The sequence below is a fragment of the Saimiri boliviensis genome, chromosome 10 (genome assembly GCF_048565385.1).
Source record: "Saimiri boliviensis isolate mSaiBol1 chromosome 10, mSaiBol1.pri, whole genome shotgun sequence".
Classification (NCBI taxonomy): Eukaryota; Metazoa; Chordata; class Mammalia; order Primates; family Cebidae; genus Saimiri; species Saimiri boliviensis.
In genome coordinates, this window is record NC_133458.1 from 21,823,839 (window position 1) to 21,944,739 (window position 120,901).

Here is a 120,901-nt window from a genome sequence, read left to right on the forward strand (position 1 = left end):
CACCTGAAGTCAGGAGTTCAAGACCAGCCTGGCCAACACGGTGAAACCCCATCTCTACTAAAAATATAAAAATTAGCTAGGTCTGGTGACACACTCCTGTAATCCCAGCTACTCAGGAGGCTGAGGCAGGAGAATGGCTTGAGCCCAGGAGGCAGAGGTTGCAGTGAGCCAAGATGGTGCAACTGCACTCCCAGCCTGGATGACAGAGTGAGATTCTGTCTCAAAATAAACAAACAAAAAAAGCAACAGATTACAATAACAGCATCATAGGCAATGTGCACAAAGCACCCAGCAATGTCATCATGTTAGCTTCCCTCTAAAAGCATCCTTAAAATAACTCTAACTAAACCTTACAATTAAGGGGAAGTAGTAGCTTTCCTCAGGTAGTGTTGGTAACTATCTGCAAAGAGTCGTCTTTTACTGCGGTAAAAGAAAGGGGGGTGCTCACTTTGACAGCACATACGCTAAAACTGGAATGATACAGACATTAGCACGGCCCCTCTGCAAAGATGACACGAAAATTCCTGAAGCATTCCATTAGAAAGAAAAAAAAAGTTCTGCCGGGCGCGGTGGCTCAAGCCTGTAATCCCAGCACTTTGGGAGGCCAAGGCGGGTGGATCATGAGGTCAAGAGATCGAGACCACCCTGGTCAATATGGTGAAACCTCGTCTCTACTAAAAATACAAAAAATTAGCTGGGCATGGTGGCGCGTGCCTGTAATCCCAGCTATTCAGGAGGCTGAGGCAGGAGAATTGCCTGAACCCAGGAGGCGGAGGTTGTGGTAAGCCGAGATCGCGCCATTGCACTCCAGCATGGGTAACAAGAGCGAAACTCCGTCTCAAAAAAACACGTTGGCTGGGTGCGGTGGCTCACACCTGTAATCCCAGCACTTTGGGAGGCTGTGGCAGGTGGATCACCTGAAGTCGGGAGTTCGACACCAGCCTGACCAACATAGAGAAACCCTGCCTCTACCAAAAATACAAAATTATCCAGGCGTGATGGCACATGCCTGTAATCCCAGCTACTCAGGAGGCTGAGGCAGGAGAATTGCCTGAACCCAGGAGGCGGAGGTTGTGGTAAGCCAAGATAGCGCCATTGCACTTCAGCATGGGTAACAAGAGCGAAACTCCGTCTCAAAAAAAAAAAAAAAAAAACGTTAGCTGGGTGCGGTGGCTCCTGAGGTCAGGAGTTCGACACCAGCCTGACCAACATAGAGAAACCCTGCCTCTACCAAAAATACAAAATTATCCAGGCGTGATGGCACATGCCTGTAATCCCAGCTACTCAGGAGGCTGAGCCAGGAGAATCACTTGAACCTGGGAGGCGGAGGTTGTGGTGAGCCGAGATAGTGTCATTGCACTCCAGCCTGGGCAACAAGAGTGAAACTCTGTCTCAAAAAAAAAAAAAAAAAGCTAGGATCGGTGGGTGGCTCAAGCCCATATTCCCAATATTTTGGGAGGCTGAGGTGGGAGAATTGCTTCAGCCAGGAGTTCAAGACCAGCCTAGGCAATACAGTGAGACTCTATCTCTACTATTAAAATTTTTTTTAAATAAAGAAGGAAAACTGCAGTAAAAGGGGGAAATCACAGAAACGAGGTCTCTTCAAGAGAGGGACAACGGGCGCCTATTTTAATCCAAGAAGGAATATGAACAATGGAAGAAAGATATCAGAAACACAAGCAAGTGCAGTGGTTTCCAGACTGCTCCACAAATGCCAGCTGTAGGAAAAACACCTGAGAGGGTTCCAGAAGGTGAGATGACTGCACATACTTCACTTGTGGCTGTTACATCACTTCCAAACCTTTCCTATCACCTGTCTTTCTGAGAGAAGCTAATCCCCACTCTGAGAAGAAACCAAATCAGGGTTTGAAGAACACCCTGCGAAAGGAAAACTGAACACTATCTGAATCCTTGTTGACTGCCCCCGTTTTTAAGCTCTTTAATGTGTTAACTCATTTTTAATCCTCACCACAAAACGATGAGGTGGATTTGCATTTTCAGATGTGGAAAGGGAAGCGCAGAAAATGTCAATAGCCCACCCACGCTGTGGTAACAGCTTGAAAATGATGGGTTCAAACTGAGAAGTCTGACTCTGAAGTCTAGCCTCTTAAATACTAGAACACGATGGTCATTGTTTTATAGATGAAATGACTGAACGCAGAGAAATACCTGCTCAACTTCAGAGTCAGTGACTCATTTAACAGAGATGAAATCAATGTGAAAAGTAATGCTAACCACTTCTCTCAAAAAAAGCAAAAAGGTGGGAGACCAGAGAGTGAAAGAAATCCGTGTTCCAGTTACTTCTGAGTTAGGAATGTAATGGATGACTTTAGCATCTCTCCATAAATGCTGAGAATTCTGAATTCTCAGATCAGAATCTGACCAGGCACAGTGGCTCATGCCTGTAATCCCAATGCTTTGCGAGGCCTAGACGACACCTGCCTCTATAAAAAAAATTTTTAAAAATTAGCCGGGGGTGGTGGTGCGGGCCTGTAGTCCTAGCTACTCATGAGGCTAACGTAGGAAGATTGCCTGAGGCCAGGAATTAGAGGCTGCAGTGAGCCATGACTGTGCCGCTGCACTCCAGCCTGAGCGACAAAGAGAAATCCTGCCTAAAAAAAAAAAAAATTAACACACAGTAAAAGTTTGTAGCAAAACCAAATAAACTCATTCTGCAAAACCGCTTAGAAAGTTAATTGTAATTGAACCATGTCCTCTCAGTTTATCAATGAGCAGCAGATACAGTAGGCAGCTCAATTACACTCTGGAGCTAAGTGATACCGCTTTTAATCTAGTGTTTACTACAAGAAAATGACTGTCACCAGTATAAACTCCTAAACTAACACCTAGTTAGGACACTAGAGAAACTCCTAGAGGCAAAGGAGCAGCCCTATCTTAGCTGGGCAGATTAAGGATACTCTTTTGACTAATTGGATAACAATCCATTACCAACTTTCACAAAAGGACAGAAGGGGCGTGTTTTGTGTTTTAATCTCTTTGATAAAGATACAGCATTTGGGCGTGATGGCTCACGACTGAAAGCCCAGCACTTTGGGAGGCCAAGGAAAGTGGATCATTTGAGGTTAGGAGTTTGACACCAGCCTGGCCAACACGGTGAAACCCCGTCTCTACTAAAAATACAAAAATTAGCCAGGTGTGGTGGCTCAAGCCTGTAGTCCCAGCTACGCAAGAGGCTGAGGCAGGAGAATCTCTTGAACCCAGGACGCAGAGGTTGTAGTCAGCGAGATCACCCCATCACTCCAGCCTGGGCAACAGAGCAAGGTTCCGTCTCAAAAAAAATACAGCATTTGGAAAAGCATCTCATTCCCAGAGCACCAGATCGCTATTGAACATCTGAATATCTGCGTCTTATAAGAATTAGAGGTTGAAAGCATCAAGTTTTCAATGCACAATAGCTTGGCAAAAAAAACCTGTCACTTGAAAATTTGGTGAGCAAGTTCTCCTGCAATCTTCACCAGGCAGTCTTTGAAATATACCGAGTTTCGCCTGAAAACTAGTTTTTAACTCAAGGAGCCAGAAGAAATAATCTTACTCATGCTTACTCATTTGGGGAAAAACTACTTGTATCCGTGTCCAACTCGCTCCTCCACGTCTGAAAGGTCTGATGAGGACTTAGCCTCTCGGACTTCGTGAGGTGACTAATACACGGTTTATTTCTGGCCCTCCTACCTACTCAGAGAGGCCAACTAGCAGGGCTCTACATCGGAGACCCGCCTGCGACTATGTAATGGAACAGGAGCGCAGAAAGAAAGCGGGGCGGACTACGGAAAGTCATCAAGGACCACACAAGCTTTAACGCAAGGATTACACAACCAGCGCGGGGCGCGGCACACAATAAGTAGCTCTGGAAACGCACACTCTCTGACACCTAGAAGTTTTAGGGATTTCGACGGCTGCTGAAAAACACTGGCAAAGGGATTTTCTGGGGAGGCAGGAAGAAAACGGCCGCCCAAAGTGGCGACGACCAGGCGCAGGGGCTGAAAGGCCCGCGGGATCCACGCCAAGCCCGGCCCTGAGCCAGGCCGGGTCAGCGGGGTCGGCAGCCTTCGAGGGGGAAGAAGGGAGGCGCGCCCCAGGTGGCTCGCCCCGGATAGCGTGCCACGCTCTTCGGCAGCTCCACTCACCAGGAACTGAAGCATGATGTCGGTGGGGAGGGCGAAGAGGGTGCGAAGGGCGGCTGCAGCTCCGCGGGCCGGTCCGAGCCTGCCTCCCCATGCGCGGGGGCGGAACCCCCCGTCGACTTCCGGGTCACGCCCCGCCCCGTTCCCCCGGTCCAGCCGCGCCCGGAAGCGACTCAGCGTCGCAGCGCCCGGAAGTTCCCTGGCGGAGCGCGTCGACCTCACGGCCTAAACCCGCTGGGCAGCGAGTAGCAAGTCCCGAGCCTGGCTGGGCAGCCTTGAGCATCCCCCTCTGTAAACCTGGGCTGGGGCCCAGGAGTCTGTATTACTCCCAGCACGCGGACGATTGTGATATACCGCCCAGCTTAGGACTCCCTGGCCTAGAAGGAGCGCGTGGGCAACGGGTCTCATCGCAGCTGAATCGTGGGATCTTTTGCAGCATCCTCCACCTACGCCCAGCGGGACTTTGCGGGGAGGAAAAGAGGCTTGTAGCTCTCAAAGCTCCGCAGGTGTGCTGTGTCACCAGCGTTGAGGACCTAAGGTAGAGGCTGCGTGTTTAAGAAGCTCGGATGGCGGCCCTCTGATGTCAGAAGGCCAAAAACCTTGTCCATCAGGCTTTCATGCAGGCCCAGTTGAGGGGTTGATGGTGCCAGCTGGTTTAAACTGGACAGGAGCTGACCCCAACTTCCTGAAAAAACAACTTAGGAAGCCTTTATCAAGCAACCTAGATGTCAAGAGATGTTATCCATAGGAAGCTAGTGGGAGCTTAGATATACATTGTTTAGCTCTGCGAAAAGCAGGTGACTAAAAACAAGTGAAAGTTACGTTTGACAGACCTCATCAGTTTGGCCCTTGGGAGGCTGAGGCAGGAGAATCGCTTGAACCCAAGAGGCGGAGGTTGCAGTGATCTCAGATTGTGCCGCTGCACTCCAGTCTGGGTGACAGAGCGAGACTTCGTCTCAAAAAATAATAAATAAGTTGGGAAAACACTAGACAATTTAGAAAAGGCTGTGTTGTATATTAACACTGTCATAGTTCAAAGTTCAGACATAGAAGTTCTGTATTACCAACTGAACAAGACTACAGTAGTAACGACTAAGAAGAGTATGTACCTTTTCGATTTTCCAACCCCACCAAACTGATTCATTCAGTAAAAATGACAAATTTAAATCCTACATTTATTTAGTAAAGCTTTTAAAAACAAACCTTCCAACACCTGGTTTTATCCTCTTTGCTTGCTTCGCTGAAGCCTGCGTGCTGCACCTGGCTCCCTCTCTCCACGCCCCAGGTAACAGAATGCACGTGTCAGGCCGAATGTTAGCCTCTCCCCGCTGTCACACACACATTTCAGCTCAGCAGCACGATGCAGCTGCAGGCCTGCCGGCCACTCCCTCCCACACACTTCTCCACTGCCCCAAATTCTGATCCACAGTCAGTGGTAATTTGGGAGGAAATTATGAGAAAACAATATGAAACGTAATCTAAAAATTTTTTTAAAGAAATAAAGAGTATTAGACTAGTCTTTTTTTTTTTTTTTTTTTTTTTGGACAGAATCTCACTCTGTAGCGAGGCTGGAGTGCAGTGGTACAATCTCAGCTCACTGCAACCTCCACCTCCTGGGTTCCAGCAATTCTCCTGCCTCAGCCTCCAGAGAAGGGACTATAGGCACATGCCACCACGCCTAGCTAACTGTATTTTTAGTAAGGATGGGGTTTCACCATGTTGGCCAGGATGATCTCGATCTCTTGACCTCGTGATCTGCCCCCATCGTTCTCCCAAAGTGCTGGGATTACAGGTGTGAGCCACCGCACCCAGCCAAGACTATAGTCTTATAGTAATGGAAGAAAACCTTAATTTGCAAGACAAATTCTTGCAACGCCATGTACAACATACTTTTTATTTCTATGGAATGGAATCAAACCCAGACAGTGACTACATACTTTTTATTTCTATGAAATGGAAGCAAACCTGGACAGCGACTACAGAATATACACTAGAAATTAGCAAATGCCAGGAACGGAGCAGGAAAAAGGCAAATGAGGACTAAACACACAAAACCCTTCACTGGGATCTGCTGACCACAGCCAGAACCAGGGCTGGATCACACAACCAAGGCAGGTACCAGGGCCACAGGAAGGGAAGTAGGTTGGGCAGGGAAAGGCCTACACTGGGATATGGGTTTAGCACCAGCTCTAAAGCCATATCCCAGTGTAGGTAAAACTAAAGCCATATCCCAGTGTAGGTAAAACCAGGTAAATCACTCTTGGTATTTACATACAAAATCAGTTAGCTCTATTTCTTAGACATAAACACACAGAAAGGAAGATTTGATCATTACTTTATGAATCTGTCATTTTGCAATACTGGTATTGTCAAGAAATTGGGACATTCACTCAGATTCAAATTTCAGTAGCAGGAAATAAATATCAGAACATCATATTGTACCTCAGTACAAAATCTCTACACTACCCAATATTGCCCTCCCTGCCCAACTCCAAAGGACCACTCCCTGGTGGCTGCCACTTCACTGCTGACATCTCCAGGACATACCACAAGTGTCATGTGGCCCTCCGTAATGCTGGCACCGCAGGCTTAAACAAGGCTGAGAAGCAGGAGTGAAACACGCCAAAGGCTCTGTGCTGCAAATACATCCAGTTTCTTTTTACACAACAAACTTCTTTTAAGAATCTGGTCACTCAACTGGAACGATAAATAGCTTTTTAGAAAAAGATTTAGAAGTCCTTAAAAAGGAGAAAGTGTAAATCTTGATTACTCCGAACGAGTCATCTTCTTAAAGTAGAGCGGTTCACAGATTCTCAAAATCTATTCCATGGAGGCGAGCAAGCGTGGACCAGGAGGCAGCCTGTGTGGGGCAGGTGTCCCCCAGGTTGTGCCTGGCAGGGCTGGAGGAGCTGGTGGAGTGAGCAGGATACTGGGCTCAGAGGTGCAGCTGGCCATCTGTCCTCCACAGAAAAAGCTGCCACCGAGTTAGGGTGTGTTGGTCCAAAAAATCCTGGTGGGGACAGGGAATCCCTGAAGGAAATACGTTTAAAAAAAAAAAAAAAGTCATATTGGAAATGGGGGAAAAAGGACAACAGCTTTCTTGGGGGGGTGAGGGGAGGGGCACAGAGTCTTGCTCTGTCATCCAGGCTGGAGTGCAGTGGTGCTATCTTGGCTCACCGCAACTTCCACATCCTGGGCTCAAGCAATTATCCTGCCTCAGCCTTCCGAGTAGCCAGGATTACAGAGGTGCGCCACCAGGCCAGCTAATTTTTTTTTTCATTCTACTTTAAGTTCTGGGCTACATGTGCAGATCTTGCAGGACTGTTGCATAGATACACAGGTGCCATCGTGGTTTGCTGCCTCCATACCCCCATCACCTACATCAGGCATTTCTCCCAATGTAATCCCTCCCCAACCTCACCCCCCACTGTCCCTCCCCTAGCCCCCTAGCCCCCAACAGACACCAGTGTGTGATGTTCACCTCCCTGTATCCATGTGTTCTCATTGTTCAACACCAACCTATGAGTGAGAACATGCGGTGTTTGGTTTTCTGTTCTTGTGTCAGTTTGCCGAGAATGATGGTTTCCAGATTCATCCATGTTCCTACAGAGGACACGAACTCATCCTTTTTTATGGCTGCACAGTATTCCGTGGCATATACGCACCACATTATTTTTGCCCAGTCTATCATCATTGGGTGTTTGGGTTGTTTCCAGGTCTTTGCTATTGTAAACAGTGCCGCAATGAACATACATGTGCATGTGTGTTTATAATAGAATGATTTATAATATTTTGGGTACATACCCAGTAATGGGATTGCTGGGTCAAATGGAATTTCTATTTCTAGATCCTTGAGGAATCACCACACTGTCTTTCACAATGGCTGAACTAATTTACACTCCCACCAACAGTGTAACAGTGTTCCTATTTCTCCACAACCTCTCCAGCATCTGTTGTCTCCAGATTTTTTAATGATCACCATTCTAACTGGTATGAAATCGTATCTCAATGTGGTTTTGATTTGCATTTCTCTAATGACCAGTGATGAGCATTTTTTCATGTCTGCTGGCTTCATAAATGTCTTCTTTTGAAAAGTGTCTGTTCATATCCTTCACCCACTTTTGAATGGGTTTATTTCTTGTAAATCTCCTTTAGTTCTCTGTAGATTCTGGATATTAGCCCTTTGTTAAATGGGTAGATTTGCAAAAATTTTTTCCCATTCTGTTGGTTGCTGGTTCACTCTAATGATTGTTTCTTTTGCTGTGCAGAAGCTCTTAAGTTTAATTAGATCCCATTTATCTATTTTGGCTTTTGTTGCCAATGCTTTTGGTGTTTTAGTCATGAAGGCCTTGCCTATGCCTATGTCCTGAATGGTATTGAGGCCAGGCTAATTTTTGTAATTTTAGTAGAGACAGGGTTTCATTATGTTGGCCGGGCCGGGCTCGAACTCCTGACTTCAAGTGATCTGCCCGCCTCAGGCTTCCAAAGTGCTGGGATTAGGTGTGAGCCACTGCACCAGGCCCCAAGAGCTTTTACATAAATTTTTTTTTTTTTTTTTTTTTTAATTTTTAAGGGAGAAAGAGAATAATCGTCTCTGAAATGGTTCTGAGGAAACGGAAAGGAGGATGATAGAGGCAGTGTTTACTGCTGGCCTGCCGCGAGGAACTCAGCTGGCTTCCATCTGAGGTTTCTTCCTACTTCAGGCCTCTTCAGGCTTCAACTCTAAACTGGAGTCAGAGCCCCTATCAAAGGCAGAGGCCGTGCTGCCCTTGGCATTGCTGGCAGGCGTCCCCAAACTTTTTACACAGGGGGCCAGTTCACTGTCCCTCAGACCGTTGGAGGGCTGCCACATACTGTGCTCCTCTCACTGACCACCAATGAAAGAGGTGCCCCTTCCTGAAGTGCGGCGGGGGCCAGATAAATGGCCTCAGGGAGCCGCATGCGGCCCGCGGGCCGTAGTTTGGGGACACCTGCTGTAGAGGATGCTGTCTGAGGAGGGACAGTTGACTTGCAGCCGGGCACTTGACCTCCCCTTCGGTGCATGGACTTGCTTCTTCAGAAGAGCATTCTGACGCTGAGGTCATCAATATCTCACTGGCGTGTGGTTTTCCCTTTGCATATGCTAGATGTATTCTGTGGCTTTGTCTAGGATTTAGGCCCAGGATGCCTTCTTTCCTTAGAGTGATGGGGCTGAGTCGCACAAACTGAAAGCTGTCTTTGATATGGTCCCTATGATTTCATTCCAGTGCATTATGATAGGCTCTGCAGTTTGTCAGCTGCAGATTGAAATCTCGGTTATTTCTTGTCACTCTCTACCTCGATGTCATCATGATCACTCATTTCCTACAGCCCAGGGAGCAGCCACTGCAGCAGCAGCAGCCAGGGGAGGAGGAAGGGCAGAGGGGTCTGAGGAAGTCACTGACAAGAATCAGAGTCCCCTGCCTACACACACACACTCACTCGCTCTTACTCACACAAAACACGAGCAAGAACCACCTCCTCACTCCCAAACTCTCAGTTCCAAATTTAGCTTTATGTCTTGCCTGTTAAGAAGGCTTCATACTTCAGAGGTTTATAAAATGCTTCGATTTCATGCCCAGGCTCTTCGCTAATTATTTCTAAGTTCATGCCTGTGCTCCAGAAGGTAGAGATAATCACATATCTGACCAGCGGAGCAGTACGCACTATGACTACATTTTGGATCCATTTATTTATTCTTTCACATCCAGGACTTCTCTAACAGAATGTTTTCCAGCTAAAGATAATGTTTATAACTGGTGGGCAGGAAATTAATTACAAAATACAACACTGACAAAGCCTTTGTATTTCTTTTTCTTTTTTTAAACCTGACAGCATAACTTTCTCTAAGCCAAAGCTGTTTAAAATGATGCTTGAAGGCCAGGTGCAATGGCTCACACCTGTAATCCCAGCACTTTGGGAGGCTGAGGCGGCCAGATCACTTGAGATCAGGAATTCGAGATCAGCCTGGCTAACGTAGTGAAACCCCGTCTCTACTAAAAATACATTAGATGGGCATGGTAGTACATGCCTGTAATCACAGCTATCGGGAGGCTGAGGCAGGAGAGTCACTTGAGCCCAGGAGGCAGAGATTGCAGTGAGCCAAGATCATGCTACTGCACTCCAGCCTGGGCAACACAGTGAGACCCTGTCTCCAAATTAAAAAAAAAAAAAAAAACTATAATAGGACAGAACAACTATCAATTTTATTCTACAGTATTATAGTGTTTATTCTGTTACTACATGAAAGTGAATACTTTCTCCTCTCAGCAGTCTCGCCTATGTATTAGGCAAAAATAATTGCTGGCTGGCAAGGGAAATTTACAGTTTCAGATGATGAAGTTACTTCAACATGAAAACAACTGGGTAAGAAATAAGAGTGGTGATTATGTAAATGTTTTGTCCTAGGGATAACCATCATATTAATTACATGAGAAATATTGGCAGATAATTAAAGAAATTTCACATTCATTTCTAAGGAATAAATGCAAATTATTATTGAGTCAGTTCTCCATATCCCCAGGTTCAACATCTGCAGATTTAACCAACCACAGATGACAAATATTTGGGGAGAGAAAAACCCAATATAACAGTAAAAAAAAAAAAAATACAAATTTTAAAACATAGTATAACAACGATTTATATAGAATTTACATTGTATTAGGTGTTATAAATAATCTAGAAATGACCTAAAGTAGTATGTATCTAGATTATATGCAAACACTATGCCATTTTATGTGAGGAACATGCATACAAAACGTAGGTTTTGGTATCTGTGGGAGCCCTAGAACCAGTCCTCCCCAGATACCAAGGGACAACTGTATTGTCAACTTAGATGCAGAAAAGAAAAAAAAAAAAAAAGCTTAATACTTTTAGGAAAGAACTTGACTTTTTCAGACATTTCTATAATACATTTTCACAATATTGAGAACACTATAAGAGCATGGCTAGAGTTTAGTAACCCTGAATATTATAATAGGTACAAAGAGTGAAAAAAATAGAATTTTCAGGCTATACCTTTAATTTGGCATTCAGAATAATATCTCTAGGTGAAAACCACCACTGTTGGTTTATTTGTTAGAATCCTGATAATGCTGATTATTTTCTAGATAAAAGATCAAAAGATTAACCATACATTTGTTTTGTTTTTTGTTAAAAAGTATTTATTTTTCACTAGTGAGGATGGAACCAGGCAAAGAATTTTACAGAAAAGACGTCCATATACAAAGAAAGAAATAGCAAAATATTTTTAGTCATAATTTAGAAAGAAACTAACCTATAAAAAGGAGACAGTTCTCCCCAATTCATCTCTTTCATAGAAGAGCATAAGCACAGGCTCTCAGTTCCTTGATATCCTCAATAGGCCACGGATACGTCTGACAAGAGCCTGTATGAAACTATATCGAGATCGAACTTTTGAATATAATCCTTCAATGTCCAGAAGTTTCTTTTGTAGTGATTCTCCAAAAGCGTTGATTGCATCAGCCTGAAGCTAGAGGTGACATTAAAGACATTTCATTGTTAAAATTGTTGTCTCAAATATTTATTTTATCCTATGTCTTCCAATTTAAAACCTTAGAATTTTTGTAATGTGGTTTTTTAAATATAAAATACTTTTGAATTTTTGTTAATATGTTACTAAATTAACTAAACATATTTTCTACCTTAGAATATTCTGGTATAATTATCATGTTTTTCCTGCTTTCTTTTCTTGTATAAATTTTAAAACCTGCTTTAAATAGCAACGAATGTTGATGCTGATGCTGATATACTAACATACACACAAAAACATTTCCTAAAGGGCCATACAAGAAAAGTCAGTAAGAGTGGACGGGAGGGAAGGAAGGAGGGATTAAAGATGTGGGGAAGGAAGAGGGGTGAGGTGGGAAAGAAGCTTTACTTTTAATTTCATTTTGCAATTTAAAAAACCCATTTGCATGCTTTTGTTTTAAAAAAAATTAATGTGGGGATAAACCTGGTATATGCTTTAGAATTCATATATATTCTAGATTGCATATGTAATTTCAGATGGATCTTTCTGATGTTAATACTGAAAGACTGAAATTAAGTACAAAATTAGATGAGTCTGCCTGTTTTCAGTTTTGCATTAAAATCACAGCACAAGGATAAATTATCAATCTTGCATTTTTTTCTAGCTTTTTCACAGGCCAGTCTAAATGAAATAGTAACAGTTATTACTTCAACATATATTTATTTTTGTTGTCATAGCTACTGAGGAGGCAGGACAATGAGGCTGCAGTGAACAGTGGTCACACCACTGCATGCCAGCCTGGGCAACATAGTGAGACCTTGTCTCTTAGACAAAACAAACAAACAAACAAACTTCTGGATAGTCTTCTTTGGCTAATTTTGCACATGGCCTCAATTAACACTAGTTCCCCTAAACAAGCCTAGCCACAAAACAAATTCCTTTCCTAAAGTCACTAAAGGGCAAATGTAGTCTGGACTAGGATGGGAGCGTGGTATCCATGACATCTAGCTAGGTGTGCTTTGGAGGTTGCTGTAACTGCACCTTTCATTCCCAACCTTGTTTCAAGAAAAATAGCAAAAAAGAGGGATTAGGGAGGAGCAGAGGCTTTATCAAATCATGACTAAGGACATTCGGATGGCTAGGAGAAGATCTAGCTGTAATTCATTTTCCCTAACATTACACACCCTGATACTTGGAGCATGACTTTGCTATTAGTTTAATACGTGGTTTTCATTTTAATTGTTTTTGGAATGCTCCTCATTCATTCCAACACTACTGAGCAACAGATTAGTAGGAGCACAGTGCTGTGCATTATGGTCTACTACAGCAGGATTTGTATTGGCTGCTCTCAATCTCACTATTAAATTATTTTCTGAAAAATAAGTGCTGAGTGATACTTTGTACCACAAAGCTAATCAAAAGACAGAAGGAGTTTCCAGATGATAATGCCTACCAATTACAAAAACTTGCCATGTTCTAGGTACGATATAAGCAGCTTCACATACATGAAACCTCACTTAATTCTGACAAAACCCTTTGAGATTGAATCATCCCTTGTATTTCTTAGATGAAATAACAGAGGCTCAGAAGTTAAGTTGTTCAAAGTCAAATAGCTGTTAAAATGGTCAAGCTAGAGTTCAAACCAGGTCTCTATAAGAAACCCTGAAAATTATAATCTTATTAACATACCAGGCTTTCCCTTTGACTTACTCACATTCATTCATTCATTCATTCATTTATTGGAGACAAGGTCTTGCTTCATTCTTTCATTCATTTATTGGAGGTAAGGTCTTGCTCTGTTGCCCAGGCTGTAGTGCAGTGGTGCAATCATATAGATCACTGCAGTCTCCATCTCCCAGGCTCAGGTGATTCTCCCACCTAAGCCTCCCAGGTAGTGGTAGCTAGGACTACAGGTGCATGCCACCACACTCCGCAATTTTTTTTTTTTTTTTTTTTTTTTAAGAAATGAGGTCTCACTCTGTTGCCCAGGCTGGTCTCAAACCCCTGGGCTCAAAATCCTCCATCTCAGCCTCCCAAAATGCTGGGATTATCAGGAGTCAACACGCCCAGCCCTTTTACTTTAATAAAGAAAAATAGGCCGGGTGCGGTGGCTCAATCCTGTAATCCCAGCACTTTGGGAGGCCGAGGCGGGTGGATCACGAGGTCGAGAGATCGAGACCATCCTGGTCAATACGGTGAAACCCCGTCTCTACTAAAAATACAAAAAATTAGCTGGGCATGGTGGCACATGCCTGTAATCCGAGCTACTCAGGAGGCTTAGGCAGGAGAATTGCCTGAACCCAGGAGGCGGAGGTTGCGGTGAGCCAAGATCGCGCCATTGCACTCCAGCCTGGGTAACAAGAGTGAAACTCCGTCTCAAAAAAAAAAAAAAAGAAAGAAAAAGAAAAAGAAAAGAATATGAGAATAGAACCTTACCTGGTCTAAATCATGTTGGCTCACTATAGCCAGCCCACTTCTAAAATCTAGATTGGTTTCTGAGCCGAAGGAATCTAGAGATAAAAAACAGAGTCATACCAGCTGTGCAAGTACACATCTCCCACAGAGCAGAGGAACCTTATGACAATGAACAATAACAAAAGCCCCATGAAAAACATGGCTCAAGATTAGGAACTCAATTTTCAACTTTTAGCAAATGAAAGCCCCTAGGAAACATTTCACTGGTCCAGACCAGGGTTCTCAGCTTTTCTCTATTTCTTTCCACCTAAGGGAACCAATACACGCCCCATCAGTCACAAAGGCCCACTCCAGCCATTAGAATCAGCATCATGGCAGACCTACTCCATTTTTCTAGAGCTGGGTCAGCCCCTAACTGCAGCAAGAAGCCGAGGAACAGCTGATGAGCAGGCTCTAGAATACTCATGCTCAGCTCAATGTCCTGTGAACAGAAATTAAAATGCAAGAAGTAACTTCGTCTAGTGACTAGCTCTTGATTCACCCAATTCACTCTAAGTAATCTGGAAACAAACATAAATAAAAATGTTACTAGCTTTTCAAAGCACTCATAGATATTTATGGTTCATTACTTTTTAGCAGAAAGTTTACCTTGAAGTCTTCTGCTTTTAAACAAGTTTCTCGAGGCAAATAAGGAATCTTGAGAATCCGTGGGCATGCAATGTAACAAGTAGTACTCCAGATGGCGCCAAAGAATGAATAGGCAGGTCTCAATGATAACTACACCAGAGCTCAGATTAAAGGAACATAATCTCATCAAATATTTTTTACAAACGTTTCTGAGGAGGAGAAAAAAGGAGACTGCACTCATTTAATGAGGTACCCACAGCCTCAGCCTAACAAGACAGGATCCCACTGAAGGCTTCTCCAAAGGAAGCACCAAGGTGTGCTGAAAGGAAGGAGGTGGGGACCACAGGGTGCTGTGCCAGCAGTCTCACGTCCTTACCCTGTCCCCTGACAGAAAGTGCCCGTGTATATTATCAGTATTACCAGCTATTCTAAAATATAAGCAAAAACTATGATTTGGAAATACATTAGGCATTTACTGGGAAAAATTAAGTTTGTATCTCCTTCCACCAGGTTTTAGTGCCCAAATAATGTGAGCATAAGTGAACAGTTCCTACATTTCAAGGTCACCATTCACATGCATGATTTCATAAAGGATACAAGAACAAAGGGAAAGCAGTTTAGCTCGATTGTTGATCACCTTCACCAGGCGCCGTCTTGCTAGAACATATTTCTGGGCAGTGGAGATTTTATCAACACCAGCAGGCATCACAGACTGACACAACTAGAAGAAACAAATGTGGTATTAGAATGACATCAACTGGAACAAAAATTTTAATGAAAAACTACTATCAGCAGGTCACCGTGGTAAATGCTATGAAAAACACTCATATTTAAACATCCTTGCAGATAAGTTTATATCTAAGAAGCTAGCAATTTTTTAAAATGAGAGCCAAGAAGCAAATTCACAAATTAACATTTATCTGCTGCCTTTTGAAAAAGTCTCCCTGAAACACATTTGCAATCTGCTGATGCAACCCTGAATTTCCTATCACATTAAAATAAAGCAAGACAAAATGACAGGGTTTTCAAGCAGTAGCTGTAACAATCCCATGGAGCCAGTTGTCAAATATCTTCTGCAAAAAATACAAGGTAGACTCCTAGAGCGTAACTAAAATATGATCATCGACCAAAGCTCCCATCACCACTTCTCAACACAGAGCACAGTGGTTCCAGCTAACATTTCGACGCTGGGTTCCACGGAAGGCATACTGAAGTGAGGCTGATGGAATGCCACACACTTCATGATGATGATGCAATTCCTCTTGCAAGTACAAGCATCACTGATAAGCTGCACATTAGAGGAAAGACTGCCAGGAGTCCTAAACCCACAAAATTTCAGGAGTTACCTAAACCCAGCCATTGACTCTTGCCTCACCCTGTTCCTGCCAGCTACATGCCTTTGGGGAAGTTATGCAAGTCTTCTGTGCCTCAGTTTCCTCACATGAGAAATAAGAATAGAAACAGTATCTGCCCATGTGTTTAGGTGGAACATGTAGTTCAGGACCTGGCATGTCGTAAACACTCAATAAACGTCCCCTGAGATTACCAGAAAAGTGGCAAGAGGAAGTAGGAATGGACTAAAGTTTTTAGAAAGCTTGGTGCAAACCAGGAATAACAAAATGGCTCAATATCCAGGCTGCCACAGGACAGCAGGAAGCTTCAGCACTGCCTCAGGAACTGGCCAAGAGATGCCTTACATTCAGTTGTGCCAAATGGAAAAGGCGGCAAGCTACTTAGTAGCAATCCGGGTAATTCAGCATCTTTAGCTATTAACACAGTGTAAGTACAGGGAACAATTCTGGGTCACTGAGGGAAGGCAGTCAAGTCTCATATGCTATCTCATGTGTTTGAAAAATTCGCTAAACAGATATTGAAGAAGCTGAAGGCACAGAAACATTTACTTAAGTTCTGTTTTAAAAAAAAAAAATTCGCAACAGAAGCCTTTCTCAGCACACAGATTTTAGAATATAAATGACCCAAAACTCTTCATTCAAAGCCCAGCTGCCTTTCTATTTTCTTTAACAGGTGCTACACTTCACTGTTTTTCAGTCAAGAATTTCTATGCTTATAAGGCTGCTGCTATGACAAAAGAGTTTTCTTCAAATCACACAGAAGAATCATTCCAATTCCTTTAGTCATACTGTATACTGTCTTTACTCAGTCTGAGACCAGTACCCCAGCCCTAGTAACAGCAATGATTTCTCAAGTCCCCACAGCTCACGATAAGATTCATACCTCTTTTATCTCGTCTGGGGGAAGCTGCTCTACATTCTGTAGCTTGCTGACACTCTGTCGATGACTGTCGTAATAGCTGAAGAAATCATTAGCACTCTGTTTCAGCAGGTAGACAATAATGCCTAAACCAGGCAGGCGCCAGTATGGAACCACTGGAGCTTGGGTATCTAATAGAGGTGATGACATAAAACAATTTTCCTTTATAAGCATTTCATATGAATTTCAAATGACCTGTTTTAAAACAAGGGATGCCCCAGAATTTAAGGATATGTAAACTATCATTAAGACCAATCCAAGATGACTTTTAAATACCATTGATAGTTGAAAGAACAAACGGTTAGAAGCCACTGTAATCAGGTACATACATAAAGCTGGAGATCCCGTGAGAATAAAGAAATCTGACTGATGCACACTAACAGAGACTACCTTTTATTAGGCAAAGATTTCTTTGAGAATTCTATCAAAGTATCAACCTTACACACACACACACACACGCACGCGCGCACACACACACACACACACACACACACACACACTGCTCCAAATAAATAGACAAGATACACAATTTTGGGGTTTCTTAACACCAAGTGAATAATTCCTGCCTTGCCTGATGGCTCCAGCTGTATAGATTCATTTTTGGTCTGCATCTTTCTGGTTACTGAATTGCCAGCTCAAAGTCATTCTTTCAAAGAGACAAAAATACTAACTGAAATATTCAAAAAATATAAATGGATTTCAACTTTAACAAGTTACCACAAAAACTACATTAGAGTAGTAAAACAAAACGACCTGCCTTTTTACCTGGCTACTGGCTAATGAAGGCACAAAGGAACAGTGGGATGTCATCAAAGCTGTTTGCAGAGGGAAAACTAGAAAGCAATAACAATATTATCCTAGGCCAGGCACGGGAGCTCACACCTGTAATCACAACACTTTGGAAGGCTGAGAATGGCTTGAGACCAGGAGTTCAAGACCAGCCTGGGCAACAGAGACACCATCTCTACAGAAAAGAAAAAAATCATCCCAGACATAGTTTGTGTAGGGCAATTCGAGCAATTTCCTCTAGTGACTAAGGGATTTCTTGGAAACACTGTAGCAATATCTTTTTTTTTTTTTTTTTTTGGAAAAGGAGTCTCATTCTGTCATCCAGGCTGGAGTGCAGTGGCACAATCTTGGCTAACTGCAACCTTCGCCTCCTGGATTCAAGAGATTCTTCTGCCTCTGCCTCCCAAGTAGCTGGAATTATAGGCACATGCCACCATACCCGGCTCATTTTTGTGTTTTTAGTAGAGACGGGGTTTCACTATGTAGGCCAGGCTGGTCTTGAACTCCTGACCTCAGGTGATCCACCCACCTCAGCCTCCAAAAGTGTTGGGATTACAGGCGTAAGCCACCACACCTGGCCCAACACTTTGGCAATTTCAAGTTCAACTTGGAGATAATCTTTGTTTAATGACCCAAACTGCCATGCTTTTTCTTTACTATCAACTCCCTTAACTTTGCTCTAAAGTCAGACTCATAGATCTTTTCCTTCCTTCCTTCCTTCTCTCCCTTCCCTTCCTCCCTTCCCCTTCCTTCCCTCCTTCCTTCCTTCTTTCTTCTTTCCTTCCTTTCCTCTCTTCCCTTTCTCCCTCCCTCCCTCCCTCCCTTCCTCCGTCCCTCTCTTTCTTTTTCTTTTTCTGAGACAGGATCTCACTTTGTCACCCAGGCTGGAGTGCAGTGGCACAAACAGGGATCACTACAGCCCCAACCTCCAGGGCTCAGGTGATCCTCCCAACTCAGCCTTCCAAGTGGCTAGGATTACAGGTGAACACCAAAACACCCAGATAACTTTTTGTATTTTCTGTAGAAATGGGGGTTCACCATGTTGCCCAGGCTGGTCTCTACCTTCTGGGCTCAAGCAATGCGCCTGCCTTGGCTTCCCAAAGTGCTGGGATTACAGGTGTGAGCCACTGCACCCGGCCAATTCCATAGATGTTTATATAGAGGGAAAGAGACAGAAGAGTCCCTTGTGTGTGGATGCTGCCACCAACTAGGACATCCTAGACAAATTTAGTTTGCCAGGTATTCTCTTCTAGCCTACAGCAAAAACATGACAGTCGTCACAATACATTGTTATAGAGAGCCTTCTCCTAGTGAAATTAGGTATCCTGGTCCCCAGATAACAGTTGTGTGATCTCTACCCCGGTAGGAAGATATCCACAAAATAAGATATCCACAAGGAGGAAGAGTGAATGCTTGGAGGATTCCAACGCATTTCAGGAGTTCTCACCATACTAACTTGCCCGAGTCTAGAAAATATTTGCACATTCAGAGGCTATCAGATTTGCAGAAAATGGCCAGGTGCAGTGGCTCACGCCTGTAATCCCAGCACTTTGGGAAGCCAAGACAGGTGAATCACTTGAGGTCAGGCATTTGAGACCAGTCTGACCAACAAGGCGAAACTCCATCTGTACTAAAAATACAAAAGTTAGCCGGGCATGGTGGTGCATGTCTGTGGTCTCAGCTTCTCAGGAGACTGAGGCATAAGAAACGCTTGAGCCCAGGAGGTGGAGGTTGCAATGAGCCAAGATTGTGCCACTACACTCAGCCTGGGGGACAAGAGTGAGACTCTGTCTCAAAAATAAAAATAAAATAAAATAAAATAAAACAGTTGCATAAAACAAGGATGACCTGTGAAAAACTACACTATAGGAAGAGATTCTACAGGACAGACTATGAGGTCTAGGAAGTATAAGTGCTATAAAAGAGTCCCTGCAGGCCGGGTGCGGTGGCTCCAGCCTGTAATCCCAGCACTTTTGGAGGCCGAGGCGGGTGGATCACGAGGTCGAGAGATCGAGACCATTCTGGTCAACATGGTGAAACCCCGTCTCTACTAAAAATACAAAAAACTAGCTGGGCATGGTGGCGCGTGCCTGTAATCCCAACTACTCAGGAGGCTGAGGCAGGAGAATTGCCTGAGCCCAGGAGGCGGAGGTTGCGGTGAGCCGAGATCGCGCCATTGCACTCCAGCCTGGATAACAAGAGCAAAACTCCGTCTCAAAAAAAAAAAAAAAAGAGTCCCTGCATCATAAGTAATAATAAATATACCACATGATGGTAACAATAATGAAAATAATCACTCACATTATGTAGTATTAAGTGCCAGGTGCTGTTCTAAAGCAGTTTATATATATTAACACATTTAATCCTTACAGTAATTCTTCAGAAGAAAGCTTATCTTGCTTCCATTTTACGGATAAGAAAACTAAGGCACAAAGAGAGTGTTTAACTTTTCCAAAATCACCAGTAAGTTATTTCGAGAACTGGGATTCAAATCCAGGCAATTTGTCGTTAGCCTATGTTCTAAATACTGGGTTAAACTGCTTCTCTATAATTAATTATCCTCAAACCTACCACATACCTACCTACTCGATGTCTAGAATTGGAAGAGAAAAATACGGTTGTTGACCCTTTTTAAAAAGAGTCTGGGGCCGGGCGCGGTGGCTCAAGCCTGTAATCCCAGCACTTTGGGAGGCCGAGGCGGGTGGATCACAAGGTCGAGAGATCGAGACCATTCTGGTCAACATGGTGAAACCCCGTCTCTACTAAAAATACAAAAAACTAGCTGGGCATGGTGGCACATGCCTGTAATCCCAGCTACTCAGGAGGCTGAGGCAGGAGAATTGCCTGAACCTGGGAGGCGGAGGTTGCGGTGAGCCGAGATCGCGCCATTGCACTCCAGCCTGGGTAACAAGAGCGAAACTCCGTCTCAAAAAAAAAAAAAAAAAAAAAAAAAGAGTCTAAGAAGAAAATGGAAAAATAACAATTTATAAGACTCAATGAGTTTGCCTTCAAGTATTAAAGATCAAAGAATGACAGGATGTGTAAAAGATGAGCTCAAAATGAGAAGCAACTAAATAAAATTTTAATAACTACCAGTGATATATTATTAGCACATGATTAATATTAAAGAATACAGAATTATATTTTTGTTTGAAAATCTTATGTTCAGGTTAAATTTGTGTTACAAGGTTGGTTTCAAGGGGGAAAAAAGGAGCCCTTGTGAGACAGAGTTAAACAGATTGATGTTCATTTTCAAACTGCCAGATGGAAAGGGGATAAATCAGGTTCTATGTTACTGCTGGGTGACAGGTCTTTGGATAGGATTCCCAATCATTCCATGCCCTTCCAAAGTGAAGATGACCTCTCTTTTTTCACACTGGTTGAGCCACTTGGACTAGAAGGATAACTTTCCCCTCATCCCAGTGAGGACATGCAGATACGGGAATCCTCCCACGGTGGCCCCTTTTTACTCTATCTTGCTGGCAGCAAACATTTTTGTTGTTATTGTTAGAAACATGGTCTCGCTCTGTCACCCAGGCTGGAGTGCAAGTGGCATGATCTCGGCTCACTGCAGCCTTGAACTTCTGGGCTCAAGTGATCCGCCTGCCAGTCTCCTGGGTAGCTGGGATTACAGGCTCAGTCATCATGCCCGGCTCAAACTTTTGGAATACAGGAGAAAACAGGAACTATGTAGAATTAACTTGTTTAAACCAAAGAAACTGTTTTACATGTCCAGTCTAATTTAACTATTTTATTCCATAAAATAGAACTACGAATCTTTGTAGCTACTTCCCCAGCTTCTTTAGGACATCCTGTCACCTAAGTAAGACTACTCCCTTTGAATCACTAAAATATCTTTAAATAAAGGTATTTTATTAGCTATTAAGGACTTAAGTTTGTCTTGATATGACAAACTAAGATCCTACCAGTCAATACTCTTCTCCCCATTCCATGGCATAAAACTAAAAGGCCTAGACATAAAACAAACAGAAGCAGGTATCGGTAGGAGAGGCAGAACTTTTGTGACAGAAATCAGAATAGTAGATGCCTGGGCCAGAGTCAAAGGAAACAATCAAATGCAAGAAGAAATCTTTAAGAAACAGGGACTTGTTCTGTACTTTGGTTGTGGTGATGGTTACCCAACTTTATATAATTACCAAAAGGTATTTAAACTGTACACCTAAAGTGGGCAAATTTTGTTGTATATAAATTACAACAACAACAAATTTACTACTACTAACTAGGACATTTTATAATAGAGTTTGTCTAACAGAGTTCTTAGCATAATTTATAGAGGATAAGGTTGTATGTTGTTAAACTAATATATTTTTCTTTAAGATCTGGGATACATGTGCAGAATGTGTAGGTTTGTTACATAGGTGTATGTGTGCCATGGTGGTTTGCTGCACCTATCAACCCATCCTCTAGGTTTTAAGCCCCATGTGCATTAGGTATTTGTCCTAATGCTCTCCCCTTTGCGCCCATCCCCTGACAGGCTCCGGTGTGTGACGTTCCCCTCCTTGTGTCCATGTGTTCTCATTGCTCAACATCCACTTATGAGTGAGAACATGCAGTATTTGATTTTCTGTTCTTGGGTTAGTTTCCTGAAAATGCTTCCAGATACATCCATGTCCCTGCAAAGGACATGAACTCATTCTTTTTTATGGCTGCATAGTTCCACGGTGTATATGTGCCACCAGTCTACCACTGATGAGCATTTGGGTTGGTTCCAAGTCTTTGCTATTGTAAACAGTGCTGCAATTAACATTGTGTGCATGTGTCTTTACTGCAGAATGATTTATAATCCTTTGGGTTAAACTATAATCTTTTTTTTTTTTTTTCTTTTTTTTTTGAGACGAAGTCTCGCTCTGTAGCCAGGCTGGAGTGCAATGGCATGATCTCAGCTCAGCACAACCTCCACCTCCAGGGTTCAAGCAAATTTCTCCTGCTTCAGCCTCCAGAGTACCTGGGATTACAGGCGTGCACCACTACACCTAGCTAATTTTTTGTATCTTTAGTAGAGAGGGGGTTTCACCATGTTGGCCAGGCTGGTCTTGAACTCCTGACCTCAGGTAATCCGCCTGCCTTGGCCTCCCAAAGTGCTAGGATTACAGGCATGAGCCACCCTGCCTGGCCACCATATTTTTCATAATGTCATTTTATACTACTATTCTACTAAACACATTTTTTTGTTATTAGGTAATTTTCAAAGAAAATTAGATCTTGAAGAAGATGAAAATTTGACAACATTTTTCTTACAGATCTCAAAGACTTCTTGAAATCACCAACAGTCAATTCCATCATCCCAACCAAGGTACTAATGGGCTTTGTCTTCTGAGTGTTCCATAGGCTAACATCTATACCCATTATCCTGCCCCATATTCAAACATTTCCCTACTTAGTCATCAGAGAATCATAGGGTAAGTCGGCCTAATTAGTATCTAAATTGTATTTTGTTATGTTATAGAAATTTGGAGCTATAATAAAAAAACCTAGTTTAGACACTGAATTCAGCTTAACATGATTTAACATACAAAACTGTCTGTTTTATTTTAATCTTTTTCTCCCAGCCACCTTACTCCCCAGTTTAGATCCTTTGAGACCCCAAGTGCTATTCAAAGCTATCTGCTCCCCACATGGCTCCTCCTCTAGATTTACTCTCAGTAAATCTTGAATTTCTCTGTTCCCTCCAGGTCTCGAGTCTTATACATAGGTCTAATAATAATACCTCCCACTCAACTTTAAAAACTTGTTTAAAATGTTTCCCATTAATGACACTTAAAGAAAATACTGCATCTTGCTGGGGCCAAGCTGGAGAGCTATGTTATAACCATAGCAACTTAGTTCCTTCAATACAGAATGAAAGAACTAATCTCACCTTGCCTCGGTCCATCTCTATTAACTGTTTCTGAAAGGCTAGGAGTGAAGAGACACACAGCATGCTGGAAGGTAGGGGAACTCTGTAACATGAGCGACTGGCAATATTCCATTACGTTGGCACAAATCTATAATCAAAAAACAGCAGTAACAAAAATATTAGCCCCCAAAATGCTCTAATAACATGAAAATCGAGATTCGAAGGAGAACAAGGTTATAAATCAATTTGTAAAATTACTCACATGTTATTTTTATCAATATTTTCCAAAAACATAAAAACCTTATAAAAATCACACGATTCTTGCCCCTCTTACCTGCTGCATAGCCAGTTCGATCTCATCTTTCTTGCTTACTTTATCTCCCTCCACATTATCATCTTGAAATTTAAACTGACGCAGTCTGTCAGAGCCACCGAAGCGACTTAGTAGTCCTAAGCACTGGCGCTAAGAAAGAGAAAGATATCTTGTTGATATCTAGTTAAACGTGTTTAAAATTCGTAACCCCTCTTTCTTGAGGGATAGAAAAAAGAAAAACTCTGTGGAGAATGGAATCATTCTTTAAAGCATTTAATATCTTACTTAAAACTGAGCCAACTAAAAGAAGCATTATTAAAACTCAACTTTTTGCAAAGGTATTTGATTGGTAGCTAACAGATTTAAAAAGTACCTTTTTTTTTTTTTTTTTAGCAGTAAATCCCAATACTATCTGTTTGCCAAATAACCTCCTGCATCATATCAAAGTATGTATTAATTCTTTGGAAGATATTCATTAAATGAAACACAAGTTTATAAACAAAGAGAAGCAAAATGAGAGGGCAATTACAAGATGGTTTATAACACACATGTCTGTGATAATTTTGTCTACCAAGGCACAAATTTAAAAGCTGTTACTCCTGTGGTTATCCCAGGGACTTTGTAAAGGGGTTACAAACACACAGACCGCCTTGGAAGATAAATGCAAACGTCCCCAGCTTCAACTGTTAATTCTTCTCACCTGAGAATACAGTATTTCCCAAGGTTCTCAAAGAGAAAGGACATGCTTTTCAATATTGGGAACGTATCTAGAAATTAGCTTTTTCAATATTGGAAGCACATCTAGAGGTTAGCTAATGGCTTTGAAATGGGTTTCATTAACAGGTACAACTTTTTGCTCAGTGACCCGGAATAAGTTACTTAATTTCTCAAGCCTATATGTTCACATTTCTAAAGTGATAATAACAATTCCTATCTTATATGGTGTCAGGATTCCCTGAGACCTGGTATTATATTTAAAGTGCTTAGCACAATGATCTGCATATAAAATATGTATTTTAAATGAAACATGTATTTTAAAAGTCGGTAATACTACATACAGATTTAGATATATATAGAGAGAGATACACATATATAATATAAAAATGTCTTATTATTTATTTATTTTTGAGACAGTCTCTCACTCTGGTGCTCAGGCTAAGTGCAATGGTATGATCTCAGCTCACTGCAACCTCTCTGCCTTCTGGGTTCAAGCAATTCTCATGCCTCAGCCCCGCTAAATACCTGGGACTACAGGCACGCACCACCACGCCTGGCTAATTTTTGTATTTTTAGTAGAGACGATGTTTGGTCATGTTGCCCAGGCTGGTCTCAAACTCCTGGCCACAAGCAATCCACCCACCTCGGCCTCCCAAAATGCTGGGATTACAGGGGTGAGCTATCCCACCCGGCCTCAGTAAGTCTGGATAAGGCAAAACATATTGATGAGACTATAATATAAACTTATTTTGCCAAAATAGTTGTATCTATTTTTAACATTTATAAATGTGTGTTTGCCACTTCTTAACAGATAATATAGATGCACTCAATCATTTCCAAAGATCACCTTATGAAGGATCCATCAGAAATGTGTCTTCCTCCATTCCAGTGAAAGATGACTTAAAAAACCCAAAGTATCTGAGTTTTGTTGGTGAGAGTATAATCTTTTCCAGAGAGCTGTTTGACAATTATGATGTCAACATGTGTGTACTATGTGTATACCCTCGGCCCCAGTCATATCATGTGTTCCTCAATCTAGAGTAAAATATGTACACAAAAATGCTAACAGTAGCATTTTTCTTTTGAAATCTTGAAAAATCATTCATGAAAAAAGGACTAGTTAAGAAAATTGTTGTGTCAAAAACAATGGGATATAAATGCTAGTACATCCTCTGCAGCCAATAAAAAGTAAACATGTGGCCGGCTGCAATGGCTCATGCCTGTAATACCAGCACTTTGGGAGGCCAAGGTAGGCAGATTACGAGGCCAGGAAATCGAGACCATCCTGGCCAAAAGGGTGAAAACCTGTCTCTACCAAAAATGCAAAAAGTAGCTGGGCATGGTGGTGTGTGCCTGTAGTCGCAGCTCCTCGGGAGGCTAAGGCAGGAAAATTGCTTGAACGTGGGAGGCAGAGGTTGCAGTGAGCCCAGATCATGCCACTGCACTCCAGTCTGGTGAGAAAGCAAGACGCTGTCTCAAAAAAAAACAAAAAGTAAAGATGCTCAGATCAAAGCACGCCAAGAGGCTCCCAGCAAGACTGATAAAATATCCAATTGACAAACTAATACGTTAGAACATAATGAGAGCAGATTACGGAATTTGTGAAGAGTTTGGGGATAAATTAGTAATAAGTACATAAAAACCGAACAAATAGCCGGGTGCGGTGGCTCAAGCCTGTAATCCCAGCACTTTGGGAGGCCGAGGCGGGTGGATCACAAGGTCAAGAGATCGAGACCATCCTGGTCAACACGGTGAAACCCCGCCTCTACTAAAAATACAAAAATTAGCTGGGCATGGTGGCGCACACCTGTAGTCCCAGCTACTTGGGAGGCCGAGGCAGCAGAATTGCTTGAAACCAGGAGACTGAGGCTGCGGTGAGCCAAGATCGCACCATTGCACTTCAGCCTGGGTAACAAGAGCGAAACTCTGTCTCAAAAAACAAAAAACAAACAAACAAAAAAAAAAACGAGCAAATAAAAAAAGAAAACTGTAGGGAAAACAGTTTGCTCCTGGCTTATTCACAAATGACATTTACACAGTCATAATAATGTAACACTAAATAAAAATGTAACCAAAATTATGATATCATTACATTGAGTTTCAGGGGGTGTTATAGGAAATGTATACATTGTATGATGGAAGAAAAGGAGTAAAAACATCTAAATTCTCATCTCTGCCCATCACCCAACAATGGAAAGTCAATACATGATTACTAAAATTAGAAAATCAAGAAGCAGCAATATAAGCATATTATTTAGAAATACCAAAGAATCAACCAAAACAGTTGAAGGGGGTTTCTCAAATCTAGGGAAGACAATGGGGAGGATGTTATATTTTGTCACATGTCTTATAACTCCTATTTAAAGAAATAAGAATCAGTTACCTGGAATCTTCCAATATGTCCCTGTAGCTCCATTAGAGACCCTTCATTTACATCAACATCAAGTTCACTTAATATCCCTATAAAATAAATGTAGAATGCTTTAAAATATAGTATTATAATAAACAAAAACATTAAAAACTAGGAAGAAAGGTTCTAGTATTTTATATTCTTCATGTACATGAACACATATTCTTGCCACAGAAGTGTTGAGAACTATGATTTTACAAAGACTGTAAGTGCCTTTTATATATTAATAACAGCACCAGCATATGTGCATTCATATGCAATCTAAAATGCAGAGTGAAGTGATTTTAAAAGGCATTTTTAGTTTTCCAGAAAAATCTCATTTTTTTATACCAATAAAAGTAATTTTCTAAATTACTTTCCCATGAAGGAGTTTTTAGAATATAAAAAACTAAAAATAAAATGCATTTCTTTTTAACACCTCTAAATATATATCATTTGATTTTTCTTTTCCCCTAGGCGAAGTACAATTTACAAAGAAAACAAAAACATTTCTATTCAACTTCTCAGTTTGGACCCATTACGAAATTCCTAAACTGAAATGACTCACCTCTAATAGTGCCATAACCTCTCCTGATTTTTCTTTCTTCCTTCCTTTTTTTGAGACAGAGTCCCGCTCTGTTGCCCAGACAGAAGTGCAACCTCGCCGGGCGCGGTGGCTCAAGCCTGTAATCCTAGCACTTTGGGAGGCCGAGGCGGGTGGATCACGAGGTCGAGAGATCGAGACCACCCTGGTCAACATGGTGAAACCCCGTCTCTACTAAAAATACAAAAAATTAGCTGGGCATGGTGGCGTGTGCCTGTAATCCCAGCTACTCAGGAGGCTGAGGCAGGAGAATTGCCTGAACCCAGGAGGCGGAGGTTGCGGTGAGCCGAGATCGCACCATTGCACTCCAGCCTGGGTGACAAGAGCGAAACTCCGTCTCAAAAAAAAAAAAAAAAAAAAAAAAAAAAGAAGTGCAACCTCCATCTCCTGGGCTCAAGCGATTCTCCTGCCTCAGCCTCCCGAGTAGCTGGGATTACAGGCGTGTGCCACCATGCCTGGCTAATTTTTGTATTTTTAGTAGAGATGGGGTTTCACTATGGTGGCCAGGCTGGTCTTGAACTCCTGACCTTGTGATCCACCCTCCTAGGCCTCCCAAAAGCACTGGCATTACAGGCGTGAGCCACTGCGCTCAGCCCATCTCTCTCAATTTCTAATGAGCCTGCAAGTGACCCTAACACGTCATTCTCCCCATCAGTTTGTTTCCTTGTTCCTTCACTAGTCATGCTAAGGAACACCCATCTAAAGCTATCCTAGCCACTCTAACTTTGTATATGTTTTCAGATTCCTTTAATTCGTTTTGTACTCACTTCCAAGTAGATTCCATAGCACATAAAACCAAGAACCTGATCCTTCTCGCCTCAAAATGACAAGCCATCCTCTTTTTAGTTTAGCTCAGCCCTCAATACAAACTGACAGAAAACCCTACGATATGGTGCATGTGGGCTCATTATACCTCGCCTGTGCCTCATGGCTTCACCAGAGCCTATGCCATCTTACCTTCAATTCCTCTGAGAGTCTGCTCCTAGAATCGCTTTCTCTTCTACCATACTAAAATCTACCCTGCCACAGAAGAGTTTTCCTATTTGAAAATAGGCTCAAGTCTTTCTTGTACTTCAAAACAAAACAAAAGAAAACCAAGCAAAAACTTGGTTAGTATCAATTTTTTGAAAGTTTTTCTTCAGTTGCTGCTTGTATTTGTAATTCTTATAACCTCCTTGCCCAGCTGAACTCCTTGACACCTGGATTTTGTACACTATCATGAAGCTAAGACTTGCTCCTCATTGTCCTCAAACTTGCCGAACTCTGCACCAAGTATTGTTGTTCCAAAGTTCACTTTCCCCTACGTGTCAACTGCTACCGCAATTTAAAAGGACCTCCAATTCTCAGGTTCTATAAGAGCTTTCTGTTAAATGCCATCTAACTACTCTATGTATATCACTCTTGACTCCAAAATACTTTTCAGAGTATCTGTGAGCCGGCTGGGCATGGTGGCTCACATCTATATTCCCAGTACTGGGAGGGTAAGGTGGGAGGACTGCTTGATTCCAGGAGTTTGAGACCAGCATGGTCTCAAGATAACAAGACCTCATCTTTACTTGAAGAAATAAAATACATATACACACACACGTATGTATGTATGTATCTGTGAGTCACAGAAACTAAACTGACCTGCTAATAAGATTTGTGGAGATACAACATACATGGTGGTGGGCTAGGCAGCATGGGAGATACGAAGTTACAAACAGAACTGCAATCTAATGGGAGCATTTAAGACAAATGTGCATAGTAAATTACAGGATAAGACAGAGGCTGTGCTGTGCACAACAGGGTTGACAGGAGTGTAACTTTTTTAAAAGTGTTTTTAAAAAATTGGGAGGGTATTTGGCATTATTTTTAACAAATATTTAAAGCACTTATATTTCTGATCAAGTACTACCAGGAATTTATCAAGTCTATCAGTTCAAATGAACAAAAATGGGGCCAAATGCAGTGGCTCACGCCTGTAATCCCAACACTTTGGAAAGCTCAGGTAGGAGGATTGCTTGAGGCCAGGAGATTGAGACCAGCCTGGGTAACAAAACGAGACCTTGTCTGAACAACAAAAAATTTAAAAAGTAATCAAAAACAAATGTACAAAAAAATATATGAATACATATGTACATACATAGCTAGAGATAAATAGATAAGTACACACACACAGATTCACAAAGTTATTAAATGCCACACTGTTTAAAATTTTAAGAAGCTTGGAAACAGTCAAGATGTCATAGAATCTGATTACAAAACAAAGGACTAGTTGGGCGTGGTGGCACATGCTGTATTCTCAGCTATTTGGGAGGCTGAGGCAGGAGGATCATTTGAGCTCAGGAGTTTCAGCTACGATTGTGCCACTGCACTCCAGCCTGGGTGACGGAGTAAGAGTCAGTCTCTAAAACAAATAGACCAGGTGTGGTGGCTCATGCCTGTAATTCCAACACTTTGGGAAACTGAGGTGGGAGGAACGCTTGAGGCCAGGAGTTCCAAGAACACCTGGGCAACATAGCAAGACTGTGTCTCTACAAAAAACAAAAATTAGCTTGGTGTGACAGCATGTGCCTATAGTCCTGCTTAATCAAGAGGCTGAGGTGGGAGGATCACTCGACCCAGGTAGGACGAGGCTGCAGTGAACCATGATTGCAGCTTTGTACTCCAGCCTGGGTGCAAGCATGAGACCCTGTCTCAATAAAAATAAAAACAAACAAATAAAACAAGGATCTGGTTAACTATCTCACAAATGGAACACTAGGGAGTCAATTAAAAAGAATGTGCAGGAGCTATAGGTGTTGATGAGAAAAAAAATCTCATGAAGATCCTGCAATTTACAGAAGTACATTGAGAGTAATTAGTTAAGTCCTGGAAAAAAAATTTTTAAAAAACCCAAACATTAGACATTCCACCCCACAACACTACAGGACCTTAGTAGAAGCAGGAAGGGTGGCCTGACTTGGTATCATCTCAGGACACTGGAATGAATTCCACAGGCTGGGTGAAATGGACTCTGGGATCTCCCTGGAAGAAGCACAAGCTCCAAGTAATTCAGCACCGACTACACTCAGTCCTGGCCAACTCTCAGCTTCCCTCAACCAAGAGGGCTCAGCCACCGAGACAGCCCAAACAAAAAATATATATATATTGGGGATTATAGGGTGGATTCAGAGGTTGCCTCAGACTTCTCCAAAGCAACATAAAAATGGAGGTAGTGTAGCCTAGTAGTTACGTATGTAGGTTCAGAAGCCATCCTGCCTGGGAAACTCTATACTACCCAGTGTTATCTGCGTGACTTTGGAAAATTTTAACGTCTCTGTGCCTCGGCCTCCTCATCTGTAAAACGTGGATAATGACAGTTCTACCTCATAAGACTGCTGTGTCTTCCAATCAATTAACATGTCAAGTATTTAAAACAGTACCTGGCACATAAATGCTTAATAAATGCCAGCTACTATCATTTATATTACACATTCTAAGCAAAAGAAAATCATAATCAGCCGTACTCTCATTCAAGAACAAAGGCAATCTTTAGACCTTCGTAAACATTAGAGAATTTTGGAAACATGAGACAGCATGCTTTTTATTGAGGGAAGGAACCTCAATACAAATTAAAAATACCAAGACGTAAATCAAAAGAAAGAATTCGTGAATGGTGACACCATGGTGGGGAACATAACTGGTGTTCTGCCGTGAATTCATGTAAATGTACAACTAAAACTAAGTAGCTGAGGATATTACGGTTGTATAATAGATGTAAATATTACCAAACCTGACAAGGTTAAAATGATATAAGCAAACATCATCTGAGGGTGGCAGAAGAAGTGTAAAAGAACTCACCAATTCATCTTTCCCATCAGGAAGTTAACTGATTCTAAAATTTACACATAGTAAATTACTTTACACATAGTAAAGAAATTTTAAGAAGGGGGAGTAACCAAAATATCTTAATAATGTTTCATAATGGTTTTTCCTTGCTCACAGTGATCTTTTAAAAGGTGATGTACACTAGTAGTAAAGAAAACATTTGTCTGGAATTTGGCAGTTCTTTCCGTTTCTCTTCAATTAGATTTTTGTCTGTTAAATTCATGTAAAATTAAATATTTGTTTTTTAAGACAGCATGTAAAAGGTCATCCTATTCTCATTAACTGCCTCTGTAAGTCTCTGTTCCTTTCTCTATCTCCCTCTCTCTCTCAAATGTACATACACATAGAGCAATGTTTGAAAAATTGTTTATCAAATCTCAACATTTGGTAATTTCTAGGTGGTAAGGTTTTGAGTGTTAGTTAATTTTTTGAATATTTCTATAATGAGCATGTATCTTTAAAAAAAATAGAGACAAAGTCTTGCTCTGTTGCCCAGACTGGAGTACAGTGGCATGATCTTGGCTCACTGCAGATTTGACCTTCCCAGCTCAAGTAATCCTCTTACCTCAGCCTCCCAAGTAGCCAGGACCACAGGTGAACCCCGCAACACCCAGCTAAATTTTTTTTATTTTTTTGTAGAGACAGGATCTCTTCATGTTGCCAAGTTGGTCTTGAACCCTTGATCTCAAGCAATCCTCCTGCCTCAGCCTTCCAAAGTGATGAGATCACAGGAATGAGCCACCACACCCAGCCAAGCACGTATCATTTTTATAAATATAAACTTACTACTTAAATAAAGGCTCTGTTAGCAATACCAATTTCAAATAAGTCATATATAGCTGCAAAGTAACAAAAAAACCTCATTCTATTAATTTATGTCTGTCTGTAAAGAATTATTAAAAGTCCTTTCAACATAATCAACTCACCAGGAAGTGCTGCTTTACTTATAATTCCTGTCAGTAGAGCCAATTCCTGCAAAGACCCAGCACTAACATCCTGACAACGCAGAATTGCTTGTATGGTATCAGAATGTGAAATAAGAAACTGCAATACCTAAGCCATTGAAAAGGAAGACAAATAGGAAAAACAGAGGTAGAAAATTATGTTATAAATGTATAGTTCATCTTATAAATAACACTGAAGCAAGTAATTCAATTAATGAGGATGAATAACAGATAAGCAATTGTTTTCTGCACTTACATATTTATTTCTTCAGGAAGTAAACATTTAACTAAAAATTCACAAGACTAAGGGATTATTTTAAAGTTTATAAGTTAGCACATTTGGAGACTACTGTAGAAGAATATAATATAACTTAGAACTACTGTATGAAAACTATTATTTGACCTCGATTTTCTTTCTTTTATTGTTTGGCCAAATTAAGAAATTAAAATGAGTTAGTATAAAAATGACGACTGAATTCAAGAAGTTGCTCTATGAAAGTGTATCATGACATGGGGAAAATCACATAAAAGCTTTTGTCTAATTCTCCTTTTTTAAGAAATTTTAATTTGTATTATTATATATTAGAGATGGGGGCCAGGCGCGGTGGCTCACGCCTGTAATCCCAGCACTCTGGAAGGCCCGGGTCGGCGGATCACTTGAGATCAGGAGTTTGAGACCAGCCTGGCCAACATGGTGAAATGCCATCTCTATTAAAAATACAAAAATTAGGTCGAGCGTGGTGGCTCAAGCTTGTAATCCCAGCACTTTGGGAGGCCGAGGCGGGTAGATCACAAGGTCAAGAGATCGAGACCATCCTGGTCAACATGGTGAAACCCCGTCTCTACTAAAAATACAAAAAATTAGCTGGGCATGGTGGCGCGTGCCTGTAATCCTAGCTACTCAGGAGACTGAGGCAGGAGAATTGCCTGAACCCAGGAGGCGGAGGCTGTGGTGAGCCGAGATTGCGCCATTGCACTCCAGCCTGGGTAACAAGAGCGAAACTCCGTCTCAAAAAAAAAAAAAAAATACAAAAATTAGCCAGGTGTGGTAGTGCACATCTCTAATTCCAGCTACTCAAGAGGCTGAGTCATGAAAATCGCCTGAACCGGTGAGGTGGAGGTTGCAGTGAGCTGGAATGTGCCACTGCACTACAGCCTGGGTGACAAAGTGAGACTCTGTCTCATAAAAAAGAGAGATATCATCTCACTATGTTGCCCAGGCTGGGCTCAAACTCCTGGGATAAAGGGATCTTCCCACTCTGGCTTCCCAAAGTGCTGGGATTACAGGCATGAGCCATCGCACCTGGCCATAACTCTCTTCTTGATGTGTTTTAAAAAAAAGGAGATCTAAATCCTGACCTCCAAACTCTACCCTTTCGCCATGGCATTTTACAGTGTACATTCATGGAGACCTCTCTCAGTATTTTGACTTAGGAATATCTCAACTACCTTACAAACATTTTAAAGACTATATGCCAAAACAAGCTAAGGATGTGAATCACTCAGAATTGTGATCATTTTTATTTTTTAATACAGATTCCCAGCCTAAGCTTAAAATGGGTGGTCACAGAACTCAGTCATCTGTGCTTTTCTTTTTTTTTTTTTCTTTTGAGATGGAGTTTCGCTCTTGTTACCCAGGCTGGAGTGATGGCGCGATCTCGGCTCACCGCAAACTCCGCCTCCTGGGTTCAGGTAATTCTCCTGCCTCAGCCTCCTGAGAAGCTGGGATTATAGGCACGCGCCACCATGCCCAGCTAAAGTTTTGTATTTTTAGTAGAGACGGGGTTTCACCATGTTGACCAGGATGGTCTCGATCTCTTGACCTCATGATCCGCCCACCTCGGCCTCCCAAAGTGCTGGGATTACAAGCTTGAGCCACCATGCCCGGCCTCATCTGTGCTTTTCTAAGAGGCTCCTCAGGTGATTCTGCTTCAGTCAATACAAGACTGGCGTTAGGAACCATGTCTTGTATCATAATGTCCCATTTCTACTAAAAAATCTTAATCTCAATCTAGGAGAAGACAGGCAAAGTCTCTAAGTTTTAAAGTACTAACTTGAAGACCACACAGCCCTAAAAGAGGTAGACCAGGCGCAGTGGCTCACACCTGTAATCCCAGCACTTTGGGAAGCTGAAGTGGGCGGACCACCTGAGGTTGGGAGTTCGAGACCAGCCTGACCAAAATGATGAAACCCCGTCTCTACTAAAAATACAAAATTAGCCAGGCATGGTGATGCGCTTGTAATTCCAGTTACTCAGGAGGCTGAGGCAGCAGAATCGCTTGCACCCAGGAGGCGGAGGTTGTGGTGAGCTGAGATTGTGCCACTGCACTCCAGTCTGAGCAACAAGAGCAAAACTCCGTCTCAAAAAACAAAAACAAAATCGAAGTAAAACATCAAGCCAGATAGCTACAGTATAAAATAAAGTGTAATATCTACCTGGTGAGACGGCCTAAGGCCTAATGGTAGAGAAAGCAGAAACAATGACCAAAAATCAAAGTGTTTTAGGACACAGTTCCAAAATATAATGCAGCAATACAATAAAAGGTTGTAGATTCATAATGATAAGCCTAATTAATCAGTAAAAGGCTAAATTACATATAGTATCATTAATCTGGAAAAATGTGTCTGTTGGAATATTGGAGTGTTTCACTGAAAAGCAACCAAAATAAAATTAATTTCTGCTGTTTAAAAAATTTTTGATAGCAAAATTACTCATTTAAATTATTTCATTCTCTAACATATATAAATGTGGCATTACCAGCTGTCTTTTGTGTTCTCTGCAAGGCCTAGCATAGCCCCCTTTCAATAAATATCTGGTTAAATTACGTTTTAGAAACCAGCTTATTCCTATCACAGTAACTGCTTTCTTTTATAGGAGAACAAATTTCAATCTCTTGTTTTCTGTCTTATGATTCTATTAATTAGCTACAATGTTCCATTTAAACAAAAGTACAAAAACGGGTCAATGAAGTTAAGAACAAAGTACAGGGGCCTGTTTTTTCTACCCAGCTCTGCCATAAACATTAGGACTAACGCAAATTCACTTAAGCTCTCTATGTGTAAGGTTTCTGTGCTTGTAAAATGAGGATTTTGCTCTAGACAATATCTAAACAAAGGGTTTATCTTACCTGCCCTGCTGCCTGCAAGTGCTGGGCCATACTAGACGTAAGGATGACCTGGCACAGCTGGAGAGCTGGGAGGAGAATCTGGCGGTAGCGATCCACTGGGGTAGGGATGAACATTGGAGGGTCTCTCATGCCAAACATGCTTGATTCATTTCACCCAAACGAGGAGAAAACATTCCAAGAATTAAGGTATACTTTAGGCAACTCCTTAACATTGACATGGCAAATAAATCACTGCCAGCTGATTAAAATGTAAAGCTACTAGTGAGCACTCTGCATCCCATATATACATCCGCAGGCCAAAAACAGATCTGTCTTCCTAAATTCATAGCTTAGTTAGTAAAAACAGTTATTTGAATTCTGAAAAATCTTATCAAGGAAAACCTATGTAATTTGACAAGACAATGCTTGAAACTTCCCAAACATTTTTATTCTTCTCTAAATGCTCCCTTGGGTCATACAGGCTCTAAGAAACAGATTTAAAAAGTTACTTTCCCTAAAATTCCCTCTCCTCTATCCAAGCCAAAAATGCACTATTACCATCCATTGTATAGGGGGAGTACCCCGCTTATCCAAAATGCTTGATACCAGCGGTGTTGCAGACTTTTTTGGATTTTGAAATATTTGCATTATACATACTTATTGGTTGAGCATCCCTAATGCGAAAATCCAAAATCCAAATTGCTCCAATGACCACTTCCTTTGAGCACCATATTGGCACTCAGAAAGTTCGGGATTTAGGAGCATTGCAGATTTCAGATTTTCAGATTAGAGAAGCTCAATCTGTATAAAAATAAAGTTAAAATGAGGCTGTAAAATCACTTAACCTTTAAGAGTAGGTGTCAGAGCACTGTATTAATAAACTAATATTTATTGTAAATGTTTATATTTAAATTTTTAGACCAAAAAAATGGCTGCCTATTGAGAGGGAATGAAAGCAGAATATGAAAATAAAAAGAGAGGCTTTGTACAGACAAGCGATAATAACATGCCATGAACTAAAGATATTTAACAACTCACTTTACCTAAGGTGAAAGTAATAACTCTCAGGTTTGAAACTTTAGACAGCAATACTAAAATAAATGTTTTTCCCTTGGAGGTAAAACGAGCCTAAAAAATTCTAACATTCAAGTTTGAAATAGATCCCTTTAAAACAATTACTGAATTCAAACTAAGTATCATTTACTTCTAGGAAGGTATGCTATGCTGTCTGCATAACAATGCTGCAGTCATGTAAACAAAAAAGAAAAAATCAAATCGAATTTTCCACATTCGAATTGAACTAAGAAATCAGCTGAAAAGCTCAAAACTTGAAAACAATTCCATTTGAAGCTTTTGAATTAGCAAGCAGTAAGCAAAATATTGAAATAAGAAAAATATATACATAAAATCTGAAATCCTACAACAGGAAATCCATAGCAAATTATATAATTTTACTACAACTCTTTAAAAAACAGTATAACTGAAAACAAGTATTTCTAACGAACAAAACAATAACATTGGGAAAGTACACATTTACTAAATTCTCTCCCACCCCACCTACTTTTTCCCTAATTAGCAACTTTCATTTATTAGTAAATGACAAGGGCACAGCATGACCAAAAAAACCCACATCAAGATGAAACAAGAATTGCTAAGTGACAAAATTTGTGTTTGGAATTTGTTTTCCCTCTCAATAATCCTTTAGTGGGAGTTTAACCAAACTAATCTATATAGACACCTACCTCTGCGGGTCCGTTTCTGGGCGCATGTCATAGACTTGGCATTGAGCTAGTCTCACAATCACCCCTGATCTTAGCAGCTCTAAAGCACCCTGCTGTATCTTTGCCACTCTTGTGAGAAATGCCTGAGGAGTTACACAAGAAAAATCATCAGTGCTGAAATCATGTCCAAGGGCCTCACAGAAAAGTAAAACACTCTCACGGCACACTTCTCATCTTCAGTTTTCAATGAATAGAAATCTGGGCTAGTGACCAGGTTACATTACACCACTTTCTTCCTCGGATTTTCATGAGGACTCAGTGGTACAACATATCTGAAGTGCCCAAGGACAGTAGCTTGCACGATTCAAGTACTCATTTACAGTGTGGGTTCTGTTATTACCATGTGGACCCATGGAAGGCAAGGAATTTTGTCTGTTTTGCTAACAGCTATGTCTCCAGTACCTAGTGCCATGCCTGCCATTTTGCAGGTATTTAATCAATACCTATTAAATAAATGAAGGAGGAAAAAGAAGTAAATGAAAAATCTAAGACTTCAGTGCTTCTATTATTGTAACATTTGTGATCCTTTTAAGCAGGAGGAAATAGAAGTTAAAACAGATATGCAGGCAAAGAAACAATGAATTATATACTATATTGAAAATGCTGCGTTTAGAACAGAAACACCATATCTACATGGAAATTTTCAATAGGCAACTACGATAGTCTGAATCGTATTGTGAGAGGACAATTTTGTTCTGTTCTCATGAAGCACTGGCTGTCATATTACCATCATGAGCAACCCGAGTGAGTGAGGGAAGCAGGAGTCCCGTTATCTAGCTAGCCCTTTGAGGATCGTTTCACCCATCTATTTCACACTAGGAAGATTCCTAAGTTTAAAACTCCTTTAAAAAAGGATAGAAAATTATAGAAATATTAAAAATGTATAAAAATATTCAAAATGTATGCCACTTTAATTTTCTTTAATACTTCGATAGCCAAGAGAAAATGACTTCTTGATCTAACATCAAATGTCTAGGAAGCCTTACCATTTTAGATTCATAAGTATAAAGTGCTTTTAAAAGGGGAGGCTGTGGTGTGAGTAAGCTCTGCAAAGTACGGTCATCTTCTACCAAGCTGTCTACAAGGACCTTCAAGTAGCCACTGTTAGAAACATACAAAAGCCACTGCTGCTGTTTATCCACAGAGACAATCCGATCAAGTAGAGCCAGGGCCAGCATCTAAACGAAGAATAAATTAAAGTACAAAACATGCAGATGCTACCAAAATCAACAATCACTGCTTTATCTGGAAATATGAAGAATTTTTTTCATTAAGAGAATGCTGCTTGCAATAAAATTTCCTTTTTTTTTTTAAGAAGTTAAAAACTATAGCTCTAAATCTCTATTTATCAATAAAGGAAAGCTCTCAGGTGAAGATTTATTTCCAAAACAAAACCTAACACATTAAAATAATGGCATTAGATATATATTTTAGTAGATTCTAACATTGCTTCTTAGAAAAAAAAATTTTTAACAGCAGTTTTTTCTCATTGTAAAGTTTTATAATGCTCATTACAGAAAATATAGAAAACAAAAAACTAGGCTGGGCGCAGTGGCTCACCCCTGTAATCCCAACACTTTGGAAGGCACAGGCAGGCAGATCACTTGAGGACAGGAGTTTGAGACCAACCTGGCCAACATGGTGAAACTGCATTTCCACTAAAATATATATTTAAAAAAATTAACCCGGCATGGTGGTACGTGCCTGTAATCTCAGCTACTTGGGAGGCTGAGGCAGGAGAACTGCTTGAACCTGGGAGGCGCAGGTTGTAATGAGCTGAGAGCGTGCCACTGCACTCCAGCCTGGGCGACAGAGTGAGACTCTATCTCCAAAAAAAAAAAAAAAAAAGGAAAAGAAAAGAAAAGAAAGAACTATACAATCTGATAATCACAGTTCATCCATTTTGGTCTGTTTCCTACCAGTATTTTTTCTATGCATATAAATTACTTTTAAATTTTTAAAACATAACTAAAAGGTTATGGCAGTTGATATTTTACCCTGTTTTAAAAAATCCTATTTCCTATGGTCTTCAAAAACACCAATTTAATTGCTACATAACATTGCTACATAATTTTCCATTAAGAAGTTATCTTCTCAAAAAAAAAAAAAGGTATCTTCTCATTGCATTATTACCAGTGTACCACAATACAGTAAAGAAATATAAATGCAGGCCGGGCGCGGTGGCTCAAGCCTGTAATCCCAGCACTTTGGGAGGCCGAGGCGGGTGGATCACGAGGTCAAGAGATCAAGACCATCCTGGTCAACATGGTGAAACCCCGTCTCTACTAAAAATACAAAAAATTAGCTGGGCATGGTGGCACGTGCCTGTAATCCCAGCTACTCAGGAGGCTGAGGCAGGAGAATTGCCTGAACCCAGGAGGCGGAGGTTGCGGTGAGCCGAGATCGCGCCATTGCACTCCAGCCTGGGTAACAAGAGCGAAACTCCGTCTCAAAAAAAAAAAAGAAATATAAATGCAAATTCTCCACAAAGCATTTAGGCAGAGAAAGATATATATTAAGTACAAGGCAATTTATTCCACATTCTCTTAACCAAAGATCTTTATTAAGCAGCATTTTGACTGTTTCTACCAGCCAACCTCAAAATCAGCAAGAAGATAATCCCAAAAGGCAATTCTGAATTAAGATTCTAACAAAATTAAACAAAACATATGAATAAATAAAAGAGAAGTCCCAAATTATGGCAAATAAAAAATACACTATATTATTTAAAAATTTCTTAATATGTACCATACATATTAAAAATTTAATCAGTTTATTTTATTATATTTTTTACAGCAGGGTCTCACTCTGTAGCCCAGGCTGGAGTGCAGTGGCTCAATCACAGCTCACTGCAAGCAACCTCTGCCTCCTGGGCTCAAGTAATTCTCCCACCTCAACCTCCCAAGAAATTGGGACTACAGGTGCATGCCACCACGGCTGGCTAATTTTTTGCATTTTTTGTAGAGATGGGGTTTCACCATGTTGCCCAAGCTAGTCTCAAACTCCTAGACTCAAGCAATCCACCCACCTCAGCCTTCCAAGGCGCTGAGAATACAGGCAGGAGCCACCACACTCAGCAATCAATCAATTTATATCTTAATAGGTCAAAATACTTATTCAATTTCAATACTAAATGAGAGCTGCTTTACCCTTCCAATCTCATGACCATCACAAGCATCTCGACAGACCACTTCCATGAGGGCAGCGCCATAACTTTCAATAATGGCTATGTTTTCTCGCTGTAATTTGCTAAATACATCTTCAGGGGCAGTCAGCCTTTCCCACATGGTTTTCTTGGCTAAAAGGATTAAAACAGAAAAAAAAAAAAAATCCAGTAAAAATTAGTTTAATAACTGAGTGACTATACCTTATACAGTAGGTGTGAGCTGAGAGAAGAAAAAAAAATGCAACCAAAAAAAACCTTCCATTAATGCTTGTACACAAAGGCCCACTGACCAGTGGGTCCAAGCAGGTTAACTCTAATAACACAGTGCACTTATTTCATGCATAGTTTGTAACACTAAGATAACAACTGTAGCAGGACAAGCATAAACCATTCTTAAAGAGATCAAAATGAATTACAAGACTCCATGACAACCAACATCCTGTACTTATCCTGCTAATCAATCTTTTATCTTTTGTTGAGATCTCTGAAAATTGCCAGGCACGGTGGGGCTCACACCTGTAATCCTAGCACTTTGGGAGGCCAAGGCGGGCAGATCACTTCAGGTCAGGAGTTCAAAACCAGCCTAGCCAACATGGTAAAACCCTGTCTCTACTAAAAATACAAAAAATTAGTGGGGCGTGGTGGTGCATGCCTGTAATCCCAGCTACTGGGGTGGCTGAGGCAGGAGAATCGGTAGAACCCAAGAGGCAGAGGTTGCAGTGAGCTGAGATCAAGCCACTGTACTCCAGCTTGGGCTATAGAGTGAGACCCTGCCACCAAAAAAAAAAAAAAAAAAAAAAAATTTTTTTTTTTTTTTAGCTAGAAAGGATCAGGTACAATGTAGACAAAAATATGCCCCCCAAAACATCAGATATTTTTATTCCTTTTTTCATTGAAATATTTATTAAAAATAAAAGTACACCCATTTTTAAGGTAATTTAAATATACAATGATTACGAACAGTACGATCGTACATTTTATATAGACCCATAAACATACTCTTATGTAAGATTCTTTAAAAAGTTTCACAAATACATTAAATAAAGCAATAACTTGTATTTGAAATTAATCTCAATTTTTCCAACTACTACATAGCAGCAGTTTTTAAATTGGCATCTTGATGACTTCTTATTAAAAAAAACCTTTTGTAGAGCCCCACCTGGTGGCTATGTGGTGACTTGGCTAATTCAACCAAACGGAATGTCAAAAAAAAAAATAAGCACACTCAAAGAAAAATGTGGGAGGTGCTGAGAGTGGAGAAATCCCATCTCTTTTCTTAAAAGAAGCTTGTATTTGCTTAAAAAATTTCTCTGAACTATTCTGTTATTTTTCCTCACCTTACAAATATCCTCATGCATTATTTATGTGGGTGCTACATGCTTATAAATCTACCATTTGGCTATTATTACCTTCTTCCTATGTATAGCATAAAAAACAACCACCATAAGGATAATGAGATCAATTCAAACTTACACACACAGTGGTTTTTAACAGTCTACACAAAATAACACTCACAAAGGTGAAGAGTGCAAAGAAAGTCCATTATCAGAAGGTGCTCTGACAGCTTCTAAACAAATAGCAGAATAAGTCTGAATGGCTTGTTGATAAAACATCAAATGTCTATAAAGTAAAGTATTATATACTGATCTGTTGAACAGTTAATAACATTTTCATGACTTAAGTATAGTCTCAATTAAAAACGCCAATTATATTTTAGAAAGCAGCATTTATCATTACTTTAAATATGCCTAACTTGTGACCAAGAAATTCCACTTCTTGGAATTTATCCAAAGAAAACCTCACTAGTACAAAAAGATACATGTATACTATTGATGAGTTATACTGGAGAAGACTCTGACTTGACTTTGACTTTATTAAAATAAAAACACATACTTTTTCACATGGAAATTCCACCATTAAGCATGCTTTTTGAGAAATAGAGGCATATAAAAAAAAAAAAAAATTTTGAAAGGCCGGGCGCGGTGGCTCAAGCCTGTAATCCCAGCACTTTGGGAGGCCGAGGCGGGTGGATCACGAGGTCAAGAGATCGAGACCATCCTGTGAACATGGTGAAACCCCGTCTCTACTAAAAATACAAAACATTAGCTGGGCATGGTGGTGCGTGCCTGTAATCCCAGCTACTCAGGAGGCTGAGGCAGGAGAATTGCCTGAACCCAGGGGGCGGAGGTTGCGGTGAGCCGAGATCGCGCCATTGCACTCCAGCCTGGGTAACAAGAGCGAAACTCCGTCTCAAAAAAAAAAAAAAAAAAAAAAAAAAATTGAAAGCTGGATGTGGTGGCTCACGCCTGTAATCCCAGCACTCTGGGAGGCCCAGGGGGGTGGATCACAAGCTCAGGAATTCAAGACCAGCCTGACCAACATGGTGAAACACCATCTCTACTAAAAATACAAAAATTAGCTGGACGTGGTGGTGTGCACCTGTAATTCCAGATACTCAGGAGGCTGAGGCAGGAGAATCACTTGAACCCAGGAGACGAGGCTGAAATAGTGCCGCTGCACTCCAGCCTGGGCAACAGAGCAGGACTCTGTCTCCCAAAAAAAAAAAAAAAAAAAAAAAAGGCTGTTAAGGGGCTGGGCGCAGTGGCTCATACCTGTAATCCCAGCACTTTGGGGGTTGTGGATCACCTGAAGTCAGGAGTTCAAGACCAGCCTGACCAACATGATGAAACCCTTGTCTCTACTAAAAAAATTAGCCAGGCATGGTGGTGCACCTGTAATCCCAGCTGCTGGGGAGGCTGCGGCAGGAGATTGGCTTGAACAGAGGAGTTGGAGCCTGCAGTAAGCCGAGATTGCACCATTGCACTCCAGCCTGGGTGATAAGAACAAAACTCTGTCTCAAAAAAAAAAAAAAAAAAAAAAAAATTAGAAACAATTTAAATGTGTATGAATAAGGAAAATGGCTATACGAGTGTTTCATCCTTATCATAAAATAACAGACACTCTTTTTTTTTGAGTTTCACTCTTGTTACCCAGGCTGGAGTGCAGTGGCATGATCTCAGCAACCTCTGCCTCCTGGGTTCAAGTGATTCTCCCACCTCAGCCTCCCAAGTAGCTGGGATTACAGACGCCTGCCACCATGCCTGGCTAATTTTCTGTATTTTTAGTAGAGATGGTGTTTCATCATGTTAGCCAACCTGGTCTTCAACTCCTGACCTCACGTGATCCATCTGCCTTGGCCTCCCAAAGTGCTAGGATTACAGGCGTGAGCCACCGCATCTGGCCAAGACATTTTTAAATAATCAACTAGATATATACTCTGATATAGGACAAAGGATAGAAAGATGTTGGACCATTCTATGCAGAGCATACTGTTCAGTGGGACCTGGGCAAGTGAGGCAGTTACAGAAGTATATAAAGCTAAACTATTATTTGAGGGTTTTTAAAAAAAAATAGTACTCATGTACTACTTCATAATTCTTAAAAACTAAACATTCTTCCTCAACTTTTGAGTAAGTGTTTAAAAAATGACGCCAACACTCATTTATTACCATTGTGATTAGTCAAAAGATGGAGAAGTGATTAGTCAAAAGATAGAGATTAGGAGAAGTAACCATCTCCCAATCCAGAAAAGATTAGGAACTGATCTCATTCTACCTGCTTCTAAGGTGTCTGGTTCATCTGGTCTCTGGGCAATCTGTAAGTAATAAAGCAGAGAGCCATACAAGTGAGTCCTCACTCGTTGGAATCCGCCACCTAGGGAGGTTAGGAAGATGTCAAATGAAAATCTTTTCTCAATTAAAACAAATACAAAAGAGAATTTATAGAAAATTTAGATGTAAAAAACCTGTCTTCAAAATGAAGTCTAACAGTTTCTTCAATATGATGTGAAGTGAAGAATCTCCAATAGAAGCAAAACCCACTAATGGGTTTTCTGCTGGAACTGGTGAGGTGAAAGAACTATCAAGCATAAAAGCGTAATGGGCATCCCCTGGTCCCGAGACTAATGTCTGCTTCTGTTCGGTGCGGACGGCCTGGCTTAGGTGAGCGGTCAGTGTGAACACTGCTCCGGCGACCACAGGCATTAACTCTTGGGCTGCTTCATCATCTAGTATCTTAAAGGACAAAGGCAAATTAGAGTAAGAATCTTACTTTCAGCTATAATCATTAACAAGTTTCATAGTTTTTTTGGGGGGGACACAAGGTCTTGCTCTATCACCCACAATCTCAGCTCACTTCAGCCTTGAACTCCTGGGCTCAGGCGGTCTTCACACCTCGGCCTCCTGTAGCTGTGACTACAGGTGCATATCATTATGTTCAACTAATTTTTTTACTTTTTGTAGAGACGGAGTCTCACTATGTTGCCCAGGCTGGTCTCAAACTCCTGGGCTCAAGCGATCCTCCCAACTTGGCTTCTCTCGAACTTCTGAGATTACAGGCATGAACCACTGCACACAGCCCATTAACAAGTTTCATATACATTTAGCTTGTCAACTACAATAACAATAAATAAGAATGGAATATAGGAATTACTCAAAAAAAAAAACAGGAAAGGAATTAATATATACAAAGGAATGTAAATATGATACTAGGTTATGAGTGTTCTTAACCAGAAGGAATTCCTAAGAGAATTTCCTAGGGAAGTTTTCTTTTCAAAATTCACAAAAATGGTCTCACCATTACATTCACTAGGTCTGGGGTAGATTCCATGTCAATTTTTACAAAGTTCCCCAGATAATAAGGACACACACTGTGGTTGAGAGCCCCTACTGTATAGAATTAATCCCTTTCTCAAGGAAAGTCTTAACATTGGTATTGCACAATTCTATCTTACTCCCAGTCAAAAATGGAAAACAATTAGGGTAGCAAAATATATTTATTTAAATAATACATATTTGTTCAGCAGTATAAAGTAATTTAGAAAGTATGTCACCTTGTCATGCACGTCTTGTAAAATATCACGAATAATCAGTTGTCGATCCTCTGCCTGAATGAGATCCTGGGGACAAGCTGTCAGTATAATTTCTACCAGTTGCCTCCACGACTCCAGAGCATGACGTTTTGCATGGAGACACTGCAGCAATTTATTTCTTCCTACCACATACTGAAGTACAGTGCTGATTTCCTAAAGCCACAAGAATTGAATCACAAGGTTAAACAGGCAAATAAGATCAGTTATGTCAGTTACTCAGAAAATATTTATTTGGAAGCCTACTACACGCATGCCAGAAAGCATATCTTTTCATATTATTTCAGTAGCCAGGGCTATAAAAAGTATTAATATGTAAGGCTGTTATGTGTATGTGTGTGTGTATGTGTATGTGCATGTAAGGTAGGGGACAGAGGTGACAAAGATAAATGTGCATTTTTTGACACCATCTTCTTTCTCCTCATACCTATCCACTTGTACTTACTCTAGAGCACTAGAATTGCCCAAACTCCAAGTTCAATGGCATGTTCCCTGACATCTCTCTTATTTCTTTGCCTCTTGCTTTGGCCTGGCCAGCTATATGTCTCCATGCATGTGGTTCTTCCCACCTGACCTCTTACCTATAACTTTCCACTTGTGGTGACAAATGACCCTCCTCTCTCACTGATGGACACCAAGTGAGATCTAATATGAAATACGGTCAGCTTGCAAATCCTTAACTAGCCTAGCAGAAAAGGTGTTACTTATTTCGGCATACCAGATAGTTCAGCTTATAAAAGTCGTAAAGTCTAAAGTGAAAGACTCCCTAAATGTTTCATTTTTAGGTAGCTTACTAATCAGCAAACTACAGGTCAATATACTATTTTAGTTTTTTCACCAGCAACCTAAGTCGTTAAAAGGTTGAAACGAACACATACTCAATACAGCTTACCTCCATGAGCAGAGGTCTCTGTCCTATGGCTGCCATACCCTGAAGGGCATTTACTTCAGCCACGAGAACCCTATGAAGAAGCTGGATAATTACGAAAGAAAAATAAGACATTTCAGACAATGGCAGAAAAATAACACTTAGCAATTACCATAAACTACCCTAAAGGGGAAAGTGTCAGATATCTTTATGTATAATCTAATAATAGCACTGTCCAATTTCCAGACAGTATCCCTTTGCAAAAAGTTAGTGTGGGCTGGACGCGGTGGCTCAAGCCTGTAATCCCAGCACTTTGGGAGGCCGAGGCGGGTGGATCACGAGGTCGAGAGATCGAGACCATCCTGGTTAACATGGTAAAACCCCGTCTCTACTAAAAATATAAAAAAAAACTAGCTGGGCGTGGTGGCGTGTGCCTGTAATCCCAGCTACTCAGGAGGCTGGGGCAGGAGAATTGCCTGAGCCCAGGAGGCGGAGGTTGCGGTGAGCCAAGATCGCGCCATTGCACTCCAGCCTGGGTAACAAGAGCGAAACTCCATCTCAAAAAAAAAAACAAAGTTAGTGTGATATATTAAGTTTTATTTCAGGGATATTTTACAAAAACCACAGTCCTTCCTATAAACTAGTAAACCAATGTCTGTCTATATCAGAAAGAAAACCCGTATGGTTCTATTTGTTTCTGATGACTTAAGGTCTGAGTCACTTGATACTGCAGATATGTACTTTAAAGCAACCCTCACCTTGACATTGCAGACTGTCTGTCCCCGTAAATTCTTGTGTTCACAGTTAGCAATAACTTGTTCAATCTGGGCCCGATCAAAAAAATCCAACTGCAAAGGCTCAGGGATCTCCTGACTGAAGTCAATTGAGTCCAGAATACTTAGAATTTTTCGACGTACTAGAAATAATAAAAAGTAATTTGTTTTTACCTGGGATATTGAAGAGAAGAGCAAACCATCATATTCAGTTGATTTTCAAAGAGAGTGCTATTTTCAGAAAGCATTAGTCAAGAAACTGAAAACTGTATTGGAATCTAAATTTGATTTTATTTGTGATACATCCACTTACAAAAATACTTTATTTTGCAGGCACAGGCATAATAATCCCTTAAAGTTTTAAGCAATTTGGCCGGGCGCGGTGGCTCAAGCCTGTAATCCCAGCACTTTGGGAGGCCGAGGCGGGTGGATCACGAGGTCGAGAGATCGAGACCATCCTGGTCAACATGGTGAAACCCCGTCTCTACTAAAAATACAAAAAATTAGCTGGGCATGGTGGCGCGTGCCTGTAATCCCAGCTACTCAGGAGGCTGAGGCAGGAGAATTGCCTGAACCCAGGAGGCGGAGGTTGCGGTGAGCCGAGATCGCGCCATTGCACTCCAGCCTGGGTAACAAGAGTGAAACTCCGTCTCAAAAAAAAAAAAAAAAAAAAAAAAAGTTTTAAGCAATTTAATGTATGTCTACAAAATACATTTATTACAAATTCAAAGGGCATTACCTTTTGTAGCAGTGTCAAAGTGAAGGAACCCAGAAACAGACCTGTTTTCATCTTCGATTCCTCCTTCACCATCTGCTGGAACATCAATAATATTGAATCAGAAAAAGAACATATTCTTAAAACAACATTTATTTGGAAATAACAAACATAAAGTATTTTATTTCCAGGTCATTGTTTGTACGTCAAAGAGCCCTCTACAAATTGATAATCAGAATGCGAAGAATGATGAGGACTTACTACCAACATTCATCTAATTATTTCCGTCCCTATGGAATCCACTTCACAATTGCAAAGAGAATAATCAGATTCTCAAAAATGGCAAGATCCAATCATACCAATGAGATGCTTTTTAAGTTTATGCTTAATTTGCATGAATAATACACATTGAAATAGCTTAGGTCATGCTGGCTCAGCATGACAAACTCCACTGACAATTTTGAATATAATACCGGTATGGCTATAGTGTAATGTGGATGCTTAAAATAATAATAAATGACAATCAAAAGATGAGTTAATATTTTTGTGTTTCAAGAAAAAAAACATTCTAAAAGTGAGAAGTTGGTTTTGGTCTATAATCACATACTAAGCACAAGCTTCAGATCTGTGCTTGTCTTCAGAACAAGTAGTCACCAGCACAATAAAACAAATACTAATACTCACCTGAGTATGGTTTCACTGGCATGTCATCCAATAAGAGGTGTAGGAGCCTCTGAGTATGTGACCGCTGACGATTCAGAGAGGTTACCCTCAGTTCTATTGAGGCAGTTTTCATAAGCCATGACATCTGGTTCAGCATAGAAATTTCATATTCTAAAATTTAAAAAGTAAATTTTGTTTCCTAGATTAATAACACATTATCAAAACAGACTTAAATTCCATAACTCAACAGGTATTTTCCCATGTAACGAAGTCAGTAATTTATGAAACTCAGCAACGTAATAATTTCTCATTCTATAGAATTACTAGAGAAAAAGAAGATACCAAGGAAGAAAAGATAAGCTAGTATAAATCTATGAAAGATAAGCTAAAGTAAATGGAGAGTAAAAGGGAATCCAGTTTTCATTACTGATTTTAATTTCACAAAGATCCTGAATCTATCATATTTTGACATTAATATATAAAACAATTTCCAAGTAATTTTCAAATACATAACTCAAAAATCTATCACAGTTTGGTTTTGATTTCACAAAATAATTAAGAAAAATTAAACTTAAATTACTTGATTTTATAATCTCAAGGATGTGGTTTAACATTTAATTAAGGCTAGGAATCACTTATACAATAGTTCACATTTTTATTTATTTTTTTGTTGTTGAGACAAGGTCTCGCTCTACTGTCCAGGTTGTTCTTGAACCCCTGGCCTCGGTGATCCTCCTGTCTCAGCCTACCTAAGCACTGGGATTATAGGTGTGAGCCACTGTGCCTGGTCCTACAATAACAGTTTTTAAATTTGATACTATTTTAATATGCTTGACATTGAACCCTATACTGTGACAGTATAAACATAAAATTAACCAAATAACAATAATACTAATAATAATTTCAGGAAAAGCTAAATGAAGTTTTATAAAACATACACCATAATAAGTAAAATGTTCAATTTTCTTTTTAATTAGGTATAAAAAGAGGGTTACTAAAAGCTTCTTACATAAAGAAAATCACAGAACTAAAAATAAGACACTTATGAAAATAAAGTGAAAATCCTTTTGCCATTAGATAATTCTCAGAGGTCTAACACCATTTACTCTAAAAGGTAAATGAGATGCTGACAATTACTAGTAACAGAAATTTGTTTATGAAATGTGTGAGCCTCAATTTCCTAAAACATAAAGATGATACAAACTAAACTTTAAAAAAATTCAACATACCAAGACTGTCTGGATATAATCTGAATTCAGAAAACTGTTAAAAGTTGGTCAAAAAGAAAATACATTAAAATCCCAATACAACTTCATTAGCCTGGAATCATTGTTAGTCATATCAATAAACTAAGTTAAAAATGTTTTCTACTATATTAGTTTTCAAGTTTTCATTTCAAGACCTGAATTGGTTTCAACATATACAGAAGAAACAAAAGTAAATCGAGATTTTTTTTTTCTTATAAACACCCTGGAAAGAGAAAATAAGAAATCTTTGTAAAACAATTTTCATTCAAAACTTTAAAATTCCCATTAATTCTCATATCCCTTCAACACAATCTCTAAATTTTATTTGTTGTAAAAGAATCAAATTCTATCTCTGACAGGCTATATTTAAATAAGTTTTTGCTAGCGGATAAAAATATCAGGCTTTTTGAAGCAAAAATTACAAAAGGAACCCAAAATAACAAACAAGCCAAAATACTAGAATGAGAACAGAATTCCCCCAAATGCTGCATAAATAAAATCAATTAACATGGAATTATAAATTTGTTCTTACAATAAGGGAAAATAATATCCTACCTTTGTTAGAAAATGGTAGATATTGCAACTGGGAAAATAAGAAATCCTGGCTGGTTCTCAAGTACCTCATAGTAGGGCCAGATGTATCAGAGCATGCACATAACTGATATATGACCTAAAGCATTAAAGTAAGAAAAACCCCTAAATCAGTCTTTCTGTATTGTACATACAAGAAGTAAGAAAAACCCCTAAATCAGTCTTTCTGTATTGTACATACATAAGGTAACAAAATATGGACTTAGACCTGAAACTAAGACCCATCAGTAACTCAAGTGAAACGGAGAGATGCACAAAACAAGCAGAGAGTTATGAACAGTCCATGGTAACCTAGCTCAAGAAACACTGAAATACAAGTGAGTGTTGATAACATTATTACAGAACGATTACTCATATACTTATTAATACATACACATAGAGTTAATTAGCAAATTTTAGTATTTTAGCTTAATTATTAGTAGCAGGCCGGGCACAATAGCTTACACCTGAGGCAGGCAGATTACTTGAGGTCAGGAGTGTGACACCAGCCTGGCCAACATGGTGACAACAACATGGTGACATGTAGAGATGGCCAAGCCCGCCTCTACAAAATACAAAAATTAGCCGGGCATGTTGGCGTGCACCTGTAATCCCAACTACTCAGGAGGCTGAGGAAGAAGAATCACTTGAACCCGGGAGGTGGAAGTTGTAATGAGCCGAGATCGCACCACTGCACTCCAGCCTGGTGACAGAGCAAGACTCTTGTCTCAGAACTATGTGTATACATATTAGTAGCAAATTACTTGGAAGTAACTTCTGAGAACCATACAAGTTACATCTCAACCTCAGGAAGATTAAAATTATTGAAACTAAAGCAAATGGAGAAATTACAAAGAAGATCCATAAATTCAACTAAATGACAATAAGCTGAATAAAACTTTAACAAAAAAGGATAAGAGAAAAAAGTTCTTACATTAAATATAAGAAAAAGTGACTAGCTCTAATACATATGAAGATCTCCATTCATTACAGATATGAATAAAAAATATCTAAGTAGGCCAAATGGCAAAAGACTTTTATTTATTTTTCCCTCGAGACGAAGTCTTGCTCTGTCACCCAAGCTAGAGTGCAATGGCACGATCTCAGCTCACTGCAACCTCTGCCTCCCAGGTTCAAGCGATTCTCCTGCCTCAGCCTCACAAGTAGCTGGGATTATATGTGCACGCCACCACGCCTGGCTTATTTTTTGTATTTTTAGTAGAAATAGGGTTTCACCATGTTGGCCAGATAGGTCTTGAAATCCTGACCTCGTGAACTGCCCTCCTCGGCCTCCCAAAGTGCTGGGATTACAGGTGTGAGCCACTGCATCCTGCCACATTTTATATGAGAATAATAAAAATAGCCCAAAATCAACAATGTCCATCTGCTTTCAGGAATTAAAAAAAAAAAAAATGAGGATGATAATAGGTTAGGAAAAACAAATTTTTTTTTTTGAGTCAGGGTCTCACTCTGTTACCCAGGTTAGAATACAGTGCTGCAATCACAGCTCACTACAGCCCTGACCTCCTGGGCTCAAGCAGTCCTCCCAGCTCAGCCTCCCAAGTAGCTGGGAATACAAGTAATTGCATGCCACCATGCTTGGCTAATGTGAACATTTATTAGATGCTTTCCATGTACCAGGCACTTAAGACATGTCTATTCTGAGCACCATTAATACCTAGTGATTGTTATGATTACTTGTGAATTAAAATCTAAAATCAAGGGCCGGGCACAGTGGCTCATGCCTGTAATCCCAACACTCTGGGAGGCCAAGGCAGGCGGATCAAGAGGTCAAGAATTCAAGACCAGCCTGGCCAACACAGTGAAAGCCCATCTCTACTAAAAATACAAAAATTAGCCAGGCATGGTGGCGGGCGCCTGGAGTACCAGCAACTCGGGAGGCTAAGGCAGGAGAATTGCTTGAACCTGGGAGGCAGAGGTTGCAGTGAGCTGAGATCATGCCACTGCACTCCAGCCTAGGCAATAAGAAACTCCATCTTAAAAAAAAAAAAACAAAAATAAAATCTAAAATCTAAACTCTTTATAGCCTTTGTCCCGACAGAGTCAATCCTCGTTATTTATAGATTCCATATTTGCAAATTCACCAAACATGCTAAAATTTATTTATAATCCCCAAATCATAGTTGGTGGCTATGAGTTTAATGTTAATGAACCAATTACATTAAGTAAGGAGTCTTTAAACAGAAACACATATATAACATGATTATGAATTCATCGGTTGACAAGAATGTTGGAACCAGAGCTTGCAGGAATCCTAGCCTATTTTTCCATAGGGGCAATGAATTCACCAATTCAATGTTCACAATGACTTTATAAAACATAACTACTGCCGGGCACGGTGGCTCAAGCCTGTAATCCCAGCACTTTGGGAGGCCGAGGTGGGTACATCACGAGGTCAAGAGATCGAGACCATCCTGGTCAACATGGTGAAACCCCGTCTCTACTAAAAATACAAAAAATTAGCTGGGCATGGTGGCACGTGCCTGTAATCCCAGCTACTCAGGAAGTTGAGGCAGGAGAATTGCCTGAACCCAGGAGGCAGACGTTGCAGTGAGCTGAGATCGTGCCATTGCACTTCAGCCTGGGTAACAAGAGTGAAACTCCGTCTCAAAAAAAAAAACATAACTACTGTGAGTAACAAGAACTGACTATAAGTAGCTGGGATTACAGGCACGCACCACTATGCCCGGCTAATTTTTGTATTTTTAGCAGAGACAAGGTTTCAACCATATTTCACAGGCTGGGTCACTGTGCCCAGCCCTCATTATAGTTTAAATCTTAATCTGACATTCTACCACCTAACATAGTTGTATATAGGACTTCTTAATTTACTTGGTTATTAAAAAGTGCTTTTTGGTCACGCACAGTGGCTCATGCCTGTAATCCCAGCACTTTGGGAGGCTGAGGTGGGTGGATCACAATGTCAAGAGATCGAGACCATCCTGGCCAAGATGGTGAAAACCGGTCTCTACTAAAAATACAAAAATTAGCTGCACGTGGAAGGGAACACCTGTAGTCCCAGCTACTTGGGAGGCTGAGGCAGGAGAATCACTTGAACCCGGGAGGTGGGGGTTGTAGCGAGCCAAGACGATGCCACTGCACTCCAGCCTGGAGACAGAGCAAGACTCTGTCTCAAAAAAAAAAGGGCTTTCCCAGCTGGGACAACATGGCAAAACACCATCTCTACTAAAAATACAAAAAATTGCCAGGCATGGTGGCATACACATAGAGTAACAGCTACTTGAGAGGCTGTAGGAGGAGGATCATCTGATCCTAGGGAGGTTGAGGCTGCAGTGAACCATGATAATACCACTGTGCACCAGCCTGGGTGATAATGAGACCCCACCGCCTCCAAAAAAAAAAAAAGTGCTTTCACTTACATTCTCATTGAAGTCTCTCAACAGTCCATTTCACAAACTGAAAAACTCAGATTCAGAAAAGTTTCATGGCACGCCCAATGGCATACCCAAGGTGACTTCACCTGTCATGCGGCAGAGATGGGAACGAGAATTTTTCTGACCCATCAAAACACAGTACTGTTGGAGGGTTTCTATGCTACTGGTAAAAACCCATCACAAAAATCTAATTTCCTTCATTTTTCAAGAGATTAACATATAAGACTTAAATGTATAAGATCTTAGGGTTTGTGCTTTATGGATTTTCTCCATAAATGAAAGACAGGTCAAACTGCTAAATGAACTCATTTCAACTAAGTCTTACTGTTATTCTCTCATATCTGGTGTATTCATGCATCTGGTCAAGTTTCCTCTATTCAGTACCAAAAAACACAGTTTTCCGTGTACCTGGTAACACAGCTCAGCCAGTTGAGGAGATTCTCGCACCGCCACTGGGCCTGTTCTCCCGTCCGTTCCTTTCTCCAAGATGTTTAGGATGGCATGAAGGCATGTCCGAGGGCAACCTAACACTCCTACATGAAACCAAAAAGAAATTCAACTTTTAAAATTTCTGCATTAAAACTTTAGATTGCCTTTTCAAAAGTTAAATTCTATAAATGCATGCTATACTGTAAACTCTTTCAAATATTGATATAGAAAATTGATAAAGGTTGATTCTCTATAGCTCAGTTTGTCCAGTCTTGTTCTAAGCCCTAAAGACTGAGCCATCCATCGCATTACCTTCCATATACTTTTTCTTTAAATGAATTATCACATGAGCCCAGAATGTAATAAATGACCCCTGAGATACACAAATACGGAAGGAAATAAATGCCTTTATGTCTTAGGCTATACCTGGGTCTTGTAGGTTTGTTGTACTGACAGGTTTCTTCAATTCAAATCCCAACAGGTAGAGAGCAAGATTGGGTGGATTGCATTCCAGAGAGGTAATGAGAAGATTCAAGATGTGGATTCTTGTTTCATGACGAATTGCAATGAATTTCTTTTCAATCTTTTCAAGTTCTGATCCTTAATGTAGAAATCACAAAACAAAATAATGAAAAGTTAATATAATTAAATTAAAAAATACAAAATCTTGTATTCCAAATCTCATGTTTTCTTTAGATCATTTGCTTGATTATCTATCACATTCATTTCAGATGTATTTAAAGAGGAATCCTAAAAAACTTATAAATTTACAGGTTGAATACCCTTTATCTGAAATGTGTGGGACTAGTAGTACTTCAGATTTCAGATTTTTTGAATTTCAGTATATGCATCATACAGGTTGAGCATGCCTAATTCAAAAATCCAAAATCCAAAATGTGCCAATGAGCATTTCCTTAGAGAGTTATATTGGTGATGCTCAAAAGGTTTCAGATTTTATTTTGGATTTTGTATTCTCAACCTGTTTTCTAGCAAATTCTCAATTTCTCTTACACCATCACTAAACAGTTAACAATTTCAACTGTTTTCTTTAAATTAAGCATATATAAAAAGTAAAAAAAAAAAAATGCATATGTGCATGTTAATCTAAGACATACCCTCTTCCAGACGTACAGATTCTTCTGCATCTTCACTATCCAAACACTCCACAAATCCAGCCATTAGTTTCTGACTTATACTCTGAACATAAAGATAAAAAATAACAAATTATTACAGGTTTCTAAATATTAGAAAAACTATGATTAATATATATTTATAAACATTCATCCACAAAGAAAAAAAGGCAAATTTGCTTAAGTATTTACATTTTAGTTACTTTTGTTTGTTTTTGAGACAGAGTTTCACTCTGTTGCCCAGGATGGAGTGCAATAGTGCAATCTCAGCTCACCACAACCTCCGCCTCCTAGGTTTAAGCAATTCTACTGCCTCAGCCTCCTGAGTAGCTGGGATTTCAGGCATGCGCCACCACACCTAGCTAATTTTTTATATTTTTAGCAGAGATGGGGTTTCTCCATGTTGGTCAGGCTAGTCTCGATATCCCAACCGCAGGTGATCTGCCCACCTTGGCCTCCCAAAGTGATGGGATTACAGGCATTAGCCACAGTGCCTGGCCTTTAGTTACATTTTTAATAGAAAACTTAGTTCCTTAAGTTGCCACAAGTTAGCTCTCTATACAAATAAATAAACAAAAATTTTATCAATTTATTGATTTCAAAAATTGCTTCCTAATTTTCCTTCCCAACAAATCAAACTAGTTTAAAAAAAAAAAAAAAAAAAACACACATGAAATTGCTGTTTACTGACCTCTTCATTATATACTCAATGTTATGAGACCTTAACTAAAATGTAAAATAAAATTTTCATCTTCTCTCTTTCGAAATGTATTGCTTATCACCCATTTTCTATTTCTGAGCTGATTTTGCCTTTAATAATTTATGGTAATAATAATTTATACCAAAATCAACCCCAAACTCACCATATCAAAAATCTTCAGCATCCCGATTATACACGTTTTCTTTCATAAACCTCATCCACAAGGCACAGATGAGACTTACACTTTTTTTTTTTTTTTTTTTTTTGACACAGTCTCGATCTGTCACCCAGCCTGGAGTGCAGTGGTGCAATCTCTGCTCACTGCAACCTCTGCCTCCCAGGTTCAAGTAATTCTCTGCCTCAGCCTCCCAAGTAGCTCAGATTACAGGTGTCCACCACCACGCCCAGCTAATTTTTTGTATTTTTAGTACAGACAGGGTTTCGCCATGTTGGCCAGGCTGGTCTTGAACTCCTGACCTCATGATCCACCTGCCTTGGCCTCCCAAAGTGCTGGGATTACAGGCTTGAGCCACCAGCAACCAGCTAAGACTTAGACTTCTTATGGTGGTTCTCATGCTGGGTGGTACTACCATTCCAGAGGGAACGTAGAAATTTTCATCTGAGTAATCACAACTAGAGGTTATTACTGACAGATAGTGACATCTAGGGATGCTAACGGTACTAGATGTAAGGGACTATGATACACAAAATAAGATCTGTGCCATCCAACATGCCTGAGCAGTCCTTATTTCAAAATAGGGATTTTATGAAGGACTACACAATAAAATCCTTCAACAAGGCCAGGTACGGTGGCTCACGCCTATAATTCCAGCACTTTGGGAGGCTGAGGTTGATACATTGCTCGAGCTCTAGAATTCATGACCAGCCTGGGCAACATGGCAAAACCCTGTCTCTACAAAAAACACAAAAAAACTAGCTGGGCGAGGTGGCATGCTCCTGTAGGATTGCTTGAGCCCAGGCGCAGAGGCTGCAGTGAGCTGAGATCTTGCCACTGCACTCCAGCCTGGGTGACAGAGCTAGTTCCTGTCTCAAAAGAAAAAAAAAATTATTCAACTAGCTACAGCAGTGATTTCCAACATAAAGATACAACGGGATGAAATGTTCGTAAAGGAAAAAAAAGTAGACTCTGCAATTGCAGCTATTCAGTGAACAGAACTATTATAAATTGAATAAAAAGAGGAACTCCTAAAAACCCTCTATAGTGTTATCAAATGAAGTGACACACAGGTGAATCACAAGAAAACCAAAGAAGTAGACAACTTACAACAATGAGATATTCAGAACTGCAGAGGCTCACTTAGAACAGAGGCAACTGACAGGTCGGGAGCAGTAAACAAACAAGTCACAGCAAACCTAATCATTTTAAACATGGTCATGTTAGGCTATAACAGCCACATATTACAGTATATGCAGTATCACTGTTAATAGCATTATCTTTAAAGATAAATCATAGCCAAGTTTGTGGGTAGGTTTCACCCATCCAATGCAAATAATACTTAATGAATTTTTCCACAACCAAGAATGATTCCTCATAAATACTGTAACTTCCATATACAGTCAAAATGCAAAATGTACCAAAAAATGACAACAGCAACAAAATCAGTTACCTGGTCATGTGTGAAATCTCCAACCAACTTTATCTGAATATTGGAGTTGCAAGAGATACAACAGAGGATCTTGGCACTTTCAAAAGCCAATTCTGGATTCGAATTGCCGTGATATAGGTATCTTTAAAAAAAGAAAACATTTGAGAAACAGTGATAAAACTTTTGGTGTCTCACTATTCTCAATAAAGAAAATTTAGAACCAAGGTTCCCCTACCCATACAGCACTTCAAGGTAAATTGGAAAAAGGTGTCTTCTTCTAGATAGATGCAGTCTGTTAGCGGCTGAATTATGTCCCTGCCACCAAAATCCTTTGTTAAACGGAAATAGTAGCATCTAACACACTTTTGAATAGATTGAATGCAATAATATATGCAATGTGCTTTTAAAAGAGCCAGATACTATGGCTAACCCACTAACCTTAGAAAGTAGGGTCTTTGCATATGTATTCAATCAAGTTCAGAGAGGTCATTAAGAAGGGTCCTAATAAAATATGACTGGTGTTCTTATAAAATGGGTAAATTCAGACACAAACATACATACAGGGAAAATGCCACGTGAAGCTGAAAACAGGGATCAGGGTGATGCTTCTATAAGCCATGAAACATCAAACCACCAAAAAGCTAATATACAATGAAAAATTTGCTTCCTGTCCAGTCCTATCCTCCAAACACCTAGTTTCCCTATAGCAGACAGACAATACTGTCATTTTAGACTTAAGAGATTTTGGCCAGGCACGATGCCTCACACTGTAATCCCAGCACTTTGGGAGGCCGAGGTGGGCAGATCGCTTGAGGTCAGGAGTTTGAGAACAGCCTGGCCAAATGGTGAAAGCCCATCTCTACTAAAAATACAAAACTTAGCTGGGTGTGGTGGTGCACATCTGTAGTCCCAGCTACTCGGGAGGTTGAGGTGGGAGAATCACTTGAGCTTGGGAGGCAGAGGTCACAGTGAGCCAAAATTGAGCCACTGCACTCCAGTCTCAGTGACAGAGTGAGATTGTGCCTCAAACAAACAACAACAACAACAAAATAGAAATGTTTAGAACATGGAAGAGAAGAAATTGTAAAGTTCAGAGTAATTAAAATCAGGGTCTCTAGAGAAGTCAAGAGGAAAATGAGGCCGGGCACGGTGGCTCACACCTGTAATCTCAGCACTTTGGAAGGTTAAGGCGGGAGGAGCACGAGGTGAGGAGCCCAAGCCCATCCTGACCAACATGAAGCCTCGTGCCTACTAAAAATACAAAAATTAGCCAGGCATGGTGGTGCATGCCTGTAATCCCAGCTACTCAGGAGGCTGAGGCAGGAGAATCGCTTGAACCCAGGAGGCAGAAGTTGCAGTGAGCCGATATCATGCTGCTACACTCTAGCCTGGGTGAAAGAGCAAGGCTCTGTCTCAAAAAAGAAAAACAAAAGTAAAATGAGGCAAAAAGGGGGAAAAAAGGGTGATACACTAGATATCTAACCAGATTTGAAAATCAAAGCGAGAATGTCTGTTTATTTCATTTCTTTACCTACAAAGGTAACTTACCTGGCAATGTTGACCACATTATCTGCCTTCTTAGTTCTAGGATTAATTCCCTGCAAAAGCTGTTCTAAAGGAGAGACTATTAAAGCCAGTTGACTCTCTCTTAGAAGGTCCATAAAATGATTTTCTTTTTGCAGAGTAAGATTGAGAAGTGCAAGGCAATGTTGTACTGCCTTCTCCAGGTGTTTTTTCCCTATCAACCAAAAATAAAGTCAGAAAGTTCTGAATATATCTTAGAAACTCACAGTCAATTCTTAGGAAAATAAGACAAATGACAAGTTTTAGATTTTCAAATCTAAAGATTAGGCTCTCGTTTCCAACTTTCTATCAACCAAAAATAGAAAGTTCTAAATTTGGCCGGGCACAGTGGCTCATGCCTGTAATCCTAGCACTTTGGGAGGCTGAGGTGGGTGGATCATCTGAGGTCGGGAGTTCAAAACCAGCCCAACCAAGATGGAGAAACACCAACTCTACTAAAAGTACAAATTAGCTGGGCCTGGTGGCGCATGCCTATATTCCTAGCTACTCGGGAGTCTGAGGCAGGAGAACAGCTTGAACCCAGGAGGTGGAGGTTGCGGTGAGCCAAGACTGCCCCATTGCACTCCAGCCTAGGCAACAAGAACAAAACTCCACCTCAAAAAATAAAAATAAAAAAGAAAGTTCTAAATTTATCTTTAAAACTCACAGTCAATTAATTCTCAGGAAAATAAGACAAATGGCAAGTTTTAGATTTTCAAATTTAGAGATTTAAGCTCTCGTTTCCAACTTTCAGCAGCAAAATCTAGAGATTTAGGGGCTCATTGTTTCAAATTTTCTGCTGCAACTTCACACAACGATTCATCTGTCCAAGTCATGGTTATTTTTGCAATCCAAAATACTTTCATGGAATGGATTCTCAAGTCACGTCTCCTTTATCTTTTCCCTTATTGTTTAGAGCAACGGTTCTCAGAATGGGGTGACTGAGCCCCAGGGGACATCTGACAATGTCCAGAGACACTTCTAGTTATCCTAACTGGAAATGTGCTATTGGCATCCAGCTTATAACACACAAAACATCATCCACAACAAAGAATTATTCAGCCCACACTGTCAATGGCTCCAAAATTAAGAAACTCTGATCTAAAGTAAAACAAAAGCATTGTGGAAAATAAAGCAGATCATAATATAAACAAGGATCACCTATAATCTCACCAATCAAATTTAAAATTTTGGCCTAATTTCTTATCTATATATTCTGACTATAAAGTTATTGTTCATATGTTTAGAATCTCTTTTCTTATTTTGATCATAGCCACATTAAGTAGAAGTAATATAGCACTGTGGTAAAAAGCATGAGCTCTGGAGCCAAACTGACTAGGTTGGAATCTCAGCTCCCACCCTGGCTAGGGAAAGTCAGTGTAATTTCTTTGTATGTTAGCTTCCTTATTTGTTAAATGGAAATAATAAGATCTAAGGCCGGGCGCGGTGGCTCAAGCCTGTAATCCCAGCACTTTGGGAGGCCGAGGCGGGTGGATCACAAGGTCGAGAGATTGAGACCAACCTGGTCAACATGGTGAAACCCCGTCTCTACTAAAAATACAAAAAATTAGCTGGGCATAGTGGCGCATGCCTGTAATCCCAGCTACTCAGGAGGCTGAGGCAGGAGAATTGCCTGAACCCAGGAGGCGGAGGTTGCGGTGAGCCGAGATCACGCCATTGCACTCCAGCCTGGGTAACAAGAGCGAAACTCCGTCTCAAAAAAAAAAATAATAAATAAAATGAAATAAAATTCCAACACTTATAAAAAAAAAAAAAAAATAAGATCTAAGACGCTTTTGAATAAATTGAATGCATTAACATATGCAATGTGCTTTTAAAAGGGTCAAATACACAGTAAGCACTCAATCAATAATCATTAGTGGTAATAATAACGAGTAAAATTTATTGACCACTATGTATCAGGCACTACAGTAAGTGCTTTTACAAATATTATGAGGTAGGGGGATAGACAAAAAAGTCCTTTTAAGTTAGGGATTTCAAAGATGTTAAAATGATACATCACTTTACCTACAAAAGCCCCTGCAGTGAAACCCAGTTACGGTGAGAATCTCTCTGTACTTTAGTCTGTTTTTACTTACAATATACTCTCATTTAAATGTTCACTGAAAACACCACTTTAGATATAGAGAGACTCTTACAGTGAAAAATGACTTCACAGATCATCTATTTCAAATCATCAGTTTACAAAAGATGAAAACGTCAAAACTGCAAGACATAAAGACTTTTAAGCATATACCAGGAAAGGGGGCATAGGTGTCAAGCTGCTTAACTCCTTCTTCCAGTAAACTGAGAGAAAGCTCCAACATTGGTGACTCATTTAGCATATGATACATCAGACTAAATCCAGGTGGCTTATAGGCTATGATTTCTTCTCCTAAATAGAACATAACATATTCCAAGAGATGATAGATTAGTATTTTTGTCACACCCTTGATTTATATGAAATGTATGAGACTTGTATGAAATGTATGAGACTTGTAAATTTGATGGCATCTGGACAGATTAAACAAAAGATTAAATTCTAATTTAATTTATAATTTTTAATTTATACATAACATAGCCATAATTTATAAATTAAAAATAGCTGACAGCTTGTTTGAAAGTGGCAGAAATTAAATTACCTTGCAGTTCCACAAATTGGTCTACAAAATCTTCAAGCTGAGGCTCATAATCTCTGAGCAATTTATAAAACACCTCCAAAACCACCTCAGCAACTTCCCACTATAAAAAGATACAAATATATCAATAACAAGAAAAAAAAATATATATATATATATATGTATATATATATATATCAATAACAATAAAAGAGACCAAGGAGGTGGCCTCCAAGGCTTTTTACTCTTCCCATTTCTTTTTCCAGAAAATGAATGAAGTTTCTTGTCTACTTTTATTCACTTATGCTAAGCAATATAGAAATCTCAATTCATTTTGCTTTATTTTTCTAAAAGATAATGAATTGAATCATTTTCAAGGTAAAATATTTTTTAATGCATTATTCTTAAAGATACATGTTTATAGGAGATGTTTGGAATTTATAAATACATTGAAAACATTTAGTATCTAGTCATACTCAATTTATAATTAAACATCAAATTTGGACACTTCTCAAGTGCCAAATATTTCAGTTTTCTCTAAGAAGCTCAGCTGCAAAGAATCCAAGAAATCATCTCATCTAAACTCTGTAAGTAAAGCAAGTGAAGCACAGCGCAGTGAATGTATTTCCCAAGACCATAAAGCCTGGCAGCAAGCAGGCTCAAAGTCGAGCCCAGGCATTCTCATTCTTAGACCAGGGTTCCATCCATAAATATAGTCAAAGAAGGTAAGAAGACACAATCACTGGGTAGGCTTGCCTCAAATAATCCTGTTATCATCTTCCCGTTAAAAATGCACTTCAAAGCTATGTACCAGTAAGAAAAATACTTATGCCAAAGAAAGTTACATACAACTGCATAGTCAGTAAAATTAAAACTTTAAAAACTCCACTGCATAGAATTTTAATAAGACTGTGTTTGGTCACTGTAGACAGGTGGTTTTTTTGAATTATTATTTTAAAATTATTATGTCCACTGCACATAATTTTATCAAGGCTGAGTTAGAGAATGGAACTATAAAGTGAGTTTTTAATTATTTTTAAATTATTCACTGTTATGCATTTTCCAAAATTTTCAAAAAATTTTATTCAAATAAAAAAGGCATATTACCACATAATAATGGACTTAGGACCAGCAAGCATACTGATTGCCTCTAACATCCAGTTAACTCTCACAATCCAAAGCCCTGCTTGTGTGAGCAGCTAGTGTCCTAAAATAGTCATATAAATTAAGTCTCAGAACACTTTCAAGTAAAATAAATTGAAAAAATTGAGGGAAAATGTTTTAGACTAAGCTGGGGTGGAAGTAAAATCAATGGCAGCCAGGGAAAAGCAGCAACACTTGAAGTGCAGCTATGCAGGGGTGAAAAGTGATAACATCTGAGAGAATACGGCTGACTGATGGGCTAAACACTCAGATCATGACCTTTTTAGGAAAAAGCATATAAGACATTTAACAATTGTAAAAAAGTATCAGAACATTTTGATGAAAAGATTGTAATTCTCAGCACTCATTATTCATCTGAAATGACTTATTAATGAGGCATGGTTGCTGCTATTGTTTTCATCCAATCAGGAAATACATGTTAACAAGGTAGTTCTAGAGCTGAAGTAAAACGTATACTTCATCTCAGCGTTTATTTTTACTACCTGGCAGGCAAAAATGCTAATGCAATTGACAAAAAAGAAAAAAAGAACTTCAATTATTTGTGACTAAGTATCAAAAACAAGCTATGTTCAATGATAGAGCAGTGAATAAACTATGCTAGACATAAGTAGTAGATTTTATGCAGTCACTTTGAAAAGCAAGACTATTTTTCAAAGACTCTTAGGACATAAAAAAATCCTCATGATGCTAATTGACAAAAAAGAAATACAAAGTAATACAACTAATTATCTCAAATGTTCATTAAGTATACAGGCATAGGAAAAAGACTAAAAGTAGGCATCCTTCCTTTAGCAACAAAATTAAGGATGATATATATATATATATATATATATATATAATTTGTTCATATAAACATATATGAGTGTGTGTATATATATATATATATATATATATATATATAATGTATGTGTGTAGATATATATATACATATTTTTTTTTTCTCAGATGGAGTCTTGCTCTGCCATCCAGGCTACGGTGCAATGGCATGATCTTGGCTCACTGCAACCTCCGCCTCCCAGGTTCAAGCAATTCTCCTGTCTCAGCCTCTTAAGTAGCTAGGATTACAGCTAAATGCCACCACACCCAGCTAATTTTTGTATTTTTAGTAGAGATGGGATTTCACCAGGTTGGCCAAGACTAGTTTGGCACTCCTGACCTCAAGTGATCAGCCCATCTTGGTCTCCCAAAGTCCTGGGATTACAGGCATGAGCCACTGTACCTGGTCTTCTTACATTTTTTATATTTTCCTAATTTCTCCAAATTCACATGAACTCAATTATTTTTATCATCATTAATACAACTACAAAAAAACCCAAAAGGTACAAAAAAACCCAACAGTTTCAAAAACAGCAAACTACAAAAATAAAGCAGAAATGTTCCTACAAGATACAACCAAGGGTATTCTGTAAGGTTAATAAACAGTACTATAGACTAAAGTGAATTACATCAGAACCTGGAAGAGTCTCTTACATAGCTTAGTGGTTATGAGCTTGAATCTGGAATCAGAGTCCTAGGTTCAAATCCTGGTCCTGGACCTTAGGCAAGTTCCTTAACTTTGCTAAGCCTCCATCTGTAAAATGGGAATATTAAATAGTACCTGCCTCGTGGTAGTACTGGAATTACATAAGATGATATACATAAGCTCAGTGGTGAATGTCTTGCAAGCAGAGCAAATCTGTCATAAAGATCAGTGCTCTCTCAGCCTCTATCCATGGCAGACAAACCTAATGGATTACAATACTCCTTCCCGCTAAGCCAATACTCCACAACCTAGTGCCACTAACAATAGAAACTGGTGTGCAAGTTAAAACTTATTTCAGTACCGAACCTAAATCATTCCAGTAAGAAATAGTAGTGTGTTTCCAACAAATGTGATAGTTTTTGTTCCATTTTAGTCAAAACTTGCTCAACTAAAAATCTGAATATGAACTCCTAGCAATTAGATTACCGATGACTAATGTCAGTGCTTTGGTTTTAATGACCAAACATTTTTTTGTGCACATAAAAATTGATCAGATCACAGATATTTCAAAATAAAGACTATGAATTTTACTACCTTTCCAAAGCTAACCTGTATTTATACCACCATATACCTTTGATAACTGATAAAAGAAAAGCAGTAAATGTATAAGGAGAAAAAAGTTTTTCTCTGAACATAACCTTTTCAGCTGCTCTCCGGTAAGCTCTCGTACGGAATCGTAGAAACACAGAGTCTCTAAGGAACTGCAAATAAGGGTCAAAGCCAGGGGGCCGCAGTCCAGCACCCAAATTAGAAGGAAATGAGCTCTCCACCAGGGTACTAATAAGCTGGCAAAAGGCCCGAGTCAACGGGTATTCTTCACACCGGGATTCTATTTCATTTAATTCAACCTTCCAAAGAAAAAGAAAAAAAAACTTGTTAATAAAAACTACTAGCTATGAAGTGCAGAGTATTATGCAGACATTAACTTATTAATAGTGCTAACTCACACCAGAAGACGTAACAGATATTTCTGTTTTTCATTTACAGGAAAAGATGAAAAATTATATGAATCTAGATGAGTCAGATGGAAGAACTTCAAATTCTCCTTTATTGTCCCCAAACTTGAATTAAAAACAGAAATCTTTAATGTTCCTTTTCAAAGAGAGGAAGAGTTAGAGAGAAAAGAAAAGAAAGGAAAACAATTCTCAACACTCAACTTCAGGTTGACTCAAGTAATTAAATTGAGTTAAAAATCAGGAAATTTCCATTTGGATGGCTGCCATGTAACATCCTTTTCCAACTCTGAAACACTTAATATTTTGGTTCCTTTTATTAAAAGTTTCATCTCTATTTCAACACTGATCAGAAAACCCTTCAAGTAAAAATACATTACGTTTGAAAATTATAGAAACTTAAAAGGGTAAGAATGATTCATAGTGTTCTTATCATTACATGTATGAATTAATTAGCATTTAAACCAAAAGGAAAACTTTACCTCGATACCAATAGCTTGCCTCTGGCTTGGAATCCTCACGGTTTGCAATATCTTAAAATAATAAGAAGTAGATGTCAGGAGCATTCCTCATTCATCAACGAATAGCAGTGGCTTTGCAATGTAATAGTCACATACCTCACCCACTGGACCCACAGATCTCACTATGTCCATCAGAAATGATAATCAATTAGTCCCTCGATGGACTTTCATTAGCAATTCTGTCAGGTTGAGATAGCACTTTTGACTGTCTGGGGTTCTGAAAAATTGGTAGTTACTAAGAGCACACAGGACATTTTTTCAGCAAATTTCCTCTCAGATAATATAGGAAATGAATCTTTAAAAAGGATTTATGGGATGAAATCTCACCAGTGTTCAAGATACTGGACTGTTTAAAACTAGCCCTACTGATGGCAAAGAAACCCAAAAGGTAAACTTCTTAATAGGTTTGTTAAAGGAGGCTGAAGTTTTGAGTTAAGATGTTCTGCTGGGCACCGTGGCTCACGCCTGTAATCCCAGCACTCTGGGAGGCCAAGGTGGGCAGATCACGAGGTCAGGAGATTGAGACCATCTGGCTGACACGGTGAAACCCCATCTCTACTAAAAATACAAAAAAAAAAAATTAGCCGGGCATGGTAGCACACGTCTGTAGTCCCAGCTACTCAGGAGGCTGAGACAGGAGAATTGCTTGAACCCAAGAGGGGGGGGTTGCAGTAAGCCAAGATCATGCCACTGCACTCTAGCCTGGATGACAAGGCAAGACTCTGTCTCAAAAAAAAAAAAAAGATGTTCTGATGTTCTGTCTGGGCCTAAGTAGTCTAAGGCATAATAAATAATACTACTGTCATAATACTTTACTTTTTTGCCAAATCAAAAGTGTACTATTAGGTGGAATGCTTTAAGAACAATAGTGTTGCTCTAAGGATACAAATGTCTAAACCCAATCACATTTGATTTCGGGTGTAAAGAAGCACTAAGCCGGTAAGACACTAGTAAGTACTGGTATGCTCAAGAATCAAAAGGTGAAGTATCAATAGTAAGCCTAAAATTACTCAGTCTCTTGGCAAACCCCAACCCCATTAATTATTATGTTAACAAAGTATCGATAATATCTTCAGGATACATAGGTTAGAAAATAAGATCTAGAGTATTTTACTGTTTCAAAATGGTGACTTCTATGAAAAATGAGTTAGAATCCCAGACTCCGGTAAGTTGTATTACTTCTAAGACAGATATACATATATTCTACCTAACCATTTTCCTAGAGATACATCTATAAAGCGCATCCTTATTTTCCTTTATTTTATCACATATAAAATAATTAACCTGATAGAAAATATTTAATGGAACATATCTCTATAGAAAATAATGTTAATAATTTTGAAGTTACTGAGACTTCAAACATGCTATCATCCATTTATTTCCCCAGGTCAGCACAGGGACATCCCCTCAGGGTGCAGAATTCAAAAAACCCAACTGTCACATTCCCATTCTGCCCAAAGTGAAGTTTATGGACCTGACAATAAACCTACATAACCACTAAAAAAAAAAAGTCTTCTAGATGCTGTTAACATTTCTGTGTAGGCTGGGCATGGTGGCTCACACCTGTAATCCTAGCACTTTGGGAGGCCAAGGCAGGCAGATCACTGGAAGCCAAGACCAGCCTGGACAACATGGCAAAACCCCATCTCTACTAAAAATAAAAAATTAGCTGGGCGTGGTAGTGCAAGCCTGTAATCCCAGCTACTCGGGAGGCTGAGGCACAAGAATCGCTTGAACCTGGGAGGTGGAGGCCACAGTGAGTTGAGATCACACAACTGCACTCACTCCAGCCTGGGAAAACAGAGTGAAACCCTGTATCAAAAAGAAGGAAAAAAATTCTGTGCAAACTTAACAAACAGTTAGACCTGCCCTTTAACGGAAAAATAACCCCAGTGACATGTGTAGCTATAGAGAGATACTTCACTCTTCTGGTATGGGGCAGGAAATAGCAGATAAGAAAAACAAACATTCCCCACATTTAATGACTGCAGGTAACTTGTGAAGGCTTACATCAGCCTGGTTTAAAGACAGAGTGGAGGAATTCTGTCTATCAAGTGATATCTTATAGAAATTAAAAAACAAGGTCTTCAGAGAGGTATAGTACAAGAAGAACCAATCTCTGGTAACCTAGTCAAGTTATCAACCAATCTAAGAGAAAAACCCAAGTCTATTAGTTTCTATTGCTATGCTCAGTCCCCAAACTGTAACTCTAATTAGGACATTCATCATATACTATGAGCTCCAACCGAATGCTCTTGCCTCTATGGTATTATCAAGCCTAACTTTCCCACTGAAATAATAAAAATAAGAGACTTCAGAGCCCTACCTGAGTGTATTCCAATGACTGCCAGAGGGAAGCAGCAATTTCAGGAGATTTTCCAAAAGCTGCGAGTGTCTTCAGTAGCTCAGCTTTTAGAACAGGGGGAATACTGCATTGCAGGAGTCCCAGAATCACCACAACAGGGGTCCACTGAGGCTGTTCACAGAGTGCCAAGCGAGCATTTTCACTCTGAGAATTGACAAAAAAGAACAAGACTTTCCATTTTTAAAAGTTAAGAAAATGACCAGCCATCATCTAAACTGCTTTAGATTTTAAACAAATCTTTCCCTATCCTTCCCTCCCATTAATACGTATCAAAACAAAAATAAGTTTATCCTTTACATTTGAAGCCTACCAACACATCAAATCAGATCACTCATTCATTCAAAGTAAAAAAACTGTAGGAGAAATAAACTGCAGAATTACTTTTCCGGTTCCAAGTATGAGAAATAACACAAACAGAGATAAGCGGTCTGCCAGTGTTGGATAAATCTTACCTAGGCATCTTAAATCCTTTCTGGAACAATATATTATACTGTAATATAAAGTGTGAATGAAAAAAAAATCTTGTCCTTTTCTCCAAAAAAAATATGGAGACATACAGTATCAAGTATCACGACTTTTTTTCATTTTTAGTTAACATGTAATAACTACACATGATATTTTATAGGGTATCATGTGCAGTGATATTTTGATATATGTATACAATGTGTAATGATCCAATTAGGATAATTAGGATATCCATTATCTAACATTTCTCATTTCTTTGTGCTGGGAACATTCAAAAACCTCTCTTCCAGCTTTTGAACATATACAATGAATTACTGCTAGTTATATTCACCCTGCAGGGCTATAGAATAACACCAGAACTTTTATCTTCTCTATCTGTAACTTTGTATGTTAACAAACCTTTCCCTGTCCTTCCCTCCCATTTCCATTTTAATTCAGTGAGAAATAGTTGATAACTGACATCTTGATGCCTAATCATGTTAAGTACTACTAGAAAACCCAAAAACTTAGAAGATACTATTCCTACCCTTCAGAGAGAATGTCAGACTATTCTAGTGAATAACAGACATAACTAAAATATATTTCTGAGTTGGGAAATTATATACAGTAATGAAAATAATGTGTTTTATAAAGACCAATTTGGTAGTGGCAGGTAAAATGGTTTGGTCTAAGGAGAGAAAAAAAATAATTGAGTAAATAACTTTTAATTAAAATATTCTTTATGTATACACACATATAAATGCACACATATACCTCTGTACCTATGCTGGAAACCTAGAAGCATATGCATCCAACAACTGGTTCTTATTTGCCTTTCTGACTTATTTTCTTTCAGGCTCAGGCTATTACTGTTATACTAAGATTATGTCAATGAGCAGGGCTAGCATAACTTACACCCTCTAGAGGTCAAAAAACAAAGAACTTAAGGGCAGAATACTATATAAATGTCTGTCTATATAGGCTAAGTTTATTACTCTCAAATTAAATTAAAAGAAAATGTTTAAGGCTCTTAATATGCTACTCTGCTATAACACAAATGAAATTATGCTGGGGATGGGTTCCTACCCAAGTAATGATGGTAGATGTGAGCTGCAAAAAAGCAATCAATCCATCTTGCTCCTTCTGGGTGATGCCACGGGAAGGAAGGTGACGGTACTGGACACTATCTGCACTTGGAAGATCCTTCCGAAGGTGTTCATGGTACAGCGTTAAGGAGTGAAAGAAATGTTCCCAGGAAACCGGACTGCCACCTGCTCCCTGAATATTTTCAACTATAAAGAAAAACAGCACAGAATTTTCTTGCAAAAACATCTAAGTATTTGCTGGGAAATGGAGAAAAAATTAAGTTAAAACAAAAAATGTTGTTTTTTTGTTTTTGTTTTTCTTGAGAGAGAGTCTCACTCTGCCACCCAGGCTGGAGTCCAGTGGGGTGATCTCGGCTCACTGCAACCTCCGCTCCCCAGGTTCAAGCAATTCTCCTGTCTCAGCCTCCCAAGTAGCTGAGATTACAGGCAGGCACGCACCACCATGCCTTACTAAATTTTGTATTTTTAGTAGAGACGGGGTTTTACCATGTTGGCCAGGGTGGTCTTGAACTCCTGACCTCAACGGATCCGCCTGCCTCAGCCTCCCTAAGTGCTGGGATTACAGGCATGAGCCACTATACCCAGCCTAAAACAATAAATTGTTTGCCTTTGTCTTAGCACAAAAGCAATCTTTGTCCTAGATAAGCAGTGTGCTGAAAATGGGTTAGAATCCCTCTGTGAGCTAGAACTCCAGATTAATTTTTCCTCTGGATTAACTTTTACTCAAGAAAGGGGGTACTGCCCATGTAAATGTAAAGGTGAGTTATTTTGGATGTCAGTTACCTACTTCACATCCAGGAGAGTTCTCTGTGCTCTCAAGTAACTGTACAGGGCTGATTTTTCCCACAGAATAATTTACAAATGTTGAGCTTGGCCGGGCGCGATGGCTCACGCCTGTAATCCCAGCACTTTGGGAGGCCGAGGCGGGTGGATCACGAGGTCAAGAGATCGAGACCATCCTGGTCAACATGGTGAAACCCCATCTCTACTAAAATTACAAAAAATTAGCTGGCATGGTGGCACGTGCCTGTAATCCCAGCTACTCAGGAGGCTGAGGCAGGAGAATTGCCTGAACCCAGGAGGCGGAGGTTGCGTGAGCCGAGATCACCCCATTGCACTCCAGCCTGGGTAACAAGAGCGAAATTCCGTCTCAAAAAAAAACAACAACAACAACAACAACAAATGTTGAGCTTGAATTCCCAAAGAAAGAGATAACTACAGTCTTAATTTATGAATTACACTACTCCATTGCATACTAAGCATCAGAAGTAAAAGCATAGCAGACAAGACTGGCAGGCTTGACAGAGTAGTCAGAACACTGGCTTCGGAGCCAAGCAGTTTCAGCTCCCGTCATGGTTCCCCAAATAGCTGTGATGTTGGGTAAATTACTTAACTCTTCTAAACCTGTTTCTTCAGATGTAAAAATAAAAATACCTACCTAACAAAGCAGATGCTTAATTTCTTTTCCCTTTTGCAGTGTTTTGGTTTAACCAAACCAGTTTGAAAATTAAATAAGGAAATTGGGAGAGGGTCAAGAGAAAAATTCTAAGTACTGAAATTAAGAGACAAAAAAAATACTTACAAAAGTAAATTAACCAAACTTACAAGGCAAGGGCATATGCTTTCTTTGTGGGCCAGACATGATCTGGAAAATTTTCATACATTAATTCTGATTTGTCAAAATGAACTGTATTTTATAAAGGAGAATGGCAAAATTCCCTAATCTGTGAGACCATAATCACAGCATCACTATGCATAAAGCCGTAAGTGTGCTTCTTTCACCCTATTGTTATAAAAATAATTTATACCTCTGGTAGAACCTAATTAAATACCAATGTTCTTAACAGGTCGTGGGCTACTGAACTTAAGAGTACAACCACAACTTTAACAACCTCCACATATTCCTTACCATGACTACTACCATTGACTTTGAGCAGGCTGAAACAATAGTGGGCACACTGGGGCCCACTGGCCAATCCCCGGAGCATTTTCAAATAAGGAATATAAATAGTTGGAGGCAACAGGTCACCCATTTGCCTAACGAACTTTGACAAGACAACCTGAAAAAGAGAAAAACAAACAGTTTATATAACGTATATCCTAATTTTAAGGCAACATGGACTAGCTAGTAAAGACTACATATAAACTAAAAGTAGTGCTCTGACTTAACCGTCACAAAAGACAAATTTAACTGATACTCTATTGATGAAAAATTGTGTTCTAAGCTTGTCATTAGCAATTTAATGCAAATATAAAATAACACTTTTGTGAACTAAAAGTACATTTTTTTCAAAATATCTCAAATATCACAAAAGACCACTCACATTTTAAATATGTAAGACAGGTAACATTTACTTATCCAAAATCAATTCAAAGGTACACTTAAAATACAGAGTTCCTAGATCCCAGCCAAGTTAGTATGAAGACCTAAGAACTTGAAATTGGCCGGGCGCAGTGGCTCAAGCCTGTAATCCCATCACTCTGGGAGGCTGAGGCGGGTGGATCACGAGGTTGAGAGATCGAGACCATCCTGGTCAACATGTGAAACCCCGTCTCTACTAAAAATACAAAAAAACTAGCTGGGCGTGGTGGCGTGTGCCTGTAATCCCAGCTACTTAGGAGGCTGAAGCAGGAGAATTGCCTGAGCCCAGGAGGTGGAGGTTGCGGTGAGCCGAGATCGAGCCATTGCACTCCAGCCTGGGTAACAAGAGCGAAACTCCGTCTCAAAAAAAAAAGAACTTGAAATTGTTTTTGATGGTAACTTGTTTACTCTGTTCTGTGGTCTCACCAATGCCACATTCCCATACTCCTGCTCTTTAAGTCCATTTTTTAATTTTCTCTTTTTTCTTATATATGTCTTAATCCTATTACCAACAACTAACAACATTACTCAAACTCACTAGATGGAACTCAGAACTGACAATACTACAGATGTCTGGTAGGTTTAATGATGGTTTTATGATGATGTAGAATAATAACCTTATTTTTAAAAGAGATATACTTACTTAAATATTGAGGGGTAGAATTCATATTATCTGCCTATAATTTACTTTAAAATAAAATAAAAGTAAAAATAATACAGTAGATGGAAGCAAACATCATAAGATGTTAAGATGTGAAATTAAAACGTGGGGAATTCCTTATAATTCCTTCTTCCATATGTTTCAAATTTTTCATAATAGTGACCTTTCTTAAAAACTTAAAAAATTTTTTAATAAATCCTTCTCCAAAACACTTTTTTTTTTTTGAGACAGGGTCTTACTCTGTCACCCAGGCTGGAATGTCGTGGCACAATCACAGCCACTGCAGCCCAAATAATCCTCCCACCTGAGCCTCCTGTGCAGATGGGACGGTAGGCATGCACCACCATGCCTGGTTAATTTTTAAGATACTTTTGTAGAGACAGGGTTTCACCATGTTATTTAGACTAGTCTCAAACTCCAGAGCTCAAGCAATCTGCCTATCTTGGCCTCCCAAAGTGCTAGGATTACAGATGTGAACCACTATGCCCGGCTCAAAACCTATTTTTTAAATGGGGAAAACACTGAAATAATACAGTTTTAAAAAATGGCATCGGGTCTGGACTCCAAAAAAAATAAAAAACATATAGCATAAAAGCTTCTAGAACAGAAATCTCCCAAAATTAACACTTGCATGGCAATCTGCCCCCAACCTGTTTTTCTTTTGTTAATCTCTGAAAGTTATCCTAGTGATCATTTATGTTAACAGCAATAAAATCAGGAAGTAACATCTTTCATGTTTTCAAGACTCCCAACCGCAGTACCAGAGTATAAACGAGGAAAACCTAAAGACTCACCTGGCGTTGAGGGGGCCGCTGATGAGCCACCCCTAGATAAGAACCCATGATACTTGGAGTCTGAAGAGGCTCTGAGAGACACCAATATTCTAGAGCAAGCTCCAGATGAAAAGGATTCTTTTTATATAGCTCGCCAATCTACAAAGAGTAAACAAAGACTATAGGGAAATGTCTATGACTCAAAAAGTACTTTCAATTAAAAAAAGACATTTAAAGTATTAGACCTGAAAGTTTCCAAAGTTAGGGGAAAAAATAATGAAAAGAGGGAAAGAGGACAAGCTTTCTAATATAAAGGCTTACCAATAGCATTAAGTGTTCCAGATCCCTTCTAAGTGAAATGGGGGGTTCATTACCCATCTGCATACTCATGTGAATCATTCGAGCATCTTCATCTGCCCGATTCCTTAGCTGCTTCACCTATTAAATTTATTACAGTTTAATATGTAAATGTATTATTGTATATGCTAATAATAATGAAATCAGGCAACTGTCATAGAGTGATTACATATAAGAAAAACACTGTTTATCTATTCCACTTTAGATGATATGAAGAAACATTCCAGAAATCTTAATTGCAATATTACCATCCATAATTTATAATATCTTAATTAAAACTTCAATGCATTTTCCTCTACAGAGAAGTTGAACTTAACTGTAGTGTTTCCCAATGGGACATTATTGACATTTGGGCACATTTCTTCACTGCATTGGATTATCCTGAATATTCCAGGTCATTTAGCATCCCTGGAACTACCTACTATCAATAACAACACTGGAGTCACCATAACAAGCAAAACTGGCCCCACTCATTTCCAAACACACTCTGAAGAACATTATAGCCTCAGTTGAGAATCACTGTTTCACAACACAGGTGTGAACTAAATGTCACAAATTCTGTGTTAAAAAAAAAATCACAGCTAGACAAATCCATAATTATAGTCGGAAATGCTAACACTCCTCTCTCAATATTCAACAGAACAAGTACAGAGAAATTCAGTAAGGATATGGAAAACTTGAAAAACTGTATCAACAAACTTGACTTAATTTATATTTATAGAACATTCCACAGAACAGCAGCAAAATATGTGTTCCTTTCAGGTGTACACAGAACATTTACCAAGATAGGCCATATTCTGAGCCATAAAACAAACCTCAGCAAATTTAATATAACTAAAATTCTACAAGGTATGTCTCTGAGCACAACAGAATTAAACTAGAAATCTATAACAGAGATCTGAAAGTCTCCGAAATATATGGAAATTAAACAACACACTTCTAAATAACTCACCAATCAAAGGAGTCTCAAGGAAAATTAGAAAACATATTAAATTGAACAAAAAAGAAAATGCAACATAATCAAAATGTGTGTGGCACAGCTAAAGCAGTGATTGGAGGTAAATTTATAAAATTATTAAATGTATATTAGAAAAAAGAAAGATTTCAAATGAACAATCTAAGCTTCTATCTTAAGAAACAAAATTAAAGGAGCAAATTAAACCCAAAGCAAAAGGAAGAAAATAGTAAAAATAAGAGCAGAAATCAAGAACAGTGAAGCAAAGATGTAAGAAAATCAATGAAGCAAAAAGCTAATTCACTGGAAAGATCAATAAGATCAATAAACTTCAATAAGGGTTAATTAAGAACTGAGGGAGAAGACACAAATTACTAAATTTAGGAATTAAAGAGAAAAATCAATGTAGATCCTATAAAAACAAAAAGAATACAAGAATCCTAAGGGCAAATTTATGATAATTTATACTTTTCAGGAGATAAGGCATCAAACTGCACAATATATTACAAGTGTAGACGCTTCAAGGTGCTTTTAAAAAATATACATTTGAAATAGGTGTTTTTATAATATAAACACACAAAAAAGATGTCTTCTCCCTCATTTACTTCCTGCCAATATTTGATGGCTTCTTTGGCACAAAACAGCACACAGAGCATATACTATAAGGAAATGTTTGAAATGGCTCTAAGAATCGCTTTTCAGATGACAATTACAGCTCAAGCCATCTATTCAAAAATAGCCTTTGCACTATGGTTTTTAAAATCCATAATTTTACCTTTATCTATGCTGAAGCCCTTTTATACACAGCAATTCAGGATCTAAACAATTGGGCCAGGCATGGTGGCTCACATCTGTAATCCCAGCACTTTGGGAGGCCAAGGTGGGCGGATCACCTGAGGCTGAGAGTTTGAGTCCAGCCTGGCCAATAGGGTGAAACCCCATGTCTACTAAAAATACAAAAAATTAGCTGGGCGTGGTGGCGGGTGCCTGTAACCCCAGCTACTTGGGAGACTGTGATGGGAGAATCGCCTGAACCCAGGAGACGGAGGTTGCAGTAAGCGAAGATCACACCACTGCACTCCAGCCTGGGCGTGACAGAGGGAGACTCAATCTCAAAACACAAATTAAAAAAAATTAAATAAAGCAATTTTAGCACTAACCCTTAGGGTGGCATGGGGTCGGTAATCTTCTACCCACAGAAGTATTTGCTAATTACTTTTTCATTTATAAACCATTAACAGTGTTGTCAAATATTTCTTTCTACTGACTTATCCCCAGTTAGGAGGACTTATTTCATGAGTCACAAACTGATTCATAAGATGTACCACAACTACTGGCAAATGTTAGCCTATATTAAAAAATTTTTATTAGTTTCTAAAACATAAATAGTTAATCAGTTTTAAATTACTTTATAAAATTCTTTTACTATTTATTCATCCTACATTATTACACTTACCTTCATTGGCATAAGTGCAAGGAAATCTGTGATGAGATTATGGACTCTGCGAATATAAAATTCATCCTGATAAAAGCTTTCGGATACCACTACAGATTCAGTGAGGAACAGGAAAACGTTGTCAGCAATTGCAAGCTCTGCCATTGCTTCATCTGCCTCTGTGAATTCTGCCAGAGCTAGAAATACATTTTAAAAAACAGTACATGGAGGAAAAGCCATTAACCCAGATTGTAATTATACCTCATAATACTCTGCTGATGGTTCAGACATCTTCCCAGCCTTCTAGCATGTGCTATGCACAAAATGAGACTATATATAACTGTAATTGACTCATAAACCCCAAAGAACTACTTGAATGTATATTAGAAAAATACATACTCTTCGAAATAAAAACATAACTAATGAAAATTATTTTACAGATGTGTGATGCAACACTGATATAATCAGGGAGCTATTATCCAAACATTAACATATTAAATGATGTTAAGGCTTTAATCACAATGAAATCTCATGGATCATCTGAAAAGTCTTCAATCCAAGACCAAGTCCTGAACGTGAATAGGTAACTAACTGTATTAATTTGGTAACCAGGTAGCTAAAATTTAAAAACCCAATTTTAACTTGAATATAAACTTGTATAACTGTAATTTTTATAATATTTTATTTGGAAAATATCAAGTACATATCTAAAAAAAGTATAATAAACCTCCATATACCCATCACCTGTTTCAATGCTATCAATTTATGATCAATCTTACTTCATCTATATCTTCCTCCCTCCACTCACGTTTCATTAAAGCCAATTCCAGATTCCAGACAATTTAACATTTTACCACTATTTGCAGTATACAACTCAAAAACCTACTGAAGAAACAAAGCAAAAATTCACTACATACACACACACAACCCCATTATCGTATATTTTATTTTATTTTATTTTGTGAGACAGGGTCTCTGTCACTCAGGCTGGAGTGCAGTGGTGCAATCTCAGCTCACCACAACCTCTGCCTCCCAGGTTCAAGCAATTCTTGGGCCTCAGCCACCCAAGTAGCTGGGATTATAGGCGTGTGACAATACGCCCAGCTAATTTTTGTATTTTTAGTAGAGACAGGGTTTCACCATGTTGGCCAGGCTGGTCTTGCACTCCTGACCTCAAGTGATCCTCCCCTCTCAGCCTCCCAAAGTGATGGGATTACAGTTTTGAGCCACTGCATCCAGCCATTATCATATCTTTAAAACTAATTCCTCAGTTGGGTGCAGTGGCTTCATCTAGACTGGCTTAATCTTACATTCAACTTTCTGTTAAGAGTATGTCATAGGTTACGGTGTATCCTTCCATCAAGAAACATATTGCTGATTACTGCTTTTAAATTTTAAATATAAAATTGCTAGATAATTGTATGGCAATCTAGCTTTGAAAAAGACTACTACACAGCTTATTCTGTTTGACTATCATAAAGACCAAATACAAAGTCTGTTGCTGAAAGTACATTTTCATTGCCTTGAAAGGGTCAGGAATAGATAAAAGCCAAGATAGTCTCGAACAGAGGAAAACGTATGATTTGTAGTTCGTTTTTTATTTTTAAAATTATTATGATTATATATATTTTTTTTGAGATGGAGTCTCGTTCTGTCGCCTGGGCTGGAGTGCAGTGGCGCTAACTTGGATCACTCCACACCTCCTAGGTTCAAGCAATTCTCCTGCCTCAGCCTCCCAAGTAGCTTGGACTACATGCATGTGGCACCATGCCTGGCTAACTTTTTGTATTTTTAGTAGAGACAGGGTTTCACTGTGTTAGCCAGGATGGTCTTGACCTCCTGACCTCGTGATCTGCCCACCTTGGCCTCCCAAAGTGCTGGGATTACAGGCGTGAGTCACTGCACCCAGCCTGTTTTTTTAATGTTTTGTTTTGTATTTTGAAATAAAGTCTGCACATCAGTCAGGTGTGATGGCTCATGCCTGTAAGGCCAACATTTTGGGAAGCCAAGACGGAAGGATTGCTTGAGCCCAGGAGTTCGAGGCCAGCCTGGGCAACATAGTGAGACCTCATCTCCACAAAAAAATCAAAGAATTAGCTGGACATGGTGGCACATACCCGTGGTCCCACCTACTTCGGAGGCTGAAGTGGAAAGAACACTTGAGCCCAGGAGTTTGAAGCCAGTGAGCCATGGTCACACCACTGCACTCCAGCCTGGGCAACAGGTAAAGACCCCATCTCAAGCAAACAAACAAAAATCTGCATATTTACCCATATTATACAAATTCCTTGAGAATGAAATATTTTCTTAATTCTTTATGACTAGTAATAATGATTATAAAATTACTAATTATTGTGTTTAATAACAATTTTTTTCAAACCTTTACTTGAATTCAAAAACACTGGAATTAAAAGAGAACTCAAAAATTACTTTTTTTTTTTTTTTTTTTTTTTTTGAAACAGATTACTCTGCTGCCCAGGCTGGAGTGCAGTGGTGAGATCATGGCTCACTGTAACCTCTGCCTCCCAGTTTTAGCTATCCTCCAGCCTCAGCCTCCCAAGTAGGTAGGATTATAAGCATGTGCCACACGCCTAGCTAATTTTCTTTTATTTTTTATTTTTTTGAGATGGAGCTTCGCTCTTGTTACCCAGGCTGGTGTGCAATGGCGCGATCTCGGCTCACCGCAACCTCCGCCTCCTGGGCTCAGGCAATTCTCCTGCCTCAGCCTCCTGAGTAGCTGGGATTACAGGTACGCGCCACCATGCCCAGCTAATTTTTTGTATTTTTAGTAGAGACGGGGTTTCACCAAGTTGACCAGGATGGTCTCGATCTCTTGACCTCGTGATCCACCCACCTTGGCCTCCCAAAGTGCTGGGATTACAGGCATGAGCCACCGCGCCCGGCCTAATTTTCGTACTTTTAGCAGAGACGAGGTTTCGCCATGTTGGCAAGGCTGGTCTTGAACTCCTGACCTCAAGTGATCCGCCTGCCTGAGCCTTCCAAAGCTCTGAGATTATAGACATGAGCCACTATGTCCAGCCAAAAAACTACTTCTTGAACACCATTTAAGTAATAAGGCATCATTAATGTCTTAATATAAATTGAGTTTCAATGCTTAAAAACAGTATGGTAAAATTCTGTAAAGCTTAGTGAAATTACAAAGATACTTGTTTTTGTTTTTTCTGAAATGGAGTGTCACTCTGTCGCCCAGGCTGGAGTGCAGTGGCGCGATCTCAGCTCACTGCAACCTCCGCCCTGCTCCCCCACCCCCCCCACTCCCCCAACCCAGGTTCAAGAGATTCTCCTGCCTCAGTCTTGTGAGTAACTGGGATTACAGATGCAAGCCACAACGTCCGGCTAATTTTTTGTGTTTTTAGTGGAAATGGGGTTTTATCATATTGGCCAGGTTGGTCTTGAACTCCTGAACTCAAGTGATCTGCCTGCCTCAGCCTCCCAAAGGGCTCGGATTATAGGCATGAGTCACTGCCCCTGGCCAATGCTTGTTTTTTAATTTTTTTGGAGACAGAGTCTCACTTTGTCACCAAGGCTGGAGTGCAGTGGCATCATCCTGACTCACTGCAACCTCCATCTCCTGGGTTCATGCTATTCTCCTGTTTCAGCCTCCTGAGTAGCTGGGACTACAGGTGCATGCCACCGTGCCAGGCTAATATTTTTGTCATTTTAGTAGAGACAGGGTTTCCATGTTAAACAGGATGGTCTCAATCTCCTGACCTCATGTTACACCCACATCAGCCTCCCAAAGTGTAAAGATTACAGGCACCACATCCAGCCTGTGTTTTAAAGTTTTTTTGAAATATGGTCTCACTCCGTCAGCCATCCTGGAGTGCAGTGGATCAATTTCAGCTCACTACAGCCTCCACCTCCTGGGCTTAAGTGATCCTCCCACCTCAGCCTCCTGAGTAGTTGGGACTACAGGCAAGCACATGTCACCATACTGGTCTAATTTTTAATTTTTTGTAGTGATGGGGTCTCACTATACTGCCCAGGGTTATCATGAACTCCTGGACTCAAGCAATCCTCCCACCTCGGCATCCCAAAATGCTAGGATTATAGGCATGTTGCCCAGGCTAGTCTCGAATTCCTGTCTCTACTAAAATAGAAAAAATCAGCCAAGCATGGCAGTGTGCACCTGTAGTCCCAGCTACTCAGGAGCCTGAGGCAGGAGAACTGCTTGAACCCAGGAGGCAGAGCTTGCAGTAAGCTGAGATCATGCCACTGTACTCCAGCCTGGGCAACAGAGCAAGACTCCATCTTCAAAAAAAAGATATTAACTATCACATAGCCACTTAAAAGGCTAAAAAGTAATTTTATGTCAGAAAAATACTGAAATCAGACTTATAAATGAAGATGGTATATATACAGTTGAGAAACAGAATTTGTATAGAAAGGCAAAAAGTCTAATCCGCTATCAGCATTTAGATATATAGGCTGATAAACAGACATTACGTGGCCAAAGAAAGACTCCTAACATACAAAAAAAAACTTTCTGCAAACACTTTGGGAACAACATGACACTAGTGAAAACAAAATGCTCTGGAATTACACAACTGGTAAGATACTAAAATCCATTGATACCTTAGGATTAGAAAACTGACATAAATTGTAAACTTGAATAAAGCCTTTCCAGATTTACCATAAAAAGATACAGACAACGACAATTCTTTGGGGTTCAAGTTCCAGGCACAGTTAGTTCTCATTCTGTTAGAATAAACCCCTACTAGTAAGACAAATGATAATGTAAATGTAAATAGCAGAATAAGATAGGCTACAGTGAGTTCATACATTGTTGGCCAGGTACGGTGGCTCACGCCTGTAATCCCAGCACTTTGGGAGGCTGAGCAGGTGGATCACGAGGTCAGGAGATCGAGACCATCCCGGCTAACACAGTGAAACCCCATCTCTACCAAAAATACAAAATATTAACCAGGCATGGTGGCACACACCTGTAGTCCCAGCTACTCAGGAGGCTGAGGCAGGAGAATTGCTTGAACCTGGAGGTGCAGGTTGCAGTGAGCCAAGATCACGCCACTGCACTCCAGCCTGGGCGACAGCATAAGACTCTGTCTCAAAAAAATAAAAAAAAAAAAGACTGTTGAAAGTCCAGATTCTGACCAGGCGAGGTGGCTCACGCCTGTAAACCCAGCACTCTGGGAGGCTGAAGCAGGTAGATCACCTGAGGTCTGGAGTTCGAGACCAGCCTGGCCAACATGGTGAAAAAATACATTTGTACAAAAAATACAAAAGATTAGCCAGGCATGGTGGCATGCACCTGTAGTCCAGTTACTCAGGAGGCTGAGGCAGGAGAGTCACTTGAACCCAGGAAGTAGGTGTTACAGTGAGCCAGGATTGAGCCACTGCACTCCAGCCTGGGCCACAGAGTAAGACTCTGTCTCAAAAAATAAAAGTTGGGATTCCACATCTGTTCTTGATTGATCCAAATACCTCCTTTTTAATACACTGTATGAAAAAATAATTGTTTTTAATTCAACACAATGTGAAAAATTAGTTTGTGACCAACCAAGAAGGAAAATGCATAAAAATAAAAGTAACAGTAAATTTTAATTTTAAGGCTGGGCACGGTGGCTCAAGCCTGTAATCCTAGCACTTTGGGAGGCCGAGGCGGGTAGATCACAAGGTCGAGAGATCGAGACCATCCTGGTCAACATGGTGAAACCCCGTCTCTACTAAAGATACAAAAAATTAGCTGGGCATGGTGGCACGTGCCTGTAATCCCAGCTACTCAGGAGGCTGAGGCAGGAGAACTGCTTGAACCCAGGAGGCGGAGGTTGCGGTGAGCCGAGATCGCGCCATTGCACTCCAGCCTGGGTAACAAGAGCGAAACTCCGTCTCAAAAAAAAAAAAAAATTTTAATTTTAAAAAACATTTAATATGACACTGTCATTCCAAATTTTAAACTCTGAAAGTAAAGAGTATTGTCACTGGCTCCAAGAATGGAAAATAGGATTTTATATAATATTTCTGAGAAACAAGGAGAAAAAAGCCTGTATTTCACTACTACACTAAAATGTTTCATTTAATACAACTCTGGGCATCTTCCTATGCTTGTGCTTATGTATGTCAAGGATAACACTCCTTCCAAAAATTTCACTAAGTGCTAACATGCTGTTTCTCATAACAAAATTACCTATAATCAATTTACCTGTCACATCAGGGAGCTGGGATATTCCCCTCAATGCCAGAGCCCAGGCAAGTCTAACAGTGGCTTGGAGTCCAGGCAGTTTCCAAAGCTGTGAGTCCTGAAGACGAGAGTGAATTGTTGCAATGTACTGTTTTTCTGTCAACAGTGGAAATTGATGAATCATATCTGAAAACACAAAAATAGACCACTTTACCAAATACTAGATAAATTTTCACTTCTATATACAGAAATAATGTCTTAAAGTAAGAAAATCTGAGCATTTTCACAAAAGAATAATGACTAATTTCTTTTTTTATTTTTTGAGATGGAGTGAGTCTTGCTCTGCCACCCAGGCTGGAGTGCAATGGCGCAGTCTCCACTCACTGCAATCTCCATCTCCTGGGTTCAAGTGATTCTCCTGCCACAGCCTCCAGAGCAGCTGAGATTACAGGGACATGCCACCACACCCAACTGATATAATTTTTTTGTTGTATTTTTTAGTAGAACCAGGGTTTCACCATGTTGACCAGGATGGTCTCAATCTCCTGACCTTGTGGTCCACCCGCCTCAGCCTCCCAAAATGCTGGGATTACAGGCGTGAGCCACCACACCCAGCCAGAATAATAAATAATTTCAACATGCCAAAAGGTACACTATTGTTGATTGTACACATACTAAAAACAAAAACAGCAAATAGCAATAATCCTAAATTTTAATTTCACTATTTTCAGTTATTTTTATAAGTGTACTACAAATAAACTAGCAAAAAGTTAAAGATACTCATTTTTTTCTGCACATAAATTCTAAAATATAAATCATGCTATCTAACGATCATAAAAATTGTATTTCCTTCACAGAAAACACAGGTTAAAGATAACATTACTGACATGACAGTCACTGTCTCTCAGAATGTTTTAACAAAAAGTTTGAAAATGTAAATAAATGGTAAAGAAACAAGCAATTAAGTAAATTACACAGGTGCAATCATGAACATGTATAATATATGCTTTAATACTTTCCATTCCAAATCCCCACCAAAAATAGAAATAATTAACAAGCCGGGCACGGTGGCTCACGCCTGTAATCCCAGCACTTTGGGAGGCCAAGGCGGGTGGATCACGAGGTCAAGAGATCGAGACCATCCTGATCAACATGGTGAAACCCCGTCTCTACTAAAAATACAAAAACAATTAGCTGGGCATGGTGGCACGTGCCTGTAATCCCAGCTGCTCAGGAGACTGAGGCAGGAGAATTGCCTGAACCCGGGAGGCGGAGGTTGCAGTGAGCCGAGATCGCACCATTGCACTCCAGCCTGGGTAACAAGAGCGAAACTCCGTCTCAAAACAAAAAAAAAAAACAACAAAAAAAGAATTAACAGGATTGCAGTTGTTGTTTTAAATGTGATCTTATACATAAATATTCAAGTATGAACAGACTCCACACACAGGAACAAAGCAGTCTATTTTAGTAGCTAAAACAGTGTCCTTTTTAAATGTTATCCCCATAATTTTGAATCTGATTTTTTTTAATTAGGAAAATGTGTAAAACTCAATACCATCTCGTTCCTCTGTGCTTTGCTCTATAAAACTGATATCAAAACAGTACAGAAGCGCCATAAGAAGACCCAGATTCACTGCATCCAGTGAGCCATCAGCCTCAACTGTCACTCTTTCCAAATGTCCAATAAGGAGGAGAGTGTCTTCTTTGCCTAAAGGTGATTGGCAAGCCCAGGCAAAAAGGCTTTCTGCCAGAGACTGCCTGCACTCCTTAATGAGATCAGAAACCTAGAAATAAAAACATATGACTATCAGTATCAGTAAGTTACCATGAAGCCTGGTCTTACTCCAAAGTACAAACTACCTTTTACAAAGGCTAATAAAATAAACCTATCTAAATTCACAAGTGATCCTAAGACGTCACCTCTGGAACTCAAAACAAACCCTACTGTTTATTCCTTATCCTTAAATTCCTTAAGAAACTGGGATGACCAATTTCTTTTTCATTTCATAAAAAGAGCTAGAATGGCACATAAATGACTATACAGAAGCTGAAACATCTGCAAGTCAATTTTACGGACACAGCTGACTACAAACTTTAACATATATTATTAGCAGACTATAATTAAAAACAATTTATTGTATACTGCATTTTCAAACAGTAGTACAGTGAATTTTGAAAGTTCCCAACACAAAGAAATAATAAATGTTTGAGGTGGATACGCTAATTATGTTAATTTGATTGTTACACATCATACATATGTATCAAAATACCACACTGTACCCTATACATATGTATAATTTTGTGTCAATGAAAAATAAAAAATGAAAATTTTAAAAAACACATGGCAATTAGGCATGGTGTCAGCTACATAACTCTTCCCGAAAAAAATGAATATTCTAACTGTCATGATAGTTCTACCTCTGAGGTTTGACTGACAACTCATGAATTGATTTCGCTGAACCCTTGCCTCTTTGCGATGTTTTTCACTGCCCAAACCTCTCTCTCGCTGTAGTTTCTCAAACTCATTATTCACATCAATCTGTGACACCAGGGTAAGGACTTTATAAGTCAATCCTTGCTCCATCAGCTCATCTGTAAAGCGTGTTGTCATGGAAACCAGCTCTGGGCTGTAATGAAAAGAAATCAATAAATTATGTTAAATAATATTGCTTCTGCTTCCTCATAATAGGTATAGCAAATGCTCTTTTTTTTTGAGAAAGGGTCTTGCTCTGTCACCCAAGCTAGAGTGCGGTGGTGTGCTCACAGCTCACTGCAGCCTTGATCTCCCAGGCTCAGGTCATTCTCCCACCTCAGCCTCCCAAGTAGCTGGGACTACAGGTACACATCACCGGCTAATTTTTATATTTTTTGTAGAGATGGGATTTCGTCATGTTGCCCAGGCTGATCTGAAACTCCTGAACTCAAGTGATCCTCCTGCCTCAGCCTCCCAAAGTGCTGGGATTATAGATATGAGCGACTGCACCTGGGCCCAAATTATTTTTTATTTACAAACACAACAAAACAGGAATTGTTGTATCTTTCTTGGCAGAATAGGGGAGTATATTACTCAGCTTATGTTATATATTGCTTAAATTGTATATAAAAAGGGAAATATTGTAATTCTTCAAGTAATTTCAAATTAATCCCTGAAATCCCAAGAAGTAAAGACCTGAGTTCTAGCGTCCATGTCTTTCCTCGTCTAGACTGTATCAAAGCTTTCAAGGAATTCGCAATGCATCGCTTTCCATCCCAGTATAAAAGAACAGCTACTAATCCTCTGGTAAGGCCAGGAAAATGTGGTTGTTGGTGCTCTCCTAAAAAAAGGAAGTTGAGAAATAATATTATTAATAAACACATAATGTGTTTAGGAAGAGACAAAAATCAATATAACAATGTTCAGTTCAAAGAATCACAGTAGCTCAGGACTTAAGGGGCCCTGGGGTCCTCTACTACAAACATCCACTCACTGTCTAACTTCTTGCTCAACATATTAGATGGCCAATCCATTATGCTCGAACACCAGCAGAGACATGGAATTCACCATTTTCCAAACTCTCAATTTCTAACTCTCATGCTTATCTGTGATTTGAACATACTGGGTGAGAATCTTTTGGTCTCAACTGTTGTTCACTAAATTTAATTTTATTCAATGCCCATTTTATTATCCCTTATGGAATCTTTCAAATATTTCTAAGTTTCTTCCTTCAGAATCTTCTCTGAAAATTAAATAACATTTTTATAATTCAAGTTCACTCACCATTTTAATTGCACTCCTTTGAATGAGTTCTACTTTTTTTTTTTTGAGTAGGAGTCTCATTCCGTCGCCCAAGCTGGAGTGCAGTGGTGCCATCTTGGCTCACTGCAAACTCTGCCACATGGGTTCAAGCAATTCTCCTGCCTCAGCCTCCCAAGTAGCTGAGATTACAGGTGCCTGCCATCGCACCTGGCTAATTTTTGTATTTTTAGTAGCGATGAGGTTTCACCATGTTGGCCGGGCTGGTCTTGAACTTCTGACCCTCATGATCTACCCACCTCAGCCAAAGTGCTGAGATTACAGGCGTGAGCCACTGTGCCCAGCGAAGTTCTACCTTTTTTTAAGAGTATTTTGCCTATAGCTTCAGTTTCATTTCCTATAGCTTTCTTGTCCCCTTACTGCAAGTGCTCCTCTACTCTACTCCTTTCTGTTCCCCAAATTCATCACTTTGCTTCACCCTCTTGCACAAACAGTTTCTTCTGCCTGGATGCCCTTCATCCTCCCAAATAACCACCTATTCCACCTCATGTATGCTTACTCATTTTGCAACATCTACCTTAAACTTCATGATCTTGTTAAGACTTCTGTGTACAATCAAGGTCCATCTAATTCCCTTCTCTCTGAACCATCTCTAAATCTTGCACAAAACTGCATTACTGTACTTAAATGTGTCAAAATTATTTGTTTCCACATCATTCTCAATTATTAGAGTATGAGCTTATTTATACTAGTTGAGATTTTATTCATCTTTATATCACTGGAGTGATATAATTAACACCATGCCTGGCACATGGTAGGTATAGAATAAATGTTAGATGAAAGTTCTGAGTTAAACTGAAAACTCAAGCATATCTAATTAACATCCCTCTCATTCTCAATATCATACTTCTTTTTTGTTTGAGACAGAGTCTCGCTCCATCGCCCGGAGCCAGGCTGGAGTGCAGTGGCGTGATCTCAGCTCACTGCAACAATGAGCTGTTCAGGAAGAAGTCGGGTTCAAGCAATTCTCCTGCCTCAGCCTCCCAAATAGCTGGGACTACAGGCAGGTACCACCACACCCAGCTAATTTTTGTATTTTTAGGAAAGTCAGGGTTTCACCAAGTTGGCCAAGATAGTCTCGATCTCTTGACCTCATGATCCGCCCACCTGGGCCTCCCAAAGTGCTGGGATTACAGGCATGAGCCACGGTGCCTGGCTTATATCATACTTCTTTTAATGCAATCTTAGGTCAAAAAGGATTTTGGCAGCTATATATTATCTTTAGACATATTATATTTTTGTTCAACTGAAATGCCCATATTTTCTTCAAATGACTCCTCTGTTATAAAACAAACTGTCTTTTCTCTATACAGCAGCCAGAGAAATAATTTCAGAGTTAGAATTAGTTATGTAATGTCTCTGCTTAAAGCCCTCATCAACAACTTTCCATTGCAATTAGAATAAAATCCAAATACCTTGCATAGCATGCAAAATCAAACATGCTCTGCTTCCTGCCATATCTGTATCTTCCTTCACTCTCTTCCTCATTTAAGATGCTCTAGCCACAATGGTCTTTTTATCCTTAAACATGCCTTTATTCCCACCTCGAGCACTGGCTGCTTGCTCTCCCTGGAAAAGCCTTACCCAGTAAGTCTGGACGGTTGGCACCTTCTCAACATTTGGGTCTCAAGTCAAATGACCCCATCTTAGAGAGGCCTTCTCTATGGACCCTACTTAGAGTTGCCCTAGCCAGCCTCCACTTCTCTATATCCCACTGCTTTTTTAATTTTCTTTCTAGTACTCTGTATTATTGAAATTATCTTATTTTTTACCTATTCACGCATTAACTGAAGTACTCTCTCAAAAAGAAATTCCAAAAAAGCAGTGACCTTACCTGCCTACTCACTGACAGTAAGTGCTTTGTGCTATAAACTTCTGAGATATCTTTAACGATTCTGATCAGTAAACGGAAGCCTTCCTTTTAATCAAAGGTTAAAAAAGAATAGCCAGGCGTGGTGGCACATGCCTGTAATCCCAGCTCAGGAGGCTGAGACATAAGAATTCCTGGAACCGATATCATGCCACTGCACTCCAGTCTGGGCCACAGAATGAGACTCCATGTCAAAAAAAACAAAGATTTAAAAAGGAAATATTTTAATATGGTTTTACCAAACTGCATCCTTAGAATCTAAACAATAAACTATTTTAAACTATGATAAGTAATTTTATAATTTTGCATTATTTTACCACAGGTTCAGTTAAATGTCAACCTACCAGAAAGGAGAAGCTCAACAGCTGCCAATTCTCCAATATCGAAAAGGTCACTGAGAATAAAGGCTTCTTTAATGAGCTGTTCAGGAAGAAGTCGAGTTCCCTGTTGACCCTGAATGGCGACTCCCTCTGTACTGGCTTTCTGAACCTTCTCATGCTGTTGAACATTTTTTGGCTACAATGATAAAATTGTAATTGTTATGAAAATAGCACAGTGGAGATAAGATCCTAAAGTGTTATTCACGAATTATGGTAAATAAACAGAAGTTTATTCACAATAATTCAGCCTGGTAACATGACAAACAGAGGTATTTCTTTTTAGAACAGACTTTTATAAGGTAATATTTTGCATAACCTTCCACTTCTTTTTTTTTTTTTTTTTTTTTTGAGATGGAGTTTCGCTCTTGTTACCCAGGCTGGAGTGCAATGGCGCGATCTCGGCTCACCGCAACCTCCGCCTCCTGGGTTCAGGCAATTCTCCTGTCTCAGCCTCCTGAGTAGCTGGGATTACAGGCACACGCCACCATGCCCAGCTAATTTTTTTTTTAGTATTTTTAGTAGAGACGGGGTTTCACCATGTTGACCAGGATGGTCTCGATCTCTTGACCTCGTGATCCACCCGCCTCGGCCTCCCAAAGTGCTGGGATTACAGGCTTGAGCCACCGCGCCCGGCTAACCTTCCACTTCTTATTCCAATACTACCGGCTCAATAACTGTTACCGCTAAACTCTGAACTATAATATTTGGAGAAAATATACAAAATAGCATACAATTTTTCAAGTTTCTAAGGAACCTTTTTTTTTTTTTTTTTTAAAGATGGGGTTTCTCCATGATGGCCAGGCTGATCTTGAACTCCTGACCTCAGGTGATCCACCCACCTCAGCCTCCCAAAGTGTTAGGATTACAGGCGTGAGCCACCACACCCGGCTCTAAGGAACTTTTCAACTACATAATTAAAAATAAGGTCTTCAGGCCGGGCGCGGTGGCTCAGCCTGTAATCCCAGCACTTTGGGAGGCCCAGGCGGATGGATCACGAGGTCGAGAGATCGAGACCATCCTGGTCAACATAGTGAAACCCCGTCTCTACTAAAAATACAAAAAACTAGCTGGGCGTGGTGGCGTGTGCCTGTAATCCCAGCTACTCAGGAGGTTGAGGCAGGAGAATTGCCTGAACCCAGGAGGCGGAGGTTGCAGTGAGCCGAGATCATGCCATTGCACTCCAGCCTGGGTAACAAGAGTGAAACTCCGTCTCAAAAAAAAAAATAGAGTTTACTTGCAACGACCTACTATTTGATAGCACAAGGTGATGGTAGCCAATAATAATTGTATATTTTAAAATTACGAAAAGTATAAATAGATTGTTTGGAAAACAAAGGATAAATGCTTGAGGGAATGGATGATACCCCATGATGTGATTATTTCACATTAGATGTCTGTATCAAAACATCTCATGTACCTCATAAATATATACACCCTCCATGTACCCACAAAAATTAATTTAAAAAATGTTTTTAAAATAGTTTTTACAGCTGGCATGGTGGCTCACATCTGTAATCCCAGCACTTTGGGAAGCAGAGGCAGGAGGATCGCTGAGGCCAGGAGTCCAAGACAAGCCTCAGCAACAAAGTGAGACCCTGCCTTTTTTTTTTTTTTTTTTTTTTTTTTTTTTTTTTTTTAGATGGAGTTTCGCTCTTGTTACCCAGGCTGGAGTGCAATGGCGCGATCTGGGCTCATCGCAACCTCCGCCTCCTGGGTTCAGGCAATTCTCCTGCCTCAGCCTCCTGAGTAGCTGGGATTACAGGCACGCGCCACCATGCCCAGCTAATTTTTTGTATTTTTAGTAGAGACGGGGTCTCACCATGTTGACCAGGATGGTCTCGATCTCTTGACCTCGTGATCCACCCGCCTCGGCCTCCCAAAGTGCTGGGATTACAGGCGTGACCCACCGCGCCCGGCTTTTTTTTTTTTTTTTTTTTTTTAAGCATTTAGGAGCATATGTTGTCAGGACCTCCTGAGGCTGTGTCAGAGTAAATAAATTTCTGAAAAGAATTTGAAAATTTAAAAAAAAAAAAAAAGACAGAGAGAAAAGAGAGTTTACTTGCTTCCTCAATCTTTAAAAAAAAAAAAAATTTTTTTTTTAACTGAAAAAGAAAATTTCTTACCGGATTTTTGAACAATGAGATGAAGTCAGGTTTGTGTTTCTTCAAAATCTTATCAAGAAGGTGAACAGCTTCAGGCTGTCTTCTATAAACAGCATTTCCCACTGTATGCCAAATGTCTTTGTAAGGACCCCACAGACTAGCCGCTTAAAGAAAAAAACAAATGAAACCAGCATCAAAGAAAACATACACTTGAAAAATAATGTTGAGGTTATCACCTACACATTTTAGTTATACTCACGGCTACTTTTTAATCCAGGAAGTTATCTTAATTAATATACTAATTATACTATAAATAACTATATATTAATCAGTAAGTTACATTAATTGTAATAATCACGTATATTAATATAATAATGGATATTATAAGTAACATCAATATATTGATTATTAAGAGACAGTAATATAAAAGCACACTTTATTAAAATTCTCAAGCAATGATATCAATATCACTTTATCTAACTTACTATAAATAAATCCCAACTTCAGTCCAGGCACAGTGGCTTATGCCTGTAATCCCAGCACTTTGGGAGGCTGAGGTGGACAGATCAACTGAGGTCAGGAGTTTGAGACCAGCCTGGCCAATATGATGAAACTCTCTCTTTACTAAAAACACAAAAATTAGCCAGGCATGAGAGTGTACACTACTTGGGAGGCTGGGGCAGGAGAATCACTCAAACTTGGGAGGTGGAGGTTGCAGTGAGCTGGGATCACACCACTGCACTCTAGCCTAGGCAACAAGATCAAAACTCCATCTCAAAAAAAATTTTTTAATTAAATAAATAAATAAAATAAATCTTGACTTTAAACTGGAATATCAGCTGAACCTAGTTTTACCACTTTATTATTAGCTATGTGCACCGAAACAAGGGAAATAACCTCTTTAAACTTTGGTTTCTGTGTGCGCGTGCACGCGCGCATTTGTGCACGTGTGTGTGTGCGCGCGCGCATATATATATCATGAACACCATCTGTTTCAAAGAGCCGTTAAGTTTTTACATGAGATTAACTCAGTAAAATACACAATACAGTGCCTGTCATATCACAGGCACTCAATAAAGATAAATGCCTTGCCCTCCTTTCCTTCTTGTCATACAGATGAAGAGCATCAGCAGGAAAATATTCAGATTTTATAAAACTTAGAAGCTGAAAATGTACTTGGTTTGGGCTGAGACATTGGCTACTATAAAACAGCATAGAAATATAGAATACTTTTATAAACTCATAAAAAAGGATCACATTTTAAATGATAAACATAGTAACAATAAGTAATAATGACTGAGCTTGTGCTGTGTCCTACTAAGTAAGCATGGCCCTAACCTCTTTGCATTTATATTATGTTTTACAACACCCTATTAGGTTAGCACTACGGCTTCCTCTATTTTACAAATATGGAAACTGAGGCAGAGAGTTCAAAATACTCACTACTGGAGGTCACACTAGATAACATCAGAACTTAAACCCAAGCAATCTGGGCAGCAGAGTGTGGCCCTAAACAGTGAATTGTACTTTCACCATAATTTACCAGAAAGTAAATGATACATTTATACCATAATACATAATACTTGGAAAGTGAAACTGTTGGAAAAGAATTTAGGTATTTCAAAAATAGTACTAAATAGTAAGTGAAGAAAGCAAGATCACATCTAAATATCCCTAGGAACAGTCATCTAAACTCAACCTAACAGATTTGCCCCAAAAATATTTAAGCTCCATGGCTGAGCGTGGTGAATCACGCCTGTAATCCCAGCACTTTCAGAGGCCAAGACAGGTAGATCACCTAAGGTCAGGAGTTTGAGACCAGCCTGACCAACATCGTGAAACCCTGTCTCTACCAAAAATACAAAAATTACCTGGGCATTGTGGTGGACACCTGTAACCCCAGCTACTCTGGAGGCTGAGGCAGGAGAATTGCTTGAACCTGGGAAACGGAGGTTGCAGTAATGAGTTTGCCATCGCACTCTGGCCTAGGCAACAAAGTGAAACACTAACTCAAAAAAAAAAAAAAAAAAAAAAAATTTAAGCTCCATAAATGAACAGTAAAGTATCAAAAGAGGATTAGACAAACAATCCATGTCTTAAAGCTCACAAGTTGGTGAGATAAAATGTACATAAGTGAACTTTTTCCAACAAAGGAATATGATTGTTGCCACAAACAATAAAATAATTTCAAAAGATCAAACAGATGGTCCGAGTTGGCTAAGGAATGGCTGTACTTGTGCAGCATTTGAAAGATGAGGAAAATCTGGGCAACAAAAAGCCAAGAAAAAATGTGAGCAAAAGATCAAAGACAGGTGTAAAAGAGAATTCTTTTTTTTTTTTTTTGAGACAGAGTTTCACTCTTGTTACCCAGGCTGGAGTGCAATGGCGCGATCTTGGCTCACCGCAACCTCCGCCTCCTGGGTTCAGGCGATTCTCCTGCCTCAGCCTCCTGAGTAGCTGGGATTACAGGCACGCGCCACCATGCCCAGCTAATTTTTTTGTATTTTTAGTAGAGACGGGGTTTCACCATGTTGACCAGGATGGTCTCGATCTCTTGACCGCGTGATCCACCCGCCTCGGCCTCCCAAAGTGCTGGGATTACAGGCTTGAGCCACCGTGCCCAGCCGAAAGAGAATTCTTTTACAGAGCACTAGCAAGACTAAAGAGGTAGAAGTAGTACTTTCAAACTTTGACTACAATCCATAGCAAGAAATATTTCATATTTCAACCCAGTACACATGTATATACAAAACTAAAACAAAAGTATTATATAAAATACTAAAATTCAGGCTGGGCGAGGTGGCTCTCACCTGCAATCCCAGCACTTTGGGAGGCTAAGGCGGGCAGATTACTTGAGGCTAGGAGTTCGAGTCCAGCCTGGCCAACATGATGAAAACCCGTCTCTACTAAAAATACAAAAATATTAGCCAGGAGTGGTGGCATACGCCTGTAATACTAGCTGCTTGGGAAGCCAGGTGCGAGAATCACTTGAACCTGGGAGGCAGAGGTTGCAGTGAGCCAAGATCGTGCCACTGCCCTCCAACCTGGATGACAGAGCAAGACTCTGTCTCAAAAACAACAAAAAATAAAATAGATTCATTGACTACATTCAATACCTGATATTTTGTGTTCTGTCCCAATTTTGGTGACGGGCCCACTAAATTGATTTTATCTTTATTGTTTTTAAGACGGAGAGAGTCTTACTCTTTCTCCTGCCTCAGTCTCTCAGGTAGCTGGGACTACAGGCACATTCCACCAAGCCCAGCTAATTTTTGTATTTTTAGTAGAGGCAGGGTTTCACCATATCGGTCAGCTGGTCTTGAACTCCTGACCTCATGATCCACCTGCCTCAGCCTCCCAAAGTGCTGGGATTACAGGCGTGAGCCATGCTGGACTAATTCTTCTATTTTTATTAGAGACAGGGCTTCGCCATTTGGCCAGGCTGATCTCGAACTCTTGACTTCAAGCAATCTGCCTGCCTCAGCCTGCTGAAGTGCTGGGATTACATCATGAGCCACAGTGCCCAGTCCCTACTAAACTGATTTTAGACTCAACATTCAAAAAAATATGACCCTAAACCCAAAAGTTTCTGTTTGGAAATAAACAGATAAGATACCCATATGTGTTTATAAAGACCAATTAATTACTCAACAGATAAAACTGAGAACTAGCCCAGCTCGGTGGCTATAATCTCAGCACTTTGGGAGGCCGAGGTGGGCAGATCACCTAAGGTCAGGAGTTGGGAGATCAGCCTCACCAATAAGGAATAAACCCCATCTCTACTAAAAATATAAAATTAGCTCGGCGTCATTGTGGGTTCCTATAATCCCAGCTACTCAGGAGGCTGAGGCTTGAACCTGTTAGAAGGAGGTTACAGTTATCCGAGATTGCACCATTGCACTCCAGGCCGGGCAATAAGAGCGAAACTCTGTCTCAAAAAAAACAAAAAGAGAAATAACTATAGCCTAAACATTAAAGATTGCAAATAGGGGCTTTGCTGAGGGACTTTATATATATATAGACTGAGGAAGACAGAATCCCAAGCCTCATGGAACTTATAAACTGATAAGACAGATAGACATTAAACAAAAAATTCCGGGCCGGGCGCGGTGGCTCACGCCTGTAATCCCAGCACTTTGGGAGGCCGAGGAGGGTGGATCACAAGGTCAAGAGATCGAGACCATCCTGGTCAACATGGTGAAACCCCGTCTCTACTAAAAATACAAAAAAATTAGCTGGGCATGGTGGCGCGTGCCTGTAATCCCAGCTACTCAGGAGGCTGAGGCAGGAGAATTGCCTGAACCCGGGAGGCGGAGGTTGCGGTGAGCCGAGATCACGCCATTGCGCTCTAGCCTGGGTAACAAGAGCAAAACTCCGTCTCAAAAAAAAAAAAAAAAAAAAAAAAAAAAAAACAAAAACAAAAAATTCCAAAAATATCAGTATAATAAAAGATAAGATAAAGCACAGACTGCTATGACAGTATATGAAAAGGAGAAGAACCCAAACTAATCTGAAGATTAGAGCAAGTGTCAGGCCTTCGATGTGGGGATGTGGGAGAATGGGACTCTGCATATCTAGATCTTCCTTACACAGAGAGATCATTCAAATCCGTGCTTTGCTTCCCTGCTTTGGTCCCACACTTGCCAATCTTCTGACTAAAAATGTAGCTCGACATATAAATTCCTAGCATGGAGGATGTGTTGACAAAGCAACGTGAGTATCTATGCAGACATACTTCCCATTAAAGAGCAATAATTAATGGACAGTGGCAGTGCCTCATGCCTGTAATCCCAGCACTTTGGGAGGCCAAAGCTAGGAGTTCAAGACCAGCCTGGCCAACATGGTGAAACCCCATCTCTACTAAAAATATAAAAATTAGCCAAGAGCAATGGTGCACACTTGTAAATCCAGCTACAAGGAAGGCTGAAGCACATGAATCTCTTGCACCTGGGAGGCGGAGGTTGCAGTGAGCCAAGATGGCACTACTGCACTCCAGCCTGGGCAACACAGCAAGACTCTGTCTCAAAAAATAAACAAATAAAATAAAAAAGAGCAGTAACTGGTACACTGGTTTATGTATCTATCTTTTCTGAATTTCATTAGAGAATAAGCAATAAATGTGATCTAATCAACTCTGGATACACTGAAAAAAATCAGATTTCTATGCCTGCCAAAATCAGATCCTGGTGACTAGCTGACTTCCCTCAGGATTATTTTCTTGGCTCTCTCTCTAAATGCAAAGGATAGAGTAGATTTCAGCCTTGGATTCCAGGGCCATGACAGAATTTATCCTATAAGTAAATGGCAAAGTTTCCAGTAGTACATGACAAAATCAAACTGGCATTGTAGGACAATGGTATTCCTCTGTGGTTGATGGACTAGAACAGGAAGTGTCAGAAAACAAAAATAACAGGTAAGTAAGCCACTTATAAGAAAATGGAACTGGCCGGGCACGGTGGCTCAAGCCTGTAATCCCAGCACTTTGGGAGGCCGAGGCGGGTGGATCACGAGGTCAAGAGATCGAGACCATCCTGGTCAACATGGTGAAACCCCGTCTCTACTAAAAATACAAAAAATTAGCTGGGCATGGTGGTGCGTGCCTGTAATCCCAGCTACTCAGGAGGCTGAGGCAGGAGAATTGCCTGAACCCAGGAGGCGGAGGTTGCGGTGAGCCGAGATAGTGCCATTGCACTCCAGCCTGGGTAACAAGAGCGAAACTCCGTCTCAAAAAAATAAATAAATAAATAAATAAAAAATAAAAAAATAAAAAGAAAATGGAACCGGGAAGCTGAGGCGGACGTGTCACCTGAGGTCGGGAGTTTGAGATCATCCTGACCAACGTGGAGACACCTCATTTCTACTAATGAGAGAAGTGTGGGACCAAAGCAGGGAAGTGTGGGACCAAAGCAGGGAAGCAAAGCAGGGATTTGAATGATCTCTCTGTGTAAGGAAGATCTAGATATGCAGAGTCCCATTCTCCCACATCCCCACATCGAAGGCCTGACACTTGCTCTAATCTTCAGATTAGTTTGGGTTCTTCTCCTTTTCATATACTGTCATAGCAGTCTGTGCTTTATCTTATCTTTTATTATACTGATATTTTTGGAATTTTTTGTTTAATGTCTGTCTGTCTTATCAGTTTATAAATTCCATGAGGCTTGGGATTCTGTCTTCCTCAGTCTATATATATACAAAATTAGCTGGGCATGGTGGCATATGCCTGGCTAATCCCAGCTACTTAGGAGGCTGAGGCAGGAGAATCACTTGAACCCAGGAGGTAGAGGTTGCGGTGAGCCGAGATCGCACTATTGCACTCCAGTCTGGGTAACAAGAGTGAAACTAAGTCTCGAAAAAAAAAGAAAAAAGAAAAGAAGAGAAAATGGAACCTAAACTAGGATGAGGACAGTATAAGAGGAAAAAAAAGTCCTGTTAGTAACAGAAAGGACCCAGAATTGGTCACTGAATGGCACAGGGTATAAAGGGAAGTATCAATGATGACTCCTATGCAAATCTGAAATATACCTTATCACAGACATTTCAGAAATCTGATAAAGAGCTGATAAAAGTTAATTTTTTCTCCTTCATTTTAAATATTAATTATTTAATATACAGTAGGACCTCTGAAAAACTAACAAATTTCCTTGTACTGTACATATTTAGGGTAATAAGTGCAGTGAATAGTAGAGAAAAATCCAATTTTTCCCCCAGTAAGGGGAGGCATCCAATTACAGGTCAAAACTCTACAACAGGCCGGATAAAGTGGCTCACATCTTTAATCCCAGTAATTTGGGAGGCTGAGGCAGGCAGATCGCTTGAGGTCAGGAGTTCGAGACCAGCCTGGCCAACAGGAAGTGTCAGAAAACAAAGATAACAGGTACATAAGCCATTTATAAGAAAATGGAACCAGGAGGTTGAGGTGGGCAGATCACCTGAGGTCGAGGGTTTGAGACCAGTCTGACCAACATGGAGAAACCCCATCTCTACTAAAAATACAAAATTAGCCAGGCATAGTGGCACATGCCTGTAATCCCAGCTACTTGGGAGGCTGAGGCGGAAGAATCACTTGAATCTGGGAGGCGGAGGTAGCAGTAAGCCAAGATCGCATCACTGCACTGCAGCCTAGAAGACAGAATGAGACTCCATCTCAAAAAAAAAAAAAAAAAAAAAAAAAAAACTTGGCCGGGCGCAGCGGCTCACGCCTGTAATCCTAGCACTTTGGGAGGCTGAGGTGGGTGGATCACCCGAGGTCAGGAGTTCAAGACCAGCCTGGCCATCATGGTGAAACCCCATCTTTAAAAAAAAAAAAAAATTAAAAAATTTAAAAAAACCTCAACAATTAAAAAAACAGGTACACTGGCCTACTTAGTTCCTCATGAATATCAACATAGCACCAAAGGGCCAAGCAAGATAGCTCACACCTGTAATCCTAGCACTTTGGGAGGTTTAAGGAGCTTGAGTACAGGAGTTCAAGACTAGCCTGGGCCACATGGCAAAACCCTATCTATACTTAAAAAAAATAGCTGGGCATGGTGGCGTGTGCCTATAGTCTCTGCTACTCATGAGACTGAAGTGGGAGGACCACCAGCGCCTGGGAGGGTAGAGGCTGTAGTATGCCATGATGGTGCCACTGCACTCCAGCATGAGCAACAGAGTGAAACCTTGTCTCAAAAAAGAAAAAGAAAAAAGATAACAAAGATAGCTGCAACAGACAGCTATCTTCAATCTGTCTTGAGTTTGACCAATTATAGTAAATACCTTTTAGTTTGTTTGTTTTTCGAGACAGGGTCTTGCTGTCACCCAGGCTGGAATGCAGTGAGGCAATCACAGCTCACTATAGCCTCAAACTCCTGGGTTCAGGCAACCTCCTGCCACAGCTTCTCTAGTAGCTAGGATTAAAGGCGGGCACCACCAGACCTGGCTAATTTTGTATTTTTTTTGTAGAGCTGGGGTGTCACTATGTTGCCCAGGCTCATCTTGAAATCCTGGCCTCAAGTGATCCTCCCTCCTCAGCCTCCCCAAAGTGTGGAGATTACAGGTATGATCCACTGCACTCGGCCAGTAATCTTTTTACTAATTACAAATGAAGGGACATTATAAATTTTTCCAAATTACTAAACACATATTTTTAACATGTAGTTTAGTCAGTTGAGAAATACATTGATGTTCCTTAACGTTTAGGGATACCTCTAGCAAGTCACATTGATTCACTCATTCACCATGTGTGAGGTATTGGAAAGATCACACTGTAGTGAGGAAAAACATTAACCATAATCATACATAAAGGTAAAATCCAATTGTGTTCAGGATACGAAGGAGAGGTAGCCAAGGCAAGAGGTCACATAACAGAGGAATCTGACCTAGCCAGACAGGCAAGAGGAGAGAGTTATCCTTGAGGAAGTAATAACTAGCCTGAAATCTGAAGGACAAAAGTGGGAGCTGGCTGGGAGCGGTGGCTCACGCCTGTAATCCCAGCACTTTGGGAGGCCGAGGCGGGCAGATCACAAGGTCAGGAGACCAAGACCATTCTTGCCAACATGGTGAAACCCCGTCTCTACTAAAAAAACAAAAATTAGCTGGGCATGGTGGCACATGCCTGTAGTCCCAGCTACTCAGGAGGCTGAGGCAGGAGAATCACTTGAACCAGGGAGGCAGAGGTTGCAGTGAACCAAAATGATGTCACTGCACTCCAGCCTGGTAACAGAGTAAGAGTCTCAAAAAAAAAGGGAGGGGGGGAGCGGTTAACTGACAGGGGAGAGGTGAAGACACCCATTCCAGGAAGAGGACAACCTGTGGGTTTCTAAGGCAAGAGGGAATGCAGCATGTCAAAGAACTTGAAAGGCCAAGAGAGCTGCAGTGCAGAAAACAGGTTTGGCAAGGTCACCACGCAGGCCTCAGTCACCCATGTTAAAGGACTGTGGTCTTTACTCTAAAAGATCAAGCCAGAGGAAGATTTAAAATATAGGTGCTTTTTGCTCATTCCTGTAATCCCAGCACCTAGGGAGGCCAAGGCGGGTGAATCATTTGAGGTCAGGAGACTAGCCTGGCCAACATGGTGAAACCCCATCTCTAATAAAAATACAAAAATTAGCTAGGTGTGGTGGCAGTCACCTGTAATCCCAGCTACTCAGGAGGCTGAGAGAGGAGAGTCACTTGAACCTGGGAGGCAGAAGTTGCAGAGGGCCAAGATCACGCCATCGCATTCCAGTTTGGGCAACAGTGAGACTCTGTCTCAAAAAAACAAAACAGAAACAAAATAGGGACTTTCTGAACTAGAAGAAACATGTTAACCCTATTCAGAGACCAGAATGGGTGAAGGTATGAAAATGGAGACAGTGGGCTGGGCACGGTAGCTCAGGCCTGTAATCCCAGCTACTAGGGAGGCTGAGGCAGGAGAATCGTTTCAACTTGGGAGGCAGAGGCTGCAGTGAGCCCAGACTGTGCCACTGCACTCCAGCCTAGGCAACTGAGGGGAGGGAGGGGGAGAAAGAAGGAGGTAGAGAACGAGGGAGGGAAGGAGGGAGGAAGGGAGGGCATAGAGTCAGTGAATACTAACAAATCTTGTGAAAGGTTTAACTAGGGACTGGGTGCAGTGACTCTCATCTGTAATCCCAGCACCCTTTGGGAGGCTGAGGCAGGTGGATCACGAGGTCAGGAGATCAAGACCATCCTGGCCAACATGGTAAAACCCCATCTCTACTAAAATTTTTTTTAAAAAGTAGCTGGATATGGTGGTGGGCACCAGTAATACCAGCTACTCAGGAGGCTGAGGCAGGAGAATCGCTTGAACCTGTGGACTGTTAAGAGATAGAGAATGCAGTGAGCTGAGATTGCACCACAGTACTCCAGCCTGGGTGACAGAGACTCTGTCTCAAAAAAAAAAAAAAAAAGAAAAGAAAAGAAAAGAAAGATTTGACTAGGAAAAGAACAGTAAGTGAAGTGAGGCATGAGATCATTAGTGGAGAGAAAGGAAAGAGCAAGAGAAAGATGTGAATATACAAGACAAAAAAGGGGTAATAGGAAAAGAACATGAAGGGTGGAATTTACATTAGATAGACAGAGGTAAATTGATTCAATAAGGTGCAGACACACCTAGGTTTTTAGGTTTGAGAGTAAATAAAGGGAGTTCATGCATGTTGCTTCCTATTTTCTCTCTGACTAGAAGTCTGAGGGTTTTGTTAGTTGCAGGTTAAAGATTCGAGGAGTGTGGAAAGGTATGAAGTAGTCACTACTGTGAATGGACAGGGGTCACTAGACTATCACAGAAGGACTGCCAAGCAGTGTTAATAGTTGCTTATTCACAAGTCTGTGAGTGTATCTACTCAGCCAGGTTGGTACAGGTCACAAAGCTAGTTAAGTCATACAGCTTAAATACAAGCAAAGGTCTTTTTTTAAATTTATTTTTTGAGACAACAGTCTTGCTCAGTTACCTAAGCTAAAGTGCAATGGCACGGTATCGGCTCACTGCAACCTCCACCACCCAGGTTCAAATAATTCTCCTTCCTCAGTCTCCTGAGTAGCTGGGACTACAGGTACCCGCCATCATGGCCAGCTAATTTGGTATTTTTGTAAAGATGCGGTTTCACCATGTTGGCCAGGCTGGGTCTCAGGTGATCCACCCACCTCGGCCTCCCAAAGTACTGGGATTACAGGCATGAGCCACCGTGCCTGGCCAAACATGTATCTTAGAACTCTATGATCTCTGTATTTTTTCCTCTACAACTTTAAGATGTTTGATTTTTTAAAACTGTAAGAAGCACATAACATAGAATGCAATCTCAACAAATTTTAAGTGTACAGTTCAGCAGTGGTAAGTATATTCACATTGTGCAATAGATCTTCACAGCTGTTTTCATCTTGCAAAACAGAAACTCTATGCCCCATAAACAACTCCCCATTTTCCCCTTTCCCAGCTTCTGGCAACTACCATTCTACTTTCTGTTCCTGTGAGTTTGACTACTTACTTCAGATACCTCATATGAGTGGAAACATGCAGTATTTGTCTCTTATGACTGGATTATTTCACTTAGTACGTCCTCAAGATTCATCCACATTGTATCATGTGACAGGATTTCCTTCCCTTTTTAAGGCTGCATAATATTCCATTGTGTGTATATGCCACATTTCCTTTATCCATTCAACCCATTCCTTCCCTAAGTTATTTGTTTTTTAAAAAAACCATTCTCCTGACTCTTGGCTTTCAAAAATGTTTCCTATGATGCCAGTTAAACATTCCTGACACAAGGCTTTATTATACAATGTATACACTCTTTGTTGCTGTTGGCTACTCCTTTTCCCTCCAATGATTCATTTGATAATTATAATAGCTTAGGGCCAGTATGTACTAAAGAAATGTATATAGGCCAGGCACAGTGGCTCACGCCTATAATCCCAGCACTTTGGGAGGCCTAGGTACTAGGATCACCTGAGGTCAGGAGTTTGAGAACAGCCTGGCCAACATGGTAAAAGCCTGTCTCTATTAAAAACACAAAGGAATTAGCCAGGCACCTTAGTGAGTTCCTGTAATTCCAGTTTCTCCAGAGGCTGAAGCAGGAGAATCGTTTGAACCTGGGAGGTGGAGGTTGCAGTGAGCTAAGATCATGCCTCCAGCCTAGGTGATGGGGCGAGACTCCATCACCAAAAAAAAAAAAGAAAAAGGAAAAAGAAAAAAGAAATGTATATACTCTGCGTGCTGGCTCACACCTGTAACCCTACCACTTTGGGAGGCAGAGGGGGAAGGATTGTTTCAAGTTAGGAGTTTGGGATCAGCCTGGGCAGCACAGTGAAATGCAGGCTCTACAAAAAATAAAAAACAATTAACTGGGCATAGCAGCACACATACTCCAGAGGCCGAGGTGGGAAGATTGCTTGACCTGGGTGTTGGAGGCTGCAGTAAACTGTGATTACGCCACTGCACTCCAGCCTGGGAGACAGAGTGTGACTCCATCTCAAAAGATAAAAAATAAAGAAATATATTAGGCCAGGTGTGGTGGGCAACTCAGGCCTGTAATCCCAGCACTTTGGAAGGCCGAGGTGGCCAGATCACCTGAAATCCGGTGTTCGAGACCAGCCTGGCCAACATAGAGAAACCCTGCCTCTACTAAAAATACAAAAGTTAGCTCAGCATGGTGGTGTGCACCTGTAATCCCAGCTACTTGGGAGGTTGAAGCAGAATTGCCTGAACCCAGGAGGCAGAGGTATGGCGAGCAGGGATGGCATCACTGCACTCCAGCCTGGGCAACACACCAAGACTCCATTTCAAAAAAAGAAAATTAAAAACTAAAATAGCCGGGCGCGGTGGCTCAAGCCTGTAATCCCAGCACTTTGGGAGGCCGAGGCGGGTGGATCACGAGGTCAAGAGATCGAGACCATCCTGGTCAACATGGTGAAACCCCGTCTCTACTAAAAATACAAAAAATTAGCTGGGCATGGTTGCACGTGCCTGTAATCCCAGCCACTCAGGAGGCTGAGGCAGGAGAATTGCTTGAACCCAGGAGGCGGAGGTTGCGGTGAGCTGGGATCGTGCCATTGCACTCCAGCCTGGGTAACAAGAGCGAAACTCCGTCTCAAAAAAAAACTAAAATAAACTAAAATGTATTTTATATAACCAAATATATAACATGCAAGCCTTGCTTTTAAGCATATCTAACTGGAAGGGAAGAATAGCAATATTAATCACATAACTTCTTTATTATTTAAGTCTAATGTCATAAAATGAATTGGGTTGTGCTTAAGTAGTAGCATTAAGTAGTTTAAGCACCTAAACCTGGCTTAGAATCATTAGATGTTTAACTCTGGAGATATTACATAACAATTTGAAGCCTCTATTTCCAAATCTGTAAAATGGAGTATTTAATAGCAACTACTCCAAAGGTGTGGAAAGGGTACTGAATGACATAAGCACCATACTTAAGTCCAATGCTGGGATCTAGTATGTGTTCAGTAAACACAGCCTTAATTATAACATAGCGTTTCTGAAATGATTTGATCTACAAAACAGATTTAGACAACATTTTAAGAATATCAGTCCTGTGGAAAATAGAACCAATCCAAAAAAAAAAGACTCTAAAGAAACAGAAAATGCACCCAGGAAAGAGGTTTTTTTTGTTTTTTGGGTTTTTTTTGAGACAGGGTTTCACCATGTTGGACAGGGTGGTCTCAATCTCTTGATCTCTTGATCCACCCGCCTCGGTCTCCCAAAGTGCTGGGATTACAGGCGTGAGCCACTGAGCCCGGCCCTTTAAGTGAGATTCTTAAAAGAATTTACCACACAGATAGTCTCTTAATCTTGCTCGCGAAGTTCAGAGCATTTCAATCGAAGCATTAAAATTCTTTTTTTTTTTTTTTTTTTTTGAGACGGAGTTTCGCTCTTGTTACCCAGGCTGGAGTGCAATGGCGCGATCTCGGCTCACCGCAACCTCCGCCTCCTGAGTTCAGGCAATTCTCCTGCCTCAGCCTCCGGAGTAGCTGGGATTACAGGCACGCGCCACCATGCTCAGCTAATTTTTTGCACCTTTAGTAGAGACGGGGTTTCACCATGTTGACCAGGATGGTCTCGATCTCTTGACCTCGTGATCCACCCAAGCATTAAAATTCTAAGCGCGAAATTCGCTTCCCGGACTGCTCTACCCATGCCGGACTTTTGGCATCCTTGCCCCGCCTACTATGCGACACTAGCGTACCCCAGGAAATATGACAATCAAAATGCACTCACTCATTCACCACTGGAAGACGGTACCGCCCGAATTGAGAATTACCAAAAGCGGATCCACCCCCAAATCTTCCTAAATTCCTTCACTGCCTTCCAGATTCAATTCCACCCCGAAAATCTACAGCTCCAAAGGTACAACAACATCCAGGACCGGACCAAATCCGCAGAGTTGGGAGACATCCGCTGAAGTCCCGCCACCCTCTTCCTGACCACCTTTCTGATGGCCGACTTCATGATCAGGGGTATTCGCTGCCTTACAAGATCCCCCAACCTATAAGGAACTCCCGCGCCTACTCTGAGGTGCGAGTTTTCAGCCTCCGCGCATAGCTGGAAAATATCTGGGATCCTCCGGCTTCACTGCCTAAGATTTGACGCGCATCCCGGCAAAACCTGACCAGAGAGGCACAGTGAAACTTGGGGGCAAGAGGGACCAGGCTCAGCCTTGGGCTGTGAGAGATTGCACACGTGGGTCCAGCGGCCCAAGCCTCACTGCCTTGACTCTCAAACCCCAACTCGAGGGCTACAGTCGCAGCGCCGACGCGCGCCATTCAAACCGAGGAGGGGTGGGACTCTAGGCCCAGAGCTAGAGAAAAGCAGGCACCGCACATAAGTGGAGTCCTGGACTCCGAGAAACCCCACGGCCTGGTCTCTCCCTGAAGAACCGGTCATCGCTCAGCTCAATCGTCTCCTTTCTGTCTGGCCCCACTTACCCGAATTTACCGCCAAAGGCGTCGCCATCTTGAAGGCGCACTAACAGAGTTCTTCTGCCGCAAGAAGGCCCCAGGAAAGGGTGAGGCTGCCTTGAACGAAGCCTGAACAGAAAGGCACCATGCTCTCCCCTCCACGCTGGGCCGTCCCAGGCGTACAAACGGCTCCAGAATCTGCTCTGGGTCACAAACATCAATTTTGACTGGGATTATTCCCATTCAAATAAGGCGAGGGCAACCACTTCAGAGACACGAGGTCCTCGATCCGACGTTCATCATGCAGTGCACCCTGGGACTTGTAGTTTCTTTCTAATGATGAGTTGGTTAAGTGGGGAGGAAAAAGTAAAGTGGAAAAGAAAAAGATATTCTGAGAGCAGTTATTAAAACGATGCCCACTTATGACATTATAAAAGCCATAAATTCAAATCATAATCTCCGTTTCAAGTTAAATCTTAAATCTTCCTTACAGTGGGGAGTGGAGTAAGGTGTGAGGTGTCTACACATCCAAAAGCCATTGACCAGTTACAAATCAAGTTTCTGTGACATTTCAACTTACCAAGTATATTGTGTCAACATAGTTGTGTAGAGCGAAGCAAATCATAATTTTTAGCTATGAAATTTTCAAACTGGTACAAAATTAGAATAGTGAACACCCAGCATCAATAACATGGCCAATTTCCCACCACGCAGCCCCAACCCACCCTTAGCACCTCAATACCCTACCCTGCCGCGCCCGATTATTTTGAAACAAATTCCAGACTTAACGTTTTATAATTACCAAGTATTTTTCTACCTGAGCACCCAAAGTAGCTGAACTCTCTTTCTTCAGCTGTTAAATTTTAGTTGGCTGATCTTCAAACTAAAATATAACTGTTTATTACGAATTTTGGCCGGGCATGGTGGCTCCCGCCTGTAATCCCAGCACTTTAGGAGGTGGAGGCGGGTGGATCACTTGAGGTCAGGAGTTCCAGACCAGTCTGACCAACAGGGAGAAACCCCGTCTCTACTAAACATACAAAATTAGCTGGGCGTGGTGGCCGGGGCCTGTGATCCCAGCTACTCCGCAGGCTGACGCAGGAGAATCACTTGAACCTGGGAGGCAGAGGTTGCAGCGAGCCAAGATCACGTTATTGCACTCCGGCGAGAGAAACTCCATATCAAAAACAAACAAACAAACAAATTACAGCCATTATCTTCGTTTAATCCCGGCAAACCATTCTATTGGAGAAATAATATAATTATAGCTATTTATGTCAGAGACACTCCATGTGCCTTACGATCTCATTGTATCAACTCTCCATTATTCCCATGTCACCGTGGAAATCAGAATCAAGTAATTTACACAAAAGCATAGAGTATGTTGTTAAGAATATCCAGAACTGGCAGGGTGCGGTGGCTCATGCTTGTAATCCCAGCACTTTGGGAGGCCAAGGCGGGCAGATCACTTAAGGTTAGGTCTTCAAGACCAGCCTGGCCAGCATGGTGAAACCTCATCTCTACCAAAAATACAAAAATTAGCCAGGCATGGCGATACGCACCTATAACCCCAGCTACTCAGCTGCTGAGGCAGGAGAATCCCTTCAACCCAGGAGATAGAGGCTGCAGTGAGCTGAGATCATATCACTGCACTCCAGCCTAGGCAACAGAGTTCCTGAGACTCCATTTCAAAAAAAAAAAAAAAAAATGAATATCCACAACATTTATTCTTTTAAACAAATAATATCATGTGATGCAATATATATTAGGTGAAACACAAAAGTCACTAGTGGTTTTTTTCTGAAAGTTATTGTTATATAGAGACAAATGCCAAACTACAATTAAAGTGGTTTTAAGGAGTAGAGAAGAGAGAAAGTAAGGGCAAAGGAATTTTTCAAGAAGTTTATCATGAAACTGAGAAGAATATTGAGCAGGAACTTGACAGGAAGTGGCATTCAAAGATTTCTCTCTCAGCACAACTATTACGAGCCTTCCCCTCTCCACACGCACTTTTTAAGCCCACACACTTCCCTCTCAGTAGATGACTGGTTTCTATAACTCTTTAACTCTTTAACTTCCAAATCCTCTTCTCCCATCATTACACTTTACAAGCATTCTCTCACAGGATTCCTCAGTTCCTAGCAATTGGGATATACCCATCACAAGCCTTTCTAAAACTGCTCTTGGTATGTTTACCAGTAATCACTCATCGAATTCCATGGGGTACTTTTCGAATTATGATAATTACAGGCCAGGCCCAGTGGCTTATGCCTGTAATCCTAGCACTATGGGAGGCCGAGGTAGGTGGATCACCTGAGGTCAAGAGTTCAAGACCAGCCTGGCCAACGTGGCAAAACCTTGTCTCTACTAAAAATACAAAAATCAGCTGGGCATGGTGGTGGGTGCCTGTAATCCCAGCTACATAGGAGACTGAGGCAGGAGAATAGATTGAACCTTGGAGGCAGAGGTTGCAGTGAGCCGAGATCGCACCATTGCACTCCAGCCTGGACAGCAGAGTAAAAACTCTGTCTCAAAAAAAAAATGAAAATCATATTATCTCGTGGCTACTGGGGCACTCAGATGCTGAGGCAGGAGAATCCCTTCAACCCAGGAGATAAACCACTGATACTGGTTTTCTTCCTCTTCTTCCAGTCCTTTGAGTGTTCTAAGCGGATTTCTCTTCCTGCTCTATCCACTAAATGTAGCTCTTCCCCTGTGTTATCTCTAGTTTCTGTCCTTTCCATTCTACATGCTTTCTCTGGGACATCTTATGGGTTCTTACTACCACCTGCTTGGTGATGAATTCTGCATTTTTATCTCTAGTCTGGTCCTCTCTCTTAAGCCTCAGACTGGTAGATCCAACTGTCTACTTCATATCTGTATTGATTGTCACACAGGCATTTCAAAACCAACATTCTGAAACATAAGTGATTGCTTTTCCCCTAAAATTCTGCAACCTGTATCCACCCAGTTGCCAAAATCAGAAACCTGGGAGTCATTCTGTATTCTTCCTTCAATTGTCAAATCCTGTTCATTCTACCTCACAAATATTTCTGGAACTCTTTTCCTCTTCTCTGCTCTCTATGCCACTGTTTATGTCTCATCTTTTTTTTTTTTTTTAAGAGACGGGGTTTCACCATGTTGGCCAGGCTGGTCTTGAACTCCTGACCTCAAGTGATCTACCTGCCTTGGCCTCCCAAAGTGCTGGGATTACAAGCATGAGCCACCGCGTCCGGCCCAAGTCTCATCTTCTTAAACTTGGTATTTTGCAATAGCCTTCTCATTTGTCTTTCTTATTTCCATCTGATCTTTTCATGGAGTCCCAGGGTGATGTTAATTTTTTTTAATTTTATTAATTTTTTTATTTCAAGACATACTGTGTCACTGTGTCACTCTGTTGCTGGAGTGCAATGGCACAATCTTGGCTCACTGCAGCCTCTACCTCCCAGGTTGAAGCGATTCTCATGCCTCAGCCTCCTGAGTAGCTGGGATTACCAGGCGTACTTCACCACACCCAGCTAATTTTTGTATTTTTAGTAAAGAGGTTGTGGGCGGGGGGGGTCTGCCATGTTGGCCAGGCTGGTCTCGAACTCTTGACCTTAGCTTCCCAAAGTGTTGTGATTACAGGCATGAGCCTCCACCTCCGGTCTCAAAGTGATATTTAAATACAAAAAACACATGATGTGGTTGCTCTGATTGAAATTTCTCAATGATCTTCTATTACTAAGAGTATCATTTAAAATCTTCTTAGCAAGGGACTCATGACACTTCCTGATGTGGTTCAGCCTCATTCTTCAGCCTTCCACACTCTTCTTCAAGAGCGCTTTACTCTAATCACTCTGAACTATTTGTTATCCCCAAGTACAACATGCTTTCTTTTGCCATGTATCGATGTCTTTGCACCTGCTGCTATGTCCTCCTGAACTGCCCTTCCTTCCCTTCCTTTTCCATCTGTGACCACCCACCAAGTTAACCTCCAAACATGATCTGCCTTCCAAGTCTCAGGCCCTGCATTAATACTGCCTTTATAATGCTATCCTTGATCCTCTCCCCCAGCAAATTCGGGTGTTTCTTTGCCCACAGACCTATTGCACTTTTTCCCATCTCTATTACTGCCCAATGTGCTATGACAATTGTCTCCTCACTAACACTCTTAGCTTCTTGCGGTAGATTGTTATTAAAAGGCCCTCAGAGAATCACAGGTCCCTGAATTGAAGCCATTGTGCAATCATCTGCCACGTTGAATCCGGGTTGGCCTTTTGACTTGCTTGGATCAGAAGAATGCAGAGGAAGCGATGTTGGGGCAACTTCCAAACCCAGGATTCAAGAGACCTTGTTACTTCCTTTTTGCTCTTTTGCCCATGTAAGCAAACTCAAGCTTGTCTTTTTGAGGATGAAAGACCATGAGGAGACAGGCCTAGCCAGCCCTTAGCCATTTCAGACCTTGGCTGAAATGTTGAGCATTAGTGAGGCCATCTTGGATCCTCAGTACTAGTGGAGCCACCAGCTGACTATAAATGCCTGAGTCCAGACCAGATTGCAGAATTATGAGCAAGTAAATGGCTATTGTTTTAAGTCACCGTTTTGTGGTTTGTTATGCCCAAGAAAAAACTGATACACTCCTAGAAAGCAACAGCTGTGTCTTTTCAAATTTATATTCCATGCTTCTACCCCATCTCTGGCTTGCAGTCACAATTCAAAAAAATAATTTGCAGATTTTGTTGCTTTCACTGCCTACGGGGAGAAACCACATACAATTGTGATGAAGTGCATGGGGCTTAGAGCCAGGCTTCCTGAATTCAAATTGTGTTTCACTTACTTATTAGCTATGAAACCCTCCTGAGTTTCTTGGTTTTTCCCTCTCTAAATAAGGTGGTAATATTAGTAACTATACAGGGTTATTAAGAAACTTATTTGTAAAGTCCTTAAAATATGTCTGACATGTAGTGCTACATGAGTATTTGTTAAATAAAAATAAACTATTTCTAAGGGCCAAATAGGTATAAATAGAGGTATAATTAGTTATTCAGGACTAGCTTAACTAAGTTGTTAGGGTGCACTGGAGACATGACAGCGCTCCGCAATTAAACAGTTGTGCCCCAGTCTAATTGATCCATTATTGGTACCTTCCCTCACTACCCTCAGTTAATTGAGCTTCAACCTATGCACAAAGTTCTTTGAGATCTTAAAATAAGGACAACTAATTATTATCTGGAGCCAGGGAAAAGAAAATTAGGGTAAATTACATGAAGTAAATTGCATTTGAAAGGACAAATGATAAGACTTTACATGGTCATGAAAGTGTTTGGGATAGGGAGTAGGGAAACAAACCAGTGAAAAAGTGACAAAGTTCAAGGTTTAGTATTTACAGAGCTATGACAACTCCTCTAGACAAGACTTAGACATTTAGATGAGTGTCAAGCTCTGTAATTTTCATCTCCTGCCCAATGGAGGACCCAAACATGACTGGTCCACCATTATGTTTTGACTCCCAGTCAGTGGCCAGCTATAGGCTGTAGTTGCAGAACTATTGACCTTGTGATACTGGCAGTATCTGATGGAATGGGAATCCACAGCACAGTGCAGCAAATGGATCCTGTGTAAGAGCTCCGTTCCATGGACCGGCTCTTCCTAGCAGCCTCCTAACTGGCCTTTCTGCCTCCAGTCTCACTTATTTCCAATTCACCTTCCACACTGGAACCCGAAGGATCATTTCCTCTTCGTAAGACCCTTCAAGTTCTTGTAGCTGCCCTCTGGCTGCCGTGTCACATCTTTCTTCCTTCATCCTATTAGATGGCTCGAAGTGAAGCTATGTTTGTACAAAGAACAAGAAAGCGTAGCCAAGGCAAGGTGGTTTACGCCTATAATCCCTGTACTTTGAAAGGCCAAGGCAAGCAGATCACCTGAGGTCAGGACTTCGAGACCAGCCTGGCCAACATGGTGAAACTCCATTTCTACTAAAAATACAAAAATTAGCCGGGCACGGTCGTGGGCGCCTGCTATACCAGCTACTTGGGATGCTGAGGTGGGAGAATTGCTTGAACTCAAGAGGCAGAGGTTGTAGTGAGCCGAGATTGCACCACTGCACTCCAGCCTGGGCAACAGAGTGAGACTCCATCTCAAAAAAGTAAAAAATAAAAAGAGGAATTTACCTGCACAAGCTCTCTCTTTTTATGTTAAAAAAAAAAAAAGAAAGAAAAGAAAAAAAAAGTAAAGCTGTTTTGTACGAAGAACGTGAAAGCATAGGCCAGGTGCTGTGGTTTAGCACTTTGGGTGGCCAAGGTGGGCAGATCACCTGAAAAATCAGGAGTTTGATAACAACCTGGTCAACATGGTAAAACCCCATCTCTACTAAAAATACAAAAATTAGCCAGGCACAGTGGTGTGCACCTATAATCCCAGCTACTTGGGAGGCTGAGGCATGAGAATCACTTGAACCCAGGAGGCAGAGGCTGCAGTGAGCCAAGATGGTGCCACTGTGCTCCAACCTGTGCAGCAGAGTGAGACTCCATCTCAAAAAACAAACAAACAAACAAAAACATTAATTGAAATAATAAACTACTGCACACTTCAGGACATAATGCAAACTCAGAATCTTTGTGGGTGCTATCTTCTCTTTCTAGATCACCTTTAGCTCCTTCTTCATCTGGTTAGTATTACTTGGCCATCAAGCCTCAACCCAAGCATCACCTTCTCCCACTTCATTCCTACTCCTAGATTGGATTAAATGCTCCTCCCATAATGTATTGTAATTTTTCATAACTCTGTTGGTCCCTCTGGATTGAAGCTCCACACAGAAGGATAGTGGTACCCAATAGGTAGCCAATAAAAGTTTGTTGAATGAATAAGGATGACAAAAGATCAAGCTGCTGTCTACTACCCATTGCCAGTAGTTGTAGTATTGTGGACTCTTTGAAGACTCTTCATAAGCCAACATCTCTGTTGCAAGTGTCTGAAAACTCTAGGATAAGAAAGTTGGGTCCCTCTTTTCCTGCTACATGAACTATCAGTGTGGATCTGAAGGAGGCAGGGTACTCCCTACTTCCTTCTATGTCAGGTCTTGGTCCTGACAAGGGCATGTGCCACCTCAGAGCATGACATAAAACAGGAAATCAGGTAGGGGTAGAGTAGTGTAAAAGTGCTGGTTGCAAAGTCAACTTTCATGATCAGAAAGAATCTGGGCCAGGTGCAGTGGCTCATGCCTATAATCCCAGCACATTGAGAGGCCAAGGTGGGTAGATCACTTGAGGCCAGGAGTTTAAGACCAGCCTGGCCAACACAATGAAAGCCCGTCTCTACCAAAAAATACAAAAATTTTTCGGGCATGGTGTCATATGCCTGTAGTCCCAGCTACTCAGGAGGCTCAGGAAGTAGAATTGCTTGAACCTAGGAGGCAGAGGTTCCAGTGAGCTGAGATTCTGCCACTGCACTCCAGCCTGGGTGACAGAAGGAGACTTTGTCTCAAAAAAAAAAAAAAAAAAAAAAAAAAAAAAAAAAAAAAAAGAAAAGAAAAGAAAGAAAAAGAAAAAGAAAAGAAAAGAAAGAATGTGGTTTGTATTCTGGAATTAGCATGAATACTTGGCTCTGGCCCTGGGCAGCAGTGTGTGGAGGAGAGTGGGGAGCTCCTGAGGAAAGCAGAAATTTGTCATTGCGCTGAAAGAGCAGAGCCTTCATCTTATCTGAAGGCTCAAATTGAAGCTATGTTTGTACAAGGAACAAGAAAACATTAACTGAAGTAAACTATTGTACTGTTCGGGATATGATGCGAACCCAGAAACAAGAGACAACAGAAAATATTACCAAGTGAAAACAAAAGCAAAAAGTAAGTAAATAAATTAGAGAAGGCTGGGCGCGGTGGCTCAAGCCTGTAATCCCAGCACTTTGGGAGGCCGAGGCGGGTGGATCACGAGGTCAAGAGATCGAGACCATCCTGGTCAACATGGTGAAACCCCGTCTCTACTAAAAATACAAAAAATTAGCTGGGCATGGTGGCGCGTGCCTGTAATCCCAGCTACTCAGGAGGCTGAGGCAGGAGAATTGCCTGAACCCAGGAGGCGGAGGTTGCGGTGAGCCGAGATCGCGCCATTGCACTCCAGCCTGGGTAACAAGAGCGAAACTCCGTCTCAAAAAAAAAAAAAAAAAAAAAAAAAAAAAAAAAAAAAAAAAAAAAATTAGAGAAAAAAGATTTTGTTTTTTGTTTGTTTGTTTGTTTGTTTGTTTGTTTTGAGATGCAGTCTCACTCCCAATCGCGCAGGCTGGAGTGCAGTGGCTCAATGTCAGCTCACTGCAACCTCCACCTCCCAGGTTCAAGCGATTCTCCTTCCTCAGCTTCCCAAGTAGTTGGGATTACGGGCATGTGCCACCATGCCTGACTAATTTTGTATTTTTAGTAGAGATGGATTTTCACCATGTTGGCCAGGCTGGTCTCCAACTCCTGACCTCAGGTGATCCACCCACCTCGGCCTCCCAAAGTGCTAGAATTACAGGCATGAGCCACTGCCCTCAGCCAAGAAAGATTTTTAAGAAAGATTCCAGAGTCACATGAAGCTGTGTGTGTACTATTTCTCTTCTTCCCTTGGCGATCTCGGAATCGAGATACATCAGGCTAGGCCAGTTCTTCAGTGATGTATATTTTGTGTCTTCTTTTCTCATGTCATAGAAAAGTTGAGATTTCAGGAAGAGAATGATCAACAATGGAAGGCATCTCGTGCTGGTGGAGTTGAGAAGAGACTCCTGAGACATACTGCCCTGAATTTAAATTTCTACTTCATCCATGACTTACCGTATGTTAGTGAGCAAGCTATTCAACTTTCGTGAGCCTAAATTTCCTCTTTGATTAAAATAGAAATAATATACTTTCCAATAATACTTGGATTGCTGTGAACAGTGAAATAACATGAATTTAACCTGAAGTACTCGTAATAGGATGATCCAACTGAAGAATGATGAAGGAAAAGTATAGGGATTAAAGAAAGAAAAAGAAAGAAAAAAAGGAGCTACTGAATAAAATGTCTGATAAAGATGTATTAATTCAGTACTAATAACAGTATAGCATTAGTGATTCTGTTAATGAAGTTCCCATGACAGTGTTAATCACATCGCACAATGACATACATTTTAAATTGTACATTTAGCAAGCACACAAGTGGTAATAAGACTAATTTAAATGCTTTCAAAATTTGGATAGAAAATTGATGTGTCTGCAGGAACTTGGAGTTGAATTTTACCATAATTTTAAGGTTTCAATCTCCAGCCATAAGCATGACAACTCCATAGCAAGGCAGTCACTTTAAAATTTAACTTAGGCTGGCGTGGTGGCTCATGCCTGTAATCCCAGCACTTTGGGAGGTCGAGGAGGGCGGATCACGACGTCAGGAAATCAAGACTCTCCCATCCAACATGGTGAAACCCCATCTCTACCAAAAAATACAAAAATTAGCCCGGCATCATAGTGCGTGCCTGTAGTCCCAGCTACTTTGGAGGCTGAGGCAGGAGAATTGCTTGAACCTGGAGGTTGTGGTGAGCTGAGATCACACCATTGCACTCCAGCCTGGGCAACAAGAGTGAAAGTCTGTCTCAAGAAAAGAAAGAAATATTTTTGCTTCTTGGTTTCCTAACTCTGCATAGAACCTACAGCAAGGCTGAGGTACTCATTCTCCTGCTTTTTTATTGTGGTAAAAAATATACATAATTAAAAATTAGCCACTTAAACCATTTTTAAGTGTACACTTCTGTGGCAGAAGTACATTCACACTCTTCTGCAACCATCCTCACCATCGATCTCCAAAACATTGTCATTGTCCCCAAGTGAAATTCTGTACCCATTAAATACTAACTCCCCCATCCCTCCCTTGCCGCAACCCTGGGCAACCAATATTCTATGTTTTTCTCTCTAGGAATTTGAATACTCGAGGTACCTCATATAGCTGGAATCATACAGTATATGTCTTTTTGTGGTGTATTTTCATTTAGCATAATGTCTTCAAAGTTCATCATCTTGTAGCATGTGTCAGAACTTTCTTCCTTTTTAAGGCTGCCTGAATAATATTCCATCATATGTATAGACTACATTTTGTTTATCCATTCATCCGTTGATGGATATTTGGGTTGCTTCCACCTTTTGGCTGCTGTGAATAATGCTGCTATAAAATTGGGTGAACAAATATCTCTTCATATCTGTTTTCCAGGTGTTGGGGTCTATATTAGAAGTGGAGTTGCTGGATCATAGGGTAATTCTGCATTAAATTTTTTGCGGAATCACCATGCCATTTTCAACAGAGGTTACACAATTTTACACTCCCACCAGCAATGCATGGGGCTTCCAGTTTCTCCGTATCCTCACCAACATTTGTTATTTTGTGGGTTTTTAAAATAGCCATCCTAACAGGTATAAAGTAGTGTCTCCTTGTAGTTTTGATTTGCATTTCCGAAATGATTAATAATATAGAGCATCTTTTCATGTGATCATTGGCCAGTTGGGTATCTTCTTTGGAGAAATATCTATTCAGGCCTTTGCCCATTTTTAGATGAGATTTTTTTTACTGTTGAGTTGTAGGAGTTCTTTGTATAATCTGACATTAAGCCAATATCAGGTAATTTTTGTTTCATTTTTTATTTTTCAGTTTTAAAATGCATTGTTTAAAAATCTAGGATCACTCCACAACCAGGAAAAGTTGTCAATTATGCTCAAAATTTTAGGTGCACATTTAATAAGCCCACAAATAGTTATAACACTAATTTAAATGCTTTTAAAATTACAAAATTGATAGAATAAATCAATTTTCTTCCTTTATTCATTTTTCAAACAGGAAAAGTACAAAAGATAAAAATTTTATATCACCATGATATCAGCCTAAGAGATACCCTCAGTAATTTTTTTTGATTGACAATGTCAGGAAAGTTTAGTAATGTCAAAGCTAGCTAAAGCTAGAAAGATGCTTATGAAAATTAGTCCATCTTTCTGACTTCAGACCAAACAAGGCATAAATATGACAGAGGAGAAAACATCTCCCAATAAATACCCTCTTTCTTAAAAAGATGATTATCAATTCAGGAAATATACTAGACAGGAGATCTGTATCATCTCTTAGGGTATTTTACAGTTGCAAATAAGTACTGGAAAGTCATAGTGAAGATACAGGAAGAAAGGAGTATGTCAAGACTTCAAATGGAGGAGAACCCTTGGTTGGGGATAAACACAGACCAAATGATAAAACTGTAACCATCGCTAGCATGTATGATCCACGTGGGCAGGGATGTTATTTTAGTCACTCATGTCACTCAAGTACCTAAAACAGTACCCAGCACCTTCTGGTAGATGCTCAAAAAATACTGGTTGAATGAAGAATGTACAGGAGAAGAAAGTTGGTACATGAGACAGTGAGATCAAGCGAGAAAAACCTGCTGAAAAGACTTCAAGAAAAAAAAATCACAGGCAAAATCAGAGAATATTTTAAACTGAATAAAAATTATACATCTTGGGAAAGCAAAGCAAATTAAATATATAGCGAGGTTGGGCATGGTGGCTCACACCTATAATCCTAGCACTTTGGGAGGCCAAGGCAGGCGGATCACGAGATCAAGAGATTGAGACCATCCTGGCCAACATGGGGAAACCCTGTCTCTACTAAGAATACAAAAATTAGTTGGATGTGGTGGCAGGAGCCTGTAATCCCAGCTACTCGGTGGCTGAGGCAGGAGAGTCACTCGAACCCAGGAGGCAGAGATTGTGCCACTGCACTCCAGCCTGGCAACAGAGCAAGACTCCGTCTCAAAAAAAAGTGTGTGTGTGTGTGTGTGTGTGTGTATATATATACACATATTTCCTTTATTAAAAATGTATATTTATTTAAATACATAGAGAGAGAGGAAGAAAACAATAAAGCAATGGAACTCAATCAAATAGAAAAATGGGAAAAGAGAAAAAGACAGAAGGTCAATGAAACCAACTGCTATGGTTTGAATGTGTTCCCCGAAATTCATGTGTTAGCAGCTTAAACCTCAGATGCAGCAATGTTGAGAGGTGGGACCTTTAAGAGGTGAGTAGGTCATGAGGGTCCTGCCTTCATGAATGGATTAATGAGTGGGCTCATCATCTGCAGAGTAAATTCGTTATAAATTGAGTTTGGCTCTCTTGCTTTCTCTTGCCATGTGATGCCTTTGGCCATGTCATGGCACAGCAAGAAGGCCTTTAGCAGATGCTGGCCCCTTGATCTGGAACATCCCAGCCTCCAGAACTGCAAGAAATAAATTTCTGTTCTTCATAAATTACCCAGTCTCTATTATTATGTTATAAATACTGACCATTAGTTCTTTGAAAAATAAAACTGATATATTTTTAGCTTAACTGATCAAGAAAAAAAGGAGAAAATACAAATATGTCACTTCAGATCCTACAGATATTTCAAAGATAACAAGAGAATATTTTGAACAACTTTATGTCAATATATGTCAATGGACAACTTAGATGAAATGGTCAATTCCCCTGAAAGAAAAATTCCCAAATAGAAAACCCAAATAGCACCAGCCTAGCCAACATGGTGAATCCCCATCTCTACTGAAAAAATACAAAAATTAGCTGGGCGTGGTGGCATGTGCCTGTAGTCCCAGCTACTAGGGAGGCTGAGGTGAGAGGATCACTTGAACCCGGTAGGCAGAGGTTGCAGTGAGCTGAGATTGCACCACTGTACTCCAGCCTGGGAAACAGAGCAAGATCCTGTCTCAAAAAAGAAAAAATTAGTTTCATATCTGTTAATGAAATTGAATTCGTAATGAAGAATCATTTTACAAACAAAACTGAATGCCTTGATGACTTCATTGGTAAATATTAATAAATGTTTAAGTAAAAAAAAGATAACAATCCTACACGAACTCTTTCAGAAAATAGAAGAGAAAATGCTTCTCACTTAATTTTATGAAACTTGTTAACCTGATAAAGTCAGACATTACAAGAAAACTACACATCAATATTCCTTATGAATAGATGCCAAAATCCTTAACAGGAACAACTACTAAAATAGCCAAACAAATCCAGCAATATATAGAAAAAATAATATATTGCCGGGCACGGTGTCTCAAGCCTGTAATCCCAGCACTTTGGGAGGCCGAGACGGGTGGATCACGAGGTCGAGAGATCGAGACCATCCTGGTCAACATGGTGAAACCCCGTCTCTACTAAAAATACTAAAAATTAGCTGGGCATGGTGGCACGTGCCTGTAATCCCAGCTACTCAGGAGGCTGAGGCAGGAGAATTGCCTGAACCCAGGAGGCAGAGGTTGCGGTGAGCCGAGATTGCGCCATTGCACTCCAGCCTGGGCAAGAAGAGCGAAACTCCGTCTCAAAAAAAAAAAAAAGAAAGAAAAAATAATATATTATGACCAAATGGGCTTTAAATTTTTAAATTTAGTGATTTCTTTTCAATCACAGAGGGAACTTTTAATTCAATTTTATGGGGAGAGGCCGGGCGCAATGGCTCATGCCTGTAATCCCAGCATTTTGGGAGGCCGAGGTGGGCTGATTGCTTGAGGCTAGGTGTTCAAGACCAGCCTGGCCAACATGTTGAAACTCCATCTCTACTAAAATCACAAAAATTAGCCAGGCATAGTGGTGCACACCTCTAGTCCCAGCTACTAGGGAGGCTGAGGCAGGAGAATTGCTTGAACCTGGGAGGAAAAGACTGTAGTGAGATGAGATCACATCATTGCACTCCGGCCTAGGCAACAGAGTGAGACTCTGTCTCAAAAAAAAAAAAAAAAAAAAAAAATTCCTGGAGAAAGTAAATCCCAAGTGAAAATACTAGTTTCTTTACCCAGAGATAAGTAATATCTCTAGCTGAAATCTTTGGAGAGACAGTACAGACGCTCTCTCTCTCTCTCTCTTTTTTTTTTTTTTTTTTAAGATAGGGTTTCACCATGTTGGTCAGGCTGGTCTAGAACTCCTGACCTCGTGATCCACCTGCCTCAGCCTCCTAAAGTGTTGAGATTACAGGTTTGAGCCACCGTGCCCAGCTATGTGTCTGGTTTTTTGTTTGTTTGTTTGTTTGTTTTTGAGACGGAGTTTCGCTCTTGTTACCCAGGCTGGAGTGCAATGGCGCGATCTCGGCTCACCGCAACCTCCGCCTCCTGGGTTCAGGAAATTCTCCTGCCTCAGCCTCCTGAGTAGCTGGGATTACAGGCACGCGCCACCATGCCCAGCTAATTTTTGTATTTTTAGTAGAGACGGGGTTTCACCATGTTGACCAGGATGGTCTCGATCTCTTGACCTCGTGATCCACCCGCCTCGGCCTCCCAGAGTGCTGGGATTATAGGCTTGAGCCACCGCGCCCGGCCGTGTCTGTTTTTATACTAGTATTCTGCTTCTAACCCCAGTTTGCTGAAGCTGAAATATGGATCTGAGCAGCTCAGTTAAACTACGGGGCACTGGCCTATTAGCTGTGTAGGCAGCCCATTCTCTGTGTTTGCTGCACCCAGAGTGGGAAGGACCGTGTTGCTCAAGAGGGTGAAAGAAAGGCCAGGTTAAGAATCAGAGACAGTTCATGCAACCATTCATCACCTGAAGGCTAGGCAGAGAACTGGAAACCAACTCTAAGCTGACAAAACTGCTGCAAGAGAAGAAGATCCCCAACAGGTTTTGCAGGACAAAAAGAGACAGAGCCTAGGGAGACGGCCCATTGTTCTGAAACCAGAAAGCCAGAAGCTTGTTACAGAGGGCAACCAGCAGCCTTGCCCAGAAGCAATAGATCATGGCTGGTTGCAACCTCCGCCTCCCAGGCTCAAGCGATTATCCTGCCTCAGCCTCCTGAGTAGCAGAGATTAAAGGTGTGCGCCACCACGCCCGGGTAATTTTGGTATTCTTAGTAGAGATGGTGTTTCGCCATGTTGGCCAATCTGGTCTCGAACTCCTGGCCTCAGGTGATCTGCCCACCCTCAGCCTCCCAAAGTGCTGAGATATGGGCCTGAGCCACTATACCAGGGCATGTGAACTTTTTAATACTCTCAATAGATATTGTAAAGTTGCTTTAAAGATACTTTTTTTTTTTTTTTTTTTTGAGACAGAGTTTCGCTCTTGTTACCCAGGCTGGAGTGCAATGGCGCGATCTCGGCTCACCGCAACCTCCGCCTCCTGGGCTCAGGCAATTCTCCTGCCTCAGCCTCCTAAGTAGCTGGGATTACAGGCATGCACCACCACGCCCAGCTAGTTTTTTTGTATTTTTAATAGAGACGGGGTTTCACCATGTTGACCAGGATGGTCTCGATCTCTCGACCTTGTGATCCACCCGCCTCGGCCTCCCAAAGTGCTGGGATTACAGGCTTGAGCCACCGCGCCCGGCCTAAAGATACTTTTAATTTATATTCCTGCTAGAGAATGTACTGATTTTCTAAACTTCACCAACACTAAATACTAAAATTTTAAATGGATGTTATTTGGAAGCTTTTTTTTTTTTAATGGTATCCTCTTTGTATGGTTAAACAGATGAAGGAAAGTAAGAAGAAAGAAAGGGAGGGAGGGGAAGGGAGGGGAGAAAAGGGGAGGGGAATGGAGGGTGGAGGGAGGGGAGGAGAGGGGAGGAGAGGGGAGGAGAGGGGAGGGGACGGGAGGGAAGAGGAGGGAAGGGAAAGGATTCATCAGCCAGAGCTAGAATGGAAAAAAGGGAAAAAAAATGAGAATAAAAAGAGAAATTTTAACTTGCACTTTTTATTGCTAGGGAGGTTTTGAATTTGTTCAAATACAAATACTTTCCCCATGCTATATATTAAAACATAATTAAAGCATAATATCTTAAAAATAATGTGACAGTAGTTTTCTAACAAACATTTTATTATAGGATCTCCATGAATATGAACCAAAAATGGGATAAAGTCTCATACTGAGAGAAAA

At 40.5% G+C, this 120,901-nt stretch overlaps 1 protein-coding gene, 1 non-coding gene and 1 pseudogene across 2 annotated transcripts; 1 reads left to right on the forward strand and 2 right to left on the reverse strand.

Moving 5' to 3' along the window:
• The first annotated feature begins 440 nt into the window (after positions 1–440).
• LOC120365467 (U6 spliceosomal RNA) lies at positions 441–544 on the forward strand. The gene has a single exon (XR_005580400.1). It is a non-coding gene; the product is annotated as a U6 spliceosomal RNA (small nuclear RNA).
• Positions 545–7,594: 7,050 nt separating this feature from the next.
• LOC141580036 (protein max pseudogene) lies at positions 7,595–10,305 on the reverse strand (annotated as a pseudogene).
• Positions 10,306–11,296: 991 nt separating this feature from the next.
• On the reverse strand, positions 11,297–105,292 carry NUP205 (nucleoporin 205). The gene is made up of 43 exons (XM_003920971.4): positions 105,052–105,292; positions 90,655–90,797; positions 88,496–88,667; positions 85,658–85,802; positions 84,956–85,115; positions 84,044–84,272; positions 82,510–82,674; positions 76,350–76,525; positions 73,903–74,019; positions 73,603–73,740; positions 71,695–71,845; positions 69,766–69,971; positions 68,197–68,379; positions 65,832–65,882; positions 65,035–65,244; positions 61,735–61,834; positions 61,350–61,487; positions 59,078–59,267; positions 57,551–57,671; positions 55,208–55,289; positions 54,519–54,692; positions 54,072–54,196; positions 50,233–50,347; positions 48,452–48,601; positions 47,792–47,863; positions 47,038–47,195; positions 46,304–46,384; positions 45,376–45,567; positions 44,290–44,557; positions 44,100–44,198; positions 40,468–40,616; positions 38,305–38,496; positions 37,280–37,401; positions 35,559–35,697; positions 32,413–32,539; positions 27,025–27,101; positions 23,946–24,074; positions 23,633–23,759; positions 16,930–17,096; positions 15,292–15,415; positions 14,716–14,844; positions 14,089–14,162; positions 11,297–11,652 (listed from the first exon to the last, which is right to left on the reverse strand). The coding sequence occupies exons 1-43, from the start codon at positions 105,077–105,079 to the stop codon at positions 11,500–11,502; spliced, it is 6,048 nt and encodes a 2,015-aa protein (XP_003921020.1). The 5' UTR covers positions 105,080–105,292; the 3' UTR covers positions 11,297–11,499.
• Between the last annotated feature and the right edge of the window lie 15,609 nt (positions 105,293–120,901).

Bases quoted from the DNA above. Each gene is read 5' to 3' on its own strand.
- NUP205 (XM_003920971.4), bottom strand. From the start codon at position 105,079: ATGGCGACGCCTTTGGCGGTAAATTCGG. The intron at 61,835-65,034 runs GTTATGTTCAGA...ATCTTTTTATAG, and splicing joins ACCGGAGAGCAGCTGAAAAG to TGGGAAGTTGCTGAGGTGGT. The intron at 57,672-59,077 runs GTAAGTTACCTT...CTTTTTTTAAAG, and splicing joins AATGTGGTCAACATTGCCAG to ATACCTATATCACGGCAATT.